The 130,460-nt window shown below is 43.5% G+C and overlaps 3 protein-coding genes and 2 long non-coding RNA genes across 6 annotated transcripts; 2 read left to right on the top strand and 3 right to left on the bottom strand.

Annotated features, from left to right (window-relative positions):
- Positions 1-8,638: 8,638 nt before the first annotated feature.
- LOC136476868 (lysine-specific demethylase JMJ30-like) lies at positions 8,639-14,775 on the bottom strand. The gene is made up of 6 exons (XM_066474840.1): positions 14,064-14,775; positions 13,026-13,235; positions 11,990-12,118; positions 11,757-11,900; positions 10,087-10,179; positions 8,639-9,361 (listed from the first exon to the last, which is right to left on the bottom strand). The coding sequence occupies exons 1-6, from the start codon at positions 14,484-14,486 to the stop codon at positions 9,170-9,172; spliced, it is 1,191 nt and encodes a 396-aa protein (XP_066330937.1). The 5' UTR covers positions 14,487-14,775; the 3' UTR covers positions 8,639-9,169.
- Positions 14,776-22,012: 7,237 nt separating this feature from the next.
- LOC136476864 (ETHYLENE INSENSITIVE 3-like 3 protein) lies at positions 22,013-25,433 on the top strand. The gene is made up of 3 exons (XM_066474836.1): positions 22,013-22,213; positions 22,784-24,761; positions 24,905-25,433. The coding sequence occupies exon 2, from the start codon at positions 22,903-22,905 to the stop codon at positions 24,754-24,756; it is 1,854 nt and encodes a 617-aa protein (XP_066330933.1). The 5' UTR covers positions 22,013-22,213; positions 22,784-22,902; the 3' UTR covers positions 24,757-24,761; positions 24,905-25,433.
- A 4,807-nt stretch (positions 25,434-30,240) lies between these two features.
- Positions 30,241-43,035, bottom strand: LOC136476862 (ABC transporter C family member 10-like). The gene is made up of 13 exons (XM_066474834.1): positions 42,710-43,035; positions 37,922-37,988; positions 35,741-37,776; positions 35,119-35,439; positions 34,956-35,042; positions 34,194-34,790; positions 33,808-33,972; positions 33,354-33,648; positions 32,643-32,857; positions 32,242-32,547; positions 31,795-31,858; positions 31,057-31,296; positions 30,241-30,829 (listed from the first exon to the last, which is right to left on the bottom strand). Exons 2-13 carry the CDS (start codon positions 37,935-37,937, stop codon positions 30,720-30,722), a joined length of 4,452 nt encoding a protein of 1,483 aa, XP_066330931.1. The 5' UTR covers positions 37,938-37,988; positions 42,710-43,035; the 3' UTR covers positions 30,241-30,719.
- Positions 43,036-69,230: 26,195 nt separating this feature from the next.
- On the bottom strand, positions 69,231-70,146 carry LOC136472823 (uncharacterized). Its single transcript, XR_010762435.1, has 4 exons — positions 70,012-70,146; positions 69,753-69,900; positions 69,452-69,641; positions 69,231-69,367 (listed from the first exon to the last, which is right to left on the bottom strand). It is a non-coding gene; the product is annotated as an uncharacterized lncRNA (long non-coding RNA).
- A 3,242-nt stretch (positions 70,147-73,388) lies between these two features.
- LOC136472824 (uncharacterized) lies at positions 73,389-92,102 on the top strand. Of its 2 annotated transcripts, none has more exons than XR_010762436.1 (4): positions 73,389-74,451; positions 74,546-74,595; positions 75,743-75,800; positions 91,679-92,102. It is a non-coding gene; the product is annotated as an uncharacterized lncRNA (long non-coding RNA). The 2 variants fall into 2 exon arrangements; XR_010762437.1 differs by lacking the exon at positions 91,679-92,102 and adding an exon at positions 75,959-76,034.
- Positions 92,103-130,460: the final 38,358 nt, after the last annotated feature.

Consider the following 130,460-nt stretch of genomic DNA (forward strand, 5'->3'; position numbering starts at 1 on the left):
GCACTCTGTCTTAGCTACCTCTCCAAGCATTGCAGCCACAGTTAGCACGCATTGAAATTTAGCAATGGTTGTCGTTTGTAATTTATACACAGTTTCGATCACTATGACTTATTACCTCTTAAATTTTTGACATGTTAATGATGAACTTAATCAGCAAAGAGAAATGTATTAACACCTACAGTGTCTTACCATCTCGATCACACTATGATCACGCTATGACCTATCACTACTAAAAAAACGATTTGTAGCAACACATTCCTTTCTTTGTAGGGGCGGCTCTATATTGAGCCGCCCCTACAAATGGTTGTCAAATGAGCCGCCCTTACAAATAAATTTGTAGGGGCGGCTGGTGTTATCAACCGCCTCTACAAATGGCTCGATTTGTAGGAGCGGCTCTATATCCAGCCGCCTCTACAAATCAGATTTGTAGGGGCGGCTCAATATTGAAGTGCCTCTACAAATAGACGCCGAGTATTAAAAATTAAGCACTAAAATTCAAATTTTGTAAACGACCTCGGATGGAGAAACAACCAAAATAAAAGTTATAGATCTCGAAAAGTTATGAAACTTTGTAGTTAACAACTTTTTGATTTGAAACCATCTTGTCAAGAAAAACTACGTTTGAATTTCCAAAATTTTGAAATTTAAATTTTTTAAACGATCTCGGATGGACAACCAGTAAAAATTAAAGTTGTAGATCTTGAAAAGTTATAAAACTTTGTAGTTGATAACTTTCTCATTTGAAATCATCTTGTCACGGAAAACTATGTTCGAATTTCTTAAATTTGAAATTCAAATTTTATAAGTGACCTCGGATGGAGAAACTAGCAAAATAAAAGTTGTAGACCTCGAAAAGTTATAAAACTTTGTAGTTGACAACTTTTTCATTTGAATTAATTTAGGGCCTCAAATAATTAATTTATGCTCAGTTTTGTATAATATGTGGGGAACCAAGATGGAATGTAGACATTGGTAGAGGAGTTTATGCGCGAGCGAGAGATTGCGGGTTCGAAACCCGGCCGACGCAAAGTGTGCAAAAATCATGAAAAAATGCTGCCTCGATAGAGTGAGGGTGTGTGTGGCTGCCGGTGGGGAACTCCTCGAATTAAAAAAAAAACTGCTATTTTTTGCCTCTTTTTTCGTGATTTCTGGGAATTGATTTGTAGGGGTGGCTCAATATCTAGCCGCCTCTACAAATCAGCGATTTGTAGCCACCCTTTTGTAGGGGCGGTTGGCAAAACTGCCCCTACAGAGGGTTACGAGTCGCCCCTAAAAAACGTTTCCTACGTAGTGTATATTACCAAGTTTATTGAAAAATGTATTAACACGTACAATTTCAAACAATTGCACTATCAAAATAAATTATCTAATGAATGTATTTGTACATTTTTTCTTTAAACTTGGTCAAAAGCTAGAGAAGTTTGACTTAGGACAAAGCTAAAATGACTTCAATTTAGAATGGAGTGAGTACTACTGGTGGTTGCTAATTTTGTCAGAAATTACAAATTACAGAAGAAAAGCTTTGTTTGTATTAGTTACAAGCCATTGTCATAATGCATGGTCACATTGTTTACATGTGTTTTTGGGCTAGGGAAGGAAAATATTCAGCGAGGGAAATAAGATTGTTACTTGTTCATCACTGCATTTGCACTTAAACAAACAAATGGACTATTAGTAGTTAGCGGTGAAAATGGTCTCACAGCTGGTAGTAGAGAGCTACCAAAGGACATAGAAAGTAACGGCCTTGATATACGAGAATACAACACAATCTGATCAGCCACCCATCCACCTAAGCACGGAGAGCATGCATGAGCATGTCAGAACACCGTCTTAGGTACCTTGCCAAACACTGCAACCACAATTAGGCCCCGTTTAGTTCCACCCAAAAGCCAAATTTTTTTGCATAGTACCCATCACATCGAATCTTACGGCACATGCATGGAGTACTAAATATAGACGAAAAAAAAACTAATTGCACAGTTGGGTAAGAAATCGCGAGACCAAACTTTTGAACCTAATTAGTCCATAATTAGACACTAATTATCAAATACAAACGGAAGTGCTACAGTACCCAAAACCCAAAAAAAATTCGGATCTAAACGGGGCCTTAGATCCAGTTGAAATTTCGTCACAGTTGTCATTTATGATTGTGATGATGTCTGTATTTTAGTCATAAGTGACTTTACCTTGCAATATTTTTGTTCATGCTGAACTTATAATAGCAAAGAGAAAACAAGGTATTTGCAGTTGGTATGTTTATTAGAGAATCCAGTTTGTGCAAAGAAGCAAGACAAATGATCATGTTGATTTCACATCTAGACCACACCTTTCTGCCTTGTACATATTTATTTTGTCGAATAGGAGAGTTGTGTATCATTACATTTATAGTACTAAGAAACTTCATATATAGGATCTCAGATTTTGTATCTCTTTGTGTTTTCTAATATTATATTTGATCAGATTGGTTCAGTTTACAGTCACTGACTTGCACCTACTTTTCTACTTTATCATCCTAGTCCTAGGCATAAGACTAACTCCAACAGCGTGAACCTAAACCTAAGACCCATTTCACAGTTTAGGTAACACACAGTAAAAGAGTTAGGTACCTATAACTTGACCTCTCCAACAGAGGCCCCGAGTAGCAAGCCCCAAATCCCGCCGGCCGCAGATCCCGTGCCTCCCTGCATAGGCCGCCGCCCGGCCGCCTCCTTCTCCGCCAAGTGCCGAGCCTCTCCCTCCCTCCCCGCCGAGCAGAGGCCCCGCCGGCGAGCTCTTGACCCGCGACCGGCGAAATCCAGGCGCGCGCGGCGGTGGCCCCCCGGATCCAAGCGACGGCGGCTCCCCAAGCTCGCGCGTTGCGGCGGCTCCCCCGAGCTCGCGCCCGGCGGCGGACCCCCGGCGCTCTCTCCTTCGTCAACTCCTCCCGCGGCGGCCCGCCTCCTCCACTCCACTCCTCCCCGAATTCGCCTCGCCACGCCGAGCCGCTCCGGGCGCTCCTCGCCTCGAGCCTGCGTCGCCCCGCCGGCCGCGCTCCGCCGCAGACCCGCCTCGCCGAGTAGAGTCGACCGCGCCCTGCCCCGACGGCGCCTACGGGCCCACCGCTACATGTTTGCGTCGGCTCTCTTCGAAGACGCAGAATTGCCTTCCGACTCACCGAGTACCCAGAATGGGTATCTGGTTTCGGTCTTCCGTTGGAGGGTGGTTTTGGGTACCAAAAAATATTGTGCATGGCGCATTTTGCGTTTGGGTCACGCGTTGAGCCGGCTATTTGAATGTTGACGTGGGCCTGTGAAAAAGAAGAGAGAGAAGAATCACCAGCGACACCAAATCGCCGGTGGATTTAGGTGGTGTTTAGTAAAGTTTTTGGATGTCACATCGAATGTTACATGGGGTGTCGCATGGGGTGTTTGGATACTAATAAAAAACAAATTATAAAATCCGTCAATAAACCGCGAGACGAATTTATTAAGCCTAATTAATCTGTCATTGGCACATATGTTACTGTAGCACCTTATTGTCAAATCATGAACTAATTATGCTTAAAAGATTCGTCTCACGGAGTAGTCACAATCTAATAATTAATTATTTTTTAGTTTATATTTAATATTATATGCATGTGTCAGATATTTGATTTGATAAAGTGTAAAGTTTTGACCACCCGAGAAAACAGGAGAGCAGTGGGACCTATAACCTGCAGAAGGCTTCAAAGTCTGCTCCGAAATCCGTGTCACTGTATTTCTCTCACCTGCAGATCAGCTAGCTATATGTCTCCAGTGCTGTTGCGGACGCCCTAAACGCTCCTGTACCATAATGGATTGGTGGCGACGCGTGGTTTTCTTGCCTAGCTTTTATGTATCTTGTTATTGTCGTCAAGTTTTTCTTCCCCTACAACTTTGTTATTATCGTTGTGCCTCTCACAGATGTTTTCCTGCACTGTAACAAAATTATTATCTCGATAGTATTCCATATTTAGTCATGTAACTTCATTTCCAAACAGCCAGTGGCGGAGCCTGAGCTAAAATCAAGAGGGGGCCAATTCCATAAGCTCATGCCACACCTAACTAGATGCTACTATCTTCCAGCTTGCGCTTGCTCCATGAACAAGAGAAGCCAGCAAGTAAGATGAAAAATGAGATGAAGTGCTTGTGCATATGTAAAACTCGGTTGATGACATCGTGGATGAGCTCCAACATTACAATGCCTGCCAATGCTTTAAGAAGAGAAATACTTACGAAATATATATTGTCTTTACGTAGTATGGCAATTGTTGTAGGCAGCAGCAGCCAACTATCATGAGAGCTAAAAAAAATCTATAGTGCGTGGTAGCAGTTGCAGCGTTTAGAATAGAAGGTATTGCTAGCCACGGTCCACATCAAAGAGGTTATATATCTTACAGCTCATTTGGATGTAGATATTCATGGTTCAGAATTGGAATTGATATTGGCTATCCCCGAATACAACTGTTTTGATGGTTTGGAATTCGGAATTGGTATTCATCCTCAATGCTAAACGGTATTCACCATGCCTGTGCTCCCTCATCTCCAGTACAAAGCTCTCCCCCTCTGTATTTGGTGGAATTGACTCATCCTCGACACCCACTCCCTGAGCGCGTGTGGGGTGGGGCGGACAGCGGCGTAAGCACGCGTGACGCAGGCGGCGGCGCGAGCTCCTCTTCCCCGTGATCGGCGACGCGTGCTCCTCTTCGTCTTCCCTGTGGTAGGCGGCACGAGCTCCTCTTCGTCTTCCCCGTGTCGGTGGCGCGACCTCGTCTTCCCCATGGCCGACGACGTGAGCTCCTCTTCCTCTTCGTCTTCCCCGAGGCCGGCTCCAGTACTCGCACCCTTCGAATCGAGCGTCGCCTCCGTCGCAGCCTTTGAATCGGGCGTTGCCTCCATTGCAGCCTTTGAATCGGGCGCTGGGAGGGCTCCTGCGTGGTGCGGGGCTGCCGGAGGACTCCGATGCATGCGCAGCGGGGCCGTCGGGAGGGCTCCTATGCGGTGTGGGGCCATGGGAGGACTCCGATGCATGCGCAGTGGGGCCGCCGAGAGGGCTCCTGTGCAGTGCGGGTGTCCTAGGCGAGCGGGCAAGTGTCATAGGCCACCGACGGGTGTCCTAGGGAGGCCTACCGGTGGCTCCGTCCTCCGGTGATGGAGATGGGATGGGATGGGGTCAAGCTTCCCTACCATTTCAATTTCATGCTTTTGCATCCAAACAGAAATCTGATTTGAGATGCTTCCTAGGGTTCTAAAAGCCAATTCAATGGTCATCCAAACAATAGTACTCAAATTGTGTCTATTTCAATACAATGTCTGCTTTTGGTATTGAAGCCAATTCAATTCTAGCTCCCCCAATATCTACATCCAAACGAACCCTTAGTAAATTTTAGTCCAGCATATTGCACTAAGCTAGCATGAAGTCTAGCATATCAAGTATCAAGCATTAGTAACAAATAAAAAGTCACCTTTCTCCTTCCTACACGTAGACCAGGGAGGGAAGGAGGGAGGGAGGAGAGCAATTCAAAGACTCCAGGCGTATATATAGCAGTGCAAGCCAATTTTTTAATCGAAGCACCGTGTGCTGAGTTCGGCAAGAGGTGCTGGGATAGCACCAGACGAAGAATTCACTCAAGCGTATTGCACTTAATAACGTACGTCGCAGCTGCTCACGTTTCGCTCTTCAGAAAACTCCCTTGACCGGGGGGGGGGGGGGGGGGGGGGGGGAGGGCAGCCTCACGCGGCTCCGCAAATTCAAACAACCATCAGTTGCCTTGGTACCTGCCGTGGAGCTATTTTTAACTGTTTAATTTTTAGAAAAAAAGCCATGAAATCTCTGCAAGGTCCCTCGGCAGTAATCCGTCAGCTTTGCCTTTTTACCTAGACCTTTTCTTTTTACTCTTCCCAGGCGAGCCAAACCTCCAATTTTGGACAAACCTATCACGACCACCTTTTTTTAATCTTTTTGTTTTAAAAAACGGATCAAACAAGAAAGTTGTCGATTATATTAAAAAGAGAAGAGAAGTCCAAATTAGATAGAACACAACAATGACGGTGACCTAGCTAACAACTGTAAGCAAACATGAAAAACACAAAACACAACAACTGAATGGATTGGGACCTCAATGCATGCCGCACTATTACTCTAAAGCATACCCGGATGAAGAGGCCCTTTTAGATAAAACCATATGAGGCCTGGATGAAGTGGCGCTTTTAGATAAAAGTTGTATGACACGGGTGATCACTCCTTTGATGCATATGTGGCATATGCAGGGGAGGTGCAGGTTTGAGTGCTTGATTTTTTTTTTGGCAAAATAGGTTTGAGTGCTTGATGTAAATAAATGAGAATTAACTATTGTATTTCATGATCCATGGTTGTATAAAGGTTTTGAAGTCGTCTTCAAGGTTTAGTAAATTTTTTGTATCATTTATTTTTCTTTTGCATTCCATACAAGTTTTACTTCCCGATTTACTATACTTAGTTATCTTGCCAAATAGTTGTGTTAGTATCTTGATCAAGTTAGCATATACTCCGTCCGTTCTAAATTATAAGATATTTTTTTTCTAGATTCATAGCTTTTGCTACGCACCTAGATATATGTTATGTCTAGATACACATAGCAAATGCTATGAATTTAAAAATACCAAAACGTCTTATAATTTAGGATAGAGGAAGTATCTTGCTTTTGTTACTTATGAGGATCTTGCCTTACGAGAATCGTCACTTGCTATCCACTAGCTTAGAGGAACTCTTCCTTTTCATCAAAGGGAGAGTTTTGTTTGACTATAAGGAAGATGATTAGAATCTTACATAGCTTATCAGATAGTTTGCCTTACGGATCATCGTGGTAATTAACAGGCGGTGACATCCCTATCTATCCATTGCATTCCACCATATTCGTGTAGCCTCGTATGGTTCTTATTAGTGCGCTCAGGTAGGTCTCTCCATCCCATGTACCTAGTTTTTCCAAGAAGCCACAAAGCAATGGTTTCTCATTGTCCTCCTAATTTGTTATACGGTTGTAGCTAGATTTATATTAATTTTGCTTAGCTCCTAACAAAAAACCCGTTTATGAATCGTTCTCGTCTCATTGTCCTCCTAATTCGTTATACGGTTTTCATACACCTTTTATATTGCCTAATCAGTCTTAGCTAGATTAGATTTATTTCGTTTAGCTCCTAAAAAAGATCGTTTATGAATCGTTCCCATCTCATTGTCCTCCTAATTCGCTATATCGCTCTAGTTACCTTTGGCTCTCATGTGTCGTTTATGAATAGTTCTCATCTCATTGCCCTCCTAATTCGCTATATCGCTCTTGTTAACTTTTGGCTCTCATGTGTTCAGCTATTTCATACACCTTTTATCTTACCTCGTCTATAGTTTAGATGGTATACAAATCGATGGCATCCTTTTTTCTTATTTCTTGATATTCTTTACTTAATTCCCCATCGAAAATTATGATGCTCTAAAGTGTAAAACACACTTTTTTCAAAGACCAAAGTAAAATATATTTTATTAATTTAGAAAACACAAACCAGGTCACCTAGACGTCCAAGTTATCCTATATTTACACTTCAATTGTTCAGTGGTCGAAGAATCATTATAACCTTTCATTTTCGTGAGTCACGCAGCCAACTCGGACAATAGTTGCATGGCCAGAAAACTACTTCTCCCTGATTTTAAAGCCATTTATGAAATTTAAAATCCCAAAAGTTATCAGTTATGCCATGACGTCACCAAAACAACTCTAAATGAGGCAAAATTGAAAACGCAAGAAATCAGGGCAATGATTCTTTGGTGCCCTTTCGTTCATGACAGTTGCTCAGTCTTGTAGACTCGTACAGCTTTAAGGCCCCCTTTTACCACACATTATGCAGGCTAACGTATCTCAGCTCTTCTACATCCTCAAATGTAGAAAAACACTTTATCTTGTATATCTGAAATATACAAGATCTGCTGATTACAACCAAGTGATCCGATCCCTCTAATTCATAATTGAGCAGGCATCTAGTTAGCATGAACCATTTGATATGCTGATGGTAAAGTACTGTGGGTGTCTTATACATATACCAGCACGCATAAAAAACATTAGAAATCGAAAAACAAATACAAGCTCTACAATCCTCTGCTTAAGGACAATTAAGGCATGAGGCAGGTAAGCAAAATTCATATAACCCATTTGTGTAACTCCTTAAAACGCTCATGTCACTCGAGTGGTTGACCACTTAAGAAAAAGGTTCGAGTCACTTTGTTACAATAAACAGCCTGTTCGGTGGAAAAAGATCGTATACAATCATGGATTATTACTGCTGGCTGGTTTGGTGTGAGAGAAAAATACTGTTCTAGCTGGAAATTTACGATCGTTTACAACCAAGCGAACAGGCTGAAAATTACACACAAGGGCTGTATACTCCGTACGTGAAGCATTTATTTCCCTTCTACCTTTCAGCTGTTTAGTCACATATGATTGTACATTGCCTTGGTTTTAGCTTTTAAGTAATTAATATTTTTTTCTCGAACATGTAAGAAAGTTGCGTGTCATTTCATTAGTAGGTAGAAAATGGTCTGAGTACTTAATATGGACAGTTCGGTTAGCAGTGAGTGCTTTAGCATTAGTAGTTACAAAAGTTAAATCTGCAGCCAAGTAACACAAATGATCTGATCTGAGTTATTTTCATCTGAAGGCATGAAGGAGCATGAAAGAGCAGACATCAGATGTATTCAGAATAATTGAGCAAAAGTTACCAAACCAGCATTATTCTGGCTGGCTTATCTCACAGGGGGTAAAGCCAATCCTAGCATGCTGGTTCTCAAGTTACAATTGAACATGCTCCCTATTTCTCAAATGTACAGAAATGACAGATTAAGCACTACTAGCGAACCCTTTGACTCAGAAAAAAGAAAAGTATCAATCAGCGAACACAGTTACACAGCTAGGCCATACGGTAGAATCAGTTCACACAAAAACGAACACACTTGTACCTGATAGTGACTTAGTATGTTTGAAGTCAACAGTTTAAATCATTGTCGTGAAAACAATGTGCAAACCCAATGTAGTGAGGCCAACAAACACAACAGTAGACCACGAAACATGGGCTCAATAGAGTTTTATTAAGTCTCTACCATTCTGATGATAGAAACATCATGGATGATCAAAATTGTCAAAACAATAGCATTATGAACTTCCTGAAGGAAGATCTGACGTTCGCCACCAAAAGCCAACAGAAAAGCTAATAGAAAGAGATCTCACGTAATGCCACCATTTTGGGGGAATGTAAAGCAGGTCACCTTCCTCCAATATGCAATCCATGAATTCAAGAGCTGCAGTCTTCGGGTGCTCTTTTTCATCAATGTTGTCAAGATCTACCTGTTAAGACAGATTAGAGGAACCAAATCACATGTAGCTCAATTTTGTTTGCAATAGAACTCAATTAACCTTATTGGGCGGTGCAGAGCTTGAGGATCACAACACTATGAATGGATTTGGATTGTAACGAAGCAAAGTTGAACGTGAGGGTTCCAATAAAGATAGGTTGACCAAGGCGTCCAGAAGAAAATCTAGCACCATCAAATAGTCATATGGCAGTTGGCATATTCACTTTATTCCCAGAATTTTTTTAATAAAGACTGACTCTATTTTTAGAATCTCACTGTCATGTAGCATGTTTGGAACAACTTCAGGCAACACAATATGATTATGGATAACAAGGTAAACTGCTCGTAGTTTTTTGGGTATCCAATCAAAATTTTGCGGTCATGTTTTTAGCATGCAAGAATCATTGATATCAAGGCATGCAAGAATCATTCTATATATATAGTGCTTGTTTAAAACAGGCTACTTACCTCACTTTGACTGTCATGGTTCTTTGTTACTAGAATCATTAGAAAAAATAGCACATTTACAGAATCTCCACATCAAGGTTGAGATTATGTAAGGTAATATATTTGGAACAGGTTCAGAAATATTTAAAATAAGGCAACAAAATAGTTATGGACAGTAAGGTAAGGTGACAGCTTTAGGGTATCCAATCAAGTTTTTACACTAATGTCACTTGTGCATGCGGGCATCATTGATCTAAACAGACTGCTCACCTGACTAGTATTGCTTAGCATGCTTTCTGTGTTAGGGTATAGACCCACGGATACAGAAGCAGGATAGAGTCTAACATACTTCCTTCCCAAAACCTGCCAAGGAGTAACAACCAGATACATCAACTAACTCAGAAATCTTAATCTACACAAACTATGTCACTCTCAGCACTCCGAACTAGTTACCAATCAGTGTAAATTCAAATAACTAAAGGAACAAAGAGCGTTTATAGTTCCATGTAACTTACTGTAGGTTATGAATATCTTTGGTTTCAGTTCATCATAACCTACTAAAAGTAGTCGCAAACATGCTGATCTTTTTTATACAAGTCATACTTGAGCAAGCGCCAAAACATGATTTGCTAAGAACATGAATAATGCAAGGACAAAAATCCATGGGCATTCAAATAATTGGTAAGACGGTTTCATCACTATTGAGGAAAATGCGGTTTGATGTAGTGTAGCAACAAGCAACAAGCCAACAGCAATCATGCAGTCAGTTTTTCTTTTTATACATTCATGTCAACACTCTTGTAGTGTAGTGGTAACCTCCCCAGTTGAGGGAGACACCGGCCAGGGTTCAAATCCTGGGGGGAAAAAGTTCCTCGCTGGCAACCCAACCCAAAAAATAGTGGCAGGGTGCCGGCCTGTGCACTCGTGGTTGGTTTGGGCTCTACTACCACAAGGTAGTTGCAGTGGTTAGTAGCCCAAAAGGTCATGGTCGGCCCAGGTCAATGCGGCCCTATAGGGTGAAGCCAAGGTTTGGGGGGTTTCTCGGTCCGTGTTGTTGAGGTTTCTTCTTAATCATAATGATCAAGAAGGTTGTTTCCCAAGGTCAAGTTTCCTTCTAGACGTTCACTGGGAGGGGAGTGAGGGCTACCCTTAGAATCCATTGCACTGGGCCAGCAAGAAACATATTCTGGTCAACCATCAATTATGTTTTACAATGTACTCACGAGATAAGTTCACATTGGGGAAAACAGGTGTCACCAAATTGAAGCAATGTCCGCTTCTTCTCAAAGGAGTCGGTGGCTTCAGAGACGAGTGTCTTCGCAGCAGGCTAATTGTAGGTGGCTCAAGGACGGGTTTTCACCACAATAACACAACGTCGTGCATTCATGCCTATGTTTCCAGATATTCCAACAGCACAGGAGTTTGTCTTGTTGAATATGTAAATTAGTTTTTCAAAGTCAAACCGAGTAAATGGCCTTTTCCCTCAGTTACAGGGGTTGGTGGCCTGAAAGTAACTTGCCTTTGATAAAAGGAAACAAACACAAGATGTCCTTCTCCTAGTGAAATTATAGGAAGGGTTCAAACATGTTTGCCTGCGGCCTGTTGTTTGTATAGGAAGCTTGCTGATTTTAATTTCAAGCATAGAAATAAGAACAATAGTTTCTGTAAGACTTCACTAGAAAGCCTGCTGAAAGCAGAAAAAAATGCCAAGCAATGAAGCAACACGGTTGCTAGAATTGTGGCCAGAGAAACAAACCATCATATCACACTAGAAATAATATAAAGAAAATAGTGGCAGGGCATGAGTACTGATGCAATAAATAAAATGGTCAACTTCTTAAACATCGCACATTCAATTATCCATGGTAACCAACACACATAAGTCAAGAATATAGAGATGAACAAACAGGGTTTTAACATAGACATTGTTTGTGTCATACCTGAGCAAAAAGGTTGTGATGTGGGTCATGATGCAATGGAGTTATTGTCCCATGAGGGCCGAACCAAGCATTAAGTGACTGGAGTTTGCCACCACAAGCTAAACAGTACTCAGGAACAGTAATGTCTTTGTGGAGCTCCTTTATCTGTCAAATGTTACAAATCAAATCCAAATGTTTGGTAAACTGCTAAGTCAGTAGATGCATGGGTTTGGTTGCTACATAAATTTTCTCACCTGGTCAAACAATTGATGCTGCGCTACACATGCCAAGTTTGCAGAATCACTTGACCACATCCTCTCAAGAAATTGAGAAAATGTGATAAGCTCCTGTTTCAACTCAGTACATGCATAATTTTTTCCAACCTGTGGCACCATTTGTTATGAGCGCACTTGGACCATGTATCACCAAATGTTGAAGTACCTTGAAGTATTGCTGACAGTATACTCAACCAGAAAGCAGACCTAGCTTAACCAAAAAGAAGCTACAGCCCAGGCCTAAGAGGAGCAGCAATTGCTTATGGACAGGACTTGTTATCTATGGATAACAAAGGCCACACATTTTTTAAAACTGCATGAATACTAGAAATCTAATGCAGATGATTGGGTAAGGCAAATGTGGTAATCCAAAAGTTAGTTAGGCAACTTTTAATGATGAGCCATTGAAGAATTTGGTTCTATACTTGTCACTTATTAATACTTCTCATACCAGATGGTAAAGGAAATTCTATAAGCAGAAGCATGGTGTCAGAAGTTATGATTAACATATGAAAAAGAAAAGGGGCCACCAGTTAAAAAGAACGTTCTGCTCATGCCGTCAATTATGACAGCATAAGTTAACTAATGGAGCGCGTGATGCAGATCCCCAGATGTAATTATTTGATTTTCCAAATGTAAAAAATTTTAGATCTAGTTTGAAGAGTTCAGGGTCTTTAGTGTCCTAGCAACTCCGAAGTTGGTTTTCCAACCTGGAATTTTAAACTAATATATGTTGTGCAACTCAAATTTACATCTTCAGTAGTTAACTTAGGTAGCATAATAATACAAAGGATAAATTATGGAACAAAGACACTCTACAATATTTCGATTATTCCTGAAACAACGGAACTTAACTCCTGAAAAATAAGCTTGAGTACTTAATGGCAACTGGCCAAATTATTGAATCGATGCACTTGTTGGATGAAGTGTTACTATGCTTTTTCCCCAAATAAAACCATAATTTATTTGCAATTTTACATGTCAGTTCTTAATGTCTACAAGTGCAAGTAGTCACCTGAACAGGAATAGTCCGATCTCCAGCTATACTCTGTAGGTACTTTATGTCCTTCCACTTTGTCCTTGCAGGCCAATGCTCAATGCATCCACTGAGTATAACAGGGGACTCACATAAAAAGTAATCACGTATAAATGCCTCCAAAGAAATGCATGATCGCCTCTCAATTTGCTTACAAGATAGGGAATTCACTGGTAGAAGTTTGAGTACCTATCATTAAAAGCGGCAAATTGATAAATCAGTAATGTAGTGCAGATATGGCAAATTAAATTCACCATTTGTACACTATCTTGGTCAAACTTGGTCATGCAACGGAGAAATTTAGTGGATAATTTTCCTCAAAAAGAATCAAGCATATGGTAAACCATGACTTTGAGTAATGGTAACTTAGGATGGAACACCAAAAATAAGCAAATCAAGCACTAAAGTAGTTAAACAAACATTTTTTACCTTGACCCCCAAACAAATCAAGTATATCCTACTTGAATTTCAGACTGTAAACAACTAAACCTGAAAAAAATCTAGTACATCCTACTTGAATTTCAGATTCTAAATAACTTAACCCAAATTGATCGAAAGTCCTCAAACTTTTCTCTACCAAGTGACGGCCAAATGCAGAAAACTAACCCAGCACTCCTACTGGAAAGTACTAGAATCTTCCGCACCTCTGCAAATAAATAGTCTGCTTACATCAACTGAGGCACCTGTAAGACCAATCAAAGTTAGTATGGACCTAGGAAGGCATGATAGCACAGCATTATGGACCTGATATACTGTCTTCACACATAAAAACCAACTACTCCCTCCGTCCTAAAATAAGCGCACATGTCGCACATTTTAGTATTTTGGTAACAAAATGAGCTGAGAATACTGCATGATGAAACTACTAAACCACTTCGTACAGAAACAGAACAATCCAAACCAATAACGCCGTTGGTGAAAACTGAAATGACTGTACGAAGCACTACATTTGCACAACGCAATCAACAGAAGCGGATGCGAGATCGTAGCACAGCGACAGGCGACTGATATACTCACATCGTCAAGGTCTCGGCCCCCCGCGATCCCTTCCTCCCACCTCTGCACATCCCCATCGGCGACCGGGACCGCGCCCGCCTCGCCGCGGCCGAGCCCCGCGATGGCGTCGTCGAGCTCGGCGCGGAGGAGGCCCCCGCCCATGATGAGTCCCATGTCGAGCGCCCGGAGCGCGGCGCGGCGGTCGCCGGCGGCGGCGCGGAGGCCGGCGACGTGGAGGCAGGCGAGCGCGTAGGCGTCCAGCCACGCGGCGCCGACCTCGGCCCGGGGCGCCGAGTGCAGCTGCTCCCACGCCATCTCCCGCGCCGCCTCGGCCGCGCGGAGGTCCCCCGCGGCCGCCTTCTCCGCGGAGGCCACGAACGCGAACCCGCCCTCCTCCGTTATCTGCCGCAGCAGCGCCGCCCGCTTCTCCCCGCCCGTGGCCATTGCTGGATCGGCCGCTCTTTGCCGCTGCGGAATTGAATTGAAAAGCGCGGCCCAAAAGCGGCGGGGGGCACAGTACGGCAGGCACCCGACGTCCCGACCCGAGCGAGCGCTGACTCTGAGCGAGTGAGAGAGGCGCAGGCGGCCGGCCCGTGCTCGAGAGATATTTACGGCCGTGTCCTCGCTCGGGTGAGATATTTTTGCGCGAGATATTTTGGGTGCCTGCCAACGGCTACGAAGCGAGAGTCGGCTGGGCCCGTGCGAAGAAAGATGGTTCTCGTACCTTCCGGAAAGTTCAGAAGCAGAGTGATCACGTGGAAGAACAGAAAAGAGACAGAGCAAGATATTTCCGGGGCTGGAGAAGTGGAGACTGGAGACTGGAGTCTGGAGTCTGGAGTCTGGAGGAGGAGCTTCTCCAGCAGAGTGTTGCTTAAAGTAGCAAATTGTTCGTTAACACTTGTCCTCCGTGTCGCTCTTATGCTCGGTGTCATTCTCAGTTGCACGGCAGCTAGTGTGGCCGAGCAGCTTAGTGCTTTTTCAGTGTAGTATAATATTAATATAAAAAAGAATTCAAGAAAATACGATCATCCAAAAAAATCTATGACTTAAACTCCTCAACTTGACATGCTGTATTTTTCTAAATTTATTATTGGAGTTAATGGTATTGTCTTTTCGGTGGTAGGTGATGTATCCATCGACAACGAGTCTTAGTCTTTGGGAGATGCTCATAGGCATAGGATGTGTGTGCTTGCGTTCGTAAGGATGAGTGTGTGTGCACGTATGTTTGTCTATATCTGTATTATGGTTTGCGCCTTGTTTAGATGCCACCAAAATTCCAAGTTTTTTCACTCTCTCTCCATCACATTAATTTTTAGCCGCTTGCATGGAGTATTAAATATAGGTAAAAAAAATAACTAATTGCACAGTTTAGTTGGAAATCATGAGATGAATCTTTTGAGCCTAGTTGGTCCACGATTGGACAATATTTGTCAAATAAGACGAAAGTGGTACTATTCATCAGTTTGAAATTTTTTCAGCATCTAAACGAGGCCTTGGTAAAAAAACTTCATCGGAAGAAGCATATACGGTCTTCATAAAAAAGAAGCATATATGGTCTATTGAGCCTTGCAAAGTTCGCCATCATCGTTTAGTGTAGTGGTAAGTACAAAGGCGAAGTACTCGAGAATGCTTTATGCAACTCACTAATAGAGTAATCATCAGGCCATCGAAGAGATACTTTGATGATGGCGGCATAAGCGCGCATCCAACCAATGTTAGGTTTGATATGCCCACATGTCAGAATCATCTAAGCCATGAGTTGGAGTTGTACAATAAGTCGAGTGGCCTAAGCAACTAAACAACAACACTATAAAATAGGCAACTGCGTTAGAGTAGAAGGGTATCGATGATCCTTGTGAAACCTGAACAGGTCTCATCTTTCCTTCGTAATCATCCTTCCCCTCTTCTCATCTTCCTCCTCCTCCTCTAAATTTTCATGCTCCGGTTGCTACTTCCCCGATCCATAATACTTGTTTGCCTACCTCTACTACCCTACTGCTAACACACTATGGGTTCTCGAGTTCGTATAGCATGAGACCTTAGCCGCTTTTGCGTGGTGGTTACATGTTGTGATTTGCGAAATTGGTAATTGACCTATTACGATGGTGGATCCAAAAACGAAGTAAGAAGGAGGCTAAATAATTGAAGGCTCTAAGTCTAAACAGGCGGCTGGGCAGCTTCTAGGCTAGAGTTTTTATGGACCGTTGTGTGAGAAAAATTAGTAGTAGTGTCACTTTGTTTAGGGTAGACGGGTGCATATCCGCCCTAGTATCCAAGTCATTGATCAATTTGACAAATCTGTTGCTCCATGGTAATCAAAAGATATGGAGCAACGGTGACTTTAATTTATTTTCTCCTATAAAACCAATTTGAATATTTGATTGAGACCATCACCTTGTAAGAGAACGGCAGTACGGTAAAAGGTAGCAATAGCAAGTGACGTCGATGATTGCTTTATGCGACCTTACCAGTGGAGACTGGGAAATATTTTGGTGACGGTGACATAAAGCCTCTACGTGTACGTTTGTCCGGACGCAACGTGGACCGCTACGGGCGTAGATCCTCCACGTCACATGTATCTCCACCTGTCGAGTGGTGTGTCGAGTTTCCACGCCACGTCTGGTGCCACCGTGTCCACTGTCCAGGAACCTCTGACAGTCCACATCATACAGCAGTGGGAAACTCAACTCTCTTTTTTTACACAATTTTCCTGTCCTTTTTTTTTTGGAAAAAAGGGAGAGAAATCCTCAAAGAAATACCACGTTTAAAAAAGCAACACTAGCAGACATACTCCTATATACATTTATACTCGCCCTCAGAAAGTATCTTACCTTGGCGACCTTTTTGAATTGTCGTTTGCAGCAACTATTTGCCGACAACTGATGCAATCCTCTCCTTGGCACAGATATTAGTATACCATCGTCGTTTTCGCCTGCTGATTGCGCACCGGCCATTCATTAATCTGTGCTTTTTTTTTATAGGATTAATCTGTGCTTTTGACAGAACGAGTGGCGCGCGTTTATTCTTTGAGATCTCTTATTTTTTCTAGCCTTTGTTCGAGCAAGATCAGGTTGATGAATCCGTCAAGGCTACACTCAAAACGATGTCACCAAAAGAGAGTGGGGGCGTTTCACGTTTGGTTCTCCAGCTGCTCTTACCTAACCTTGACGTTAGATTGTAATCTAAACCACACACCAGCGAGGCTGCTCGCCCTAGGTTGCACCCAACTTGAAACACGCAGCAAACAACTCCAAGAACGACTAAACCGATCTAGAGAACAGTTAGGTCAATCTAGAGCTCGTCCAACGCCGTAAAAGTCTAGAAACGCCTCCCGGGAGGACCCGTCGGGGAGGAACACGCCTAGAGTAAACTAAGTAGTAGATGTATTTTTGACAATTGAATGTCGGATCCTTCAGTCGGTTGTGATCCTCCAATATATATATATATATATATATATATATATATATAGAGGGGGTGGTCTTATCCCATGAGAAAACAAGTCCAAAACGTAATCTCCATGTTTCCTACGTGCAAAAACACGTCCAAAATTCAATTTGGAAAGTGTTTGGTTCGGACTTGCACAGGCAAACCGGCCTAGCCGGTTTTTGCGGGGGCTGCTCGGCCCTACAGCCAGGCAAACCGGCCTAGCCGGTTCTAGAACCGGTCTGGCTGGTTCTACTACAGCCAAACCGGCCTAGCCGGTTCCAAAACCGGCCTGGCCGGTTCTTCTGTGCGTCCAGGGCACAACGGCTTTCGAAAATCACAATTAATTTGTCCGGACTCCAAACGGGGCGAATCATATATGTTTTTCGATCAGCTCGACGAGAGGAACTCAATGATGTGGACCAATCTTGCATTTGAAGAACTTTTCCGAATGGAACCGGCCAAGCCGGTTCTGGCTGGTCTAGCACCCCTGAATCACTATTTCTTCGTTCGGGCTCCAAATGAGATAATCCAAATATGTTTTCTGACCAACTTGACGATAGAAATATGATGGTGGAATCCATTATAAACTTTGGTCACTTTTGGTTGTCAACATATGTCTCCTGTTTTTATGTGAAGCTTTAGGTGGAACCTAATAACATAATAAGAAACTCAATAGCAACGATTTCCAACTCATCGGCTATCTAGCGACTAAGGGCGATGTGTACATCGGCCATATTTGTTCTAAGGGCAATACATGTATCGGCCATTGCTTGGTTAGCACCAAACACTTAGATAGTATTTTTTCGAACACCTTCTGTACATTGCTCCAGTGAGACAATTGCTTCGTAATGTCTGCAGCATATATGAATTTCAGGCCTCAACTTTCAAACGTCGGCCTAGGCATGAAGCCACCCAAACATTAACTTTTTCCAATGGGTTGGCCGACGTCATCAATTTTTTACTACATGATGATATTGAGCCGATTATCAATCGGCTTTAGAGAAATAGGTACAAAACCATCCTTGGTGACACTAATAAATTCAAAATCAGTAAGGTCACGTCCAGATAAACAAGCAATACCATCATGCCCCCCGAGCAAAGGAGCATCGGCCGTAGCAACTTGGGCCGATGAGTCAGCGTGGACAACTTCAATCTCATCACCCACCCACTGAATAAGGTGCTGGTGCAAACTAGAAGGAACACAACGGTTGACATGTATCCAATCTTGCCGAAGATCAAGTTGTAGCTCTCTTGTACTTCTGCAACAAAGAAAGTGGTAGCCAATGTCTTGCTTCCGATAGTAAGCTCCATCGATGCAACATCCTTTGCTGGAATTGGCTCACCACCACCAACACCACTGATCGTCATGTTGGTCCTAATCAGCTCCTCATCTGTGCCACCATGCTTCTTATAAAGTGAATATGGCATTAAATTCACAATTGCCCCGCTATCCACCAACATGTTATGAACCAGTGTGCCATTAATGTGGCCCTTCACATGTAGTGGCTTGAGATGATTCACGGAGTCTTCTGGTTTCGCAAAGACGACACTTTGTGTAGCAAAATTAAATTCAGCCGTCCTTGAATCATCTCCAAGAAAATCACCTTCGGTGGACAAATATACAACATTAATATCCACGCGCTCCAGAGATGGTTCATAATCCACCAATTCTTCATCTTGATCCTCCTATAGGTCCTCCGACTTTGCAGCAACAATTGGAGCAACAAAATCGGGAGCCGAATCACCGAAAGATGTATTGGCTAGCACAGGAGGTAGAGGAACCGGCCTAGCCGTTTCTAAACCGGCCTAGCTAGTTTGGGGTGTAGAACCAGCAATAGAACCAGCCTGTCCGATTTTAGAACCGACCTAGCCAGTTTGATTGGGCAGTTGTGCTGTAGAACCAGTCTGGCTGGTTTTGCCCAGTCCAGTGTGCAACCTCCTTTCGGTTCGTCAATCCACCCACGACAACCATTCTTCTGTCGAGCTTCCGCACCACGTCATTGGCGCAACAGTGGCCAGGAATAATTTCAGCTTATTAAGATTGTATAAATTAGTGAACCATTCCAACCTAGAATTATTTCAGGTGCTCAAACCAGAGGAACCGAACAAGCCCTTACTCCGTGCTTTGACAGGACGAGTGGCGCACGTTTATTTTCTCTAGCCCTTGTTCGAGCAAGATCAGGTCAAGATGAATCCGTCAAGGGTACCTCAAAACAATGTCGCCAAAAGAGAGTGGGAGCGTTTGGTTCTCCCGGTCTACCTAACCTTGTTCAGCTAAAATAAAAAGGATATAATTTGATTGATAGGCAAACTTGTGTTGAGACTTGCGTTGGCAGGAATTTTTTTTGAAACTGGCAAGAAAGAGCCAATTTAGCTCACTTGCTGCTGCTAGCAAGGCACGACAAAGCTTGACCAAACTGGCCTTGTACCAGGTCCTTCATCTATACCCTGTCCAAAAATAAGTGCACATTTCGCACTTTGAGGGGTTAAACATTCTTAAGTTTGGCTAGATTTTTAGAAAATACTATTAACACTTGTATCTTTAAATAGGTTTACTACAAAAATATATGATGTGATTTATCTAATGATGTTTATTTGGTATCATAAGTAGTAATACCATTTTGTATATTGTTTTTATATCTATATCCATATCTGTATCTAATATCAAAGAGCGAATGGATTCTTATAACCATTTTTTACTTTCCAAAATGCTCTTATGCCCTCCACATCCCATGACATGGATACACGACTCGTGCTCATACAGGATAGAACGACTTGAATCCAGTGATGGTACAAAATTTTATTCGAAGACGTACCGGCTCCTATTGTAACACACAGGCGAGTTTTCCATAAAAAAAGATACAAGCTGATCAAAGTGCAAAGAAGGGGAAAATCCATTTTGCCCCATTAACTATCGTCGTAGTCTGATTTTACTGCTCGAACTCCAAACCTAGACATCATAGCTCTGAACTCTTAAAATGATTTAAATTGCCTCTTGTGCCTTTTTGAAGTAGTTTTGAAGTCGATTTTTTCTCCTTTTTAGTTAAAAATAAGATTATTAATACACATAAAAATGTATATAAATTTCTAAAAATTCTAGGAAAAACGTAGAAATAGATCGGGATAAAATCCAAATAAAATATTTAGGTCCCATCGAAATTTCTTCAGAAGCCTCTACAATTTATATTTAGCTCTAGGGCGATTATACTACAACAATAGTTGAGAGATAAAATAAAACTTTTTGCAGCAGAAAAAGATGGTGCAACACCAACCGGGCCTTGTACCGCTGTACGTAGTGGTTCTGTTTCGTACCTGGGCCAGTCATCCTAACGAAACCAACACGATCCAAAACTGTAAGAAGTTACATTTCGGCCCAAAAAACAAGCGATGTCGTCTTCCTGTTGGGTCCCTGTAGCAGATACATCGAACCTGGACACTTTCACTCGACGGCAGGTCACTTGGAAGGGTGTCCAGGTTCAACGAACCTCTGCCCGCTACTGTAGATGGGAATGCAGATGCGACGAATGGGTGGAGACTGAATCAGCAGTGCATCATCGTCGTAATGGCAGGCGATAACCACGAGCATCATTTTTTCACAGTCAGAATCCGGTGAATCCATGGTCTCGAAAAAACAGAGGAATCAGGAATGCCGCCGTCATGCCGTGCGTGAGATCGGCGAGAAGGTTTGCCAAACGCCAACTCTTCTCCCACATCACGACACAACAAGAACAGCTTGGTTTCCCCGCGTTTAAGCTGTCCTTGCACCGAGGGTTCACAAATCACAAGAAATTGACCCCGAGCTCTTCGGATAATTTTGATTACAAATTTGTTTAATTTCTTTTTATAAAATTTGCAAGAAGTCGTCTCTGGTTCGCAGCACGTACAGCTTTCTTGGATCGTCCATGAATCACGAGAACACAGCGGACGGTCGATTTCTCGCTTTTGAAGGATAGAGATGCCTGTGGCCAGGATAAATTTGGCCCGTTATAACGGAAGCAGAACAGAACAATTTTCTTCGCTGAAAAAAATCAAACAATTCAAATTAAAAAAAATCAAACAATTCTTTTCTACATTTATAGAAAGAAATTCTGCTGTTATTATAAACTAGGAAACTAGGAGTACTGGTATAAAAATAACAACAGCATCACGGCTGACAAAGGCCCTAAACCCGGCTTGATCCGCTTATTTTTTTCATTCGAAACAGTATTTTTTTCTCATAAATTCATCCAGGATTCCTCCAAACAATTCAGATTCCTCTAGAATTCAGAGAAGCTAACGGGGCCACAGCTCAGTAGTTCGGGATCTTCCGTGGAAGATGCGGTGTGGCCTACCTCACACGCGACTGTGCGCAGACGGACATCGCGGCACATCGCATCCCAGCACCAACTGTCTTTCTGTTTCTCTGTTTTTTTTTGTTTTACTACAAATGCATGTCCACCAACCGTGTTTTTGCTGTATTTCTATTTCTACCTATATTATTTATAGAAAAATTATTATATAAGGAAATAAAAATAAAATTCGGCTCGTCGCGTCACGAATGCGGGTTGCCTTTTTGGCTCGCACGCTCTCCCTCGCGCCCGTGCCGTGCGTGTTGTTCCCGCCGCCGCCGCTCCCCTGCTCCTTCCAATTTTCCTCCAAATAAAAACCAGCCGCAGCGGAGGCGGCGCGACGCGAACCCGGCCGCGAAATCCTCCTCGCGGATTCCGCCGCCGCCGCGTCCGTGTCCGTGTCCGCCCCTCGACAAGGTACGAATCGACGGCTTCGTTGGAGCAGTTCCTGTTGTCGGCTGCGATTGATTCTCGGGGAGTGCTTTGGCGGTGTCGACGGGCGGTGAATCGTGCCTGTCCTCCGCTCCCTGCGTGGGTTAGGGTTCGTTCGGGATTCGGATTGCTCTGTCGACCGAGGTAGTCCAGGGATCTTTGGGTAGTTGGGGATGGTTGGTGCGGTCGTTGGATTGGTTTTCGGGTTCAAGTTCCTTTTGTTTCGGACAATGGTCGTGTTTGTAGAATAATATCGATTTATTTTTTCTAGGTGTCATGCATGTAGTTTTCGCTCGAGTAGTGCTATGGATGTCTTTGGACTGCGATTCTGCGAGGGTTGCTCCGAGTCCCCATTGAACTGACTGAATCGGATTAGTTAATTTTTCATTTTTGCCTACTGTGTGTAGTTCGATCATTGCAGTGTGCTAAAATGTTCTGATTGCCAGAAAACATAGCCTGTTTAGTTTCATTCGTAAGACTATTCCTTAGTGACTTGCATTCTAGTATTTTTTTTTTCTTTTAAAAAGGTTCTGACCACATGCATATACTGGGCAGGTTGCTGCGATAGATTCTTCATTCGGATATTTGATGAGCGAGGATACAAAGCAACTGAGTACTGGAAGTTTGATGGTGTGATGCAACTTGGTTAAGGAAGCAGACTGCTTGAAGTGATCATGACGGACCATCTTGCTATTATTGCGTCTGAGTTAGGGAACGCAACAGATTTCGAGGTTGATGGCATCGACAACCTCAGCGAGAATGATGTCAGTGACGAGGAGATTGATGCTGAAGAGCTTGCCCGGCGAATGTGGAAAGACAAGGTCAAGCTCAAGAGGATCAGGGAGAGGCAGCAGAAGCTTGCTTTGCAGCGGTTGGAGCTGGAGAAGTCCAAGACAAAGAAGATTTCAGATCAAGCTCTCCGGAAGAAGATGACGAGGGCTCAGGATGGGATTCTGAAGTACATGCTCAAACTGATGGAGGTGTGCAATGCGCGGGGGTTCGTGTACGGGATTATTCCTGAGAAAGGGAAGCCTGTTAGTGGTGCATCGGATAACATTAGGGCCTGGTGGAAGGAGAAGGTGAAGTTTGATAAGAATGGGCCAGCAGAGATTGTAAAATACGAGGTTGAGCACTCGATGCTGAGTAATCCTAAGAGCAGTGGAGCCATGAACCAGCATAGCCTGACGGACCTCCAAGATGGCACTCTGGGTTCATTACTTTCAGCGTTGATGCAACACTGCAGCCCACAGCAGCGAAGCTATCCATTGGATAAGGGTGTCCCGCCCCCTTGGTGGCCATCAGGGAATGAGCCATGGTGGCCTGCGTTGGGCCTTCCAAAGGGAGAAGCGCCTCCGTACAGGAAACCACATGATCTGAAGAAGGTTTGGAAAGTTGGTGTTCTGACGGGTGTGATCAAGCACATGGCCCCAAACTTCGATAAGATCAGAAATCGTGTAAGGAAATCAAAGTGTCTGCAGGACAAAATGACTGCAAAAGAGAGCCTCATTTGGCTTGGTGTTTTACGACGCGAGGAGAAGTCTATTCACAGTTTTGGCAGTGCTGTACTACCGATTGCCCAGCATAGTACTTCAGAGGACAGAACTGAGGGCATATATAGCAGCAGTGACAAGTATGATGTCGACCGCCTGGAGCAGCCTCCTCGTTCTACATCATCCAAAGATGATGAGGGAGATGCTCAGCCTGTTTTGCAGATTAGAGGAGAGCAGGCCTCAACTAGAGTGCCTAAGAGAAAGCGTCAAGATAAACCCTCCAACCAACTAGCTATTAGCAAGGAAGAAATGACTAAACCTAAATCTCGACAGCAGAGAAGGCCCTCAGCCCGTCCTCCAGTTGCTGAGGTTGAGGTTGAAGTGACACAAAGAAATGACAATCAGCCAGAAGTAGTGTGCAAAGCAGCTGATAATATGGACTTTATTGACCCAATTGATGTGTTGGGCATGACTAACCAGCCAACGAGCCCTAACCATGCCCCTACAATTGGAGCTTTGCAGCAGCACGGAGATTGTCAAGGGAATTTTCTATTTCCTGGTGCTGTGATCAACAACTACAACAGCAACCAGGCTGCAAGTGCTGCTCAATCAAGCACTTATCTGGGCGACCATCCCCTGGCTTGTGAAGGCAGTGATATTGCCAATTCACGGTCTGGACACTCCTTTCGGCAGGATATTGGTCTTGGGCCTATTGGTTTTAATCCTTCACCAGTTGTTCATCAGGGTTTGGCAATGCAGCAGCCACTACCACTGCCTATGGATCACCAAGCGCCTATCATGGGGACAGGTGCTCTCGCCGCGAATGGTTCTTACAGTCTCCCGACGGCAGGCAGTGGGAATTCTGGGACAATCGTTGGTGAGACCCACCAGCAGCTCATGGACGATCCTTTCTTCGGCGATGCCGGAGACAGCACTTTTGGTGGAATTCCTTTCAGCCTCGTTCCTTTCAGTAGTCCGATGCTCAACTTTGATGACTTGGTGGACGACGAGGACTTGATGCCGTACCTGGGCACATGACACAGGTAGTTTGTCTTTGAATGCCAGTTCTTTGGTTACCTACAACCTCTCTTATATGAATTTGCAAGTAAAATGGTAGTATTTCTTTTGTGTCGTGACATATGCCTGCGTGTCAAATTACTTACCAGGCTGGTTCTCCTGTTTGTAGTGTCCAGTGCATAACTGTGGTGTGGATCGGTGGTTCATGCTCGCGCAGCCTGCTACGGGGAGATTTTGGTGACATGCTGGTGGAGTGTTGGGTGTTGATGCAGCTGCTGCAGCTCGTGACCCATTCGCGGCGCCGTCCTGAGATGGCCATTGCTTTGTAATATAATAACAAGAATAATGTAGTTTAGGGTGCTCTCTTGACTGTACTGGATGTCAAATGCCATATCGTCGTAAGCAGTGAACTTTTAGCCTGTAGAGCAAGTTAGTATTTCGTGGTTCAGCTGCTGGCGGAGAATTTCCGCAGCCGTTTAAAGGATTTTATTTTATTTATTTATTGCCGTGTACAGTTTTTTTTTTTTAGGTTTGTAGTAGCTTTGTGTCCTGCTTGTCTTTGTTTTTCTGCGTGGGGCATGCATTTGTAATCTTGCGCGAATGGCAGGCGTGAGCAGCGCTGCAGCGGCCATGGCAGACGCCTGCACTTGGCGAAATGCCAAGGCTCACTTCTGGGCTGATCAGAGGTTAGCAGTACCCTTCCTCTGTAATCTTGCATAATCCCTTATTCCCTTTGGTTTGATGGCAAAGAGCCCCAGAAGCCAGCTTTACCGGCTCCCAGTGTTCTTTTTTTAAGGATTTTGCGGCAAAAGCTTTACCGCGATTTTTATTAGACGGAGAAAATAAAAATACAGGGTTAATCCAGTCCAAAAAAACCACTAACTAGGAAAGTGCACCACTAATCCTGACCAACTATTGGAAACATCGTCCAAGCAACTAACGATTTTGCCCCACAACAACTTGGTAAAAAACGACCCAACTAGCAACTCAGCTGCACAAACTAAACAAGAAAAAAAGCATAACAACTGCAATGGGGAGGAAACGACTAGCTGACAACTAGAAAAAGGAACACAACACAGAGATCACCAACATCTAAGAAGAAACACCACCACCTCTGATCGAAAGCAACACCAGACTTAGAATCCCTGAAGCGAGATAGAGAGTTAACAGGTTGAAGGCAAGTTTGACCGGACTGTCCTAGAAAAAAAATTCCAACTATGCCACCCTTATTCGAGTTTTCTTCACCTTCTTGGGCTGCCCGTGCTTGATTAGGGCCGTGAGTGCCTCCATGCTCTGTTTGGTTAGCGGACGGTCCAAGTACTGCGCTAAGCGATTAAACTCATCAGAGCTTGAGGCATCAGTTGAGGAAGGAGATGGATCCGCCAACTTTTTAGCAACCACATCTTGTGCTAGTTGCATTGAGTTATTCCATGGTGTTCTCTTTGCTTTCTCTGCTAGTCTGCAACTTTTTCGTTGGCTATCTTCCATTGTCACTGTCTCAGTTCTTGTGGGTGTTTGTGTTTGCTCAGCCGTCTGATAAGTTTGGTGGCAATTGCAACAAAGGTGCTGATATCAGTAAAGTGATATGGTCGATAAACTGCTCAATAGTCATGATATCTTCATGTAGCTTCTCAATAATTAGAGTTCTTGTTAGTGATTGTGTTTGCACAGCTTGCTCAGAGTCTTGTAGCCCGGTAGTCCTGTTGAGTAGAGGCATTGCCACAACATGAACCTCTTATGGAATTGGTGATGGCACCATATTGCCATCATCACTTTTGCGTGTCTCATGCTCCTCTTTGCTCACGCTCTTTTTCCTACGCCTATACACCAATAATTCTTTAGTCACTTCTATCTTTTCATTTGTTGGTGGGTGAACTAGGTGATCAGTAAACTCCTCTAGTGGTGGTGGGAACACCGTGATGGAGTCGTTTATCTGTACTTCTTCAGGTGCATCTCCTGTAGTGCCCTCCTGTATGCTCAATGGAACCTTCTCTCTCTCAAACAAGGTCACTTGGTCGTCTTCCATGGTTGATGTGGCACCCACTGTTGGAGTAAACCATGCACAATCAGCCGCAACCTCTAGCATCTTTAGGATTCTGCTCTTAACCTGTACTGATGGTGATGATGTTGAACAGGGGATGGGTATTGGTGACATAGAGATATGTGACTCAAACAGCATATGAGTAAATGCTCTGGACAGGAGTAGAGGTGTTACCCAAGAAAACGAAGTTGCTGTCATCGTAAAGTGTTGGCAACTCATCATTGCAAACCTTGAAGAGTGGAGTTGCAAAGGTGACGTGCTTGGTTATCTTCCTTTTCCTCCTGTCGTAGCCATAGTCGTTTCCATGAGCCAAAGCAGATAAGGCCTCCTTATGCAACCTAGTACACATAAAAGGGGGGCGAAGGACTAGAGCAAGGAGGAGGGGACCCATGAAGATCGCCCCTGCCACGACGACGACCTATAGAGTTGTAGAAGTCATCGACGGGCCCTCTCCGACGCAACTCATGGTCCTCCACAATCCGGTTGTGGTGGTGAGGTCTGTGCCTAGGACAGGAGAAGGATCTGTGACCCTCGTTTAAACAGCGCCAACATCTTGTTCTACGACAGCAAGTGGCCACGCGATGGTCGATAGATAGGCAATTAAGGCAGTGCCCTCTAACATGCTCAAGGAATTTCCTCTGTCTATCTGATTGGTGCAGATTTGAAAGTGGGTTTGGCTGACACTATTCCTTCTTCCACCCATTGGTGGGAGGAGCTCTGATCGATGACCATGCATAATTTGCCTCTATGGCATGGAATTGTGGAGAGGGTGGCTTAGACGGCCCTGCTGTAGCTGTATCTTTGTGACTTGTGAAAGTGATTGAGACCCAACGGAGAAGCCAAACTTCTCGGTATGACCAGAGACTCCTTGGGTTGAGCAGACTGACAAGTCTTCTCCTGCATGGTGGCAAGGTGGGAGTCGGAGGCATGCCATGCCGAGTGATGATCAGGGCAGGCAAAACGAACATCTGAAGAACTTGAAAGATGCTGGCTTGAAAGCTTTCCCACAGACTGGCCTAGATGTTGGTCCTTTGAGTAGGTAGTCTTTTGCTTGTCCTTTTGGAGGTAGGAGCATTCCTTCCTCTTGTTATCTTCAAACACTTGAATGTTGGGCTCAAATTGATTAATGTTGTTGTCAGCAAGAGGATCCCAAGCTTGGGGAGAAGGTGTATATCATAGAAGGATATCTTGCAGCAAGGGGTCTTGAAATGCTTCCACAGTCCTCCCCCTAGCATGTTCAAGTTCGAATTGGTTGGCTTCCAAGAGATGCTTCAAATCAATGGCAAGATCTTGAAGGAACGGCTTGGCTACTTTGCAATCTGATTCTCCTGATGCGATCTTGATACCCTCTGTAGTTGCGTTGCTGCTCTTCCCCGTGTCGCCGGCTCGTAGATGCGGTGTCGACAAATCTCCCACAGGGAATGACCCAGGCATGGTGCAAGGTGGTCCACAGGGAGCGGCGTAGGAGCACCCCGAGCCCCGGCAGCGGACCGCCCCCGGCAGCACGGCCACCACGCGCTCAACCTGTATCCATGGGACACAGCCGCAGGACCACAGGAGATGGCATGAGCGTGGAACAACGGAGGGAAGCTGGCCGATTGGTAGATCAGGCGTCTGATGGGATGGGGTGTCGAGCTGGAGCTGCAGCGGTGGTGCGTGCGACGGGTAGGGGCGAAGCTACTGTAGCGGTGGGCGGACGAGGTTGGGAGGCTGCGGCGGCGGCGGGTGCGACGAGGAGGGGCAGAGCTGCTGCAGCGGTGGATGCGACGGAGCTCGCTCCCAGTGTTCTTTAGTTGTTCCTTTTTCTGTGGCCAGCGCCAGGCCACGGAGGGAGGAGATGGAACAACGGACGATGGCCGGGGAGGATGGCGGTGCCTGAGCATGTTTCGCCGGTAAGGGTTGGAGGAGCACAGCCCCCGCCGCTGTAACGGCAGTCAGGCAGGCGAGCTCCTATCCGAGTTGTTGCCGGCGCTGGGTCAACTGCTCCAGGATTCTAACCGCTTCCCTCTTTGTTTTGCCACGCTTTGGTTGGCAAGTTATCAAACTTTCTTGTTCTAGCAAAATGTTCAAGGTAAAATCTTCTCTTTTAGGACCCTTTGGAATGCAAGGGAAATTTTCCATTTTCCTATGCTTTTCCTGTGAAAATGAAAGAATTTTTTAGAAAATTCCATACAGTTGATGCGTTCCAAAGGGCCCCTCAGATTCTGCTGCGCAAAAGACTTGTACAGCTATATGTGTACATGCAGCCCGCGGCCCGATGGCCCGGCCCGTGGCCCGGCGTTTTGGCCCGGCCCGAGCACGGCACGGCCCGGTGGTCACCGTGCCCGTGCCTGGGCCGCCCTCCAGGCCCGCGGCACGGCATGGGCACGGCCCGGTCCAAGAGGCGGCCCGGTAGTGGCCCGGCCAGCCGGCCTGCTAAGAGGCCCAGCCCCCCACACCTATACCCCCTCCCAAACCCTAACACCCCACGCCCCACGCCCCCCACACGGCCACACCCACCCCACCCGCCGCACCCCGACGCGGCGACGGCGCGACGCGCGACGCAGGCTCGCAGCCCCCTCCCCGGCTCCCCCACCCGCTGCACCGGCAGCTGCCGGCCGGCCGGGCACCTCCCCAGCGCCAGATCCGGCCCCGAGCCCCCGAGCTCCGCCTTGGGAGTGAGCTCGACGCGCCGGCCCCAGCCCTAGGGACGCCGGACCTGGGAGTGAGCTCGGCGGGAGACGGCCCCAGCGCCCCGTGCTCCGCGTTCCCGCGTCGGCCCCAGCCCCCAGGGACTCGTCATGGCCTGCGAGGTCACCTCCTCTCTCTCTCGTTTCTGCGGCCGTCGTCTGTCGGCTTCTCCAATCTCCATACGCCGTCGTCATCTCGACCTCGGCAGCTAGCTTCGAGCACGCCAGCGGGCGGCACGGCACGGCCGTGCCCATCGGGCGGCACGGCACGGCCAAATGGCCCACGGGCCGTGCCTTGGGCCGGAGGCCAGGCACGAGCACGCCAGCGGCACGGCACGACCGGCACGGTGGCCCGGTGAGGCACGACACCGCGTCGGGCCGGCACGGCCCGATGGCCATCTATATGTACAGCTGCTCGAGGTGCGGTATACCGATACGAATGCAATCGAAACAGATACTAACAGTTTTTTCATTGAAATAAATATTTACATAGGAGTGCTATTGTACAACAGAATTGCAGTAAAATGCGACTTCATAGTACCTTGAAACGCCCTCATTCACTTCCATCCTTAATATGTTTACGCCATATAACCAAAAAATGAAATAAACAGTGAGATCTTACTCAACTAACTGTGCCTATTAATAATCTGTGAGTTACATAAGCCACAAGGACGTATTCTAAAAAAAAATGGTGTAAAAATATAAGCCACAAGAAACTATAATCATCACATGCAGTGAAAACAGAGTTACCACCAAATTGGTTGCCTCCAGTCACTGATGAATATACATTAAACATGAACAAGAGGGCGCTGAAAAAGGCATTATTTCCCCCAAACATCATATACACTTCAGTAGTAGGAATGTACAATGTAGGTATACACCACAAAATTTGAATGGAATAGCCTAAGCATTTTTATGAACATGCAGTATCACGGTTGCAAACTTGATGCGCATACCTCCCATTTATCCTTTTATTAGCTCACTATGCGAGCAAAGAAATGTTGAAGATGTCCTCTCTTTTTTTTCTTTTTTTTTTGAGGAACAGGTTTCCTTCTGTTCAGCGCCTGAAGGGCAGCAATGACCCAAAACAGAAGCTATCAAAAAGTTGCTCAAAAGGTAAGGTGAAAACTTGATAACAAGCACTTCCTGACAATGCCTGACGCCTTTTCTTCAGACTTCAGATAAAAGAGTTCTTCGGATGTGCGAGCACAAGTTTTTGTATCTCCTTTCAAGAGACTGCAGCGAGTGGAACATGTAAACTGTCATAATTTCTCCTAAATATTTCCATTCGATGTGTATGACCAGTACTCTTTGACGAGGTCACGGAAGAGAGATCCTTCGGTTTCCATGAGCTTCATAGGCTTGTCATACTCCACTACTTTCCCTGGAAGTTAGTTGAACCCATTAGCATGGACTTCGCATGTAAATGCTGAAATACTATCTTGAGACAGAGTTTCACAATCTAAATAGTTTAATTCGGATTTATTTTTAAAACAGGCATGCAAAGATCACTACTATAATCCCTAGGTTTTGCAGATCTTGTCGTGTTGACTCATAGCCAATAACTTTGGATACGGCTGTATCTATAGCAAGTTCATGAAGAAAACATACCGTCACTCATTGCAAGTACCATACTGCAGTCCATAACAGTGGGTATACGGTGTGCGACAGTGATCACAGTGCAATCTCTGAATTCTGTCCTGATTGTTTTCTGAAGGATAGCATCAGTAGCATTGTCTATAGATGCCGTGGCCTCATCGAGAACTAAGATACGACATCTTCTTAGAAGTGCACGTCCCAAACAGAAGAGCTGCCTTTGACCCATGCTCCAGTTCGAACCATCCTCCACAACTATACAACAACGTCTCAGTCAGGACAGAGAATAAGACAAACTCATATGTCATGCTATCTAAGAATATTATATTCATTGTGTGTCTGCGAATGGAAAACACATATTTTTTATGGAAGTCAAATAAACGATTTATCCTTTCAAAAGAGAAGTTGCTTATTTTACTTGAACCTCATTTACAAGGGTAACTGATTTTACTTTTCTATCTCCACTTAATGAAAGACGTGCCAAGACACAGTCATGATTTTTTTTTAAAGAGTTTTTTTCCCAAAAACAAGTAGGGCAGATTTTGCACTTGCAATATAGAGGGAAAAAACAGGAGGTTTAGTGCAGATCATAAATAGTACTCCATAGCATGTATTGTCACCCCTAGTCTGAATTCTGGATATTTTGGCAAATTTAGTGTCACGACATTTTTTTGGTTTGACAATGATCCATCCAGAATTCCTTAATTTGCTATGGGTTCCGGAAAACAAAGTATAAATAGCAAGGAATCCTACCAAGTGAGTCCAATCCCTGTTCCTTCTCCTGGACAGCTTCAAGAAGCTGACATTTGTCAACAACCTGCATAAGAATAGAAAGTAATCACTTTAAGTGATTGTTTTGAAGTTTGAGCTGGTATATACGTCATTCAAACGAGAGATAATTGTCCCGCAGGTTGGCGAGAAAAAGGAGAGAGAGACAGAGAGAGACACAGAGAGAGCTTGTTACCAATATTCTCATGATTCAGTTTACTCATCAGGTCATTCAAAATATGTTCTGAAATTTCTAAAATTACTGGGCACTATATTAAACTTATTGTGCCGAATCTTCCCAGTAAGAGGAAGGGGCCTCATTATTTCAACTTAACAACAGGTTCGTTCAAAGTAACATTCTTTTCCTGGTAAACTAATACAATAGGGCTAGAAACATCATGAATATCCGTGCATATTATAAGACAATCGTACCTCCCATATTTGTTGATCCGAAAATTGCCCAAGAGGATCTAGATTATATCTTATGGTTCCCTGAAAGAGTGTCGGATCTTGAGGAATGATACCCAAACGCGAACGCAGGTCATGTAAGCCAATTGTAGTGATATCTACAGAGTCTATAATTATTTTCCCTCCAGTTGGCTCAACAAGACGAAACAATGCACCAACTAAAGTTGTCTTTCCACTTCCTGTCCGGCCAACTATACCGATCTTATCTCCACCTTCGAAAGTGCATGTGATTCCATGTAGTACAAGAGGAGCATCTTGCCTGTATCTGATCTGTTGAGTGAAAATCATTCATGTTAATTTCTAAAACCTAGAATACAAAAAGGTTTCGTTGTAAAGCATACATGTAAATGTTTATATAAATTTACCTTCAAATCTCTAAGATCCACCCTACCAACTTGCGGCCAGTTTGGTGATGGTCGATTTTCTTCAATAATCTCTGCTGCTTCACTTGGTATGTTCATGTACTGGTTCACCCTTTCCACAGAGATTATTTGATTTGATAGCTGGCACTGGTTTTGGATAGAGAAAACAAATGAATTATTTAGGGATAGACCATAAGACAATGCCATTCCTACAAAGCCTGCACATGCACAAAATGGAGTTATTAGTGTTTCTGATGACAATACTGAAATATTCATAACACAAACAATACCAAATGCATGTAGTTTTGGTTTTAAATAGTCATGAATTAATCTTGGTGTTTCCATTCTGACTCCTTGGGCTCAAAGTTCAGCAGTTCTTATACAAAATCATGTGATTAAGAAACATTCTGCATTATTCATCAAATATCCTGCCTAGCATTCTTGCAACAAATATAATTTTACATGTGATTCATCATTATCAGGTATACATAGAAAGACCTTAACATTTCATGGCTTTACTTCAGGAAGCTATGAAGACAAAGTAAAATTTTCCCTGCAGTACATTGCATAATTTATTGCGCATCAAATGCAAGATGTGATTTGTCACAGAACTTCCTGGCTCTTTTTTTCAGAAAAAAAAAACTTTACCCAATGTTTTGCATAGATGTGGTGAACTAGTGATACATGCAAATTGCAACTTCTATAAATGCTCACCAGAGCTAAAAGTTCCTGTAGGAAGAAGAGCCATAATAAAGGCAGAAAAAGAAAGAATTGCAGCACTCATTGTCTCCAGACGTTGAATCAGCCATTCAGTCGCTGCAAAATTATAGAAATATGAACCAGCATTCTTGTCAATAAGTTCCAAATTTTTCTCAAAGAAACGATCTTCTTCCTCAAAAGCCCTTATTGTTATAGCCCCTGCAACTGACTCGCCCAAGTGATTAGCCAGAGCTGATTTGGTAGTGCCATTGATCCTCATCAATTCCTTAGCTGAGGCTAAATAGTACCTCTGCATGACCAAGCATATTAGATTTCAATCAGTCGTAATTAAGAACTTAAGACATGTTATTTCACTCCTTGGTAGAAAACAGCAGCAAAGCACATTAACTGGTATATGATATATATATATAACAGCAAAACTGTATCCAACCAAATCTCCCAAAATTACCTGCAACCTGAGTGCCAAAACCATCATCGGCACAATGACGAACAGAACTTGCCATGTAACAACAGCCAATACCCCCAGATTGCTATATGCGTTTAAGCTGGCACCAGCAGCAAACATCAATCCAAATGGAACATCAAGGTCAACAATACTCAAATCTGAAGATACCTGCATAAAAAAATTCCAAGTTCATCCATCAATAGGAAATATCCAAATGTAAAATAGAACTTTAATTTTATCATATTTTATCTGTCTAGTAGTTTAAAGATTCGCTTTGATTGCTGGGAGAGTCATTCACACTACAACTAATATGTAGGAGGTGCAAGTAGAAAACCAACCTCACTACCCAATATATCTCAGGGAGATGAACAATTTGTAAGTATCCTTACCCGGCTAAGTACCCTTCCAAGAGGGGTAGAATCAAAAAAGGACATTGGTGCACGGAACAATGAGTTGAGTAACTGGGAAAATAAAGATCTTGATGTCTGGACCCCAAGAGCGACAAGTGCTAACGATCTAAATAGCAAGAAGAACACTGTGAAGATTCCAATTGCAATGTACACAGAAATCAACTTAAGTGTACTAACATCAGGATTCTGGACATTAGCAGCCATCCATGAATTCTGTGATATTTGGCCAGATAAGAAAATTATATGGCAAAGAACACCCAGAGAGGCATTGAAGTAGCCTTTATTCTGACGCAAGTAAAGGATATAAGGCTTGAGACCAGTATCACCCATTTCTCTTTCCTCTGTCTTGATCAGCTGATCTGCTGGTGATGGCTTCAAAGACTCTTTGTATAGGGTTCCACGAATATCAATCGATTCCTTGATCAATATTTCATTTGCTCTGTGGGGGCCGACTCTGTTAAGATCTGAAACACCGATAGTGTCTTTATGGGCATTTACAAGGTTCTGAAATTCTTGACAATATGCCAATAAATCTTGATAAGGTGCAGAACGAATAATTTTGCCATCTGACATTAACTGACAAAAAAACAACACTTGTTTCAGATGGCATCAACAAACAAATACGATCACTAAAATAAATATAAACATGGATATTGCTTGATCAGCGAGAAAGTCGAAACACTAAAAATTTCTTAGGTATGAAAAGTTAAAGAGAGATTAGGATAAAGTATGAAAACATACCAGAACAGAATCAAATACAGGCAAAAAATCGACTTGGTGGGTCACCAAAAGGACAGTCTTATCTGACAGAGCTCCCATGACATATTCCTGCAAATAAATAAATAAATGTTTCTAAACAGCTTATGATCAATATTGCAATTTACGATTGTTATTAGCCACTTACATTAAAAAGACTAGTTGCTGTGTGAGCATCAACAGCGCTGAAAGGGTCATCAAGAAGATAAATGTCTGCATTTTGGTATAATGCACGAGCAAGCTGAACACGCTGCTTCTGACCACCGCTAAGATTTACACCCCTCTCCCCGATTTGAGTATTGTCTCCATATGGCAACATTTCAAGGTCTTTTACTAAAGAACACCTCTCAAGTGTTTCTTGGTATCTTTGCCTGTCCATCGAAGACCCAAAGAGAATATTGTCTTGCACGGTTCCTGTTTGGATCCATGCATTTTGAGAAACATATGCTATTTTCCCACAAACTTGGATCTGAAAATTTTAATTCGGAGGAACCAATTAACATGCTTAATTTTCTTAATTTTCCAATATCATCAAACAAATTAACTATAACAACTTTGTCAAGCATAAGATATTGTTGTTGCATGTTGTATTTTGAGAAAGAAACTAGAAACCGAGGTTCTGAAGTGCACATAGCAGTGTTGTACTGCTTAACTACATGGCAATTATGCACTTGCAGCTGAGTGTTAAGATTATGAAGTTACAAAAAAAATTCCCCAATAAAAAAAGCTATATAGAAGTATCATAAATGTTAAGTTAATAAAATGCATACCATGCCTTCAGTTTTAGGAACCTCTCCAAGAACTGCAGCCAAAAGTGTTGACTTTCCTGATCCTACCTCGCCACAGATTGCAATCTTCTCTCCAGCTTTGACTACCAAATTTATATTCTTCAGAGTTGGTTTTGATGGGTTCTCATCCCATGAGAAACTGCAAGAGTTCATCACTATAGGATATTCATTGCCCACACAGTATTTCTTCCTAACCTGTCCATTCAGCTCAGGCGCATCAAGAAACTTTGTTATCCTAGTGAAAGCAACTTTAGCTTGTATAACGACTCCAATTACATCTGGTATCTGCCTAATTGGATCTTGAACAAGGCGCAGAGTGGCCACAAATGTGAATACGTTGCTAACATCAAGAGGAATTTTCAAAAGATAGCATGTTAGGAAGGTTGCAGACGAAACTAAAACAGGTGATGTCCAGAACAGGAAACTGTTGTATGATTTCCTAAGCTGGAATGCTGACAACCACTTGATTTCAGTCTCCCTTAACCCCTCAATGACCTTCTTGAAATGAGTCTCCCATGCATAAAGTTTCAAGACCTTCATGTGAATTAAGGACTCTGACATCGCCTTCAGTCTCACATCTTGTGCTTCCATAAGTTTACTCTGAAATTTGTGTTGCAACTTGGCTAGAGGAGCATTGCAGATTACAGTGAGAATGATGACAACCAGCGATGAAATCATAGCAAGACCAACCGCATTATACAGAATCCCTAGAGCAATGCAAAGTTGGACACTTGTTGTCCATGTCTGATGGAACCAGTATGGGAACTCACCAATCCGGTAGGCATCAACAGTGACATAGTTTATGATCTCTCCAGAAGAATGCTTCAGTTTTGAAGAGCTCGATAGCTTCTGTTGTTTCTTATAGATGGCAGCCGATAGGAACGACCTCACTTGGAGTCCTAACCTCCGAGTACGGAAATACCACTGCCTCTGTGACAAAGATTCAAAGCATTTAATAACAAACATTGCTGTAGCTAGAATATAGGCTTCGTATTTAAAGGACCCTTTCCCAAGTGAAACATTGATGAATGCTTTCAAAATCACTGGACCTGAAGACAATGTAACCACTTTGAGCAATGCAAAGAAACCTGAGACCAAGATTGCACTTTTGTGACAATAAACGATAGTCCAAAAGACCGACGGATTGCCATATGCCTGCAACTGCTTCTTCCTGTTCAGATTCTCCAAAAACATCAAGTACTGGCTATATGCTCGATCTGAGGGACCAAAAAGCGGCATGTCTTTGTCCTCAAGAGGCTTCTCATAACCCATCTTCATCATAGGATTTAGCCACCAAAATGTCATCACGCTGAAAATCCCGGCTTTAGCAAACGGGGTTACATGACTCTGAGAATCAGCCATGTCGTCGTGAGTCTCAGTGTTCAGAGGCTTATATAAAGCACTTTCAACTCCTCCATTAGCATCTTCCCTGACATGCCAAATCCCATAAACAAGGAGCAGTAGTGCACCTGGTAAGGATAGAACATCCAAACTAGCCTTCATGCCTAGTACCTTATCTGCAATCATGTAAACAACTGAGGTACAGCAAACGAATGCAGCATATGTGGTCAGCAGAACTGACCAAACCCGGTAAAATGCTGCTCCAAGGAACTCTGTTCTGATGCTGAAAGCAAAGCTGATAAGGATCAAACTGAGTCCCTGAGACAAGTTCACCAACCACCGATGTGGAAGGTAGACAGAAGCATGCTGGCTGAAGTTGGTCCCCAGCATCCACAATGCAAGGCCAAGATAAATGAGACCCAAGCAGCCATTGAACACTACAGCAGCCAACTGCAGTGGCGAAGTGAGCGCGACGAGCTGGCGCGCATATTGTCTGCTCTTTGCAATCCTGACGAGCAGCTGGATTGCAAGAACTATGACGATCAGAGCAGCGATGCCAATCGCCAGGATATGATTCGTGCAAGTGGAGGAGTTGAATATTTCCTCCCATCCACATGACGCTGAAGCTTCCTTGGAGCAAAATGGGCTCCCGCACATGCCCGCCGCCATCCAAGAACCTAGCAGATAATAAATTTCAAATGCAACCCCTCATCAGAATACTTATGTTACAGAACTGACATGTATTTCCCCTATCTTGTAGGAGTTCTCATCAACGAGCAGCACAATAAAGATGCTGTGAGAAAGGCAAAAAAGAGGACTAACTTGTTAGGGAAGCCATATGTCCAATGTTTGCCGCACTGATGGGTGATGGGTCAGGTCGTCTTCAAGCCTATTTTTTAAACAAAACACAGGAATGTAGTCAGGTCAAAGAACATTTAAAAAAAAAACAGATTCATGAAAAGGTTTTAGGAAATTGCAGGGTAATATTCATGATCAACGAAACTGTGAACACAAGCGAACATGACAGGACCCATCCAAAACTGCAATTTTTTCTTCTTCATGGTCCTCCACTATCCAAAGAGGGGAAAAACAAAAACAAAAACAAATGCAGCATGCATCTATCATTCTTTCCATTGGAAAAAGAAACACGCATCCACCCGTGGAATCATCCCCGCTAGTAGTGAAATAAAAGATGAGAAATCTGATTCAAAGAAAAATGCTATACCGTTGTGACAGGAAATAAAGATAGAAATCTGATTCGATGAAAAAGCCTATACCGCGAAAAGAATAAATAAAGATGATGAAACGCGTGAAATAGATCGCCCCGGTGGCCCCGGATCATCCAAACTCCAACAATGCGGGAGCATCTGGTGCTGGCGCGGGAGAAAACCCCAAACTCGAGAGGGGGAGGCCGGAGAGGGAGTCAACACAAGAATCCCCAAACCCTCGTGGTCCACGCCTGCTAGGACAAGAAGAAGCAGGAACCTTTCCCGGTGGCGTTTACCCCATGGGCCAAAGCGCTACACGACTCCCAGTAGTAAACCATGCTAGTGTTGCTCTTCCCAGTACGCACCCCCTCTCTATAGTTGTTAGAGCATCTCGTATCGGGATGCCAGGTATAATGCGTTTGTATCGGGATCCTATCAATCTTACAAAATATATATATATTTTATACAAGATTTGGGATACGTAGTAAAGAGTTAAACCTATAATATTGATTTTAATTAATTTCTTTACCCTTTTCATCCTGTTCGCTTGTTGGTTTCAACCAGCCCAAACCAGCTAACCAACAGTGTTTTCCTCTCATATAAAACCAGCATCAGCCAGTCCAAACCAGTCCAGAAACCAACCAGCGAATAGGCCGTTTATCTTTGTTATAAGTGTAATTCTTGTTATTATTTGCAACTCCTCTTAATTTTTTAAAAAATGAATTTTATCACGGTTGAATCATTTTAATAAAACTACTTATCTATATACTAATAGAAAGCTAAACTTCACAAAATGTTTTATCTCTTTGTGCAAAGTGTCCATAACTCCACGTCATTCACAACTAAGTGACCTTACTAGATGTCCTATCTCTTCATACAAGATGTCCATATCATTCTCCACTAAGATCTTGTTTAGATGCACATGTATTCATCTCAATCTACATGTGTTGAAGTGGATTAGAATGGAATTAAACTAAGTTTCATTCTAATCTACCCCAATATATGTGGGATTGAAGTAGACACATACATCCAAACCAGGTCTAAGTGTCCCACTAACTTGCAATCCTTCATGCAAGCTATCCATGTCATCCCTTATTAATAATTAAAAAAAAACTTCTAAGTCATCTCTATTCCATGCATTAATTTTAGACGTTAATCTATTAATGTACAAGTCATCTACATACAGTATTTGTTTCGTCACCTATTCTTCAATAATGTGATCAAATATTCTATTGGTTTTTTTACTATTAGCTTACTGATTTTTTACCAGATTTGATACAATAAAATAATATGGAAGTCGAATGCATATATATACATTGTATACAGAATATCGTATAATCCGCGGCAACACGTGAGATATTAATTTATTAGATAGTATATACGATCGTAGCACAGAAATAAAGATACTACTCCCTCCAACTCATAATGGGGCCGTTCGCTGGTCTAGAAAGACCAGCCAGGCGGCTGCTCCCTTCATAATTTATTGTTCACCAAACCAGCCAAACAGTGTTTCTCTCTCACAGAACCAGTCAGTTTTAGCTAAGTTTCAGACCAGCAAACAGGATCAATATTTGATCTTTTAACCTTTTACACTTATCTAATAATTTAATTGTCATTCTCATCTTACAATGCACATTTCTCTCTTTTGAAAAGCGACACCTTGGGCATACCCTTGCTGGAGGCCAGGTGTGGTGCAGGCTTCGAACCCCGCCGGCTGCTTCTCACCCTTAGGAGCTAGCCACCGGTACAAATATGTCCGTGTCTCTCTCCACCTACGTTACACCTTTTTTTGCTCCTCCTTAATTCTTACTCCCTATGTCCAGAACTAAAGCATCATTTTTTTCACGATCGGAAATATAACCTATTTTTCATTAAGCAGAGATAATTACACGACACAGCTACGAGAGAACCATCATAGCACAGATTACAAACCATCAAGCTAGTGGTGACCTGAAGTAGAAACTAAGAACAATATAAAAGGGTACAAAAGATGGCGACTGCCCACGACACCTAAAACCTACGAACTGGGCCTGTAAGAAAAAGGATACAACATCGCAAAGGTCGTCTACACAGGAGACCGTCCAGCAGCAACGGCGGCAAAGCATCCGCCAACGAACCCAATGATGGCAAAGCATCCGCAAACGAACCCACCAGCGGCCAAGCATCCGCCGGGGAAGAAGTGAAGACACCCACTATGGCAAAACATATGTAGCGGGGGAAGGGCCATGTCACTCTCGGCAGCAAAGCATCTACCAGAGAGGAGGCCAACGACAAGGCGACAAGCATCCGCCAACAAACCAAACGACGGCAAAGCATCCGCCAACAAACCAACCAGCGGCCAAGCATCCGCCGGAGGATAAGCAGCGGCGGCAAAGCATCCGCTACGATATCCACGACAACAAGCCGGGCAAGGTCAACAACTGCAGGACAAACCAATGTGAGTGGAAATGAAGCGCAACAGGCACAGTGAGGGACTCCTCAAGGAACCGACGGCAGGAACTAGGCCGATTCTTCAGCGACGCCTTCAGGAAGGGGAGGACGCCCATGGTAGTGACATGGACGCCGTCGCCGCTGGCCTTAGAGGCTTCTAAGGCAGGGCTTTCGCCCAGAAACTGGTGGCATGGGAGCATGGGGCTCGGAGAACGACGCCTCCAGGGATGTATGTGGCGCCAAAGGTGTCACTGTCGTTCGCCCGGCCACCACCGGACTGAGCTTTCGCCTGGAGCTCCATGCATCCAGAGGCACCACCCCCACGAGGCGCAGGAACCGATGGGTGCCACGGCACAGACCCGAGGAGGGTGGACAGCCGCAGGAAGGCGCCGACCGCGATACCAATGGCTGGACGTCGCCTCCGCGAGCCAGGCACCGCTTCCGCGCACGGTACCCCCTGCGCCAGGCACCCCCGCCTGCACGCCGCACCGTACACCGGAGTTGGAGTAGACGCGTCGCAAAACGGTAGATCCGGTGCGGAGGAGGGGAGATCCGGCCATGGGTGGCCCGGATCCGCCCCGCGCGGGCGGCCGGTTCGACGGAGGAGGTAGGCGCCGGAGATGGGGGAGAAGCGTCGCGCCACCAGCCGCAAGGCCGTAGATCCGGGGCGGAGGACGGCAGATCCGACCATGGGAGGCCCGGATCCGCCCCGCGCGGGCGGCCGGTTCGACGGAGGAGGTAGGTGCCGGAGATGGGGGAGAAGCGCCGCGCCACCAGCCGCAAGGCCGTAGATCCGGGGCGGAGGACGGCAGATCCGGCCATGGGAGGCCCGGATCCGCCCCGCCGGCCGAGCAGTTCACCAGAGGAGCAAGGTGTCAGGGATGGGGGGAGGAGGGAGAGTGGATGGGAGAGGAAGCTGCATTAGGCTACCATTTTTAGCGCCGCCGCGGGCCACCACAACCGCTCGCCGGTGAGCAACAGCATCGGCCAGCGCCCCCCCCCCCCCCCCCCCCCCCCCCGAGTCGCCTCGCGAGGACGACGCGGGGGTCACGGTAGTCCTTTCTACCTGCACTTGGATAACTTGCTTGCACCATGTATTACGAGACGGAAGGAGTATAAGATTTGTATCATTGCATCATTTGGATTTAGTACTATATTGAGATGTCAACAGGACCTCAATCCCTAATTCTGCATAAGGCGTTCCGGAACCGGAATGTGGTCATTTTATCCCCACGAACGTGATGGGTCCCGCGGGGACGGAGATAGTTCCAACCACCTGTTCTCGTTCCCGCGTCCCCTCCCCACATATATGTAACTAAACCTTTTGCTAAATATGTATGTTAGCACTTTGGAACTATGGTGCAAGTGCATGGCAGGGGTTTTCGGGAGATCATGCATGCCAGCAACTTCAGATTTTTTGATTCAGCTCCCCTCTGCTTGGCGTTCTGTACAGCTGCTTTTTTTTTTTACTTTTTGCCTTTTGATCCCCTATATTTTATTTAGCTCCGACTGATTCTTCCCTATCAATATAATAACCACGGCACGTTCCTGCCGCTTGTTTCAGAAAGAAAAAGAAGCTCAATCCCGGTAAATAGAATAAGATTTCTGAACCATTGTAGCGAAGCTCAAAAGACGAATAAAATAGGGAGCACGGCATGCATTAAGAACGTCAAAATCGGAGAGATTCTAAATCGGATCGGAGGATTTTAGATATAAGAAGATCGTAGAAGTCATAAGAGATGATAAATAAACATATAAATAAAGAGTACAGAAACGTAGACTCTATTAGGATCGTATAATCACCCTTGGCGAATTAATATAAGATGGTAATTGGTAAAGACGTAAACTTTAACAAGTACTCCCTCCGTCCCATTGAGTTTGTCGCTCGGAAAGCGGGATTGTGAGGAGGACATAGTTTTCCAACGACAAACTCAATGGAACAGAGGGAGTATGAAAGAAAAAACCATGTTACCATCAATTGCTAGCTTGTTGGCTAACAGAAGGCTGGCTGGCTGGTGTTCTTGGAGCTGATCGAGTGAGGTTCTGCAGTGTGCGCACAGAGATGGTCAGCCGCTCCGGCCTCGCTCGAGCCTTGGCTAAACCTTAGCCGCCGCCGCCGCCTGACGTACGGGCAGCCCGGCCGGCCGACCGTCCGGGGTAATGAATCCACGGAGCGACGACGGCCGCCGATGGACTGGGGACGACGGTGGGCTGGGACGATGGCTGAGACTCTGAGAGAGGAGAAGACGAGTTGGTTTTGGGACTTGGGGAAAGGTTATGGCGTGATGCACGCACTTTGCTGGATCGATCGGGGCTTTTTAATTCCGGAAGGTGGGAAGAATGACCGGCTGCCTACATCAGAGTCGTGATGCAGTGATGCTTCCAAGCTGTGAAGAGTTTACTGTTGACACAAATACGCTGACATCGACCCTTTTCTATTCTATATACTCGTATGCATAGGAGTATGTATAGGGTAGGAAATACGTGCAGGTGCAGCGCACGTTCTCGAAAAAAAAATATAGCATATAGGAGTATAGTATATTGGGGGGTGGTGCTTGACTTTGCTTGGAAAATACTAAGGGTGTGTTTAGTTCACGAAATGAAAATTTTTGGATGTCACATTAGATGTTTCGGGGATGTCGGAAGCGGTTTTTGATACTAATAAAAAAAACTAATTACATAGCTCGCCTGAAAACTGCGAGACGAATTTATTAAGCTTAATTAATTCATCATTAGCGCATGTCGGTTACTATAGCACTTATGGCTAATCATTACCTAATTAGGCTTAAAACATTTGTCTCGTGATTTTCAATCAAACTGTGCAATTAATTTTTTCGTCTATATTTAATACTCTATGCATGTGCCGCAAGATTCGATGTGACACTTTGGGATGAAAATTTTTTTGAACTAAACAGGGCCTAACCGCAACGAAACAAATTATTTCCTTGTGAATCTCTGTGGCGGCTGACAGCTGAACGAACTCCTTGGGATGCCTGCAGTGCCTGGATCTCACGCAATCAGGGCACCATGCTCGAGCAATTTACTTATGAAAACGAGTGCCTTAATACTTTAGCCTATTTAGGGCACGCGTAACGGAGGCATACACCCGCATAATGCGTTAAGCCTTGTATCAAAGTAAGCTCCACGTCTGCGAAAAAAAAAACAAGATCACCGCCTATTTATCCTTGCTCTTCTCCTCGCACTGATGTTGCAGAAAAAAGCGCATGCATGCCACAGTGTTAGGCAACCTTTTCTTCTCTCCAAACACTGACCATGCACAGGCAGCTTTTCTTCTCTCCTTTTCTGTCACAGGGCATTCCTGGACATTAGTTTCTGCTCTTTGTCAGATGCGGATGCGGCCAATAGTTCCTTTGCAAGCTACATGACCATCTGCAAGACCATCAAACTATGGTCTTGTTTGGATACTATGAATCGTGAAAGCTAGCTTTGAAAGCTAAATTGCTAAAAGCTAGATTATAGAAACTGAATTGGTAGGTTGTTTGGATCCTGGTAAAAGCTGACATAAGCTTTTTCTCGGTCCTTGTTTTCTCAACATAGCACGTGGTGAGAGAAATAGTGAGGGGCAATGGGGCATAATTGTTTTTTTTATGCCCAGAGGCCGAAAAAAGCTAGGTTGGGTCAGTTTCCTAGATTATGGAATCTACTGTTCTCTAGATTGTAAAAGTTAGGGCCGTTTGGGACTTCTCATAGATTCTAGAAGGGAGCTTCTATAATCCATCAGAATCCAAACAGACTCTATATGACATAGAATCTTGATGTACATTTGAAGGCTGGGCAGCACGTCTACACGGAGAGTTGGGGAAGTCCTTAGGGCGTCCTCGATAATTTTTAAATAGCTAGTCTACGAAAAATTTTATTGACTATTAAAAAGAAAGATCAAATAGCTAGCTACTTTCTAATAACTAGTGTAGCATAGCTTGATCTCTAGCAGCTCACGTAACCTTTCGTTACCGTGTTAAATTTTTATTATATGCTTGTAAGTTACCGTTGCGGACGTCCTAGGCCTTGTTTAGATTACCTCTAAATTCTAAGTTTTTTCACTCTCTCTCCATCACATCAATTTTTAGCCGCTTGTATGGAGCATTAAATATAGGTAAAAAAATAATTAATTGCACAGTTTAGTTGGAAATCACGAGATGAATCTTTTAAGCTTAGTTGATCCACGATTGAACAATATTTACCAAATAAGACGAAAGTGTTACTATTCATCAGTTTGAAATTTTTTGCAATCTAAACATGGGCCTAGAATCGAGTTGTAAAGGTGACGCGCGTGGGCCCTGTCGTCTGGTGTGAAACTTGCACTTTCGGCTACTAGACTGCGTAGAGTGCTAGTAGGGCACAAGTCTGAGAAAAAGCTGATTGAAAGATTTTTTTTTTGTACTGCCATTGCCAGCATGCAGCGTGGGTACAGTACCAGAGCGAAGTGATGATTGCTGAATAATAAATAAGGGGTGTTTGTTGGCCCATATTAAATTTTAGTCGTTGTTCCATCGAATATTTGACACGTGTATAAAGTATTAAATATAGACTAATTACGAAACTAATTACATAGTTTGCGACTAATTTGCGAGACGAATCTTTTAAACCTAATTAGTCCATGATTTGACAATGTTTGCTAAAGTAACATGTACTAATGATGGATTAATTAGGCTTAAAAAATCGTCTCGTGAAGTACTGACGGATTATATATATATTTTATTATTAGTATCTGAACACCCTATTAAACATCCTTTTAACCCACCTCCTAAATTTTAGTAGCCGAATCAAACACAAGTTAGCATCACGTGACATGCGCATCCGTGTCCGTGGCTCTTTCTTTCTCATCAAAATCAAAACAAACACTCCGTCACGGCTCACGTGGCTAGCCCGCCCGTGGCCTGCTGGCCTCTGCATGGTGAGGTCGTGAGAGGCCGAGCGACGAGGGGTTAGGTTTGGTTCGTGGCCGTCCGTGGCTTCCTGCCTTTCGTGGGTGCCACTGCCTCCCCCTCCTTCGGTACCGTCGGTGGGTCCCATGCACAGGTACTCCGTCGGTCGAGTAGAGCTTAGAGATAAGCTAGCTCTAGCTGCTGCTTGCAGTTCCACGTGCGCGGTTTCTCTCCCTCGCACGCACACGTACACGGACAAGACGACGACGGTGTGGCGTGGGAGCACCTGGCCTGGCGGCTGGGCTGTGGCTGTGATCCAACGACTCTATTAATTTTGTCCCTTGTGCACCACTTGTACCGGGCGATCGAGGCCCCTGATTTGAGCACGCACGCACGCGGCTCACCGTGAAATAAACACGCACACAGACAGTGCAGTACTGCAGTACAGCAAGCGAGCAGCTGGGGGTTTTACCACTTTAACAGTAGTGTACAGCCATTCAAATCTGCAGTTTTTTTATTACGGTAATGCTGTCCGGAAGGTCGAATGCATTGCTCCACCCACTAAAGCATGCGCCACTGGGCTAAAAAGAAAAAAAAATCTAATCCCCGTGAAAGCTCGTCTTCCCACTCCGCGCTCGTGCGTTGCAGCTTCACGAAATCGTGTGGCCGTCCAACCGTCGCAATCTGTCGCGCCACCGCCATCCCCCGCGACGCCCCCCGTCCTTGTGGCACCTCTACCTCCTGCGGAGAGAAGGAATCCTCTGCTTGAGGTACGCTGCTAGCCACCCCACCGACTGCAGCTGCCACGCGCTGGACCCGGTCACCGGCGCCTAAAGGCTAGACGAAAAACTCGAAGCTCGTTAGCTCGCTCGGCTCGTGGCTGGCTCGACTCGTTACGATAACGAGCTGAGCCGAGCCAAGACTGTAGCTCGTTAGCTATAACGAGCCAACTCGAGCCCGCTCACGAGCTGCTCGCGAGCTAAACGAGTCAAGCTTCCAAAAAAAAGTATCAAAACTTATATTAGTTTTTATATTACTTCATGTCTTGCAATTTACAATTGACTGGTAACTGATCTAGACTCTATAAATTGACTAGTAACTGGTCTAGATGCATTTCTTTTATATTATTATTATTCTTAAACTTTAGATAAATGCAAATATTATATTTTGTGTATTTTTTATACCTGGCTCGCGAGCTTAACGAGCCAGCTCGAGCTTTTAACGAGTCGAGCCGAGCTGGCTTTCTGGCTCGTTAGGATAACGAGTCCAGCCGAGCTAGCTCGTTATCTTAACGAGCTAGAACGAGCCGAACTGAGTCGAGCCAGCTCGTTATCCAGCCTTACCGGCGCCTCGCCCTCTGCCTCCAAGCTCCGTGCGCATGCTCGACGAGTGCAGGGGCGCCTCCGTCCCACGCCGCAACACCGTGCTCCGTCCTTCGCCGCACCCAGGCCAGGCGGCCAGGAGAGGGGGGCATCGCTGGCCAGGCCCAGGCCAGGTGCGGGCGCAACTAGCCGTTGCTAGGCCACTCCACCATCCTCGGCTGGCGGCTGGCCAGAACCGGTTGTCCCCCTCTGCGTTGCGTCGTACGGAAGGATGGTGAAAAACACATGTTGCAAGCGTCTGTTTCAAGTGTTTCAAATATTTCAGAGGTATGTTGCAAGTGTTTCATATGGATGTTGCAAAAAGTAGACCAGGATGTTGCATATGTTGTAATGGTTGTACACGTATGTTGCAAGCTCATGTTCTTAATGTTTCATCTGTTTTTTTGACATATGTTGCAATTGTGTTAAATTGGATGTTGCATATGCTTTCACACATATGATGCAAGTGTTACGTATGTTTACAATGGTTTCAAGTGCTTTCAAGTGTTTTAGCAAGTGTTTCAGACACATGTTTCACCCACTAAAGCATGCGCCACTCGGCTAAAAAGAAAAAAAAATCAAATCCCATGAAAGCTCGTCTTCCCACTCCGTGCTCGTGCGTCGCAGCTTCACGAAATCGTGCGGCCGTCCAACCGTCGCAATCTGTCGTGCCACCGCCATCCCCCGCGATGCCCCCCATCCCTGTGGCACCTCTGCCTCCTGTGGAGAGAAGGAATTCTCTGCTTGAGGTACGCTGCTAGCCACCCCACCGACTGCAGCTGCCACATGCTGGATCCGGTCACCGGCGCCTAAAGGCTAGACGAAAAACTCGAAGCTCGTTAGCTCATTCAGCTCGTGGCTGGCTCGACTCGTTATGATAACGAGCTCGTTATAATAACGAGCTGAGCCGAGTCAAGACTTTAGCTCGTTAGCTATAACGAGCCAACTCGAGCCTGCTCACAAGCCGCTCGCGAGCTAAATGAGCAAGCTCCAAGAAAAAAAAAGTATCAAAACTTATATTAGTTTTTGTATTACTTCATGTCTTGCACTTTACAATTGACTTGTAACTGGTCTAGACCCTATAAATTGACTAGTAACTGGTCTAGATGCATTTCTTTTATATTATTATTATTATTCTTAAACTTTAGATAAATGTAAATATTATATTTTGTGTATTTTTTATACCTGGCACACGAGCTTAATGAGCCAGCTCGAGCTTTTAACGAGCCGAGCCGAGCTGGCTTTCTGGCTCGTTAGGATAATAAGCCGAGCCGAGCTAGCTCGTTATCTTAACAAGCCAGAATGAGCCGAGCTAAGTCGAGCCAGCTCGTTATCTAGCCTTACCGGCGCCTCGCCCTCTACCTCCAAGCTCCGTGCGTGTAACACCCTAGGTGTTTGGCTTCCACTAATCGCATTTTATTTCATAAACATGTGCATCATCTATCTCAGCATGTCATTGTTACTGAAACATGCATATGCAACATTTTCAATTGTGTGTGTTTCATGCTTGATTGCTTAGAATGGTAGTAGTGCAACATGTGAATGTAACATGAAATTCTCATACTTTGAAACATGGCAACATGGTAGTAATGTGACAAATATAGGATAACAACAAAGTCATGCAACATGTGAAACATTGCATTGCAACATATGAGTGAATTGCTTGTTTTAGTTGCTTTATCACATGTGATCATTAAAAGTTGGTATAACAATTTTGTAAAGTGGTTAATTATAGTCTATTACACCTTAACTACACTTAGGTTACTTGTTGGGTCATTGTTCATGTAGATCAAAATGACCAAAATGCCCTCAAGTGAAGGTTTGACTTTTAATAACCCTTGGAGTGTCACTGTTTGACTGATTCAAAAGACCAACTTAGAGACCTTGCATGGCTATGCACTCTTTACAAAAGTTGTAGCTAATTTATTAAGGAACAAAAGTTGTTTTATGGCCAACTCATGAAAATGTGTGGAACATGGTCAAACCTGGCCCACAAGTCAGAGTTACATGATGATTTCACACTTAGAAAATATTCTAAGTCATGGCTGTAATTTCAGTGTGATTGAGCCATCTTTGGCTTGATGTAACTGCTTATCTATGGCGAATTAGGTCATGGTCCTTGAAAAGAAATTGTAGATGAATGGTACACTTACATTTTTCATGTACACCGTTTTTGCAAAGTATCATTGGATTAGCCATATTAAGGCGTTGAATTCGCGCTATCAGGTGGTTCAAGTCGACTGAATGCGCGCTACAGTGACTGACCGAGTTCAGAAAACAAGCGCCGCGTGGGTGACACCCGGCGTCGGCCGGCTGATCACGTTGCCATGCACCGTGGCTGATCTAAAGCCGCTGTCCATTGTCCTCCACTTCAAGCCAGCGCCTCACCACTTGCTCGTGCACTCGCCATTTCACCATGCCCTCTCCTTCCTCCGTGAGAGCACGGCGACCGGAACGCCAAAGCAGCGCCGAGCCAAATCCACCTCAACCGAGCGCCTTGGTCCGATTCATCCCAGCCACAGCACCACCGTGAGCTCCTCCACGTCCGTGACCCCACCGCCATTCCATTTTCACCTCAGGTAGAGCTCACCGCGTAGGCGGCTCCACCAGGTCGCCATGACCGCCGTCGGCCGAGCTCGCACATGGCCGTGCTGCTCGAGCCCCTTATCGCCCCTTCTCTCCCATGCGCTAGCTTCTGTGTGTGATGCTGAAGCTCGCTGAGTGAGCCACTAGGGCCATGACGCTGTAGCCTCACCGGAGCCAGCCATGCCATGGCCGAGCGCCGCCGTGGCCATTGCCACCCCCTCTAGCTACGTCATTAGCTGCAATAGATGGTTCCCCTAGGTCCGCTTGGGTGAGGCGAACATGTCGGCACCATTGCCTTCGCCGGAGAAGCCACCGGCGACGAACTACGCCATCGGCCGTTCCTCCTCCCCTATTTCTCTCACTGACACGCGGGTCCCCTCGGTCAGTCTCTGATGCGGAGGCGGGAGCCGGCGTGGGCCGCGTCACGTTTGGGCCGCGCCAGCGAGTTGTGGGCCGCCGTGACCTTCGGGCTGGCCCAGCAGTAGAGTTAGGTTTTCCTTTTTGTTTTGTTTAATTGTTTTTCACAAGATTTATGTATAGATTCAAAAATGTGTAACTCAAGTTTGATAGATCCAAATGTTATGGTTACAACTTTGTTGAGTTCCTGGTAAGGTCTAGTATTTAATAAAAATATTATATGAGCACATGTTTTAGAAATTCTAGATGAATTAAATAGGACTTTGAAATGTGTTTTTAGATGCATGCAATCTTGTTTGAATTTTATCTTGAGTTTCTGTGGTCCAAAAATTATGAAATTTTGTGGGTAATCTATTATTGCTTAGTAGAAGCTCTGGTTAAAATTTCAGAGCTAGTGCATGTATAATTTTTGAGTTATAGAATTTCTTTTTATCAATGGATGGATCTTGTGTGAATTTTCATAATTTTTCTATAGATCCAGTATAGGTTAAATTTGGTGAGTAAGGTTCTTATGCTAGAATGATGCTAGGAAAAATGTGAAATCTGTTGCTTGACACTTTTCATTAGGGTTTCCTAATTATGCTAAAAATAGGCACGCCACCTGTTATTTTGGATACAGCAAGTTCTGCTTGCTCAATGGCTTTAGAATTTTTATGGTAGTCTATGTGAAGTATGAGATAGCTACTGTAATTTTTGTAGATTTTTATGAATAGTTTTACTATATATTGCTTTAATCACCTAATTAACTAAATAAATTTGAAAAGGATATTAAATAATTTATTTAGAAGTTGGCACTATGCTTTATGATGTTTCTTGGGTATGAAAAACATGTTGGTAAACTTGGGTTAGTCCAATTATGCTTTTGCATCATCATTAAATAATTAATTTAGTAACCCTGTCATTTCTGGACAGATTCTAGGTTTACTAGAATTGATTTGGTTAACATAAGAATCATACTTTGATGTTTACAAATGATTTGTAGAGAATTTCATAAGTTTTCCAGAATGTCCTCATGCAAGTCATTTGGAATTGTATAACTCTTGTTGTGATTGAATTAAGGAACTACTTGTATGCATATGAAACTTTAAATGTTAAATTATGTATACCTTTACTATTTCTAAGTTTGTGATAATGTTCCTAGGTGTTAGGCCTTTAACTGAAGATGAGCATCTTTATCTTAGGTTATGCAAGTTAGGTAAGTTGATCTTGTTCTTTAAGTTAAGTTAGATACATGCTTAAAGTGATTTGAATAGGGCTAGTCTTACTCGGTAAACGAGTGTCCAGTGATATTTTCGGTAAACACTTATTGTGATTCATTCATCATTGAGCATCATGTCATTTCTTATGCATTCATGATATTTATCTTGTGCATCGGCATGCAATAGGTGTACCGGAAGGAGTGACCCTGCTGGAATTCGAGGAACCGAGCGAGCAGCAGCAGCCGACACCGGAGATTCAGGAGGAGCAGCCTTCAGGAGAAGTGCCAGACGAGGTCGTCGTTAAGTGCCCGGATCACCATCCATGCAACTTTGTGAAAGGCAAGCCCCGGAGCATATTAAGCCTCCTAATTTCCGAAATGCAGTTACAGTATTATTGTTACATATATATTGTTGCATTAAATTTAGGTGTTGGATGCAAATACTTGCTGCATTGGTTATCCAATATTTGTCCAGATATTGTTACCCTGAATCCTATGTAGCTTAGGCTTGTGTAGTGCTTAGCCCTGCTTAAACACGGTAGAAGTTAGGTGATTTCCTGTCACCTACGAGATATAGAAAGATACATATGGCACGGTTGGCTATATTTGCTATCGTGGAAAAGAACCAGTCTTAATTTGAAATGAAGACCAGACGGAGGCTTGCCGGTTTGCAGTGACTCCGTCTATGTCGCTTAAGGACTGATTCTTGGAGCCTTTCCTGTTCATGTTGAACGTATGTCTCTTTCTTAGTTGGCCGTGTCCGATGACCGACCGCGAAGCCGAGTAGCTCAACTCAGGTCGGGAGTCAATAAGTATAAAGTACGCCTCGGAAGGGAGCCATAGGCGTGAGTCCAAGGGCAGGTGATTTAAAAGTCCTGATCGTCCTGGCAGAAGAGTAATCCCTGAGAGCGTTGGCACTGATCGAACTCGCGAATTTGGTTCCTGAGTTATACCAAAGGTAACCCACGGCTACCCTTGCTAAGTATGCTAGGGTGAGAGTTAGGAATACCCCCTCAGCTGAGTTGTAATTCGATTCGAGTCGCCATCTCTCCTGGTTAGTGAAAACTTGACGGGCTTATCTCCAAAGTAGATACACTAAATAACATAATGGTTCGAAAATGATGATATGATGATGACAGCTTTATTATACCTGCTATGGTTAATATTGTTTGCTCTTAATAAGTGAGTGCTCTAGTACATGTGCTAATCTAGTGGACAGGTAAATAATGATAAGCTTGATGCTAAGTTTAAATTGGTTACTATAATCATAAACTCTTTTATGCAACTGTGTGAAGCTAGCCCATCTCATAAGCCTTGCATGATCCTTGGTGTCTTTTATTTCTAGGTTGATGGGTAAGTCTAGCTGAGTACCTTCTCGTACTCAGGGTTTATCTCCCACCTGTTGCAGATGACCAGTTCTACTTTGATTGCTGCAAGTACTACCTTCTCCCGGCTGGGGATGAAGACTAGACCATTGGGCGCGGTCTCTACTACTTTTCATACCTGATAATGCTTTGTGGGACATGACTCAGACTTGGCAATGTAATTGAAAACTATGATATTTTGTACTAAACTATGTTGCTTCCGCACACTCAAACTTGGTTTGTAATATTCTATTTAAACTCTGATGGATGTAATCCAAATGCTTATTATGAAATGTTGTAACGGATGATGTGTTGTGTTGAATCACTACGATCTTGATTTATATGTCGAGAGTTGGTTGAAATCCTTCGTGATTTTCGGACTACCGGAATTATGAGAGCTTAAGTATAGGAATTTGATCGCTTCAGTGATTGTTTTTGTACTTACGTTCTTATGATTTGGTCGATTCTGTTATAGCTGGTATCAGAGTAAGATTCGACACTAAACATGTCATTTGTGTATTTAAAACAAAAGTATTTGCGAAAATCCTAAATTAAATACTAAGTATTGCTAGTGGTCATATCCCTTATGCCCAATTAAGGACTCTTAGGTGGCTTATTAAAGTACTAATTTGGGGGTTCCTGTTTGTTTCTGTTTCATCGTCCATATAGCGTGCTATTGTATGGATGCCATCCGCTTGGGTGGTAATGTATGGATCCAAATACCTCTACGCTTTGGTAAGTGGAGAGTTGTGAGAGCATGACCGTCCAACCGTGGGTCTAGGGGAGAGTAGTTGTGGTTGCTCGCATACTTACATGTTCAATCATGTATCTATGAGAGTACTTAAATGTGGGTATCTCTGACGGGTAGCTGTGATACTAGAGTATATGCATTTGGGGATGTATGTATGAAAGTATTTAGTTTACATGCCATTTTGGGAAATTACTGGGTTGAAATGAAATTTTCTACAGGTACACTAACAATGTATCGTTGTAGATCGACTAGCTACCGTATACGAGAGAACGTATGTATGCCACCGTATATTTCGCTAGCCTTTAAATTTTTCTAGGTTTGTGAGGACATACGGATCGTGCATGCATCATGTTTAAGCATACATGGCATTTTTTGCATTATTCCCTCCCTTAAAATTTGATTGTCCTGACTAATTAAATTTCGTATCCCTTAAATGATTCTCCCCTTACGTTGCAACTTTTTGCTACAGATGGCGCATATGAAACTCACTGCTCGCAAGTCTGCTGGAGGCAGGGCGCCTCGTCACCGATTAGCTCCTCGTGAGCCCCATCCTAAGCCTACTGAGGCGGAAAGGCTGAGGACAGAGCTGGCCCGGGTGACTGCTGAGAGGAATGCGGCTCAGCACCGTTTGGAGCAAGTAACACAGAAAAGGGACCAAGAGACCCTTGAGGTTCAGAGGTTGACAGTTGCTCACCGCAACTGTGAACGCATGTTGATTCATGTGATGAACCAACGGAATGAAGCCTGGCACGAAGAGAATGTGTTGAGAGCGCGATAGGTGGAGTTAGAGCAGCAAGTGGCAGTTGCTGAAGAGTACAATGACCATCTCCATGAGGAGGTTCACCTGTTACACAATCAACTTCACCCTCTCCTGCCACCTGATGATGAGGATGAGATGGGCTCTGGTGTCATCATGGCTAAAGGTGATGATGGCATCGAGGTCAATGGACCTAAGGACGTTCCACCTGATGAGGAGGAAGATGAGGAATTAGAGCCTGCTAGTGATGAAGATGGAGGAGAGATCTTCGACACTGACTCCGAGGACGATGCATAGTTTAGCTTACTACTTCGCTAATGCGCTAGAGCTAGTCTTTTGTTGATCCTCATGCATGAATGAGTAGCTTTGTATCAAGTTAATCATTGGGATGTAATATCGAACCCTATGTTACCCTTGATGTAAGTTTGGAACCTCTATGGCTTTGATGTAACCTATCGAACATGCTATGCTCCATGTATGTGAGCTTTTGCTGAATTTCGTCTTTGCGGTCTATAGATCTCATTGTTGGTTAAGTTCATCGCATTTATATGTCAATTGATGCGCTTGATGAGTTGTGTGATTGTGATGAATGATTGTGCCTCTGTTGATTATATAAATGTATTCTCTCCAATGGAATCAGTTTGGCATAATTATATAATTTATCTACAAAAGTTTCCACATTGTCAGTGCTCATTGGCTATACCTTTTGCAGATGGCTTATAACCTTTGTCGTGGTCGTAGCATGGGAGATGAGGAACAACCACCTCCTCCACCGCCCACACCAGCTAAGCTAATGTAGACAGTCGTGGAAAGTCAGCGCATGCTAGCTAAGGCTATGCGCCAGATGGCTAACCGTGAGGATCGGCATGTCCACCAGGGACCCGAGCCGAACCAGTACAGCAGCTTTAAGGACTTCATGGACACAAAGCCTCCTATCTTTCATGAGGCAGAAGAACCATTACAAGCTGATGAATGGTTGAGCACGATAGAGCAAAGGTTTGGATTGCTCCGTTTGACTAAAGGAATGAAGGCTTCGTATGCAGGACACCATCTCCAAGGCCCTGTAGGCATCTAGTGGACCCATCACAGGACCACCTTCCCTGCAAACATCAAGATAGTTTGGGACCAGTTCCAGACAGCTTTCCGGGGACACTTTATCCCTCCTGGTCTCATGGCCATTAAGCATACCGAGTTTATGAAGCTAATCCAAGGCAACAAGAGTCTTAATGAATACCTCCAGGCATTCAACAACCTAGCGAGGTATGCTCCCGAGTTCGTCAATACTGGCGCTAAGAGAATAGCTAGCTTCAAGAGGGGACTTTCCCCTAAACTGATGAAGTCTATGGGCAACTGCAAGTGTGTCACCTTCAATGAGTTTATCAGTGACACCCTGACTCAGAAGAATAATGACAAGATATATGCTGCTTCCAAGAACCGTAAAAGGAATTTTGAGGCTGGTGCTTCTCAGTCTAAGGCTCCAATGGTATCCAAGACCCCGTATCGTCCACCTAATGCTAATGTCCGGTACCGCCCACCTCAGAAAAAGAATCAAGCTAAAACTGGTTTCCGCAAGGGGTACATAATTTCCTTGCCAAAGAATACCTCTAGGCAGGGCAGCTCCAATGCCCCACCAGCAAATAGGCCATGCTAGAACTGTAACCAGCCTGGTCATTGGGCAAATAAGTGTCCCTATCTTCCCAAGAATGCTCAAGGAAACGTCCGTCAGGGGCGTGTTCACTACACTACTGTGGAGGAAATTCCTGCTGGTGAAGTGGTCACCGCTGGTAAGTTCCTTGTTAATGATCACCCTGTAGTTGTGCTCTTTGATTCAGGTGCTTCGCACTCCTTTATGAGTTCTACTTTTGCATCTAAGCATAATATGAATGTGATTACAATTGTCAAGGGTGGTTATTGTATTAGTGCTGCTGAAAATAATATCCTGACTAACCAAGTAGTTAAAGATGTAAAGATTGAGATTAGGGATCGAGAGTTCCTTATGGATCTTGTAGTTCTACCAGGGGTAGGAATCGATGTAATCCTAGGAATAAAGTGGATGAGCGGGAATGGAGTGTTGATTGATACATCAACCCGTGTGGTAATGATGAGGGATCATGTGGATAAGAAGGGTTTTCTAGTGCAGTTACCTCGTGATATCTCTATCCACAATACAACCAATGTTACCCTAGCCAAAGCCATTGAGGATCTACCGGTTGTCTGTGAGTTTCCAGATGTCTTCCCTAACGACTTGCCTGGATTACCTCTGGACCATGATGTAGAATTCAAGATAGAACTCGTTCCAGGTACGGCTCCTATTTCTCGAAGGCCCTATAGAATGTCGCCTAATGAGTTGGCTGAGTTGAAGAGATAGTTGAATGAGCTACTAAAGAAAGGTTTGATTCGGCCTAGTTCTTCTCCTTAGGGTTGTCTAGCTATATTTGTGAAGAAGAAGGATGAATCTTTGTGCATGTGCGTGGATTATCGCCCCCTAAATGCTGTTACTATCAAGAACAAATATCCTCTTCCTCGCATCGATATTCTGTTTGATCAGCTCTCCAAAGCTAAGGTATTCTCCAAGATCAATTTGAGGTCTGGCTACCATCAGATCAAAATCCGTCCTGAAGATATACCTAAGATAGCTTTCTCTACTCGATATGGCTTGTTTGAATACCTCGTCATGTCCTTTGGGTTGACAAATGCTCCGGCACACTTTATGTACCTGATGAATTCTGTATTTATGCCGGAATTAGACAAATTTGTCGTCATGTTCATTGATGATATCCTGGTATATTCTCAGAATGAAGAAGAGCATGCTAAACATTTGAGAATTGTTTTAACTCGGTTACGTGACAACCAGCTTTATGCTAAGTTCAGCAAGTGCGAATTTTGGTTGAACAAGATACCTTTTCTAGGTCATGTGTTATCTGGTGATGGAATTTCGGTTGACCCTACTAAGGTGCAAGAAGTCCTAGAGTGGAAGGCACCTACTATGGTCATGGAAGTCCAAAGTTTCCTGGGTTTGGCTGGCTATTATCGTCGCTTTATCTTGGATTTCTCAAAAATCGCTAAGCCCATGACTCGACTGCTTCAAAAAGATGAGAAGTTTGTGTGGACTCCGAAGTGTGAAGAGGCTTTCCACACTTTACGGACCTTACTAACCTCTGATCCTGTATTGGCGCAACCTGACATCGAGAAGCCTTTTGATGTCTACTGTGACGCATGTGGCACCGGTTTGGGGTGTGTTCTTATGCAGGAGGGCCGAGTAATTACTTATGCTTTACGCCAGCTTCGAAAGCATGAAGTCAACTATCCTACCCATGACTTAGAGCTAGCCACGGTTGTTCATGCCCTAAAAATTTAGAGACATTACTTGCTGGGTAATGTGTGTAATATCTATATTGACCATAAAAGTCTCAAGTACATCTTTACTCAACCCGAGTTGAACATGCGGCAACGACGATGGTTAGAATTAATCAAAGACTACAACCTTCAAGTGCACTACCACCCTGGTAAGGCAAATGTGGTTGCTGATGCCTTAAGCAGAAAGGCCTATTGCAATTCCTTAGTTAGTGAAGACTTTCATCTGGCACACCTCCTTCATCCTATAGTACTCCACAATATCACTGTGGATTACTCTCTTAGAAGTCGAATTATCGAACTCTAGAAGACTGATGTGGGTGTGTTTCACATCAAGCGAAAGATGAAAGAGAAAGAAACCAAGCACTTTAGGGTCGATGATAAGAGAATTCTCTAGTTTAATAATAGGCTTGTGGTACCCAAAGACAAAGAACTTAGAAATCAAATTATGGCTGAAGCCCATTCTTCTAAATTGTCCATCCATCCTGGTAGCAGTAAAATGTATCAAGATCTCAAGCTATATTATTGGTGGACTAAGATGAAGAAAGAAATCGTAGCTTACGTGGCAAGGTGTGATAACTGTTATAGAGTCAAGGCTATTCACATGAGGCCTGGATTATTGCAGCCACTCTCTATTCCTTGCTGGAAGTGGGAAGAAATTAGCATGGATTTCATTGTTGGATTACCCACTACCAAAAAGGGTTGTGATTCCATCTGGGTTATCATAGATCGTCTAACTAAATCTGCTCACTTTATTCTAGTCAAGTCTACCTATTATCCTCACAATTATGCTGAGATTTACTTTCAACAAGTGGTACATCTCCATGGTGTACCCAAATCCATTATTTCTGATAAAGGACCACAATTCATGGCTCGCTTTTGGGAGTGTTTACATCAAAACCTTGGCACTCATCTAATCTACAATTCTGCTTATCATCTGCAAACATCAGGATAGACTGAGCGTGTTAATCAAATTCTTAAAGACATGCTTAGGGCTTGTCTTATCTCTTGCAAAGGCTCTTGGGAGGACTGGTTACCTCTTGCTCAATTCTCTTATAACAATAGTTATCAAGAGAGTATCAAAATGGCTCCTTTTGAAGCTCTGCATGGCCGTAAGTGTAGAACTCCTTTGAACTAGGTGGAACCCGGAGAAAGAAGATTCTATGGTATTGACTTTGTAAAAGAAGCCGAAGAGCAAGTCTGAACTATACAGAAGAATATGACTGTCGCACAGGCTAGACAAAAGAGCTACGCTGACAAGAGAAGAAAACCTATAGAGTTTGAAGTAGGTGATCATGTTTATCTGAAGGTATCCCCTATGAAAGGAGTCAAGCATTTTGGAATTAAAAGGAAGCTTGAGCCTCGATATGTTGGACCTTACCGCATTATCGAGAAAAGTGGAAGAGTAGCATATAAGCTCGATCTACCACGTGAGATGGGAGCTATATTCTTGGTATTCCATGTGTCCCAGCTGAAGAAGTGTCTTCGTATTCCCGAGGAAAGAATAGCAACAAGGAAAGTCAACTTGAAATATGATCTTTCTTATGAGGAGAAGTCCGTGCAAGTCCTGGATACTCAAGAAAGAGTGACTCGTACACGAGTAGTTAAGTTATACAAGGTAGTTTAGAGTAATCATAGCGAACGGGATGCAACTTGGGAGCGGGAAGATTATTTACAAGAAAACTATCCAGCTTTCTATACTGATTGGTACGCTTTCCAAATCTCGGGACGAGATTTTTCTAAGGGGGAAGGCTGTAACACCCTAGGTGTTTGGCTTCCACTAATTGCATTTTATTTCATAAACATGTGCATCATCTATCTTAGCATGTCATTGTTACTGAAACATGCATATGCAACATTTTCAATTGTGTGTGTTTCATGCTTGATTGCTTAGAATGGTAGTAGTGCAACATGTGAATGTAACATGAAATTCTCATACTTTAAAACATGGCAACATGGTAGTAATGTGACAAATATAGGATAACAACAAAGTCATGCAACATGTGAAACATTGCATTGCAACATATGAGTGAATTGCTTGTTTTAGTTGCTTTATCACATGTGATCATTAAAAGTTGGTATAACAATTTTGTAAAGTGGTTAATTATGGTCTATTACACCTTAACTACACTTAGGTTACTTGTTGGGTCATTGTTCATGTAGATCAAAATGACCAAAATGCCCTCAAGTGAAGGTTTGACTTTTAATAACCCTTGGAGTGTCACTGTTTGACTGATTCAAAAGACTAATTAGAGACCTTGTATGGCTGTGCACTCTTTACAAAAGTTGTAGCTAATTTATTAAGGAACAAAAGTTGTTTTATGGCCAACTCATGAAAATGTGTGGAACATGGTCAAACCTGGCCCACAAGTCAGAGTTACATGATGATTTCACACTTAGAAAATATTCTAAGTCATGGCTGTAATTTCAGTGTGATTCAGCCATCTTTGGCTTGATGTAACTGCTTATCCATGGCGAATTAGGTCATGGTCATTAAAAAGAAATTGTAGATGGATGGTACACTTACATTTTTCATGTACACTGTTTTTGCAAAGTATCATTGGATTAGTCGTATTAAGGCGTTGAATTCGCGCTGTCAGGCGGTTCAAGTCGACTGAATGCGCGCTACAGTGACTGACCGAGTTCAAAAAATAAGCGCCGCGTGGGTGACACCCGGCGTCGGTCGGCTGATCGTGTTGCCGCGCGCCGTGGCTGATCTGAAGCCGCTGTCCGTTGTCCTCCACTTCAAGCCAGCGCCTCGCCACTCGCTCGTGCACTCGCCATTTCACCCTGCCCTCTCCTTCCTCCGCGAGAGCAGGGCGACCGGAACGCCGAAGCAGCGCTGAGCCAAATCCACCTCAACCGAGTGCCTTGGTCTGATTCATCCTAGCCATAGCACCACCGTGAGCTCCTCCACGTCCATGACCCCACCTCCATTCCATTTTCGCCTTAGGTAGAGCTCACCGCGTAGGCGGCTCCACCAGGTCGCCATGACCACCGCCGGCTGAGCTCGCACGTGGCCGTGCTGCTCGAGCCCCTTATTGCCCCTTCTCTCCCATGCGCTAGCTTCTATGTGTGACGCTGAAGCTCACTGAGTGAGCCACTAGGGCCATGACGCCGTAGCCTCGCCGGAGCCGGCCATGCCATGGCCGAGCGCCGCTGTGGCCATCGCCACCCCCTCTAGCTACGTCATTAGCTGCAATAGATGGTTCCCCTAGGTCCGCTTGGGTGAGGTGAACACGTTGGCACCGTTGCCTTCGCCGGAGAAGCCACCGGCGACGAACTACGCCACCGGCCGTTCCTCCTCCCCTGTTTCTCTCACTGACGCGCGGGTCCCCTCGGTCAGTCTCCGATGCGGAGGCGGGAGCCGGCGTGGGCCGCGTCACGTTTGGGCCGCGCCAGCGAGTTGTGGGCCGCCGTGACCTTCGGGCTGGCCCAGCAGTAGAGTTAGGTTTTCCTTTTTGTTTTGTTTAATTGTTTTTCACAAGATTTATGTATAGATTCAAAAATGTGTAACTCAAGTTTGGTAGATCCAAATGTTATGGTTTCAATTTTGTTGAGTTCCTGGTAAGGTCTAGTATTTAATAAAAATATTATATGAGCACATGTTTTAGAAATTCTGGATGAATTAAATAGGACTTTGAAATGTGTTTTTAGATGCATGCAATCTTGTTTGAATTTTATCTTAAGTTTCTGCGGTCCAAAAATTATGAAATTTTGTGGGTAATCTATTATTGCTTAGTAGAAGCTCTGGTTAAAATTTCAGAGCTAGTGCATGTATAGTTTTTGAGTTATAGAATTTCTTTTTATCAATGGATGGATCTTGTGTGAATTTTCATAATTTTTCTATAGATCCAGTATAGGTTAAATTTGGTGAGTAAGGTTCTTATGCTAGAATGATGCTAGGAAAAATGTGAAATCTATTGCTTGACACTTTTCATTAGGGTTTCCTAATTATGCTAAAAATAGGCACGCCACCTGTTATTTTGGATACAGCAAGTTTTGCTTGCTCAATGGCTTTAGAATTTTTATGGTAGTCTATGTGAAGCATGAGATAGCTACTGTAATTTTTATAGATTTTTATGAATAGTTTTACTATATATTGCTTTAATCACCTAATTAACTAAATAAATTTGAAAAGGATATTAAATAATTTATTTAGAAGTTGGCACTATGCTTTATGATGTTTCTTGGGTATGAAAAACATGTTGGTAAACTTGGGTTGGTCCAATTATGCTTTTGCATCATCATTAAATAATTAATTTAGTAACCCTGTTATTTCTGGACAGATTCTAGGTTTATTGGAATTGATTTGGTTAACATAAGAATCATACTTTGATATTTACAAATGATTTGTAGAGAATTTCATAAGCTTTCCAGAATGTCTTCATGCAAGTCATTTGGAATTGTATAACTCTTGTTGTGATTGAATTAAGGAACTACTTGTATGCATATGAAACTTTAAATGTTAAATTATGTATACATTTACTATTTCTAAGTTTGTGGTAATGTTCCTAGGTGTTAGGTCTTTAACTGAAGATGAGCATCTTTATCTTAGGTTATGCAAGTTAGGTAAGTTGATCTTGTTCTTTAAGTTAAGTTAGATACATGCTTAAAGTGATTTGAATAGGGCTAGTCTTACTTGATAAACGAGTGTCTAGTGATGTTTTCGATAAAAACTTACTGTGATTCATTCATCATTGAGCATCATGTCATTCCTTATGCATTCATGATATTTATCTTGTGCATCGGTATGCAATAGGTGTACCGGAAGGAGTGACCCTGCTGGAATTCGAGGAACCGAGCGAGCAGCAGCAGTCGACACCGGAGATTCAGGAGGAGCAGCCTTCAGGAGAAGTGCCAGACGAGGTCGCCGTTGAGTGCCCGGATCACCGTCCATGCAACTTTGTGAAAGGCAAGCCCCGGAGCATATTAAGCCTCCTAATTTCCGAAATGCAGTTACAGTATTATTGTTACATATATATTGTTGCATTAAGTTTAGGTGTTGGATGCAAACACTTGCTGTATTGGTTATCCAATCCTTGTCCAGATATTGTTACCCTGAATCCTATGTAGCTCAGGCTCGTGTAGTGCTTAGCCCTGCTTAAACACGGTAGAAGTCAGGTGATTTCCTGTCACCTACGAGATATAGGAAGATACATATGGCACGGTTGGCTATATTTGCTATCGTGGAAAAGAACCAGTCTTAATTTGAAATGAAGACCGGACGGAGGCTTGCCGGTTTGCAGTGACTCCGTCTGTGTCGCTTAAGGACTGATTCTTGGAGCCTTTTCTGTTCATGTTGAACGCATGCCTCTCTCTTAGTTGGCCGTGTCCGATGACCGACCGCGAAGTCGAGTAGCTCAACTCAGGCCGGGAGTCGATAAGTATAAAGTACACCTCGGAAGGGAGCCGTAGGCGTGAGTCCAAGGGCAGGTGATTTAAAAGTCCTGATCGTTCTGGTAGAAGGGTAATCCCTGAGAGCGCTGGCGATGATCGAACCCGCGAATTTGGTTCCTGAGTTGTACCAAAGGTAACCCACGGCTACCCTTGCTAAGTATGGCAGGGTGAGAGTTAGGAATACCCCCTCAGCTGAGTTGTAATTCAATTCGAGTCGCCGTCTCTCCCGATTAGTGAGAACTTGATGGGCTTATTTCCAAAGTAGATACACTAAATAACATAATGGTTCGGAAATGATGATATGATAATGACAGCCTTATTATACCTGCTATGGTTAATATTGTTTGCTCTTAATAAGTGAGTGCTCTAGTACAAGTGCTAATCTTATGGATAGGTAAATAATGATAAGCTTGATGCTAAGTTTAAATTGGTTACTATAATCATAAGCTCTTTTATGCAACTGTGTGAAGCTAGCCCATCTCATAAGTCTTGCATGATCCTTAGTGTCTTTTATTTCTAGGTTGACGGGTAAATCTAGCTGAGTACCTTCTCGTACTCAGGGTTTATCTCCCACCTATTGCAGATGACCAGTTCTACTTTGGTTGCTGTAAGTACTGCCTTCTCCCGGCTGAGGATGAAGACTAGACCGTTGGGCACGGTCTCTACTACTTTTCGTACCTGATAATGCTTTTGTGGGACATGACTCAGACTTGGCAATGTAATTGAAAACTATGATATTTTGTACTAAACTATGTTGCTTCCACACACTCAAACTTGGTTTGTAATATTCTATTTAAACTCTGATGGATGTAATCCGAATGCTTATTATGAAATGTTATAACGGATGATGTGTTGTGTTGAATCACTACGATCTTGGTTTGTATGTCGAGAGTTGGTTGAAATCCTTCGTGATTTCCGGACTACCGGAATTATGTGAGCTTAAGTACATGAATTTGATCGCTTCAGTGATTGTTTTTGTACTTACGTTCTTATGATTTGGTTGGTTCTGTTACAGTGCGCATGCTCGACGAGTGCAGGGGCGCCTCCGTCCCACGCCGCAACACCGTGCTCCGTCCTTTCCCGCACCCAGGCCAGACGGCCAGGAGAGGGGGGCATCGCTGGCCAGGGCCAGGCCAGGTGCGGGCGCAACTAGCCGTTGCTAGGCCACTCCACCATCCTCGGCTGGCGGCTGGCCAAAACCGGTCGTCCCCCTCTCTGCGTTGTGTCGTACGGAAGGAGGGTGAAAAACACATGTTGCAAGCGTCTGTTTCAAGTGTTTCAAATATTTCAGAGGTATGTTGCAAGTGTTTCATACAGATGTTACAAAAAGTAGACCAGGATGTTGCATATGTTGTAATGGTTGTACACGTATGTTGCAAGCTCCTGTTCTTAATGTTTCATCTGTTTTTTCGACATATGTTGCAATTGTGTTAAATTAGATGTTGCATATGCTTTCACACATATGATGCAAGTGTTATGTATGTTTACAATGGTTTCAAGTGTTTTCAGATATTTTAGCAAGTGTTTCAGACACATGTTTCATTTGTTTTTAGACGTATGTTGCAATTGTTGCATATGAATGTTTCAAAACTAAATCGAGTGTTGCATCTCCCACCTCACCTTTCTGCTATCTCGCCTCAGTGTCAAGCGCAGAAAGACAGAGGCGGTCCCCACTGGCGTGGACAGGCCCTACGTGCTTGCGAGCGGGCGCAGCAGGCGTGACGTGGGTTGGTAGGTGCGGAACTCGAGACGGGGAGGGGAGGAGGCAACGACGCGGGAGTCCGGACGGGGCCCTTTTAATGACTACTTCTATATGATTATATACCTTTTTAGGCCAGTCTCAGTGGGGGTTTCATCTCCCAGTTTCCAACACACCCATATTTTGGAAACAGTGCAGAAAAAGTTTCATCCCCATGAAACTCTCTCTACTCCCATGAAACTTTTATCTTCTCTCTATTCATCAAAACAGTGCCATGTCAGCATATTTAATGCCCATAAAACTCTATGAAATCCCCATTGAGACTGACCTTGCGACTTTAGTCAAGAGGTTTAAGTATTTTTACGTTTACTAATTTTTTATTTTATGATTACGATCTCAACGGATGGATTCTTCGGAACGTAGGACGACGTTGGCAGCGAGCCCACTCTGTCTCTGAAGCAGGCAGAACGCAGGTGGGGCCTGTGTTGGATGCATCCTGTCCCAGGTAGGTTTGGCCAGCTCCCATCCAAACGGGCTGTGCCTGTGCGTGCGTTCCTGGACGGCTGGACCTGGTCCCTGGCTTGGCGCGGCGGCCCCATTCCATGGAGGCGCGCGGCAGCGGCACTTGTCCGCCCCTCCTCCAGCCGATCGTCGTCGGCGTCGACGACGCTGCAGCTGAGAGCGAGCTGCAGGCGGCCATGGCCAGTCACTCACCATCCGGACCGGGCGGAGAGACGCGAAGGTGCGTACAGCGGCGATGCAGAAACAACCACCGCCGCAGTTATTATTACAAGGAATTAATACGAGCGGGAGCGGCGGCCGCCACGCGGGTCTCGGCACCACCGGCCACGGATGATCCAACGGGCCGGCCGGCAAACGAGCAATAATTCAAGGACGGAATTGCGACGGGCCGACGGCAATCCACCACCACACGGCACTCATGCATGACGCAGAGTAGTTGGCGCTAAACAAGCACTGCCATTATTCAATTCGTCGCTTGTTTGTTAGTGATAACCGTCACCTCGCTAAGATCATGTTTTCATCACCTCAGATTCTGCTAGTACTCACTGTCTCACTCATCCATCCGTCCTGATGATGAAATGATGATGCACTCGTCCCGCGCTGTCCTCATGAAATAATTAATTATGCAAATGCAATTCTAGTGCAGTGCAAAGTCAAACTATATATATATATATATATTAAGCGTGATGTCGATGATGGATGTTGTCCGCATGATCAATCCATCATCCCACGGTAAAGAGTTAGTCTCCTTGCACTTGGTCAGTCCGGCCCATAGCTCTCCCCAAAATCGTGTCGCTACAGGGTTTAATTATATCAATCCTACTTAAAAAAAACAACAAAATTTTGTTGAAACTTTGGCCATAATTAAATAGATAATTATTATAAAATACAATGCTAAGATTTACAAACTCGAAGATTTATTCGATGATCACGCCATTTCTTCCCGATACGTCTTGGAAAGTTGGAATTGCACTCCATATATACCGTACTTGTTGCCCACATCTCAGATTCGGAATTCGTACTGTCGCCGGATCATAGATGCTCGTAAGTCTAACTTGGAAGAGCACAAATAGTTAGCCTAGGTCACATATATGACGGTGAGTCTAGGTCACATATGACAGGTATAGGCGTAAGTAAGAGCATAGTGGAAAGAAAAAAAATGGTTAGGAAAATACACTTTTGACTTTAATACTAGATGTAGATATAGAAATAGATTTAAAACATACCGTCATAAACGTGCTAGAACTGTTCCAATCGTACCTATAGAACTCAAGTCGAATAAGCTGAAAGTAATAAATCCAGATATATACATGGGATCATTGCTGTCTTTCTCAGGATAGCATAATAATAAGCTGTCAGTTAGTAGTATAACGTCGGGCTTCACCTACTAACTTGAACAGAGCGTCTGCCATACAGTGCTACACAGTCTCTAGACGACTAAGTACACCACCAAACATGTCGATGGCCGCGAGCAGATGATCAGAAACCACAAATAAATAAATGCATGCGTTATAACGTACTAGTACAACCAGAATAGAAGCTTATCAGTTGCACTCCCTCTGTCCAATCTTGTTTTTTCAAATCAAATTATTTTATTTTTATAATATACTTAAAAATATGTTTTAAGCTTTAAAAAAATCCATAAGTTATTAATTTTAAATCAGAAGAATATATAACTAGTACCAATTTCTCTAAATTATTATCTAGCTTTTGTTCTCTATATACTTTATGTTAATGGCATGATCCTGTCTCGTTTGAAACCTACAACCTAATCAAACAATCAACATATATATATATATATAAAGTAAAGCGTTAAGCTATATTCAACCCCTAAATAGGATATAGTCCTACTTATGTACTGATGGTAGAAGACTAGAAGTATGGCATTTGTGACTTGTCAATTGTCTTGTTGGTCCCATTCGCGTGCCCTTAAACTCAACTTGATCTGGTTTTTTTTTTCATCCGGAACAGTATTTCCTTCTCACAAATTTCTCCAAATTTCTCCAGATTCCTCCAAGCGAACGGGACCATTCTAGTTTTTCATAATTCCTAACTGAATGAAACAAATTAAACAAGGCCGACTCGGAAGTGTAGCTAGGAAATTAAACAGCCACTGTGTTCGGCTGGTACAGGGCACAGTGAATTTCGGATGGTTTTGGATGATTCAATAGTATTCTGTGAAAGAGAATAAGCTGGAAGTCTACCAGCCGAACGCGGTGAGCAGCAACATCAGAAGGGAAGGAAAAGGAAGTAGTACTTCAAAAATTCAGAACAGGTCGTTACAGAACACAGCAAACTGAAAATATGGCCGAGCAGATGGTAACTTTCAGCAGAGCGAATTCAGCAGCCTGTTCGTTTGCTCGTATCTGGCTTATAAGTCATGGCTTATCAGTTAACGAATAGTATTTTTCTCTCACACTAAACCAGCCAACAGTACTTTCAGCTATGGCTTATAAGACAAACCAGTCCAAACAAACATGGCGCAGGTGTACAGGCACACATGGGCTCATAATAAGCCATTAATGTGCCTTCACCAAATAATGTACGACGTTGATGCATACTGTAATACTCAGACTGACAGGCCAGCTCAATCCTACTCATGTTCGATCCGCTCCAGCTGATTACTTAAACTCGCGACTTTATGATGATAATTATAATGTCCGTGCTAATGTAACGTCTAAAAATAAATCATAAAACAAAAAATCAACTGCGAAAGAAAACACCAACTCAAACAAATGTTCTAGGTATTAGAATATTTTCTTAGTACAAACGTGATCTATCAGAACTCAGAAGCTACTGTTATTACACTGAACGACCTTTCGAAGAGCCGAAGCTGCAACCTGCACCTCAATTAAAGACAGGAGGAATTAGTAGGACACTGCTTGAAACCAAAGGTAAAAGACCAAAATATCCACTTTTCATGATAGAAACCATATTATGAGAAACAAGAATATCAACCAACAATAGTTGAACCAGTAATACTAGAAACACCGAGAGTGTCTATACTACTTCCTCCATCATAAATTATAAGACGTTTGACTTTTTTGACACCAAGTTTGACCATTCATTTTATTCAAAAATTTGTGCAAAATATCATTTCTTTTGTCGTGGCTTGCTTTATTAATAAAATTTCTTCAAGAATGACTTAAATTTGACTATGTTTGCATAATTTTTTTGAATAAGACGAGTGGTCAAACTTGGGGTAAAAAAGTCAAGCGTCTTATAATTTGAGATGGAGGAAGTACAATCTTTTTATCTTATACACATGCCATATTTTTCTAAACATAAGAATGCATAGCCATTTTTCTAAACACAATGGTAAGGATACAAAACTTGTATAGTGCCCGTGCTAACGCTACGACTGTATATAACCAGACAAATTAAATAACTAAAAGGCATACTTTTAATAGTTTCAGATTGTTTTTGACAAACCGAGCGAATAAAGCTTAATATGTTTTCAAAAAATTTAAATAATATACATGTTCTCTCCATTTTGGAAGCCTTAACTTTAGCTCATAACTTCACACAAGAATTCCATTGATATTATCATTTTCAACCCTTCTTCGCTCTTTCTCATTACCTGCATATGCATATATTAGAAAGATCATTAAAAATTTATGGATGAACCTCTCCTAATAATATTATAGATAAATAATTATACAAGACATTTTCATATTTATTCTTAAATAATATCATTGGAGAACATATGTAATCATTAGCGGAGCCAAGATGAGCACCTCGGGGGGCTAATCAATAGAGATTTAGAACAAATGTCAAAGGTTAATAGTGAAATCACGTTTTTTCTACAGTAAATACAAAGCAAAATCACTCTCACGCGCGCGGGGGGGGGGGGGGGGGGGGGGGTGGGGGGGCTAGGGGCTGCAGCCCCCCTAGCCCCCCCCCTCTGGATCCGCCACTGTATTTGCATAAAAGAGATAGTAATAAGGAGAAAAGAGCCCAGCTAGTGAATAGATCATCAGACTTGGGATTTTTTTTTATCAATTTGGATAAATTCATAGCTTGTCACAAGAGCATCAAATAAAATCTTCCCTTCAGAGGAGTACATTTCATGAGCTTGAAGGCCCTTTCTAGAGTTGTTGTCTCCTTGATAAACAATAACATTAAGATGGCTTCCCCAGCGACCAAATTTTTTATGCACAATGCACCCCCAGTGACCAAATTCCTATGCACAATGCACCATATAATATTTAGGAATGGAACAACTGACCCAGTAAATATGGTATTAACACATAACCTGATATTTATCTCTTGCACCATCTGGTATCGAATATAGGAAGGAGTAGTTCTTCAAGTCTAAGAATTTATATATACTTACTGCAGATAAAAGGATGACCATTAGAACAATATTATTGTGAAAAAAATACCATTTTTAGTCAAATGAACCATTAGAATGCATACCCATGCTGCACTGAATATGCGAGTACTTTTCCATTCACATCATGAAACTCCACAAATCCAGGCCATTTCAGAGACTCCTGAACCATCTGTTGATGCTCCTGAGTCGGTTGTGCTGTATGAGGAATGCACGCTTCAGAACGCCGTTCTGGTGAAGCAGGGATCCCAGCATCTGCTTCACTATCTTGTGCTCCTGGATTGACAACAAAAATTCAGGTCAGCTTGGGAGGAAGGAGAACTAAGCATTGTTAAGCATGGTTCACAATATAATAAAGAAGTATTTAACTTTAGTTAATCTTGATACCTTGTTCACTTTTCTCTTTTCATCTGGGCTACTCCGGGCAGCAGATTTTTCCAACAGGTTGAGTATTTTGAAGCAGAGGACATCTCCTTGACAATGAGCTATGCACATCCAGAGCAATTGGAGGGAATGGTTTCCACTGTCAGGTCAACTGCAATAGCCATTGATGCAGTAAGGTTTAAGTTAACGGTAGCTGATTTAAATGATTAAATAAATTTGGTTGCATGAAAATAATATTGAGATATTAAACATGGCTGCATACCATCAGATTCAGATAGGATGCTATCGCCTTCCTCATTGTCAGATGCAACATGGTTTATGGTAGAAGCATATTCTGTGCTTCTTTCTGCCAAATAAACTTTGTATGCTTTGCAACATCCAAGACATTTCCTGACACTTGTAAGCGCGTGTTTAGTTGGCACAAAGTTGGAATTTGGGCTACTGTAGCACTTTCGTTTTTATTTGACAAATAGTGTTCAATCATGGACTAATTAGGCTCAAAACGTTCGTCTCGTAATTTCCAACTAAACTGTGCAATTAGTTTTTTTTTTCGTCTACATTTAATGCTCTATGCACGTATCGAAAGATTTAATGTGATGGGTACTGTAGCACTTTTTGGGATTTTGGGATAGGAACTAAACACGCGCTAAATAGTTTTGTAGAACCTGTAAATTAAGGGAAAAATGATTTTAGGTGCACAGATCCTAACCAGTACTAATTTGTGTAGGATAAGAAAACACATAACTGAAGATATTCATTGGTATAGTACTGTAGTACCAAATGACACCCCGAACACCCAATTCATGAGAATTAAAAAATAAAGGGGGCATTTGCCTGAATACTTCACATGCATACAGAAGTACTTGGTCTGACAGTTCAGGTGGCAACACATTGGTGCCAACATATATCTTCACACAAATAAAACTGAAAAGATGAGTCTGAAGTTATGAATCTTGTTCCAGCAGAGCTGTTGCTGCTCTGAAAACTGGCATTTCAGAAGTACTACAGGAAGCAAGCAATGGTGTAGATTCTACACAAATTTCATTAAATCCAAACTAATAAGATTAGTTTCCTGACGGCACTGAGAAGCAGTACAACAAAGATCATTGTCTTCCTGATGGCACTCAGGAAGTACAACAAATAAAGATTATTAAATTTTAAAAGTTAGAATCGCCCAATAAATAGCTACAGGGAGTCTTTTTCCATTCCATGACTTTCCTCTTTGAAGTTACAGGCATAGAGTAGATTGTTTTACTTTCAGCAACGAAGGAAGCGATGGGGGATCGTGGTGCACAAATGGACGTAAAGCAATCCAAACTCAGTGATCCTAATAATAGTCTTTCAGATATGTACCTGCTCGGCCGCCGACTGATATCCACCGGCCGCTGCGTCGTCGTGGCCAGATATGCACCTGCTCGGCGATGAGAGCGCCGGGGAGAACGACGACAGCGCGGTAATTGCATTGCTATCTCTGTGCAGATCTATTATTCATATAATATCATTAAAATTCAGAGAAGCGCGGTAAATGCATTGCTATCTCTGTGCAGCTACAACACCCGAACCACATCCGAATTGCTATCTTCTCTATCCAGTTACATGTATGAATTAAGGACGAAATTATATATGCTAACCTGCGAGTGTTTAGGGTTCAGGGTCGTCCGCTGCGCTGCCTCTGTCGCGGCCGGACGCTCGCCGCCAACGTCCTCCGGCCGCGATGCCGTCGAGCTCAATCCTACTCATGTTCGATCCGCTCCAGCTGATCACTTAAACTCGCGACTTTATGATGATAAGTTGACAACCTTATTATTACTAGATCCGGCATTCCGGATTCTATGGTACGATCAGGAGCAGCACTATTTCAACCGTACTTTCGCCGAACAAACACAGCATAAGCCAAATTTTAGCAGGCCATAAGCATTTCCTTTCTCTTTTTTTTTTTTTGAACAGAATTAGTATAGCATTTCCAAATTAAAACCCCCGGACCCTCTGGTACGATTAGATCCAGAATTGATTTCGGATCCTTTGGAACACTACGCAAAACATACTCCGTACAATCGTACATATGAGTGTATGACCACCTATCAGAGGTTTCGGTGTAAAAGGTTTACGTGTGATTCAGAAGAAAATCTTGCGGGTCAGCATCGGTAGATGGGCCGGCTCGCGGAAATACGTATAAGGCCTCGTTTAGATTGCGAAAAAATTTCAACCCGATAAATAGTACAACTTTCGTCTTATTTGGCAAATATTGTCCAATCGTGCACCAACTAGGCTCAAAAGATTCATCTCGTGATTTCCAACTAAACTGTGTAATTAGTTATTTTTTTACCTACATTTAATACTTCATACAAACGGCTAAAAATTGATGTGATGGAGAGAGAGTGAAAAAACTTGGAATTTGGATGGCATCTAAACCAGGCCTAAATTTTGTGGGCCCTGCTCGCGTCAAGCCTGATCAACTTTGTTCTGCTTCTAGTACGAGTTGCTTTCTACTTCTACCAGGCACGGGCAAGCAACCTAAGGCGCACGATTTCGTGGGCCTGGGGTCACGAACTCACGATCGTTGCCTGGACGAACAGGGCTGCCTGGCAGCCTGGCTGGCACGATTCAAACACGCCGCTGCCGCTGCATGGTTCCATCTTGCTGGGCCAGGTCCAGGTATAGCCCAACTACTACAAGTCCGGCCTTTTCCAGCCCAGATCATTCAAACAAGACAATCTTGTTACCATATGAATCCTGCCGGAAAAGCTGGCCAGCGAGTCGTGGTCTTTTAAAAAAAAAAACCTTAAACTTAGTCGAATCAATTCGCAGTTCAGGTCTCCTCTCATATTTTTTTTAAAAAGCCCTCAAACTTTATCAAAATTAGGTCTGTATATCACCGGACCGGAAAGAGTCACTTAATTCCCCTAACCTTTCATACTTGGTCTACTCACCCCCAACTATGAAACCGTCTGTTTTAACCCTCTGAACTTTCCAAAACCGTCTATTTTATCCTCGAGGCGGTTTTTGACAGATTGGCGGTTTTGGAAAATAGACGGCTGCGCTACAGTAACAGCAGCTTGCTACAGTACGGTGTGTTTTCTACCGTTGCGGTGGGTTTGCTTTTTTTTTAATTTCGGTTAATTTTGAAAAATTATAGTAAATCATAGAAAAATTATAAAATGAAAAATCTAATTTTGTTGGACTCCATATGAGTAGATATACATAGTGAATATATAATACGGTATGCTTTAGTACAAATTTTTACTGTAGTCTTAGATTAATTGGAAAATCTAATTTTATTTGTAATTAATTGGAAATAATTCATAGCTGCAGCTTCTATGGTCCAATTGTGGTGAAATTTTTATGGTACGCTAATTATTGTATGCTTGAATTATAGTAAAAATTTCGTACTCATTGGATTATGTATAACTTAGTTATAGATAAATTCTAATTAATTACAGACAAAATTGGATTTTCCAATTAATCTAAAGTTATAAAAAATAGACGTTATTACTGTAGTAAAACCGCTATCAAAAATCGTCCAAAGGGTAAAATAGACGATTTTGAAAAGTTTATGGGATAAAACAGATGGTTTTATAATTGGGGCAGAGTAGACATGCCTGAAAGGTGGGGTTAAGTCGACTTTTTCCTCACCGGACCCTCCCAACGCGACCACGATGACGGGCGCGACCGGGGTGCGGCGGCGTCGGCCGCCCTCCTCCTCCTCCAGCGCTGCTCTCCCTCGCCTGCCTCTCACCTCCATCTCGCCCTCCCCTTCCTCTCTCTCTCTCTCTCTCTCTCTCTCTCTCTCTCTCCAGAGGCACCGCCCGCTCCGTGATCCCTCGGTGCGGCGCAGCCCCACAAGCTGATGGCTGATGGGCGCCGCGTCGGGGGAGCAGCTGCTCGTGGAGCCGCGCTCCGCCGAGGTCCCATCGAGCTTGCGCCGCCGGAGTCGCATGCGCTTGGGGGACGGCCGCGCATGCGCCGTCCGCGCCATGGCCACCCGCCTACTTGCCTGCTTCTCTCGTGGCGTCTCCTCATCCGTGGCGTAGTCCTCGATGCCATGGTTGGTACAGCAGCATGAGACGAGAAGAAGCTAGGCCACAGAAAAATGGCGGAGGCCAGGCGGAAGCGACCGTTGCCGTGGAGCTTCACCTCATAGCTCTCTCCCATATCACCAATGTAGACACATCACCTTCCTGCTCCTCTCCTTTTGCTGCCTGCCTCTATGGCCGTCGAAGAACAAGCAGAAGTCTAGGCAATGGCGTGCTCAGATCCTGGCCAGGCCCAGCAGTATGAGCAACGGGCTACTGCAGTATAGTGACGGGAGTTCTCCATCTCTGCTGCGCGGCCACTGCCACATCCGCTACTCAATTCGCCCAGCGACGCAGCCGCGTTCTCCAGCTTGCACGATGCTCACCCGAGCAGGCAGGCCCTTCCACTCTGTCTTTAGGGGATTGGTCCGAGGAGGGGAACAAGCAGTGGACTCCCTGGTCCTGAGCAGTGTCTGCACATCGTGTGCTCGACGAATTGCCCATGAGAACTCTAGATAGTTGAAGAGTGTGAAAAGGCTCGGTCTAGCAGCAGGCACGGGAGCACGGCCATGGAGCTGATGCTTAGCCTGGAGCTCCAAGCGGTTCAAGCCACAATAGATGCAGTAGACCATGACGAGATGATGCCCGTATGATTATTGGGTCACATAATTTGTTTGAAATCTCAAAAGGTTTGTTTGCATCATTATATCCATTGTATCGTATTTCTGTTTTCCTTCAATCTTGGTTGACGTGTTTATAACAACTTAAATAATGTTTTTGCAGATTGTACGGAGCTATCACAAAGTCAATGACTGCAATTTAAGTATGTACAGGTACCGTTCTACCACTATAATATTAAAGTTGATCCAAGACACATTTGTTTAGTATTCTAACCAGGCTGAGAATAGTCCCAAATCTGTAATATTTTACATCTCAGTTTTATTACCCTCGATTTGGAGCTTGAGCAATTGTTTGCAGAAATAGAACCATTTGTTGAATATAGAACCAGGCTGAATAGTCTCAAACATGTAAGTTTTACATTTCATTTTATTCACATGGAGCTGATGTTGAACACAAAAAAAATCAAGTACTTTTACCTCTTCAAATATTCTGGATATAATACCAATTAAGATACGTGGTAGAAATCTAGCGCTGATCCATTACGACAGAAAATAGTTGCTTGAACATTTTGTCAAGATTTACCAAGATTTTACTGTTAACTACTACCACTACTACTTTTTCAAAAGTTACAAATCGAATTCATAGTTAGCCTTCCTCATCTCAGATGTAACATTAGCTGCCGTTTATTTGCGTTGAACTGATCTGTCTTTAACATTGAGGTTTTGCTTCACACGCCTATTCCATTCGCAGTGAGAGAATCATATAATGTATCCATTTATATCTCCTGATGTGTATTGTCTAGAAATTCCCACAAGTATTCATCTTACATTGTATTGAATTAGGGAAGAAGAAAATTGCATTTCTCCTAGGATTTGGAAGAGAGCATCAGGCAGAGACAACTGGGTGTGCCACTATTGCAGGGTTTATTCTGTTAGCATTCTGATCAAGCAAATAAAATATAGCATTATAGATAAATCGAAATTGCCAAATTGTAGGGATTGTCATTAGAACAAGAAAGCTCTTATCAAATAATAAACTAATTGATTACTTATAGCAAGAAGAAACAAATCCTTGGTCCAGTTCATACAATCTCTACAACACTTAATATAGCCCAAGATATTATGAGGTCAACAGTTTGCTATTTCAAGGAACTTGAGATAGACAGCGGCAAACGTGGCTGGTGTTAAATTGGCATTTGTAGTATGTCTTTATTTCGTAAAAGTAAATATATCCTTCCTAAAGTTGATATCAAATCTGCCTAATGGTTGTATTCTGGATGCAAGAATAAAGTAGCCTAATGGTCACTCTGGAAGGATTTAAAGTTAACATCATTCTATGTACCTCCTCATCTTTGTACAGGCAAATTTTATGACAAGCTTGGGATTCCATAGATTCTAATCACATATCTCAAAACAAGGTAATATTGGTTTAATTGATCCCCAGTTTTGCAGTACAGGATATATACAGATCATGAGAGAAAAAGATTATCTTCTAATCTGTGTTTTGAATTTTTAATTTTCCACCTTGCTAATTTGTATGTGTTATTTCTTTTTGCTACAACCTTGTGATTTCCAGGTTAGATATATCATGGAAAAATAAAACTACACTCAAATTTGGAGTACCTTTGAGATGAATACAGGCTAACACAAAGATCTGAAAACCTGATTTTAAGTTGAAATTTGTTGAGGTAAGACTAATACTGTGATGTAGAACATTCCATGGTCGAATGATTTTCTGTTAGGAATGTTTTACTGCATGTATTTTGAACAAGAAGCTTGATTCTCTAGAATGGATTATCATCATCCTGATCAGCGTGGAGGTCTTAATATTTTTATTACAGAATCCAAGGAGCAGCTGTAGTGCTCAGCTCTGTCTTGATTACGAGAAGCATATTTTGAGCATGGATATTGGCATATTGAATAATTGGAATGCCATTTACAAAATGGTAAAGGTTCGTCAAACACAACATGATTAATTGTGGCCCTCTGACCTCTAGAATCTGGTGTTCATCTATTTTTCAGCATAATTTAGTAAGATTCAACCAGTGATTAATCTAGATGCATAGCCTGGCCCTCTCCAAGGAGGAGCGCGGCAATGCCGCGCCCGTATTTCTAGTATGAGTTGGAATTGTTTCCTCATGGCGCGCCTCTTAGTACGTCTTGCTCGGTTTCCTCCATCAAGGTATCGACCTCAAATGTACCTCCTCGCTTACCCTTCTTCACACCGCCCTATTAAGCTTGGTCCATCAGCATGAACATTGTTTGACCTTGACACACAAGCTCTACTCGCAAACAACACACTGTCGACAACTTGAAACCTCTCTTCGACAACAATGTCAATCATTCCCTCGCGACGGGGAGGACCTGACATCTCCGCACTCTCGGGAATCCGCCGCTCACCCTTCGACGGAGGAACTTCTCAGAAATCGTGAGGAGCTCATATGACTCCGTGACGAATGGCGTAAGGCCAACCTTGGCGATCGTGGGGGCAGAGATAAGACGGTGAGTCCTCCTATTGCGCCCACACCTTCCTCCCATTCTTCGCTCCGTTCATCGTCTTCAATCGCCAACGTCACTCCCTCTATATCCGACAATGCCCCCTTTATCGATCCTAACCGAGAGCCCGGGGGATTGAAGGAGGAGATCATTGACATCATTAACTGTCGCGATGCTTGGCATTCACAAAACATTCAGAAGGGGGCGGCGAAGGTTGGTGGGGAACTTTGGTTGCGGAATGAGGAAGTCTTCTCGTCGTTGTCGCAGAGTCAATGGCGACGGGAACGGGCGAGAGGTTTTGGTGTTCCCATGGATGTCAAGTCATGGGGATTCCAGTATGCGGCGGAGAAGAATACCCTACCCTTCGAGGAAATCAAACAAAATACGGTGAAGATCAAATCTATTCCAATCAAGCTTCAATGGGTACGGTATGGTGATACGGCGTCGCCGGTGAACAATCAGGCGATGGACAAAGCACATTCAAAAGTCCTTGGTGTGGAGCCAACCAGTCAGCGATGGTGGTTCCGCTCACCACCTACGGTGCAGGAGGTAAAGGGGATCCTAGGGCATGGACCCTTCGATGAGACACGCGGCGGCAATCTAGATAAGGGTGAGCGAGAGGTTCGTGACGACTCTGAGTCGGAGCACCGCACTGCCTCTTTGTTAACCCATCCTCAGGAGTTGATCCCGTGCAAGTCTCTCCCCCAATTCACAAACCCTAAACAAAATACATCCCCAATCGCCCTCCACAAATTCGTTGGGCATCTCTGGTGAGGTACTCCAAAGAGATCATTTGCTGCTGCCGTTCGAGCCGAGTCGGCTCCTACGGTTGCGGTCAGGATGAATCGGGGTGGCGACCATCGCGGAAACTTTGGTGCAGCGCGTGCGGGATTTGGTGCCGGGAGACAGGGGAGAGGGGGTGGCCGTAACCTCACCTGGGAGCATACCAACAAGAATCCACCAGCACGAGAAGAAGCAGTACAAGAGGAGCCCAAGGAACAGCCCGCGGATGCGCAATGGGAGGGGAAGAAGGATCCACAGAAGCAAATAGAAGAGCAGTGGGGGAAATAGAAAGGGGATCATGACATTCCTAAATCTTCCCAAGGTAACAAAGCCACCAAAACCCATGATGCTCAGTCTGGTCCTAGTACAAATCAGCCTAGGGTTGCATGTGAAATTTGTGGATTGTTCAACCATCTTACTAAGGACCGTAGAAGATTTAACTGTGAAATTTGTGGAGTTCATGGGCATATGGCATATGACTGTAAGAAGTGCATCCCTTGGAATTATGGGCCAAAACTGTGTGCAACTCAAGTTGAGGATTAGAGCTTCTTTTTCATCGAGGAAGATATAGATCCTAGGATGGCTAGGGAAAAAGAGTGCACTGCTGTCATTACTATTACTGCTAGGCAAGCAACCAGTAAGGATGTTGAGAAACAATTTGTCAACACTCATGGAACTAAGACTTGGAGATGGACAGCCTGACCAATCGGTGAAAACAAGTTTGTCATCAGGTTTCCTAATGCAAAGATGGTCAAGGAATGGAGTTTTTTCCCACACATTGCTATGAGATATGTGAATGCCCAGATGAAGCTTGATTCATACTCTAGTAGCTTCGGGGAAAGGGGAACTACAACAGGCATGGTTCAGGGTTTGGGATATTTCGACTAACCAGAGATCTATCAGAACCTGTGCCAAAGTGGGAGGCCTAGTTGGTAAAGTGTTAGAGATAGATGAGAAAACCAGACTAAGGCATGACTATGTCAGAATGAAGATTGCTTGCAGTGACATCACTAAAGTCCCAAGAACTATTGAAAGTACTTTGGGTCTTTTTATCAAAGATTTTCATTTTGAAAGAGAAGTTGAAGTTGATGGTTCTGAGAGGACTCTTCATTGTGGCATCAGAGTGATTGAAGGTGAGCAGCCTCCACCTTCAAAGAAGTATAAAGCTGATAACACCAGTGACAAGGGCTTTCTTCAAAACAGTGGTGAGCAACTCAGTGGGAAATACATCACTATGGGGTCTGATAAGGGAGGTGGTAAGCAGCAAGCTAGCAATATCACAATGTCTGCATCTCCCAAGATGGGGAGCAGTAACGCTGCTGAAGGAAAGAAAGCTGTTCAGAAGCAAGGTGAGGATGAAGATGACGGGGAAAGGTTCATATACCTGAGACTTTTGATGAATCTGACTCTGATAGTGACTTGGGGGACAGAATTAGAAGGCTTGAAGGATTTGGAGACATTGGGCAGGCGAGTTCCAAAACCAATGATGGTGGTGATACTCAGCAGATCTGGTATATGGAGGACAGGCCACCAGTTGTTGATATGAATCAGTTCACCTGCAATACAGAGAAACTTCAGAACAAGGAGACTATGCAGGATAAGGGATAGTTGTAGGTTGTTATTCCTGTGGAAGAACCTATCAAGACTACTGAATTGGATCTCTATGAGGAAGCTATTGTACATACTCAGGAAAGTATTATTGCAGAAGAGGACCAAGTTGACCAGGATGAGCAACCCCAAATCCAAAAACTTGGTGAAGGGACAGAAGCTGATATTGACAACAATCAGGGAATAAGGCAGAGTGATAGACTCAAGAAAGACATTGTTGTTACAATTCAAGAAAAGAATGAAAGGATGGCAAGGAAAAGGAACTTGGAAGGTAATCATTCTAATGCTGTTATGTTTTCTGATCTTCCAATTGAGAATATTAAGAATCTGTCTAGTAGCATTGGCATTGCTGCTCAACAAATTAGTTTTGGCACCTTTGATATGCTTAGAGATTTAGAGATTGCTCGAAAAAATTTACATACCAAAACACATGAAGTATCTGTTGAGGACCAACAGAAGGGTGAGAATTTAGAGGGTGATATAAGTGATAGACTATGTCAAAACCGCTCGAAATAACACGCTTTCGAAGGTGATCATCTTCCACTAGACACTAAGCACTCTGAAAGTTAGCTAAATCGGACAGTTCCGTCGAGTACACCCCAAGGGAGAACTCGAAACAATCCACATTTTACATCCAAAATCCAATAATGAGTACGAGTTTACAATACTTAGTCCATTTCATACAATAAAAGTTCTTAGAAATTATTTACTACAATACCAGAGTTCAGAGTGCGATAATTAAACAGCGGAATTGAAATAAACATCTAACAGAAACTATACAAGGATCCATCTGTGCCCACCAGAAAAATCTTTCTCACAAGAGCTACTCCTCAAGCTGCACCTGCAACTGGGGTAAATAAACCTTGAGTACACAATGTACTCGCAAGACTTACCCGACTAGTGGAAATAGTTTCTTAACTTCAAGGGTATGATAGGCAGTAAGGTTTGTTGTTTTCTTTTTTCTTGCGGAAAGCATTACTAATAGTTCATCCTTACAGTCAAGTTTTATTAGCATTAATGATTACTTCATTAGCTAACCATTCTAGGTAAGCGTCTGTTCTACTTTCAAGCAAGGGTTGAGAGCAATTAGAACCATTTCATCATCTTTCATCTTCCAGTTCTTACTACGGTGTTAGACCATAGCCAAGTTGTACCATCTCACTAAAATGACGATTCACGAACCAATGTATCCCAGTTGGATACTCTAAAACACACGCCCCGTTTATACCCTAGGCACAAATAAGACCAAACCATTCCACTCGTGTCATGGGGTCCAGTTTCCCGTCCAAACTTGGACTCCAAGCCCCCACACTTAAGACCCGGTCTCAATATGGTGCTTAGACCTCCACCTTTCCCTGCCTCCAATCAGTCAGTCTAGAAAGAGCCGAAACCCATGACAAGAGCTTAACGAGCATTCCCGCTCCCATAAGCATGTATGTGTTCAGAATAATAAGTCTATGACCTGATTACCATCCACAGCAATGGACGGTTCACAATCGACATGAACAGGGAAAATAGTGTAACCAAGCTAAGCCCCATGGCCGCGGGACACAACTCATTACACCCACCATCACTCATACCATATCCCTACCCGGTCTCCATTTTTCTTTCATCATTTTTATCATGAGATTAATTATAATAATCACCTATTATGAGTAACAGTAGGTTACTCACGCTATCGAAAACCTAAGCATAGCAGCTACTCAAGCCTGTACTAGTAGGACTCATAGGATAGTTATATCTATGCAGGTGGTTTTCATAAGATTCCTGTAACGTAAATGCATATAACATATATATACAGTGATTATAAAAAATAAAGGGTTATGCACCGGGGCTTGCCTTGGGCCGGCGCGGTGTTAACTGAGTCAGTCGGTGGTGGCTTCGGGACCTCCTCCTGCACGAGAATCTTCTCGTACTCCTCGATGATCTCCTCGAACTCATGCTCGCCGGTGGTCACGATCTCCGCCGACTCGTTCTCTATATGCATGCGATGACGATGATGCAGCTATTTAGTATTTAGGCAACAATTCTTAAAATAGGAATATGCATATAAAGCAACTAAGCTAACTCTAATGACTAAGATACTAAGCTAACTATCATCTTTACCAAGCAAAGTGTTGGGTTCAACTAACAAACACCTAGCTTTACAAATTAAGGATATATCTTTATTTCTACTAATAATTTAATGTATATTGAAACAAAGAGCATTTAACAACCCTAATGCCTGGTTTATTCTAAGGCTACAAAAATTACAGTGAGTACACAATAATACAATGAAGCTACCATAAAAATTTCAGGACTAAAGCTATCACCAATTACCACAAAAAATCCTACAATATTTAACCTCATAATATTAAGCACTCTTAAATGATTTAATAGCCCCTAGTATCAACATGTATATGTATACATTAATTACACCAACATATAGATTACAATTTTAGGAACCTAACAAAATTTATTTCACAATTTTTGGGCATCTACAAGATTTTATATTAATTAAATAAAACTGGCTCTCGAATAAAAATATAAAGCTATTTCTAATTCTTTACAGAAAAAGAGAAACCGAACTGCTCAGCGTGGCCCACGGCGGGGAGCCCTTGCGCACGCTGGTGTTTTAGCAGAAAAGCCCCTGCGTTTTCTGCTATTAACGCAACCACTATGCGCCCTATTCCTTTAGTAAGCGATTATGCGTGAAGGCTCCCGAAAAGACATCTTCGCATCAGGGAGGTCCCCGAAACCCTCGCGCTCGCTGGCGCGGCGTTGGTCAGCATGGAGCCACTATGCCAGCCAATTGGGACCCACGCAGACCTAGCTAGGGGGTCAATGCTCACCTAGTAACTGACGCGCAACGCTGGGCAGCGGTTAGAAGTAAGGATGGCAATGGGTAAATCCCCATCGGGTATGGCCACCCCAGACCCATCCCCGCCATAAAAATTTCGTACCGCCAGAATACCCATACCCGTTATGGGTGGGGAATTTTCCCCAGACCCATACCCGGCCGGGTAAATCATACCCGTCGGGTCACCCGTACCCGCCAACAATTTATTCACGCACATGAAAATCAACAATTCAACAGCAACCACCACTAACCAGAGCACATAAAATTAGACAAATAATAGCATATAATAATATCTTCTGCAAATTAAGATTCCTTTCTATTTAGTTTCTCCTCTACATTAGTCATGATTAATGTAGAAGTTACTGATTATAGACATGGTTTCGGGAACTTCCAAGTGGAGTATTGGACTCATTGACTCCAGAACAAGTGATGCACTACAACACTGAAGAAGAGTGTAGCCATTTTGCAAGTATCCTACCTCCTGTTGAAGCAACATTGCTTGAATGAGCCATCAATCTCATGGCAGATGTGGTGGAAAATGAAAGCTACAACAAGATGAATGCTCGCAACATTGCTATAGTTTCTGCACCAAATATGACCAAGGTTACTGGCAAGCATATTTGTTTCTCGCTACCTGCATTACTTTTAGAATCTGTAGTCTAACCACGGAGCATTGATCTCTTTCAGATGGCAGGGTATTTTTCACCCATGGGTAAACGGTTACGGGGACTGCTGGAATATACCCATACCTGCGTACCCGATGGGTGAAGGGTTTGGTCCATTTACGTACCCGTGGGTAGTGTGTTTAGTCCATATTTAGACCCTAATGGAGTAAATACCCGTCGGGTATCGGGTCGCGGGTCCCCATTGCCATCTTTAGTTAGAAGACCGGAGACGAAGTAGGGCGACTTATCCACATCGGCGAGCAACCTGCGGTGGCGACGACAATGTTCTGGTGAGCCATGGCGCTAAGGGAGTAGTAGAGGTAGTGGGTGAGCATCAGCAACTCACCAAGGACCTGGCCAAAGCGATGGTTCGGCCGAAGATGCCCCGAGCAAGGCTGGCCACGTACGCGCGGCGAGCTCGACGACGAGCCGCGGCGGACACGACCGCGTCAGCTGCGTTGGGACAGCGATAGGGGTACGGCTTAGGTGTGCATGGAGAGGAGGGATTTGAGGCGAGTCTAGTGGTGCAACCAATTTGGCTCGAGGTGGTTAGATGGGAGCTGCCCTCGGTGATGGGCGGACTCGGCCTTATCGGCACGGTGGCAGGGAAAAGCTCCAAAATTGAAGCTCAGTCGGGCACCATTCAAGGCGGGGTGGGAAGGTTGGCTAGACGACTTGATGGCGGTGCCAGAGACATAACAAAACGACCCGAGGTGACCTCTCCCTGCCGAATTTAGTTTTGCGGCTCAGTCGGCCATGATGGGAGAGAGAAGAGGGGAAAACTGGAGCTCGACGCGACCTTGTCTTGGCGGGATGCGGTCGACGTGACTAGGGCGACACGCGCGCCGATGCTACGAACAACACACACGCATCTTCGACCGAGCATTGCCTGTGTGGCCGCAGCGCCATAATGGCAAGGCGATGGTGCGGGCAGCAGGGGAGGGGGCAAGCCCTCGTGCGCACAGCGAGGAGACGAGCAACAACACGGTACAGTACTAGTAGCAGCGGCATCGCAGCAGAGCAGCAGGGAACTGGGCGGCCGCACGGCAGGGCGGCAGCGGCGGCCAGGGTGTTGGGCCTGCGGTGGCAACAGCACCGCACGGCAAGGGCAGGCAGCCAACTGTGGCCGGCCACGCCCAGCCATGGCCAAGCCAGGAGTAGGCCTGGCCGGTATGGCCTCGGCAACACGCGCGATGCCGAGCTACTGGAAAGGTGGTGATCGCAACCCCCGGCCAAACAGCCTGAGGCCATTCACGTGCACGAATTTTAAAGCATCAACCACGACTAAACCAACTTGATTGAGTCACAACCACCTAGACCATACCAAAGAGGGTACATTGGACTACCATTAGGAGCAATAACATAGCACTGGCCTTTAGCTACATTTTGCAGAATTAATTCACCAACATGGCACTGCCATTCTGTTTTAGACTTAGGAAATTTGCTGTCTAGGGCTGATTTTTATTTCAACTTTAATTTCCAAGCTACTAAAAATACTAGCCAGCAATTTTATTTTTCTACTGCAAGAGTTGCATTGTTATTTACAAAGTTTGTACTTTAAACTTTATTTAAGTGACACAAGTATGTTTTATAATATTTTTGCCCAATAAAAATTGGTTTTAAACCTCACTTGATACAACATGAACTATTGGATCAACTTTCATTTAACACTTTTATCAACCATTTTAGGTTACAAGCAATTCATCTACACTCTTTATCACATGCAATGTCACATAAACATGATGCTCATGACATGATTTAGTGGTTTGTTTAGGGTGTAACACCAAGGGTGTTACATAGACTCATTGAATGGTTGCAGGATGATCTCTCTGAGAAAGAGAGTCATTCCAAAAAGAGAGGGAAGTTATCTAAGAGAAAGTTAAAATATCTCCAATTAACAAGAAATCCAATCAAGCTCAGGAAGTTTCTAGCTTGAGACAGAGGGGTAATGGTGGTAAAGTTGGCCTCCAAACCCCGAGACAGAAAAAGAAAAAAGTTAAAAAATGACAATACAAGGCTTAATATGGAATTGTAGAGGCCTTAAAAAAAGGGTCTCTACCTATCTGAAAAATCTTATTTCTCAGTATGGGTTTGATTTTATTGGTTTGCAGGAAACCATGATTGAAAACTGTGAAACCTCTCTGTTTAGAAAATTTGATACTCACCGGGACTACCTTTGGGAATGGATCCCTTCCAAAGGTAGGTCTGGTGGGATTTTGGTTGGTATTAACTTGCACAAGTATGATGTGGGGTCTTTCAAAAAAGGGGATTACATGATTCAATTGAATCTCTGGGACAAGGAAAACAAATTTAAATGGAACATCTTGGTAGTATATGGTGCTGCCCAAGAGGAGAACAAGTGTGAGTTTTTGTGTGAATTATCTAGATTCTTTGATTCTAATGTTGATCCCATCCTAATTGGGGGGGGGGGGGGGGGGGGGGGGGGGATTTTAACATAATTCGATATGCAAATGAAAAAACTCCAAATAGGGGAGTGCATCGATATTCGAGTATTTTCAATTCTATCATTCATTTCTTCAAATTAAGAGAGTTAGTCATGAATGGCGGTTTATATACTTGGTCTAATAATCAGGAACCCCCTACATTAGAAAAACTTGACCATATTCTGGTGTCAAAAGATTGGGAAGATGCCTTTCCTCTTTCTGTAGCGCAGAAACTACCTAGGGAGGTATCTGACCACAACCCCCTAATTATCTCTACTGGGTTACCAAGGAATACTACTAATATTCAGTTCAAATTTGAATTGAATTGGCTAAATAGCCCTGAATTCCTTCCTCTAGTTGAGAAAATTTGGCACAAACCCTGTAGGGCTAAATCTGCCCTGGATAGGGTCGAACAGAAGTTAAAATTATTCAAGCAATATTTCAAAGGTTGGGGATTTAATCAGCAAGGGGAATTTAGGAAGTTAAGAAAAGAACTTCATACAGAGCCGATTGAGTTAGAAGAGTTAGAAGAGAAAGAAGAACTTTCCAGGGATCATATCCTGAGAAAACATTGGATCCTGAGTGAAAATTTCAAATTATTAGCAACAACAACAACAACAACAACAAAGCCTTTAAGTCCTAAACAAGTTGGGGTAGGCTAGAGTTGAAACCCAACAGAAGCAATCAAGGTTCAGGCACGTGAATAGCTATCTTCTAAGCACTCCTATCTAAGGCTAAGTCTTTGGGTATATTCCATCCTTTCAAGTCTCCTTTTACTGCCTCTACCCAAGTCAACTTCGGTCTTACTCTGTCTCTCTTCACGTTACTATCCTGACTTAGGATTCCACTACGCACCGGTGCATCTGGAGGTCTCCGTTGCACATGTCCAAACCATCTCAATCGGTGTTGGACAAGCTTTTCTTCAATTGGCGCTACCCCTAATCTCTCACGTATATCATCGTTCCGAACTCGATCCCTTCTTGTATGACCGCAAATCCAACGCAACATACGCATTTCCGCGACACTTAGCTGTTGAATATGTCGTCTTTTCGTAGGCCAACATTCTGCACCATACAACATAGCAGGTCTAATCGCCGTCCTATAAAACTTGCCTTTTAGCTTCTGTGGTACCCTTTTGTCACATAGGACACCAGACGCTTGCCGCCACTTCATCCACCCTGCTTTAATTCTATGGCTAACATCTTCATCAATATCCCCGTCCCTCTGTAGCATTAATCCTAAATATCGAAAGGTATCCTTCCTAGGCACTACTTGACCTTCCAAACTAACATCTTCCTCCTCCCGAGTAGTAGTGCCGAAGTCACATCTCATATACTCAGTTTTAGTTCTACTAAGTCTAAAACCTTTGGACTCAAAAGTCTCCCGCCATAACTCCAGTTTCTGATTCACTCCTGTCCGGCTTTCATCAACTAGCACTACATCGTCCGCGAAAAGCATACACCAAGGGATGTCCCCTTGTATGTCTCTTGTGACCTCATCCATCACTAGAGCAACCAAATAAGGGCTCAAAGCTGACCCTTGATGTAGTCCTATCCTAATCGGGAAGTCATCCGTGTCTCCATCACTTGTTCGAACTCTAGTCACAACATTGCTGTACATGTCCTTAATGAGCCCGACGTACTTCGTTGGGACTTTATGTTTGTCCAAAGCCCACCACATAACATTCCTTGGTATTTTATCATAAGCCTTCTCCAAGTCAATAAAAACCATATGTAGGTCCTTCTTCTTCTCCCTATACCGCTCCATAACTTGTCTTATTAAGAAAATGGCTTCCATGGTTGACCTTCCGGGTATGTAACCAAATTGGTTCATAGAGACCCGCGTTATTGCTCTCAAGCGATGCTCGATAACTCTCTTCCATAGCTTCATAGTATGGCTCATCAACTTAATTCCCCGGTAATTTGTACAACTTTGAATATCCCCTTTATTCTTGTAGATCGGTACCAATATACTTCTCCTCCACTCATCAGGCATCTTGTTCGATCGAAAAATATGGTTGAACAGCTTGGTTAACCATACTACAGCTATGTCCCCGAGGCATCTTCACACCTCGATTGGGATACTATCCGGTCCCATCGCCTTACCTCCTTTCATCCTTTTCAACGCCTCTCTGACCTCAGATTCTTGGATTCTCCGCACAAAGCGCCTATTGGTGTCATCAAAAGAGTCATCCAACTGAAAGGTTGTGTCCATATTCTCACCATTGAACAATTTGTCAAAATACTCTTGCCATCGATGTCGGATCTCATCCTCCTTTACCAAGAGATGCTCCCTTTCATCCTTAATGCACTTAACTTGGTTGAAGTCCCGTGTCTTTCTCTCACGAACCCTAGCCATCCTATAAATGTCCTTCTCTTATTCCTTCGTACTTAAATGTTGGTAAAGATCCTCGTACGCTCTACCCTTTGCCACACTTACAGCTCGCTTTGCAGTCTTCTTTGCCACCTTATACTTCTCTATGTCGTCCACACTCCTGTCATAGTACAAGCGTCTATAGCATTCTTTCTTCTCCTTAATAGCCCTTTGGACTTCCTCGTTCCACCACCAAGTATCTTTAGCCTCGTGTCCCCTTCCTTTGGTTACTCCACACACCTCTGAGGCTACCTTCCGAATGTTGGTTGCCATCTTGTCCCACATATTGTTTATGTCGTCTTCTTCCTTCCAAGAGCCCTCTTTGATAGCCCTTTCCCTAAATACCTCTGACGTCTTCCCTTTCAGTTTCCACCACTTTGTTCTTTCAATCTTAGCTTGTTTATCCCTACGGACACGCACCTGAAAACGAAAATCTACCACCAAAAGCTTATGTTGAGAAACAACACACTCCCCTGGTATCACCTTGCAATCCAAGCATGCTCGTTTGTCCTTTCTTCTTGCGAGGACAAAGTCAATCTGGCTACAGTGTTGTCCGCTACTGAAGGTCACAAGATGAGATTCTCTCTTTCTAAAGAAAGTGTTGGCTATCATCAGGTCAAAAGCTACCGCGAAGTCCAGAACTTCCTCCCCCTCCTGATTCCTACTACCATACCCAAAACCTCCATGAACTGCCTTGAAACCTGCGCTTGTAGTACCTACATGCCCATTAAGATCTCCTCCTATAAAAAGCTTCTCACTACTAGGTATAGCTCTAACCAGGTCATCTAAGTCTTCCCAGAACTGTCTCTTAGCACTCTCGTCGAGGCCTACTTGGGGGGCATACGCACTAATTACGTTCAAGACCATATCACCCACGACAAGCTTGACTAAGATAATCCTATCTCCTTGCCTTCTCACTCCCACCACACCATTCTTAAGGCTCTTATCAATCAAAACTCCTACTCCATTTCTATTCGCGACTGTCCCTGTGTACCAAAGCTTGAAACCTGTATTGTCCACCTCCTTCGCCTTCTGACCCTTCCATTTAGTCTCTTGAACGCATAATATATTTACACGCCTCCTAGTCGCGGTATCAACTAATTCTCTTAACTTACCTGTAAGTGACCCTACATTCCAACTACCTAAACGGATCCTAGTTGGTTCGACTAGCTTCCTTACCCTTCGCACCCGTCGACTCTGATGCAAAGACCCTTGCTCATTTTTCACTACACCCGGGCGCCGATGTAGCGCGCCACTAAGGAAGCGACGACCCGATCCTTGGTTACTTGACACCATGCCCAGATCACGACACGGCGCGTCACGGGGGTGACGACCCGGCCCTTGCCCATTTAACACCATACCCGGGTTCCGATATGGCGCGTCGCTAAGAGGGTTACGCCCCAACGATTTTCTTTCGGGTTTCATCTCCATTTAAGTGGCTAAGTTTTTACATTGGCTCGCCACGCCTAACACAACCCTCCTCCTTTACCAGGGCTTGGGACCTGCTATGCTGGGACACCAAAGGCGCCCCACCATAGGCGGAGTTAGAATTTCAAATTATTAGAACAAGAAGAAATCTACTGGTTCCAATGAAGCCATGAGACATGGCTTTTGAAAGGGGATTGTAACACTGAATATTTTCATAGATGTGCAAATGGTAGAAAAAGGAAAAACACTATAATATCTCTTGAAAAGGATGATATATGTATTGAGGGTGATGAAAATCTCCTTAAGCATGCTTCTGAGTACTATTCTGAACGTTTTGGACCAGTGCCTCAATATGATATTCATCTAGACCCCTCCATCTGGAATAATTCTCTTAAATTATTTGAAACAGATAATGAAATGCTTTGCCAACCTTTTTTTGAGTCAGAAATTAAGGTGGCTTTATTCCAGATGGAGAAGAACAAAGCGCCTGGGCCTGATAAAATTCCAATTGAATTTTTTCAGAAATGCTGGCACATTGTTAAATCTGATATAATTCAGCTCTTTGAACATTTCCACAATGATAAAGCTAATATAAGCAGGTTGAACTATGGGATCATTACACTTCTTCCAAAAATTAAAGAAGCCAATAGAATCCAGCAGTACAGGCCAATTTGCCTGTTGAACTGTTTATATAAGTTGATTACTAAGGTGTTGACCATTAGGGTGGAACCATTTGCTGATAAGTTGATCAATAGATCTCAAAGTGCTTTTTTGAAAGGGAGAAATATCTTGACTGGTATTATGTCCTGGCACGAGATTATTCATGAAACCAAGAAGAGAAAAGAGGTGGGGGTCATTTTAAAACTTGATTTTGAGAAGGCTTACGGCAAAGTGAATTGGAAATTTCTATTTGATTATATGCAAATGAGAGGTTTTAATGATAAATGGAGAAACTAGATAGCTCAAGTAGTTACTGGGGGTACTGTTAGCATTAAAGTGAATGAAAAAAAACTGGAACATACATTAAGGCCCCATTCGCTGGTCTGAAACTTGGCTGAAAACACTGTTCCAGCTGAATTATTGTGAGAGAAAAACACTGTTCCGGCTGAAAAAAGAAGCCGAATAAGCCGAATATGAGGTAAGCCGAACAGGGCCTAAGAGTTATAATGGGGTCAAACAGGGGATCCTTTGTCACCCATTTTGTTCAATTTTGTTGCTGTCAGTCTAACCCAGATGGTACAAAATGCTCAGGGAAATATTTTTTTTACTGGGCTGGTGGATCACATTATTCCTAGAGGTGTGGCTATTCTGCAATATGCAGATGACACCATCATCTTTCTTAAACATGATATAGAAGGTGCTAGAAATGTGAAACTACTTCTGTATATGTATGAAATGATGGTAGGATTGAAAATTAATTTCAATAAGAGTGAAGTTATTATGATTAATGACGATGGTAATTGGGGCTCTGTATATGCAGATATTTTTAATTGTCAAATTGGCATGTTTCCCATCAAATACCTAGTTGTCCCTTTAAGTCCTAGCAGACTTCATTTGGGTGATGGGTCACCTTTGATAGACAAGAGTTACAAAAGATTAGATGTGTGGAAGGGGAGTTCAATGTCTATTGCTGCTAAATCCACCTTGATAAGTTCATGCTTGAATAATTCCCCAATATATCAAATGTCTGTCTACCTGATGCCAAAGACAGTCTCTGGAAAAATTGATAAGATTAGGAGAACATTCTTTTGGCAAGGTAGTGGGACAAAAAAGAAATATCACTTGGTAAAATGGATTAAGATTTGTAAGAGTAAAAATAAAGGTGGTCTTGGCATCAAAGATTTAAGAGTAATGAACATGAGTCTACTTGCTAAATGGTGGTGGAAATTAGAGCAAGAACAAGGTTTGTGGCAAGAGCTAATTCATAAAAAATACTTGGTAAATAAGTCAATCTTTTCTGTGACTCACAAATTAAGCTTCGGACTCTCCCATCTGGTCTGACCTTCTTAAAATTAAAGAGGTGTATCTACAGGGCAGGGGGATTGAGATTAGAAATGGATTGAAAACCAAATTTTGGCTTGATCCTTGGGTATATGATAGTCCAATCTGTTGTATTGCTCCAGTTCTGTATGTTCTATGTGACCAAAAGATGTTTGTGTGGTGATGTTAAAAGTGGTAGAATTCAGATCACTTTTAGAAGGTGGCTTACTGATGAATTACAATCCTGTTGGGACCTAATTTGGGCTGATACAACCAGATTTCAGCTTCGGGAAGCTGAGGACGTTGTTGTTTGGAAGAATGGTAAATCTAAAAAGTTTTCTGTGAAGTCCATGTACAATTCATTAACAAATAATGATGCTGGACCAGCCCATAAGAAAATCTGGAAAGGTAGAGTTCCCCCAAAGATAAAGATCTTCATTTGGCTTATGACTAATGATGCCTTATTGACAAAGGACAATATATCCCCACTTCCCTAGAACAGTGCTGGGAGTGGTGCGAACACTGGCTTCCAGCTGGTGGGAAATTTCATTTATGGGGTATATCTGCTTTGTGTTGGGCAATATGGAAGGCTCGTAATAGAGCATGCTTTGAAAGGAAGTTTATAAAGAACCCAATAGAGATTTTATGTCATGCAGGAGCTCTAATGCAATACTGGACAGGTCTTTATACTGAAGTGGAAAGGAAGATGCTTATCAATGGCGTCAATACTATGCTGAAGGTGGCAACCGATCTGCTTCTACAGAAGAAGTCTAGTGGCGACAAGAACAAGCGCTTGAAGTATGATGATCATCGCGATGACGGAGCGCAGGATATCTGAAGGGCGCATGGTATGGCGAAAGTGATCTGAGAAATGCAATCTTATGCATATGGGTGGTACTGGATGCCTTTTGGTTTAGACGCTTGTGGTTTCTGTTATTCGAGCTGGCTGTAATAACTGAACTTTGCCTATGGGCCTTTGGGGGGGTAGTATAGCTCCTTGAACTCAGGGTGTGTTTAGTTGGGGAGGTGAAAATTTTTGTGTGTCACATCGGATGTGTCGGAAGGATGTCGGGAGGGATTTTTGGATACTAATAAAAAAATAAATTACAGAACCCATCAGAAAACTGCGAGACGAATTTAATGATACTAATTAATTAGTCATTAGCACATGTGGGGTACTGTAGCACTTAAGGCTTTTCATGGACTAATTAGGCTTAAAAGATTCGTCTCGTGATTTTGTCGAAAACTGTGTAATTAGTTTTTTTGTCTACATTTAATACTCCATATATATGTCTAAACATGCTCTTTTATTGTAATTGGTAAAATTTTTTAGAAACTAAACAGGGCCCAAGTATCTCTGGCAGTTTTCTGGCTCTGAGACAGAGCGTAGAGCTGTTTAGAACTGTGATCTCCTTTATCCCCCCCCCCCCCCCCCCCCCCCCCCCCCCCCTCTCTCTCTCTCTCTCTCTCTAAACTCTATCGTGTATTTCCGTTTAATCATGAATGGAAATGGGGTTCGACCTCGCGTTGAAAAAAAACAATGTCAATCACTCATCGTACATACATATATAGCAGAAAAATTCGGTCTCCAACGAAGGCGGGGCGGCGAAAACGTAACTATTGAAGGAAGTATCTCTGGTTCTGCCCAGTTTGAGCCTCCAAACGAGCATGGAATAGGAATGAATAGCACGTGTTTTTGATCGGGCCCAATGTAACGGGCGTGATGCCTGCATTCCTCTTGCTCACAGACGCGGGGTCAGCACGTACGGTTCACACGCACGCGGCGAGACGCAGTCTTCCCTTGGTGGATCCATGAGAAGTTACCGCGCGTCGTCCTGGCTTGCCGTTGTCAAAATATGACGAACAACAAACGACGTTCCCAGCTCTCTCTCTTTCTTTTTTTTTACTCTGTTTGGTTGACGAGCTAGGAAAAATCCCAGCTCTTAGCCTTAGATGTATACATACAACAACCAAGAAAAAAAAACAAGCGCACGTGTGAAAAATCTTTTTGACCGCTGTTGTCGGGCTGATCGGACCGGCGACGTGGCGGACCGCGACGTCGTCGCCTTCCAACGGAACCTAGCGACTAGGCCGGGATATGCATGCATCATGCATGTATATGGTCGATGGTTTTTAATTTACTTTTACCTCGTCGTGGTCAGACCGTGGACGGGCGGCGGCTAGCCGAGCGCACGTGACCGTCGACGTCGAGATTATCGACGACGTTTGTTCGACCGGCACGGTTGACCCGGTTGGTGGTGCTGGATCGTAGATATGCATGCACATTCAGCACGCCGGCCCGGGTACTGCTCGATCGATCAGGTGCAAGTTGGGATATACTGTACGGAAACTTCCTCGATTTATAACCACACCGGCAACTGCGCCTGCCTGTTAATTCCTAGATCTAGATCGCGTTTGTCTTCACATTGCAATTTGGCACAGGTGGTAGACGAGTATACTAGTGGTAACGTAGTAATTAATGTATGTATGCCTTACCGCGTACGACTTGACTGAGGTCTGAGGCTACAGGCGCGGCACGGCAGACCAACGTTGCTCTTCATCGTCAGCCAGTGAGTAGTTGGTTCGCATGATCGAAGTATACATGTAGATGCGCGCGCGGGGACCGCTGCATGAAAGCGCGCGAATTCGCCACGGAACGTATACGTATAATACTAATACTAATACTAATTACGATATGTGCGTGGGCTGCAAGTTTTGATACTAGTCTATAGAAGTATCAAGTAGGACAACTAGTCAAGAGATCTATCCATCCTCGTCTAGTGGACTAGGTTCAAAGTTAGAGCATCCCCAATAGGTTTCTTATCGCATTTCTAATACTAAAAAGCCGCCACGTAGTTGGTCGAGAAGGTTCCAACAGATACCTAATTTTTCTTTACTACCTACTCAAAATCATTCCTCTCTCTCAAATCCACGTGATGCACCCCTCTCCCATGCCCCGCACAGGAAGACATTTCACGAGCGAGCGAGAGAGAGAGAGAGACAAAGACGGTTCGATGATGACCTAGGTCTCACCACGATGGCAGGGGTGGACGCGGTGGCGACCTCGAGCGACCAAGGAGGGGGGCCGTGGTCGGGTGACGATTAAGTAGCGGAGGGAGGCGAGCCCGGGATGGACCGAGCGACAAAGGAGTAGGCTGCGGTGGGGTGGGGTGGGGGTGGAAGCAGCTCGGGCAGCGAATGAGGAGGTCATAGTCGAGTCACGACCAAGTGGCAGAAGGAGCCACGACTGCGGGTGGCTTGGGCGGCAGATGGAGGCACGGCACGGGTGGGGGTGGCTCGTGTGTCTACAGTTACTTGAAGCATGGAGCTATTTCTTACTAATAATTCTCAAAAAATTGAACACCTGTGCGTTTGCATATAATCAACTGAGAGAAGGTTGTTCCTGTTCGCGTCTATATTTTCCTTGACTCTATGTGACATTATAAAGTATGAAAGGTAGTGAAATTAGGATCTGATATGTCATTAGAAAATTATATGTTACTGGCTTCACTTACTGATTTAGCACGTCGATAGGTCATTGATATGATCTAGTGGCCTTCTCTTCGAGTCCCACACCTCGATACGTGAGGATGCCAATTTGATATCTAGGAGGACGTAATGAAACATGCACTCATAAATGTCCAATGCAAATCAATCCTAGTTAATTAATAACCTTAAAAAAAAGATAAGAAGCACCGAGTTAGGATGGAGAACACGTACTGGCAGTTGTAGGCCAGAAGTATGTTCCCTTTACGTTTGATTCGAGTGAAGGTTCAGGTCAATCGTTGAATCAGATCGACCAAGTCATAGTTTATGGCTCTGCATGTATTCTTGTGTATACTTGGACGGGTCCTAAAGGCTATATGATCTAGGCCTTTCAATATGCAATGTTTTGCCTCCACCTTGCATAAGCAAGGGATATTATGTTGAAATGCTGAAGACGTAGTTGAGACAATGTCGTGCGGGTAGAGCACTTACTTAGTTGATAGTCCACAGGCTCATTGTTTGAACGTTGACTTCTAATATAGGCCTCAAATTCTACTCGGCCAATCTCTTCTTGAACTTCATGAAAAATGATGTCCGGAACAAGGACACCAAAACTTCCTTAACCCGTTTTTGTAGTAGAGATCTTGTAATACTCATGCAGTTGACACCTACTTGTTGGCAAATCTTTGACCTCTCTTTTCGTGGCCAGCAGATCATCGTCTTCTTTAATCTCCAAATAGGCCCTTAGAACCGCAGTCGTAATAACTACGCTTGTCACGACCAGACCGGTTAGGTTGTATAAAAGTAAGTATAATAACAGGCTCTAAACTAGCTAAATGCTGAGGTGGAGGAGAGAGGAGAAGAGAGAGAAGAGAAGCGGGCTGTAAGCTTACAGCCAGCTTGGGCACAAGAACATAAAAAAATCCATGAGATAAACAAGTAGACCATATATTAATGATGAAGAGCTAACTACTATATGGACGGACTGAGAGAAAGCTGCAAAGAACCTTACAGCCAACGAGCCTCGTTAGCCTTGCTCTAAGTTGTAATCAGACACAACTACTACATCTAGATTTCATGGTACTTAGTTGCAACTAGTCGTGGCTCTGTCCCAATCATCAGACCCAGTCAGAAGTCACAATCAGAGACCTAGTTGCAACCTAGGAGGACCGGTTCTACACACAACTAGATTCGATCGTGCTGCAACTGGTAGCTGGGGGATAGGTTGTTGCAACTCAGCCAAATACTATACGGCTCTGAGTTCTGACCATGCGCATGTGACTCAGTTGAAACCGATCAGAATTACTCGGTTGCAATTGCAACCCTTCTCTCATCGGTTGTGCCACGGTTGTAACCGTGCGGGACTCGGTCGCAATGTAACCGGTCTAGTCGATTGTGTGCACGGCGTACCGGATGGATCGATCGGACGCCACATTCTTTACATTCTGGAAGCACATAATTAATAGATCTGGAAGCATGAATTATGCTTTCTTTGCTTGTAGTATAAACATCCCATACGTATGTATACCAATACCGGACCGCGTCGGATACGACTTTGACCGAGGCTATATATACCTATATATAGGTACGTACCAGTCAGTGTAATATACTCCAAGAAAGATGAATTAATTCCTAGCTACATCTAGATGCGTGCGCGCTTGTGCGTGTTCACAGTGCAATGCAATTTGGCACTGGTGCTACGCGGTAGTACTCAGATCAGATAAGTATATAGGTATATATACTAGTGGTAACGTAGAATTGTACGGAGTATATATGTCTTGTATATAAGATATAAATACCGCGTACGTACGAGGTATGACTTGAGCAAGGCTGCGCGGCAGAATAATATGGGCGTGTTTAGTTCCGAATTTTTTTTTTTTTGCTTTTGGCTACTGTAGCACTTTCGTTTGTATTTGGCAAAAATTATCTAATTATGGACTATTTAGGCTTAAAAGATTCGTCTCGCCAATTACAGGCAAACTGTGCAATTAGTTATTCTTTTTACCTACATTTAATGCTCCATGCATGTGCCGCAAGATTTGATGTGACGGGAAATCTTGAAAATTTTTGGTTTTTGGGTGGGATCTAAACAGGGCCTATATATACGTCGTACGTGCTCTTCGTCGTCGGTCAGTGAGAAAGAAAGAAAGGTCAATTGGTTCGGGCATCTAGGACTAGTAGCAGTAATGAAGATGCGCGCGGCGGGACCGGCATGAAACGCGTGAATTCACGCGGAACGTAATTATGAATTTATTATGACAATGATATACTCCATCTGTGCGTGGGCCGTAAGTTTTATATAAAATCGACGTCTAGCGTCCGACGGTGCCTGCACAACGATCGAACGAGTGCCCCGGCAGCGTCGGACTTGCGAGCGAGCCTTCCAGCAGCGGGCCCGTGCTGCCTAACCGCGCGCGAGGATCGCTCGCGCCTCCTTTCGCTTTCTACGCGTATCCCATATGCACCACCTAATCTACTTTTTAAACATTTAAATACAACATTTGCAATATACAAAAGAAGATAGATGAAACACTTGACATGTGTCTGTAACACTTGCAAAACACCTAAAAAACAGTTGAAAACCATTGCAAACACACGCAACATCTAGATAAAATACTTACAACATATGTATAAAACATATATAACACTCAGATGAACACACTCGCAACATACGTCTGAAAAATAGATGAAATATTGGGAACAAACGCTTGCAATATACGTGTACAACCATTTCAAACATCCGTATAAAACACTTGAAATATACATCTGAAATAATTAAAACACTTGAAATATAGGCTTGCAACATGTCTGAAAGTGCCTGATACACTTGAAACACAGCGACGACGGCGGCCACTGCCTACCTATGTGGGGAACTACGGTGGCGCAGTCCTCCGATCCCCTTCCTGTCGACAACGCGAGGTGGATGGGGGTGTAAGCGCAGGCCTCCCCGACCAGACACAGATGCAAGCCTCCACTGCGTCCCCTTCTGCGACGGGCGAGGTGGATGGTGGCGTGGCGCGGGCGCACGGAGCAGTGCCGGTGCAGTGCCGCCGCGTTGGCGGGCAGCCCCTGCGATGGAGAAGATGAGTGGCGCTATTTTTTTTGGGGGGGGGGGCAAGCCATGCAACGGCGATGGCCATGGGCAGCAGGCCATAATTTGTGTTCCTCCTCTGGAAGACGACGGAGAAAGTTCGCTCTTGCGTTCGTGCTCTGGAAGACGGAGGGGGAAGAAGAGATGAGAGGATGATATGCGGGTCCCACACATGAGATGAATTGAGTGGATATATAAGAATGGGCGGGGTGGTGTCACTTGGATAGGAGTACACGAGAATTAAGGTCCGTGTGTCCGTCTGATACTCTAAAAAAGCATGGGACGCTCGGATCAAAGCATTTCCGTAATATTATTACTCCCTTCGTTTTAAATTAGGGCACCCGCAATGGTTAGAGCTAGCTCTAAGCCTTCTCCAATAGTGCTAACTTTTGGCACATAGCTTTTAACATAAATAGCCCCACATGATACTCTTACATAACCTTGAAATGTGTGCAAGAGCTTAGCTCTCGATTAAGAGCTAGCTTTTCTCTCTTCTATTAAAATATGATAAAAATACTTAGAGCTAGCTTAAAAGTCGATTATTGGAGCTGCCCTTATAAGATGTTTTGATTTTTTCCTATATTTATAGTTTTTATTATGCTCATAGATGTATGTTATGTCTAGATATATAATAATATCTATATTATGCCAAAACGTTTTATAACTGAGGGTAGGAGGAAGACGAAGTAGTTTGAAATAAAATATGTACTTGTCATGTCAACAATTGTCTCTCTTCTATTATAATTGAGGGTGGCCCTCCTTCTCCCCCCAACACCCGCGCCGCCGCCACGGCCATGGTCGGCCCCGCCCCAACCTGGTCCGGCCGCCTCCTGCGCCTGCCTTCCTCGCCCGACCCCCTTCTAAGGCCGTCGGAGGTGGAGAAGAAGAGGCGCCCATCATCACGGCGGCCGCGGTTACACGCCGACGAGGTAGCATGACCGGTCGCCTAATAGATTTTGTGTTATATATATATATGTATATATATGGGGTTTTGGGTCTTCCAATTTGAAAGCTCTAGTTTGGTTTTGGTTAATTGATGAAACCCTAAGTGCTAACCTAGTTTATCAAAGTAATCATGAGATAGGTAGCACTATTCCAAGTGATGAAGCAATGACGAAGATCATGACATTGGTGATGGCATGGTTATGATCAAAAGCTTGAGCTTGGAAAAGAAGAAAGAGAAAAACAAAAGGCTCAAGGCAAAGGTATAAAATGTAGGAGCCATTTTGTTTTAGTGATCAAGAAACTTAGTGAGTGTGATCACATTTAGGATATATAGCCATACTATTAAGAGGAGTGAAACTCATATCGAAATGCGGTTATCAAAGTGCCACTAGATACTCTAATTCATTGCACATGCATTTAGGATCTAGTGGAGTGCTAACACCCTTGATAATATTTGTGAAAATATGCTAACACATGTGCACAAGGTGATACACTTGGTGGTTGGCACATTTGAACAAGGGTGAAGGGGATAGAGATGATAGAGGGTTAGTCTCACTGTTTTACAACTGTTCGGACGCTGGTCTCAGGGGGACCGGCGCGTCTGGTCAGGCGTGGCAGTGATTACCTGGCATCGGTCATGTGACCAGACGCTGGGCCTCTGACTGATCGAACGTTGGAAGGCTGCGTTTGGTCAGAACTGACGTAGATGCACAGAAGTTAGGGTAAACGTGTCCGGTCGAACAAAATCGGTTTTGGAACCTTACTGTAAACGCCCGGACGCTGGGGGTTCAGCGTCTGGTCACTTATGGCAGAGCGTCCAGTCATTTCATAACCATTGAGATCAGACGACTCCTGTTGAACACAGGATGACACATGGCCGCCTTTGGGCGACCGGACACTGAGCCCTGCGTTCGGTCACCCCGATCAGTTCCTAGTGAAGGGGTACAACGGCTCTATTTCATGGGGGGCTTCTATTTAAGCCCCATGGTCGGCTCAAGCTCACTCTCTTGCACATTTTCATTGATATAGCAACCTTGTGAGCTTAGCAAAAGCCCTTCCACTCATCTCCATCATTGATCCATCATCATTGTGAGATTGAGAGAGAATCCAAGTGCATTGCTTCAGTGATTGCATCTAGAGGCACTTGGTATTCATGTTGCGCTATTGATTTCACTTGTTACTCTTGGTGGTTGCCACCACCTAGATGGCTTGGTGTAGCGGTAGAGGATCGGCACGAGTTGGTGATTGTTCGTGGGCGTCTCCGGTGATTGTGAGGGGAGTTGTACCTTCCCCGATGGAGTGCTGAAAGGTAACTCTAGTAAATTGCTCGTGTCTTTGAGTTATCTCACTTGTGGGTAGGTTCTTGCGGTGTCCAATCATGTGGACGAGGTTTGTGCAACACCTCTTAGCCGCTGAACCACCAAGTGTTGGTCGACACAACGAGGACATAGCGTGTTGGCAAGCACGTGAACCTCAGGAGAAAATCAGTTGTCTCTTGTCATTTGCATTCTCCCGGTGATTAGCGTAATCTTCATCTTGTGATTAGTTCATTTCTCAACACAGCGGTATAATCACCCTACTCACCCATTTATATTCTTGCAAACTAGTTGTGGCAAGCTTTTTAGTGTAATTAGAATTGAGAGCTTGCTTTGTTGTTTTAAGTTCATCTAGTGGAGCTCTTTAGAGTAGCAAGATTGAGAGCTCTTAATGAGTAGTAACATTACAAGATGTGTGCCTAATAATCATTGCAACTAAAATTATTGGATAGGTCGCTTGCAACCCATATAGAGCTAGAGTAAGTTTGCTTTCGCTATTTGTCATACTAATCAAATTGCTCTAGTTGATTTATAGAATTTTAAATAGGCTATTCACTCCCCTCTAGCCATATTAGGACCTTTCAAGTGGTATTAGAGCCGTGGTCACCGTTTGATTGAAGGCTTAACAACCTCAGTATCAAATTATGGCTCAAGTTGTGTTCAACCATGTGGGGGGCAAACCACCGTTCTTTGATGGCACATCCTAGGGTCATTGAAAGAGAAAGATGAGAATGTATCTTGGTTCAATAAATGATCAAGTATGGGATGTGACCAAGAATGACTATGCTATCATTGATCCCGATGATCCCACCAACCAAGACAAGATCAACAAGCAATGTAACATAATGGCTCTCAACATCATATACAATGCTATTGATTCTAAGGTGTTTGAGCAAATCAAAGATTGTGAAAGAGCAAATGAGGTGTGGAGGAGATTAGAGGAAACATATGAGGGCACACCGGCAGGTAAAGAGTGCCAAGTTGTACATCCTCAAGGACAAGTTGACAAGTTTCAAGATGAAGGATGATGAGAGCATTCCGGAGATGTTCCATCGATTACAAGTCATTGTCAACGACTTAAAGGTATTGGGAGAAAAGATCAAGGATGATGATGTCTCATCGATTCTTGATGTGCTTACCTCCAAGATTTGAGATGTTGAGATTGCTCATCATAAGAGGAGGATTGAAGGACATTACCCCCAACCAAGTACTAGGTGATGTTATGACACAAGAGACATACCATGTAGAAAGGGAGGGGGATGACAAGGAGGACAAGAAGGAAGAAGAGGACAAGAAGAAGAAGAAGAGTGTAGCATTTAAGGCTAGCTCATCATCATCCAAGAACAAGGGCAAGTCCAAAAAAGAATCAAGTGATGATGATGATCTTAGTGACATTGATGATGAAGCCATGGCTCTATTTGTGCGCAAGATGGACAAATTCATGAAGAAGAAGGGCTATGGTGCAAGAAAGAGAAGAGATCACACCAAGAGCAAAGAGTATGTGAGAAGATGCTACAATTGCAAGAGCCCAATCATGTTGTAGCAAATTATCCCTACAATAGTGATAATGATGAAGATGAGAAGAAGAAGCACAAGAAAGATAAAAATGAGAAGAAGGAGAAGAGAATGACCTTCCAAAAGAAAAAGAAGGGTGGAGGCTATGTAGTCACTTAGGATAGTGATGGTTCTTCGTATGGTGATAGCTCTAGTGATGATGACAAGAAATCTATCAAGAGAGTATTAGCAAGCATTGTCATCAACAAGAAGCTCTCCATCTTCGCCACTCCATCGACATGCCTCATGGCAAAGCCTACCAAGATAAAGTATGATGTGAGTGATGATGATGAATGTGAAAGTGACTCTTGTAGGAATGATAATGATGATGATGATGAGGATGAGGATGAGGAGTACACCAAGGAGGAGCTCTTGGACATGTGTGAGCAAGTGCACGCTTGCAATGAGATGAAGAGAAAGGAGTGCAAAGAATTGTGCAAGAAAGTAAAATTTCTTGAGTAATCCTTTGATGAGCTCAATGCCACTCATGAGAGGCTAATGGAAGCCTATGAGAAGCTTGGCAAAGCTCACTCTAAGCTTGAAAAGGCTCACTCCTCTCTCATTGAGCAAGTCAAGTGGAGGAAGCCAAGAAGGAGCAAGTGATCATATCATGTGATGTGGAACTAACATGTGATCTTATTGATGAATCTATTTTTATTGCTCCCACTAACACTTCTTGTAGCACTACCACTTCTACTTCACCTTTGAATGATGGTCTCACTTGTGAAACCTCACTAATGGTGGAAAATAAGACCCTCAAGAAGGAGGTGAATAAGCTCACTCGTGCCTTAGGCAATGCCTATGGTAGGAGAAGCCCGCTTGCTAAAGTGCTTGGTAGCCAAAGGTTTTCTCTCAATAAAAGAGAGATTAGGCTATACCCCCAAGAAAGGCAAGGCGGCCTTTATCACTCCCAAAGTTAGCTTTGTGAAGGGCAATGGTCGGTTTTGCAATAGATGCAAGCAAGTTAGGGCATATAGAGCAAAATTACAAGACTAACAAGAACAAGCTATCTAATGTATCCTCAATCAAATTTGATTCTTGTTACATGCTTTATAAGGGTGCAACTGGTGTGAATGCTAAGTTCATTGGTACACCAATTGTGGGCCCAAAGAAGAAGGCCATTTGGGTACTAAAGACTTTGGTAACTAACCTTCAAGGACCCAAGCAAGTTTAGGTACCTAAAAGGAATTGATCTTCTTTTGTAGGTCAATTATAAAGTCGGAGGAAGGCATTGGGTGCTTGATAGTGGGTGCACACAACACATGACCAGTGATCCAAGAATGTTCAATTCAATCAATGAAAACAAGAGCAATGAGTTTGATAGTATCATATTTGGTGACAATGGCAAAGGCAAGGTCAAAGGGCTTGGTAAGATTGCAATATCCAATGACTTGAGCATTTCCAATGTGCTACTAGTAGAGAGCTTGAACTTCAACCTATTGTCGGTAGCTCAATTATGTGATCTTGGTTTCAAGTGCATATTTGGTGTGGATGATGTAGAGATCATAAGTGTAGATGGCTCTAATTTGATATTCAAAGAATTTAGATATGAGAATCTATACTTAGTTGATTTCAATGCTAGAGAAGCTCAATTGACAACATGTTTGATCACTAAATCTAGCATGGGTTGATTATGGCATAGAAGGCTTGGTCATATTGGAATGAAACAATTAAACAAGTTAATCAAGCATGACTTAGTTAGAGGCTTGAAAGATGTCATATTTGAGAAGGATAAACTATGTAGTGCATGTCAAGCTAGAAAGCAAGTTGGTAACACACATCCTAAGAAAAGTATGATGAGCACATCTAAGGCATTTGAGTTGATGCACATGGATTTGTTTAGGACCAACCACATACACTAGCATTGGTGGAAACAAATATGGATTTGTAATTGTGGATGATTTCACTAGATATACATGGGTCTTCTTTCTTGTTGACAAGAGTGATGTGTTTGCAACATTCAAATCTTTTGTCAAGGGTATTCACAATGAGTTTGAAACAACAATCAAGAAAGTTAGAAGTGACAATGGAAGTGAGTTTAAGAACACAAGAATTGATGAGTTGTGTGATGAATTTGGAATTAGACATCAATTCTTAGCCAAGTATACTCCTAATCAAATGGCTTAGTTGAAAGGAAGAATAGAACTTTGATTGACATGGCAAGATCAATGTTGAGTGGGTACAATGTGAGTCATTCATTTTGGGCCGAAAGCAATCAACATGGCTTGCTACTATAGCAACCTGACTCTATTGTCACCCCATGATGGAGAAGACACCTTATGAGCTTTTGAATGGAAGAAAGCCAAACATAGCATACTTTTAGGGTATTTGGTTGTAAATGTTATATATTGAAGAAATGCACTAGATTGAGTAAGTTTGAAAAGAAAGTGTGATGAAGGTTTCTTGTTTGGTTACTCCACTACTAGCAAGGCTTATAGAGTTTGGAATTTGGCTAGTGGTACTCTTGAGGAGGTTCATGATGTGGAGTTTGATGAAACAAATGGTTCCCAAGAGGAAGATGAGAATCTAGATGATGTGAAAGGCACTCAATTGGTCAAGGCAATGAGAAACATGGACATTGGTGAGTTAAGGCCTAGAGTGGTGATTGATGTTGAAGATGACAAGAATCAAGTGCTCTCTAACTCAAATGTGCAAGCTAGTGGTTCTCATGATCAAATCCAAGCAAGCACTAGTGATGGCAATGTGCAAGATCAACAAGTGGCTAGTTCATCATCTCAACCAAGTGATCTATCAAATGCAAGCAATCAAGTGCAAGTGCTTCAACCAACCAATGTTGTAAGAGATCATCCATTGGACACTATCATTGGTGATATTTCAAGAGGAGTGCAAACAAGATCAAGATTGGCTTCATTTTGTGAGCATTTCTCATTTGTGTCATCCATTGAACCTAAGAAGATAGATGAAGCTTTGAATGATGTTGATTGGGTCAATGCTATGCATGAAGAGCTAAACAACTTTACAAGAAACCAAGTATGGGAGTTAGTTGAGAGGCCTAAGGATCATAATGTGATTGGAAACCAAGTGGGTCTTTCGGAACAAGCAAGATCAAGATGGGATAGTAATAAGGAACAAAGCAAGATTAGTGGCTCAAGGTTACACTCAAGTTGAAGGTCTTGACTTTGGAGAAACATATGTCCCGGTTGCAAGATTAGAAGCAATTAGGATCTTGTTAGCCTATGCTTGTGCCCACAACATCAAGTTGTATCAAATGGATGTGAAGAGTGCATTTCTCAATGGGTACATCAATGAGCTTGTGTATGTTGAGCAACCTCCTAGTTTTGAAGATGAGAAGAAACACAACCATGTTTACAAGTTGAGAAAGGCATTTGTATGGATTAAAACAAGCACCTAGAGCATGGTATGAGAGATTGAGGGATTTCCTACTCTCTAAGGGATTTAAGATGGGAAAGGTTGACACCACTCTCTTCACCAAGAAGCTTGGAAATGACTTATTTGTAATGCAAATCTATGTTGATGATATCATATTTGGGTCAACAAATCAAGATTTTTGTGAGGAGTTTGGCAATGATGATGGCTAAGTGAGTTTGAGATGTCTATGATTGGAGAGCTTAGTTACTTCCTTGGTCTTCAAATCAAGCAAATGAAGAATGGCACATTTGTGAGTCAAGGCAAGTATATCAAGGACATGCTCAAGAAGTTTGGAATGGATGATGCTAAAGCTATTAGTACACCAATGGGGACAAGTGGAAGCTTGGATAGTGATGCTAGTGGCAATATGGTGGATCAAAAGATGTATCGGTCTATGATTGGAAGCCTACTCTATGTGACCGCATCAAGACCAGGATGTGATATTTAGTGTATGCATGTGTGCTAGATTTCAAGTCCTCACCGAGAGAAAGTCATTTGAAGGCAACTAAAAGGATATTGAGGTACTTAAAGCATACACAACATGTTGGATTATGGTATCCCAAAGGAGCAAGATTTGAGTTGATTGGATATTCGAACTCTGATTATGTGAGATGCAAAGTTGAGAGAAAGAGCACATCGGGCACATGTCAACTATTGGGAAGATCACTTGTATCTTGGTCATCAAAGAAGCAAAATAGTATAGCACTTTCAACCGCCGAAGTGGAGTACATTTTGGCCGGTAGTTGTTGTGCTCAATTACTTTGGATGAAGGCTACTTTGAGTGATTTTGGAATTAGGATCAAGCAAGTACCATTGCTATGTAACAATGAGAGTGCCATCAAACTCACAAACAACCCAGTTCAACACTCAAGAACAAAGCATATAGATGTCCGTCATCACTTCATAAGAGATCATCAATAAAAAGGGGACATTTGCATAGAGAGTGTGGGCACCGAAGATCAACTTGCCGACATATTCACCAAGCCACTTGATGAAAAGAGGTTTTTCAAGCTAAGGAATGAATTGAACATACTTGACTTCACCAATATGTGTTGATGCAACCCCATTATATGATATGCCTCTCCTTCGAGCAATACAAGGTATAAATTGATTGGCATGACATACATCCTTGCTAAGGACATGATTAGTGCATCTAGACATATTCCACATTTGAATAGGTTCATTCATGAAAATCAAATGAATTTGATGCTTGTATGTTACCACTATTGCTTGTATATTTGAAATGATCTAGTGGTAGCATATGACATGTTTGTGGGCTTGTAAACCTAGTGTTTGATCTATAAAATGAGCTATAAGTGTTTAACTCAACATGGTACAAGATAACCCTTATTTAGAGGTGTGAAGAAGCTTGTCCTTGGATCAAACCGAGTTAAATATCTTTTGCAAGTAATCTAGATTAAACCAAATTGAAAACTGATCCTCATTTCACATGGTTTCACCCCAACCTATTTATAATTTGAACCTATCTCTACTTTAAGCCTTTGTGGTCATTAATGACAAAGGGGGAGAGAAACAAAGATAAGTGATAGGAGGAGAAATAGTGTAGAGAGATAAGATATGACAAAGGAAGAGGATCAATTAATTTTAAGCATACAAATAGGGGGAGCAAGCTCATGAACTTGTAAAGTGCATTTGAATGTGTATTTCATATGTTTGCTTGCATGGCACAAGTTTTAAATCTCAATATCCATGTTTGTGTGGCATATGCTAGTTGTAGGTTTGAATGATAAAATGAAAAACTAGCATGCATAGGATGTCTAATGATTTCATTTCCAAGTATTTACAAGTGGTATCTAGCTATCAAGTGGTATCTAGCTAAAGTAACTAGACTTATGTTCATCATATGGAAACTAGACCGTTACTTGTAATATTGATCACATGGGGTATTCTAGTTTTTATGTATGTCTAGTTACTAATGGTGCTAAGGAAGGCATAATGGTGCACTCCGATTGGTATCACGCTTCAAAGGTCCATCTCTTATACCTTAGTATCATTTGATAGAAATTGTCTCCTATATTTCCTATCTAAGCATATGTGCAATAGCTTCAATCCAAACTCTTAGCACATATGTAGGGGGAGCAATTGCTACCATATGGAGTTCATGAAACTTGTCCATATCCTTTACACATGGTAAATATGCTTGGGCAAGCAACATGGATTCAAATGAACTTTAATTCATATCTTTGTATAAGGGTTGTCATCAATTACCAAAAAGGGGGAGATTGAAAGCTCTAGTTTGGTTTTGGTTAATTGATGAAACCCTAAGTGCTAACCTAGTTTATCAAAGTGATCATGAGATAGGTAGCACTATTCCAAGTGATGAAGCAATGACGAAGATCATGACATTGGTGATGGCATGGTTATGATCAAAAGCTTGAGCTTGGAAAAGAAGAAAGAGAAAAACAAAAGGCTCAAGGCAAAGGTATAAAATGTAGGAGCCATTTTGTTTTAGTGATCAAGACACTTAGTGAGTGTGATCACATTTAGGATATATAGCCATACTATTAAGAGGAGTGAAACTCATATCAAAATGCGGTTATCAAAGTGCCACTAGATGCTCTAATTCATTGCACATGCATTTAGGATCTAGTGGAGTGCTAACACCCTTGATAATATTTGTGAAAATATGCTAACACATGTGCACAAGGTGATACACTTGGTGGTTGGCACATTTGAACAAGGGTGAAGGAGATAGAGATGGTAGAGGGTCAGTCTCACTGTTTTACAACTGACCGAACGCTGGTCTCAGGGGGACCGGCGCGTCCGGTCAGGCATGGCAGTGATTACCTAGCGTCGGTCATGTGACCGGACGCTGGGCCTCTGACTAACCAGACGCTAGAAGGCTATGTCTGGTCAGAACTGACGTAGATGCACAGAAGTTAGGGTAACTGTCTGGATGCTGGCTGTGTCCGGTCAAGTACCACCAGACGTGTTTGGTCGAAGAAAACCGGTTTTGGAACCTTACTGTAAATGACTGGACGCTAGGGGTTCAGCGTCTGGTTACTTATGGTAGAGCGTTCGGTCATTTCATAACCGTTGAGATCAGACGACTCCTATTGAACACAGGATGACACATGGCCGCCTTCGGGCGACCAGACGCTGAGCCCTGCGTCCGGTCAATAGGACCGAAGCGTCTAGTCACCCCGATCAGTTCCCAGTGAAGGGGTACAATGGCTCTATTTCGTGGGAGCTTCTATTTAAGCCCCATGGCCAGCTCAAGCTCACTCTCTTGCACATTTTCATTGATATAGCAACCTTGTGAGCTTAGCAAAAGCCATCCCACTCATCTCCATCATTGATCCATCATCATTTTGAGATTGGGAGAGAATCCAAGTGCATTGCTTGAGTGATTGCATCTAGAGGCACTTGGTATTCGTGTTGCGCTGTAGATTTCGCTTGTTACTCTTGGTGGTTGCCACCACCTAGATGGCTTGGTGCAGCGGTAGAGGATCGACACGAGTTGGTGATTGTTCGTGGCCGTCTCCAATGATTGTGAGGGGAGTTGTACCTTCCCCGATGGAGTGCCAAAAGGTAACTCTAGTAAATAGCTCGTGTCTTTGAGTTATCTCACTTGTGGGTAGGTTTTTGCGGTGTACAATCGTGTGGATGAGGTTTGTGCAACACCTCTTAGCTGTCGAACCACCAAGTGTTGGTCGACACAATGAGGACGTTGCGTGTTGGCAAGCACGTGAACCTCGGGAGAAAATCGGTTGTCTCTTGTCATTTGTATTCTCCCGGTGATTGGCATAATCTTCATCTTGTGATTGGTTCATTTCTCAACACAGCGGTATAATCACCCTACTCACTCATTTATATTCTTACAAACTAGTTGTGGCAAGCTCTTTAGTGTAATTAGAATTGAGAGCTTGCTTTGTTGTTTTAAGTTCATCTAGTGGAGCTCTTTAGAGTAGCAAGATTGAGAGCTCTTAATGAGTAGTAACATTGCAAGATGTGTGGTTAATAATCATTGCAACTAGAATTATTGGATAGGTGGCTTGTAACTCTTATAGAGCTAGAGCAAGTTTGCTTTCGCTATTTGTCATACTAATCAAATTGCTCTAGTTGATTTGTAGAATTTTAAATAGGCTATTCACCCCGCCTCTAGCCATATTAGGACCTTTTTGTAAGTATAGCATTGGATTTGTCATAGAACACATTAGAAACAAGAAAACAAACTAACACTAGACAGTTGGTCTGGCTGTGCGATTCGCTACCTGCCGGCCAGAGTTCGAACCCCCTCGAGGGCGGATTTGTTAGCCAGAGGAGGCGCAGTTTATCTGTGCGTTGAAAAAATCCCCTCGTCTACCCCACGTGTCAACAAAAGATGCTCGGCAGTCCTCCGAGGGGTATCCCATGAAGTTAGATTGATCGGTGGAGGTGCACGTGATAGGAATTGGATGTGACACAAGGCGCAGAGACAGTGACTTAGACAGGTTCGGGCCGTCTAATCGACGTAATACCTTACTTCCTATGTCTTTGTTGTATTGTATTGAATATGGGGTGTATGTAGATGTCGACTAGGGGACCCTTGCCTCTCCTTATATACTCTAGAGGGGTAGGGTTATAAGGAAAGTATCATATTTGGTACTATACAATATCTTGCGGTGCACGTCGACTAGTGCCGTGCACGCCTTGATCTTGTGGGCTGGGCCACCTCTAATAGTGCGGCCCATGTCTTGTCTTATGGATACCGAGGGTCATATCCCCCACAGCTAGTCCCTGAGTGCCTTGTATCCGTTATGCAATGCCGTCTTGAGCTTGTCCAAGCAGGTGCGAACAAAGCCAAGCAGTCAGACTCATGGTCCAACCACCGTGATGAGTTGCCGAGCAGTTGTGAACCGTCACTGAGCAGTGTGAACCGTTGCCTAGCAGTGTATCCAAAGTAAGGCTTGCCATAAGGATGTAAGGAGCTCAAGTTTAAAATATAAAAATTCTTTCACTTAGGAGAAGTGTAGCCACTTAGACTCCGTCAATAAGAAGGGTAAATCAATAAATAAGCACTACATTCACCGCCAGGTGAAGTGTAGCCACTTAGTCCCCGAGCCTGCTAGAATATGAAGAATGAATCTTGTAGCAGGGTCAAAGAAAAGAAGTCTGAAAGCTTGCTGATATCATTTGACATGCGCGTATCAAGACCCCAGACGTACTGACCAAGATTAGCACCCTGATCCGAACAGCTTAGAGCAGCTTGATAGCACACCGATGAGACGTAGCAAGATTCGACCACCAAGGAGTTTAGTTGGCGATGCTTGCACGAAGAATCCAAACACCGAGGAGTCCCTAGCGAAGCTAGCGATGAAGCACGAGCGATGAACAGTCCAGTCAACTGGTCGGCGGCGAAGTGAGCATTGAGTAGAAGTGACCGGCAAACAGTCCGATCAACTGGTCGGTGACGAAGTCCATGAACCTAGCGGTTTGACCAATTGATCGGTGGAGAAGTCTGAGCATCAGGTGGTCCGACCACCTGGACGATGATCCTACAATACAAATATGTAAAACGGATAGTACATGATGTAAAAATATATGAACTCCAGAGAAGAATCAGCAATGGTGATGAAATAGCATATGCAACTCGGTGATCAGTTCATGTGAACACTTAGTGTTATTATGAAGATGTATTTATATTTAATATAAACCGCCCGACCAATTAGTGTCTAGCCGAGTCTCTAGCCCTAGCTAGCCCATTAACTATAACATGGAGCGCGGAGCCCGTATGCATGTAGGAAGAACAAAGCATCGCTGAGGAGCCATTGCCGACCACCCATAACGCAGAGGGCAGACACTCGTACATGTGTAGGGAGGAGCCGAAGATAGGGCCATCTCTGGGGACATCCGAGCGTCAACATGACTGTTTGGGAGTTCGCCTTAGACTTAGCTGTATGTCATCTTTAAGATGGTATACATGAAAGAAAATCATTTAAAGAGCAAACATGGAGAAAATAGCTCGGAGAAACATCATGGAGATATATGAAGATTGAAGAATATTTAGAAGAATATTAAAGCGTGACTTAGCTTTAGACATAATGTCTGGTCGACGACGTATGTCATTATCTAGTCGGCAACACGGGTAGCTCGCTTAGCAGCTCGCTTGACGGCTGGAACGAAGTTGATCTCGTGTTGGAGTAGGATGGACGTAGTTGGAGCTTGGCAGTGTCAATCTGCATACGAAGACGTGCGCCGTGGTTGTCGAAGGATGTCGACGCAATCATCCGAGCTCCCGCAAAGGATGTTGATCTTGAGTTACGCCATCTAGTTCGCTAGGGATCAGCACGCACGAGCCCCACGGTGGGCGCCAACTGTCAACAAAAGATGCTCGACAGTCCTCTAAGGGGTATCCCACAAAGATAGATTGATCGGTGGAGGTGCGTGTGATAGAAACCGGATGGTGACACAAGGTGTAGAGACAGCGATTTAGACAGGTTCAGGTCTGTAACACCCCGGTGTTATGCCTACATTTAAGCACTACAAATCATACATATCATGCATCATCAAGCATCCTAATCATACATGCCTAACCATGTAAATAACAACTGAAACACTGCTTCGAAACATATGAAACATGTTGTGAAACCTGAATGTTGCATATATTTGTTAGAATGGTTTTGCCCTGATTTTGCTTGCTAGGTTAGTAAAACATGTTTGGCTACTATTGTAAATCATCTAGGATTATTTAGTTCAATTTTTGGAGCAAGGTCTGTATTCAAATTAATTCAAAATTTTGCTTCCAAAGTAATTTCACAAAAATTAGGGTTTTGAGTTAAACATGGACTTTGATTTTTCAATTCAAAATCTAGAAAGAATTTGGCTTTGGTCATAAAAGCAAAGTTGTAGAGAATTAAATTCTAATCAACTTTCATTTTTGGGACATTTTTAAAAGATGTCATTTTCTTGCTCAAAATAATATTTGAAAGCTGACATTTAAAAATTTCTTGAAAATATAAATGGAAAATGATTTTTCTCATTCGCAGGCCACCGCCTCGTTTCCGGCCCACGGCCGAAGCTGGCCCAGCCAGCCTCCCGCCACGCCGTGCGCCTCGCCTTGGCCTAGCCTAGCCCAGCGCCGTGCCTGGCCTGCCTCCGCGCCCGCCTGCTCGCTGATGCGTCGCGCCACGCCCGACCACGGTAGAGCTCGCCCGCCGCATGGCGGCCATGCGCCGTCGACGCCACCACGCGTTGTAGCCGGCCCGCACCCGCGCCCACGCGCCCACCTACTTCTGCTGGAGCCGGTGCGCTCGCTGGCTCACTCCCGTGCTGCCTCTCCTCTCCGCCAGCGCCGAGCACCCTCACTCTTCCCCTCGCCGTGCCACCACACCCGCCGGCAAAATTCGCCGCATCTCCTCCACCTCGGCTAGCGATCGTGCACCCGTAGCTCCGCCTCGCTCTCCAGCACATTGTGCTCACGCCTGTGCTGCCTGCTGAGCCCAGGTAGCGCCGTCTCTAGCCCCGCTACCGTCGGCCATGGCGCCGCTGTGCTCGGCCACCATGGAAGGCACCTTCCTCCTCTTCTCCACCCTACCTAGCTACCTTCCCGCCTTTGCCAGCTTCTCGCGCATCGTGTGCTCCCGTTAGCTCACCCTATCTTGGCCGGAAATGGCCGCTGGCCTCGTGGCCGAGCCGCGCAGCCGTGACGTCGCAGTGCTGGCATGGCATTCGCCTCGGCCGAGCCAGGCCGAAAGGCCATGGGCCGACGCCCTACTGGGCCGCCTCCCCTTTCCCCTTCACTCGGGCCACGCAAGCCAAATGTGGCCGTGGGCCAGCTGATTCTAGCGGGCTGGCCCAGTAGCAGTAGGATGAATTGTTTTCAATTTATTCTTTATTATTTGAAAATAGAAATGGTTTGAAAAATGTTTGAATACTCAAAGTTGCTCCAAATCTATTGAAATAAATTTGTCTAGGTTCCTTATCATCAGATCTACTTGGGAAAATTATTGCATGTCATTTTTGAGTTACTTTTCTGTAGAACTTTATTTAATCATATATATTGCTGATAACTTGAAAATGGGTAGAAAAATCTATAGGCTTCGGAAAAATATGATTTCTAAGTTTGTTAATCTTCTTATGTAATGTACTTCCTAGGAAAAATATGTTTCATGCATGTACTGTGGGAAAATTTTGAGGTGTAGTTCAAGTACCTTTAATGGCTAATTTTTGTTATTTTAGCTAGAGAGCAAACTTTGTATAAAACATGCATGTGATAATTTTTGTACAGTCATTGTATGCTATGAAGAACCTAGGAAAAATACTAACTCTGTTGTTTGACACTTTTCACAGTTCAAAGTATTTTTATGTTCATAATCCTGCCATAGCTTGTTATTTTTGTGTAGGCTAATCCACTCATTCATTTACCATGAAAATCTGATAGTAGACTACTTAGGGTAGTATTATGCTGTAGTAATTTTCTAAGATTTTTCTAAGCAAGAAAAATAGAGGTTGCTATTCAAACCTATGATTAATTAGGGTTTAATTAAGTGTTGCTTTTTGTGGGATTAAGAAATTAGTAAAGCTTTGGTGTATCTTTGAAGCATTTAATAAGATGTGTTGACTTAACATATTAGTAGTAGAAGAGAATGCAGTAGATGACATGTGCTTGTAGTATATTTTCTTGAATGATGTGACTACCTTGCATTCAAACATATCCATTGTATTCATCTCATCCGATGCACCGATTGCATAAGCACTTACGGACATTGCATCATATAGGATCGCAAACCGAGAACCTAGTCATCATACCCGAGGAGCCCAAGGAGCAGTTCGAGGTGCAGCCATAGGAAGTGCCCAAAGCCGACGAGGAGGAAGTTGAGGAACTTTCGGAGTGCCCCGATCACCGCCTGAGCTCCTTCGAGAGAGGCAAGCCCCAGAGCATTTTCTCCCGGTTTGCAATTATTAATTCAATGCTTTACTTTAATTGATGCATTACGTTCAGGAGTTGTTTGCAACCGTTGCTGCATTATACCTTGTTTACCTTTGTTATACTATATCCTTGTTACCTTGGTATCCGTAGTCGAGTCAATGCTTAGCTGGCTTAGACCAGTAGAAGTTAGGTGATTTCCTGTCACCTGCGAGCTATAGGTGGTTACTTGGATCTGCTTGGATGACTATGAAGTCATGGTATAACTAAGTGTTAAATGAAGTTGAGACCGGACAGAGACTTGCAGAGTTTTGGACTGTAGTGCTTTCTGTCTGTGTCGATTAAGGACTGACCGTTGTTGGGCCTCGAGTCATGTTGAACGCATGCCTTACATTTAGCTGGCCGAATAAAGTACCTTCCGACCGTGAAGCTGGGAGATTATTCAGGCCGAGTAGATTGCCCATAGCGCACTGTGCCAGAGCAGGTGTGGTAGGACACGGGGGCGAGATGATAAGACCAAAGTGCAGTCGGTCGGCCCCTGGGTACATGTGGTTCCTGGCAAACTCGAGATTGCTAGATAGTTGACTCGGTTAATAACAATTAACTTGACAATAATGCTTTAAAAAGGGTCATGAAATGCTAAAAATGCTTCTTTTTGCAAATGAGTCAGCTACCCTACTATAAAGCCCTTCATAATCCTTGGTGTCACTTATTTTCGGTTATGTCGGGTAAGTCTAGCTGAGTACCTTCTCGTACTCAGGGTTTTATTCCCACTTGTTGCAGATGGGCAGATGTATTATGGCTACTGTATCAACTGCCTTTATCCTGCGATGGGTGATGCTTAGGACCATGGGCATGGTCATTCCTTACGTCTTGTCTGATGCTTTTGTTGGAGATGATCATTCGCTGGCACTGTATTTAAACTCCGTGTGAGTGTGTGTGTGTGTGATTTGAACAAATGACTTCCGCTACTTTTATTCGAACTTGTTTTGTAATAACTATGTTTTAACTCTGATGTATCTGAGATGCAAACCTTTTATGTAATATGTGATGGTGACCGCTAAACTTATTACGATCTTGGCTGGAATGGAAGTTGGTTTGAAATCCTTCGTGATTTCACGGACTATCGGGTTATACGGGCTTAAGTTTGCTAAATCGTCTGCTCTGGCGGATGATTTTCTTACTTAATTTCGTATAATTGGTCGGTTCTGTTACAGCTAGTATCAGAGCATGGTTTAGCATGTTACTGTTCACAAGTGTATTTAAAACAAAAAGGCATTTGGAAAATGTGATTTTCAAACTATAAAGTGTGCCAGTGATCATATTCTTTATGCCCAGTTAAGGACTTTAGGTGGCTTAATTAAGTACTGACTTGGGGTTCTTGCATCATATTTCTCTTTCGTCGCTCATACGGCGTGCTATTGTATGAGTGCCACTTGTTTGAGTGGTAATGTATGGATCATTTGCCTCTACGCCTCGGTAAGTGTGAGTTGTGAGAGCATGATCGGATACACCGCCGATCTAGGGTGAATGCTTATATGATGCTGAAGTAATTACATGTTTTATGCATGTTTTACAAAGGTATCTCATGTGTGGGTCTTTCGTCTATTGAGGCGATGCTATCAATAGGACGATGGTTCAGGTAGTTACTACCGTTGTACACGTATCTAGGGATTCGTGTAGAGCGTGTAGATAAAAATTTACTACTTTTATGCATTCATTGGGAACTGGGCTGAAATGAATCTTCTGTAGGTACATAACAACGCTATCGTGTAGAACATATTAGCTACGTATTTGAGAGATCGTTTGTATGCCACCGAATTCGTCGTTAGAAATTATTTATTTTCTAAGTTTGTGAGAACGTACGACATGTACATACATCATATTACTTATGCATTTCATTCATGTCATGCATTCCTCCCCTTATAAATTGATTATCTCCTTTTGATAAAAGTTGTATCACCTAAAATCTGTTTCCCTGGGGTAATGAAAGAACGTTTGCTATAGATGGCCCGCACGAAGTAGACCGCCCATAAGTCCACCGGAGGAAGAGCACCTCAACGTTCGTTGGCCCTGAGGGAGCACTGCACCACAGACACCTTCTTGAGTGAGTTTGGCATGCTGACCTTGCTTTGGAGAGTGCTCCATGATGTGGGGTACCCAGAGGGTCAAGAACCGGTGTACTCCTGGAATGAGAGCTAGTTGGCAAAGGATGGACTTGCAGTGGTAGAAATCACGGTTCCTGCTCTCGGTGATGCTCTAGATTGGGATGGTTGGCACTTGGAGTTTGAGGGTCGCACTCCCGCTGAGGGTGCAGAAGGAGCAGCCTTCCGTGTCATCAGGGACATTATGAGTAGATTTCCCAGTGAGCTTGCAGCAGCTCTAGCTAGCACTTTTCCTAGGGATGATCCTCGTGATGCCATTTGGGTTTAGCCACAGGGAAGTGCATTGGTCAGAGGTCTAGCTGAGGGACAGGCTAGCGACAACCAGGCAATGAGTGCTATGTTCGCCACCATCAGAGCGTATGAGGGTCTCGAGAGTACCTACTAGACTTTGACTAGCTTGCGTGGTGAGGATAAGCTCAAGGGGAGAAAGCAGAAGAAGAGACAGGCATGTGCTATAGCTAGTTTGTAGGAGCAGTTGGCTGATATGAACTTATAGCGAGATCAGGCGGTTGAGAGAGGTGATAGAGCTATGCAACAGGTGCATACGTTGACTCAAGCCAACAACAATGCAGACTGCATGATAGGATAGTTGGTTCAGGAAAGGAATGAAGCCTGGGACGAGAGGGACCTTCTGCTGCAGAGGGTCGATGAGCTAGAGGAATACAACAGCAACCTGCACGAGGAGTTTCACGTGCTCTACAATGGGGTTGGCCCATATGCTCCACCAGACGCCGCTGGCATGGACATCGACGACAACAATGAGGACGAGCCTATAGTTTCACCTGGGGGTGATGGTGACGTCTCCGATCCTGATGATGGCCCCGAGGAGTAGGCTAGTTGCCTTGCGCTAGTATCTAGGTCCTATCGTGATGACCTTTTTTTTGTTGGCATGTAACCTATTGTATGTTGCTTCGAACGTATGAGACTTGGCATGTGGTTGGAACTTGATTTCAAATGTGATATCTGAATGCATAAAAAGTCCAGTGTATGTATGCTGGCAATTTGATTGTATGGACGCGATGTTTGCCGTTGAAGTAATTTGATTAAGTGATGTTGTTTTAATTGGGATGCGATTGTTATGTCTCTATTTTATTGTATGAATTTATTCTCTCTAGTAAATTCAGTACGTCATAATTTTTCCTTCACTCGCAATTATTACAGCTTCACTCAATCATTACTTGTTGCTGAAATATGCAGATGACAAACACTCGTCGAACCACGTATGAGGCCGCTGAGACCGGTGCTAACGGTGCAGGGACCGGTGGTGGTGGTGGTGGAAACCACGACAACAACAATGAACCTCCCCATGAACTGCATTTGCCACCTCCTCCCCCGTTTACCCCTAAGATGTTCCTCGCACAGTTGCTCGGGAGTCAGCGCAACGCGAAACAATCTCAGAAGAACATGGAGGATTTTCTGCGTACCATCGCCAACAACGTCCAACGCGGTAACAATCAGGGCGGTGGCATGGGAGTGAACCAATATAGCAGCTTCAAATATTTTATGGACACTAGGCCACCAGTATTCAAGGAAGCAACAGAGCCACTCGATGCCAAGGAATGGATCAACACGATGGAAGATAAATTCCGTGTGTTGAGGATGACTGAGGTGTTGAAAACGGAGTATGCTGCACTTCAGTTGCAAGGACCAGCGGGAATATGGTGAAAGCACCATCGCACCACTTTCCCTCCAAATGCTCAGATTTCGTGGAGAGAGTTTACTAAGGCCTTCCATAGAGTCTATATTCCACCCGGGCTGACCGAGATGAAGTTGGGAGAATTCTTGGCGTTAAGTCAGGGCACCAAGACCGTGACGCAATATCTGCATGCCTTCAACAACTTGTGTCGCTATGCTCCCGACATGGTTGACACAGATGCTAAGAGGATAGCCAGTTTCAAGAGGGGACTCAATCCAAAAATGATGAAACATGTTGGTACCAACAACCGCGTTAGATTCAATGACTTCATCAGTGACTGTCTGAAGCAGGAGAAGAATAACAACGCCAGCACCACAGCCAAGACACGCAAGAGAGCCCTTGAAGGTGGTCCGTCGCAAGCTTGAGCACCTACGGGAGGTCGTCCTCCATATCGCCCATCGGCACCTAGCGCTAGGTTCAAGCCACCTCAGCAAAGAAGTTAGAATTTCTGTGGACCCCAGAAGCCTTACAAGATGGCAGTATAGCCCAACAAAGCGGCCACAACTACGGTACAAGGCAGTTCCAAGGGAGCTATGGGATCTGTCGGGACAGTGAGGGGACCCTGCTATAACTGTGATCAACCCGGCCATTTCTTGAGGTTTTGTCCATATCCGCCCAAGAAGTAGCAAACTTATAATGCTAGAGTGCATAGTACGACCGTGGATGAAATTCCTGAGGGAGAGCCTATCACTGCTGGTAAGTTTTCTATCAATGAAAACCCTACAGTTGTTCTATTTGATTCTGGATCATCGCATTCTTTTATGAGTCAAGCATTTGCACAAAAACATAAACAAATATGCACAGAATTAGATTATGGTTACCGTATAAGTTCAGCAGGGGCTGATGTTTTGACCAACCGGATGGTTCGAGGGGCAACCCTTGAATTAGGTAGCAGGAAGTTCTGAGTGAACTTGATAGTTATGCCTGGATTAGTTTTGGATGTCATTATAGGGATGAATTGGATGAAGGATTGGGGAGCAGTCATAGATACTGGAAGTCGAGTACTTACCCTTAAGGATCCCCTGGGTGAGGGTACTTTCCAAGTACCATTGCCTCAGAGAACAGACCTTATAAGTGTTACATGTGCTATGACAGTCATTCCTATTCATCAGATTCCGGTAGTGTGTGAATTTCCAGATGTATTCCCAGATGAGCTACCTGGTCTTCCACCGGATAGGGAGATTGAGTTTGGAATCGAGTTAGTCCCTAGAACAGCTCCGATTTCAAGGAGACCCTATCGGATGCCTCTAGATGAACTAGCTGAGCTGAAGAAGCAGTTAGAAGATTTCTCAAAAAAGGGGTTTATACGGCCAAGCAAGTCTAAATGGGGATGTCCCGCCTTGTTTGTGAAGAAGAAGAAAGAGGGCACTTTGAGAATGTGCATAGATTATAGGCCACTCAACACTGTGACCATCAAGAATAAGTATCCCTTGCCTCATATTGATGTTCTGTTTGACCAATTATCCAAGGCCAAGGTGTTCTCATAAATAGATTTGAGATCTGGTTATCATCAGATCAAGATTAGGTCACAGGATATACCGAAAACTGCATTTTCCACCAGATACGGGTTGTATGAGTATCTTGTCATGTCCTTTGGCTTGACAAATGCTCCTGCATACTTTATGTTTTTGATGAATACAGTTTTTATGCCAGAATTGGATAAGTTTGTGGTAGTGTTCATCGATGACATTCTGGTGTACTCTGAGAATGAGAAAGATCATGAAGAGCATCTAAGAACTGTCTTGACCAGACTTAGGGATCATCAACTGTATGCTAAGTTTAGCAAATGCGAATTCTGGTTGAGGAAAGTTCCTTTCCTTGGTCATATTCTGTCAGAAAATGGAGTTTCAGTCGATCCAAGTAAGGTGCAAGAAGTGATGAATTGGAAAGCACCGATCACAGTTCCTGAGATTAGAAGTTTCTTAGGACTAGCCGGTTATTACCGTTGCTTTATACCAGATTTCTTGAAGATTGCCAAACCGATGACAAGTCTCCTACAGAAGGATCATAAGTTTGTGTGGATAGAGGAGTGTGAAGCAGCTTTCCACACTTTGTGGAAACTATTGACCACTGCTCCTGTTCTAGCACAACCAGATATCGAGAAACCATTTGATGTGTTTTGCGACGCATCGAAAACTAGATTAGGATGTGTTCTTATGCAAGACAGGAGAGTCATTGCTTATGCATCACGTCAATTGAGGAAGCACGAGGTCAACTATCCAACACATGATCTTGAACTTGCTGCAGTTGTGCACACCCTAAAAATTTAGAGACATTATCTACTTGGTAATGTGTGCAACATTTTTATAGATCACAAGAGTCTTAAGTACATCTTTACCCAACCAGAGCTAAACATGAGATAGCGCAGATGGTTGGAATTGATCAAGGATTACAACTTGAATGTGCAATATCATCCTGGAAAAGCCAATGTAGTGGCAGATGCTTTGAGCAGAAAGTCACATTACTTGAATGTGCAGCCATTACTTGAAGATGGGTTCGATCTAATGCATCCTGCTATGTTACATAGTATTCAGATTAGTTGCTCTTTGGAGAGTAAGATGATAGAAGGCCAGAAAACCGACAAGGGGATATTCCACATCAAAGAGAAAATAAAAGAAAAGTCGTCTCAACACTTTAAAGTGGATGAACAGGGTGTGTTGTAGTTTGATGACCGTCTTGTGGTTCCCAAGGATCGAGAGCTTAGGAATAAACTCATGGATGAAGCTCACCTTTCTAAGCTATCTATCCATCATAGAAGTAGTAAGCTGTATCAAGAACTAAGATCTCATTATTGGTGGACCAAAATGAAGAAAGAAATTATAGCATATGTTGCCAGATGTGACACATGTTGTCGAGTGAAAGCTATTCATATGAAACCTGCCAGTATGTTGCAACCCTTATCAGTCCCTAGTTGGAAGTGGGACGATATCAGTATGGATTTTATCACGGGTTTGCCCACTACTCAAAAAGGACATGATTCGATTTGGGTAATTGTGGACCGTCTTACCAAGACCGCTCATTTCCTACCAGTCAAGACAACTTATCGACCACCTCAATATGCCGAGAGGTATATCGCAGAAATTGTGAGGTTGCATGGTATACCAAAGACCATAGTATCTGATAGAGGCTCACAATTCACGGCTCACTTTTGGGAACATTTACACAAAGGCTTAGGAACTAGTTTGATTCGCAGTACCGCTTATCATCCTCAGACAGATGGTCAGACTGAACGAGTGAATGCTGTTTTAGAGGATATGTTAAGAGCCTATGTATTGTCTTCTAAGGGATCATGGGAGTCATGGTTACCGTTAGCTGAGTTTTCTTATAATAATAGTTATCAAGAAAGCATCAAGATGGCCCCATTCGAAGCTTTATATGGCAGAAAATGTAAAACACCATTGAATTGGGTCGAGCCTGGTGATAGAAGGTATTATGGCATTGACTTTGTAGAAGAAGCCAAGAAGAAAGTTCATATTATTCAGTAGAATATGAAAGCGGCCCAATCACGTCAGAAAAGTTATGCAGACAAAAGAAGGAGACCCCTTATGTTTGAAGTTGGTGACTATGTTTATCTGAAAGTCACGCCAATGAAGAAGAAAAGGTTTGGAGTTCAAAGAAAGCTTGCCGCGAGATTCGTAGGACCATACAAGATTCTAGAACGAAGAGGTCCGGTAGCCTACAAGTTAGAGTTACCTAAGACAATGAGTACTATTTTCCCAGTTTTTCATGTATCACATCTCAAGAAATGTTTGCGTGTTCCGGAGGAAAGAATAGAACCTCGAGGTATCCAACTCAAATCAGATTTGGTGTACCGTGAACAACCAGTCCATGTGTTAGACACTAAGGAACGTGCTACTTGAAATAGTGTGGTGAAAACATACAAGATACAGTGGGATCATCATGATGAGGGAGATGCAACTTGGGAAACGGGAGAGTATCTACAAAAAGCTTATGAAGATTTTTATAACAAATGGTTCGTAACCCAAATCTCGGGATGAGATTTTTATAAGGGGGGAGGGCTGTAACACCCCGGTGTTATGCCTGCATTTAGGCACTGCAAATCATACATATCATGCATCATCAAGCATCCTAATCATACATGTCTAACCATGTAAATAACAACTAAAACACTGCTTCGAAACATATGAAACATGTTATGAAACCTAAATGTTGCATACATTTGTTAGAATGGTTTTGCCCTGATTTTGCTTGCTAGGTTAGTAAAACATGTTTGGCTACTATTGTAAATCATCTAGGATTATTTAGTTCAATTTTTGGAGCAAGGTCTGTATTCAAATTAATTCAAAATTTTGCTTCCAAAGTAATTTCCCAAAAATTAGGGTTTTGAGTTAAACATGGACTTTGATTTTTCAATTCAAAATCTAGAAAGAATTTGGCTTTGGTCATAAAAGCAAAGTTGTAGAGAATTAAATTCTAATCAACTTTCATTTTTGGCACATTTTCAAAAGATGTCATTTTCTTGCTCAAAATAATATTTGAAAGCTGGCATTTAAAAATTTCTTGAAAATATAAATGGAAAAGGATTTTTCTCATTCGCGGGCCGCCGCCTCGTTTCCGGCCCACGGCCGAAGCCGGCCCAGCCAGCCTCCCGCCGCACCGCGCGCCTCGCCTTGGCCCAGCCTAGCCTAGCGCCACGCCTGGCCTGCCTCCGCGCCTGCCTGCTCGCTGACGCGCCACGCCGTGCCCGACCATGGCAGAGCTCGCCCGCCGTGTGGCGGCCATGCGCCGTCGACGCCGCCACGTGTCGCAGCCGGCCTGCGCCCGTGCCCACGCGCACGCCTACTTCTGTTGGAGCCAGTGCGCTCACTGGCTCACTCCCGCGCTGCCTCTCCTCTCCGCCAACGCCGAGCGCCCTCACTCTTCCCCTCGCCGTGCCACCGCACCCGCCGGCAAAATCCGCCGCATCTCCTCCACCTTGGCCAGCGATCATGTGCCCGTAGCTCCGCCTCACTCTCCGGCACATCGTGCTCGCGCCTGTGCCGCCTGCTGAGCCCAGGTAGCACCGTCTCTAGCCCCACCACCGTCGGCCATGGTGCCGCCATGCTCGGCCGCCATGGAAGGCACCTTCCTCCTCTTCTCCACCCTACCTAGATACCTTCCCGCCTTCGCCAGCTTCTCGCGCATCGCGTGCTCCCGTTAGCTCACCCTGTCTCAGCCAGAAATGGCCGACAGCCTCGTGGCCGAGCCGCGCCGCCGCGACGTCGCAGCGTCGGTGTGGCATTCGCCTCGGCCGAGCCAGGCCGAAAGGCCATGGGCCGATGCCCTGCTGGGCCGCCTCCCCTTTCCCCTTCGCTCGGGCCACGCAGGCCAAATGTGGCCGTGGGCCAGCTGATTCCAGCGGGCTGGCCCAGTAGCAGTAGGATGAATTGTTTTCAATTTATTCTTTATTATTTGAAAATAGAAATGGTTTGAAAAATGTTTGGATACTCAAAGTTGCTCTAAATTTGTTGAAATAAATTTTTCTAGGTTCCTTATCATCAGATCTACTTGGGAAAATTATTGCATGTCATTTTTGAGTTACTTTTTTTTGTAGAACTTTATTTAATCATGTATATTGCTGATAACTTGAAAAATGGGTAGAAAAATCTATAGGCTTTGGAAAAATATGATTTCTAAGTTTGTTAATCTTCTTATGTAATGTACTTCCTAGGAAAAATATGTTTCATGCATGTGCTGTGGGAAAATTTTGAGGTGTAGTTCAAGTACCTTTAATGGCTGATTTTTGTTATTTTAGCTAGAGAGCAAACTTTGTATAAAACATGCATGTGATAATTTTTGTACAGTCATTGTATGCTATGAAGAACCTAGGAAAAATACTAACTCTGTTGTTTGACACTTTTCATAGTTCAAAGTATTTTTATGTTCATAATCCTGCCATAGCTTGTTATTTTTGTGTAGGCTAATCCACTCATTCAAATACCATGAAAATCTGATAGTAGACTACTTAGGGTAGTACTACGCTGTAGTAATTTTCTAAGTTTTTTCTAAGCAAGAAAAATAGAGGTTGCTATTCAAACCTATGATTAATTAGGGTTTAATTAAGTGTTGCTTTTTATGGGATTAAGAAATTAGTAAAGCTTTGGTGTATCTTTGAAGCATTTAATAAGATGTGTTGACTTAACATATTAGTAGTAGAAGAGAATGCAGTAGATGACATGTGCTTGTAGTATATTTTCTTGAATGATGTGACTACCTTGCATTCAAACATATCCATTGTATTCATCTCATCCGATGCACCGATTGCATAAGCACTTACGCACATTGCATCATACAGGATCGCAAACCGAGAACCCAGTCGTCATACCCGAGGAGCTCGAGGAGCAGTTCGAGGTGCAGCCACAGGAAGTGCCCGAAGCTGACGAGGAAGACGTTGAGGAACTTTCGGAGTGCCTCGATCACCGCTCGAGCTCCTTCGAGAGGCAAGCCCCAGAGCATTTTCTCCCGGTTTGCAATTATTAATTCAATGCTTTACTTTAATTGATGCATTACGTTCAGGAGTTGTTTACAACCGTTGCTGCATTATACCTTGTTTACCTTTGTTATACTATATCCTTGTTACCCTGGTATCCGCAGTCGAGTCAATGCTTAGCTGGCTTAGACCGGTAGAAGTTGGGTGATTTCCTGTCACCTGCGAGCTATAGGTGGTTACCTGGATCTGCTTGGATGACTATGAAGTCATGGTATAACTAAGTGTTAAATGAAGTTGAGACCGGACAGAGACTTGCAGAGTTTTGGACTGTAGTGCTTTCCGTCTGTGTCGATTAAGGACTGACCGTTGTTGGGCCTCGAGTCATGTTGAACGCATGCCTTACATTTAGCTGGCCGGATAAAGTACCTTCCGACCGTGAAGCTGGGAGATTATTCAGGCCGAGTAGATTGCCCGCAGCGCACTGTACCGGAGCAGGTGTGGTAGGACACGGGGGCGAGCTGATAAGACCAAAGTGCAGTCGGTCGGCCCCCGGGTACATGTGGTTCCTAGCAAACTCAAGATTCCTGGATAGTTTACTCGGTGATCAATATCTCACTTTAGCGGGTGAGTGAGGTTTGTGTAAGGAATAAATCACCAGCTGGTTAGGAATCGATTCGAATCGCCATCGCTCCTGGACAGTGAGCACTTGACTTGAGTGATTTCATCGTAGTAAATGTTTATGGAACACTTGGATAGTTATAATGAATATGACAGTATGAAAGTTGTTTAATGATCATTGGTTATCATTATCTACTTAATCACATGTTTGCTCTAGTATAGGTGCAAATCTAGTCGACAGGTTAATAACAATTAACTTGACAATAATGCTTTAAAAAGGGTCATGAAATGCTAAAAATGCTTCTTTTTGCAAATGAGTCAGCTACCCTACTATAAAGCCCTTCATAATCCTTAGTGTCACTTATTTTCGGTTATGTCGGGTAAGTCTAGCTGAGTACCTTCTCGTACTCAGGGTTTTATTCCCACTTGTTGCAGATGGGCAGATGTATTATGGCTACTGTATCAACTGCCTTTATCCTGCGATGGGTGATGCTTAGGACCATGGGCATGGTCATTCCTTACGTCTCGTCTAATGCTTTTGTTGGAGATGATCATTCGCTGGCACTGTATTTAAACTCCGTGTGAGTGTGTGTGTGATTTGAACAAATGACTTCCACTACTTTTATTCGAACTTGTTTTGTAATAACTATGTTTTAACTCTGATGTATCTTAGATGCAAACCTTTTATGTAATATGTGATGGTGACCGCTAAACTTATTACGATCTTGGCTGGAATGGAAATTGGTTTGAAATCCTTCGTGATTTCACGGACTACCGGGTTATACGGGCTTAAGTTTGCTAAATCGTCTACTCTGGCGGATGATTTTCTTACTTAATTTCGTATAATTGGTCGGTTCTGTTACAGGGTCGTCTGATCGACGTAATACCCTACGTCCTGTGTCTTTGTTGTATTGTATTGAATATGGGGTGTATGTAGATGTCAACTAGGGGGCCCCTGCCTCTCCTTATATACTCTGGAGGGGTAGGGTTACAAGAAAAGTATCATATTTGGTACTATACAATATCTTAAGGTGCACGTCGACCAGTGCCAAACACGCCTTGATCTTGTGGGCTGGACCACCTCTGATGGTGCGGCCCATGTCTTGTCTTATGGATACCGGAGGTCATATCCCCCACACCACGCCAAAGCACAGGTCTAAGGCCATCTCAGTTTCACGGGAGTTGCGGTGCCGCTATGTATGGGTGCGGCAGAGGTTTGGAGGTTTTCTCGACCTGCGTGAGAAGATCTTCTTTTTAAGCACAATGCCCGGGGCTGTCTTACTCCTCGCGGGCCGAGTTTTTTTATAGCCCCTCGTTGCAAATTCTAGGCAGTCAAACTCATATACTTTAATTTGAACAAGTCTTTAGATAAGAATATATTATCATCCATATGTTTATTTATATTTATTTCAAAATTAAAGTATGACTAGGGACAAAAACTAAAGTGGCGTATAATTTAAGGAGCAACACGGTAGAAAAGAACACAAGAAAAGTAGAAAAATACAATTCTCCATAGGTTTCGAGGTGCAGTGAGTTATTTATATTATCAATATTTTTGTATATCTGATCAAAGATTTATAGTACGCATGAGGTATAGTATATATTCTTCTACAAGAAAAAGTATATTAAATAAAATACTTTTGAACTCTTAACTTTTCTTACGCTATAAATATCCTCTTAAAGCAACTTCAATACAGATATATATAGTTGCAAAATACTAGATGAGCAATTATACTCTCCTGACTCCTCAATGGCCACTCAGGATTTCAATTTTCACAACAATACGTTTGACAAATTCTTGGTTAAACATATAGTACATTTTGACTTTTATCCAGGTACAACACCCCACATGTTGAATGGATTGATTCTCAAAGTCAGACTCATCAGACCAATAACAAGCAAACCTGTTTATTAGTAGAGCCCTTTTACAGTACTTGAAATTGCCTCGCGTTGCCTCCCATTGCCTCCATAAAATATCAATTATCATCCTAAAGGGTATGTTGGTCATTTCATGTGCCTATCACTACTCGCCGCGCCCCCTCCCCGATCCGCGCCCGATGCCGTCGTCCCGACTCGCCCTCGCACTCGGCATCGCCCAACGCCCCGACCCTGCACGCGCTGTCGCGTTCACCAAAGCCGCCACCGCCGCCGCCGCCCTCGCACGGCGCCACGCCGGCCTGCCATCGCCCGCACTGCCCTGCTCTTACCCTAGCGACCGCTGCCCTGCTCGCTGTCCGTCCGCGACCCCACACCGCCTATCGATCGTCCGCGTTCCTGGCATCCTGAGTTCTTATTGCAAGAGGTTTGGATCTTTGTCTTATTTTGGATCTCAATAGCAGTAATCCAATCTGCTAGTTTAAGGCGATGGGATCACCATTTGCCACGCATGGACACTCCCGTGCTCCCTTGCCCAGTTCGGCAAATTCCCAATCCCGTTACCCTCCCCTCCTGATGCTTCTCTGCTCCAATCCGATTTGTTCAGGCGGTCGGCGGGGATCCTGGACTCCTGGGTGACTGATCCCTTGCTCGCATCTGGATGGCGGCAGGACGGGCCTAGGCCCTAGGTACTAGGGTCAGCCAGTCGGGGGAGGGATGGAGTGCTGCACCAGCAATAGACACCAGCCAGGACATCGGACGCCCAGGCGCTGTAAGTGTGCGGCTCACTGACCTGGCCAAAAGCACCGAATTTTGGAATGTGAATGTGTCAATGTGATTTCTGAATTATGATTTACAGCATTTTTCCTAATTGCTAGTGATTTGTAGTTAATAGTGTTCATATATCTTTCTTGTTATCATGTAGATTAAGTATTTTTGTAATTTCTTCATATAAGTTTGTTTCATGCATGATGCGAACAATTTATGCCTTATTTTGAATCTATGGATTAGTCTTTTTTTAACATGGAATACCCAACTCTAAGTTTGTTCACTGTTCTGCATTATTCTTTTATCTTGGTTAATAGGTAGAGTAGCATTAATCACTATCCATTTTTATTTTTTTTCTTGTTATTAGGATCATGCCCGTGTGTTGCAACGGGTGTAAAATCACGAAATCATATATTTTGAGGGGAACATGATATAGCTAAAAAGAACATAATTTTCTGTGCCAGAACAATGCATTTTGGAGAGCAGCCTACCAAGTCTCCTATCTGATCCTCTCAGCCTCACCAGCTTATTCAAGCTAGACCTCTCCAGAAAACTACAATATTCCCTAATTTATTGAAACAAATTCGCTATCCAAAACCATTCATTTCCTCTAAAAAAATGTTTTAGTGAAGGCATATAAATGAACTAAGTTATAGACTGTGTAGTGATATGAAAGACATAAATAAACTCGATTTTATGTTAATTTAAGTGTTAGTCTGAAACCATTCAGGTACTTACTGAATTCTTTTATATTCATCTAAGTGCTCTAGTTAATCCCCTAAACCAAAGTGCTCTTATGTTAATTTCAGTGTGATGTACACCTTACTGACATGAGAATGCTTGTAGGTTGTAGCCATGTTAAGGTAAGATAAAGGCAATTAAAGAACAAGTGCTGCCCATTTGCAATAAGCACCAATGAGCAACTCTTGATGATCGTGCTGAAATCTAACCTACTAACTGAAAAAATAATAATACCATCAAAACTAAAGTACAAATGTGTGTAGTACCATTACCAAAAAATAAAGCAGTTGGATTTATAGAGTTGAGTAATGCAGAATTAAAGTACATATATATCACTGCAGTACTTCACTCTGCTCAATGACTGCATCCCTTATTTTTATCAATCACTCTATTAATGCACTCTGTTTAACCTGCTTAAGAATCTAATTTCTCTGCACAACTACAACAGCTAATTAATTCCACTGCAAACTGCTAGTATGTCTCATTAGTGTATTCTATCTATGTCGAATTGTCCATCCATCTCGGTAGCATATTTTTGTTTTGTGATTTTGTAAAATTTAGCTAGGTTTAATTTCCCCGGAGCATATTTCATCCAATTGCAATGGACATTGATTTGGTTTCTCTCTTTATTAGAGGACTAGCAGTTTATTGTTTATATGTCTACTACTACAGACTTGTTAACTGTTCTGCTGGTGATATAAGTTATGCATCCTTGACAAATTGGCAGAGTTATTTCATCTATTTGTGTTCAATTAATTAGCATAGCTATTGCTTTTCCTCCAGTTGTGGATTCACTTGGTGTTAGTGAAGCTTATTGATGTTTTAGTTATGTGATTATCTTTCCCTCTTGTCGGGGTTGTCTTGTATTATTTTTTGATATAATAGGTCACTGCTCATGCACCTTGGCTGGTTTCTGTTACACCTTGGTGGAGCTTGTTTCTGTTACACCTTGGCTAGTTCCAAGTTTCTAAATGCATATAAACATAGGCTGCTGTTTTAGAACATGGTAGGCTGCTGAAATTTGAAACTTCAAGTGCAAAGTGAATTTCAATAATGAAAACCTGTGCATCCTAATGAAAGCTTCATTTTTTCAGGAGGAAATATCGGATGATGATTCTTTGCTGGAGTACAGTGAAATTGTTATGAAGATGTTTGGCAGTGAGGACGATGGATTTGAGTTTTATAACAACTACGCTTATGAGAAAGGATTTAGTGTGAGAAAGGAATACTACGAGTGGGACAACGGCCACAATGAGAGGACCCTTCGGAAGTTTGTTTGCAGCTATGAAGGTTTCCACGCAGAGAAGGAGGTGAGGAGGGAGATCAAGAAGCGGAGGCCGCGGAATATCACTCGTTGTGAATGCCGTGCTCAACTTATGATTGCACAGGATCCGAACACAGAGCAGTGGTATGTGAAGGATTTCATCGACGAGCACAACCATCCGATGACGGAACTAGACCTTGCTTGCTTTCTGCGTTCACATAGAAGAATCAGCGATGATCAAAAGCAGAGATTGTGCAGCTGCAGATTTCTAGGATCCGCAAACACTAGATAATGGATATTATGGTTAGGCGGTACGGTGGGTATGATAAGGTTGGATTTACATCAAGGGACCTTTACAATTTTTGCCATCGCAACAAGGCGGAGACACTTTCTGGTGGTGATGCTTGAACAATCATCAGTTACATGACAGAACTAAAACATAGAGATCCTGATTTCTTTTTCCAGTACAAGATTGATGGGAGAGGGCACCTGATGGGACTGCTCTGGTGTGACTTTCAATGTCAGATGGATTATAGAGCGTTTGGTGATGTCGTCGTGTTTGATGGCACGTACAAAATGAATCGATACAACCTGACCCTTGTTCCTTTTGTTGGGGTGAATCACCATAAAAGCACGATTCTTTTTGCCTGTGGAATTCTTTCTCACGAGGATACTGAGTCATATGTGTGGCTGCTTAGGTCATTCTATGATGCCATGATTCAGAAGCATCTGGTTTCTATGATCACCGATGGAGACCGTGCTATGCAGAAAGCAATCAGTATTGTGTGGCCAAATTCATCGCATAGGCTATGCGTATGGCATATTGAGGTGTGCATTGCGCGTAATCTTCACACCTAGGATCTGAAGGATAAGGTTAGGGGTTTTCTTTATGACGTTGCTCCATAGAAAAGATTGAGAGGAAATGGATAGCATTCTTGGCAAAGGAGAAAGTTACAGATAAGGACTCATGGCTGTACTAGATGTATGAGATGAGGGAAATCTAGTGTGTGGTGTATCATGCTGGTAAGTGCTACTTAGGACTGAGGAGCAACCAGCGTAGTGAGAGCCTACACTCAAGGATTCAGTTTAATCTAGATCGGAAAATGACACTGTTAGAGCTGATACAGCACGTTGACCACTGTCTTTCAAAGTTGCATAGTAATGAAGCGTATTTGGACTTTCAAGCAAGTTCTAAGCCATGCTTACAACTAGATGCTTCAACTATTGAGAAAGAGGCTGCAAATTTGTTCACAC

The sequence above is a fragment of the Miscanthus floridulus genome, chromosome 8 (genome assembly GCF_019320115.1).
Source record: "Miscanthus floridulus cultivar M001 chromosome 8, ASM1932011v1, whole genome shotgun sequence".
Taxonomy (NCBI): domain Eukaryota; kingdom Viridiplantae; phylum Streptophyta; class Magnoliopsida; order Poales; family Poaceae; genus Miscanthus; species Miscanthus floridulus.

Bases quoted from the DNA above. Each gene is read 5' to 3' on its own strand.
- LOC136476868 (XM_066474840.1), bottom strand. From the start codon at position 14,486: ATGGCCACGGGCGGGGAGAAGCGGGCGGCGCTGCTGCGGCAGATAACG. The intron at 13,236-14,063 runs GTGAGTATATCA...TTTTAATGATAG, and splicing joins GGGGCCGAGACCTTGACGAT to GTACTCAAACTTCTACCAGT. The intron at 10,180-11,756 runs GTATGACACAAA...ACTCCTTGGCAG, and splicing joins ATCACAACCTTTTTGCTCAG to GTTTTGGGAAGGAAGTATGT.
- LOC136476864 (XM_066474836.1), top strand. From the start codon at position 22,903: ATGACGGACCATCTTGCTATTATTGCGTCTGAGTTAGGGAACGCAACA.
- LOC136476862 (XM_066474834.1), bottom strand. The intron at 34,791-34,955 runs GTATGTTTTCAT...TTTTTTTGTCAG, and splicing joins CTGTATTTGATTCTGTTCTG to TTAATGTCAGATGGCAAAAT. The intron at 32,548-32,642 runs GTAAATTTATAT...TTCACTCAACAG, and splicing joins TGGATCTTAGAGATTTGAAG to ATCAGATACAGGCAAGATGC.